The 144,179-nt window shown below is 42.3% G+C and overlaps 6 protein-coding genes across 6 annotated transcripts in view; 3 read left to right on the top strand and 3 right to left on the bottom strand.

Annotated features, from left to right (window-relative positions):
* spns2 (spinster homolog 2 (Drosophila)) overlaps positions 1 to 20,860 on the bottom strand; it is a 60,979-nt gene extending 40,119 nt beyond the window's left edge. Inside the window, exons 1-2 of the mRNA XM_039777280.1 lie at positions 20,400 to 20,860; positions 94 to 159 (exon numbers count right to left, since the gene is read on the bottom strand). Coding sequence (XP_039633214.1) covers positions 94 to 159; positions 20,400 to 20,631 — 298 coding nt within the window. The 5' untranslated portion in view covers positions 20,632 to 20,860. The remainder of the gene's footprint in view (positions 1 to 93; positions 160 to 20,399) is intronic.
* A 12,377-nt stretch (positions 20,861 to 33,237) lies between these two features.
* spns3 (spinster homolog 3 (Drosophila)) lies at positions 33,238 to 40,291 on the bottom strand. The gene is given in 13 exon segments (XM_039778520.1): positions 33,238 to 33,747; positions 34,489 to 34,660; positions 34,801 to 34,899; positions 35,491 to 35,556; positions 35,936 to 36,125; positions 36,212 to 36,307; positions 36,468 to 36,706; positions 36,799 to 36,865; positions 37,456 to 37,607; positions 38,437 to 38,573; positions 38,863 to 38,928; positions 39,020 to 39,250; positions 40,148 to 40,291. Coding segments are annotated over 12 exon segments (1,566 nt in total). The 5' UTR covers positions 39,231 to 39,250; positions 40,148 to 40,291; the 3' UTR covers positions 33,238 to 33,676.
* A 6,115-nt stretch (positions 40,292 to 46,406) lies between these two features.
* Positions 46,407 to 55,541, top strand: ube2g1a (ubiquitin-conjugating enzyme E2G 1a (UBC7 homolog, yeast)). Its single transcript, XM_039778344.1, has 6 exons — positions 46,407 to 46,580; positions 50,200 to 50,302; positions 51,036 to 51,133; positions 52,172 to 52,350; positions 52,690 to 52,809; positions 54,288 to 55,541. Exons 1-5 carry the CDS (start codon positions 46,535 to 46,537, stop codon positions 52,774 to 52,776), a joined length of 513 nt encoding a protein of 170 aa, XP_039634278.1. The 5' UTR covers positions 46,407 to 46,534; the 3' UTR covers positions 52,777 to 52,809; positions 54,288 to 55,541.
* A 1,392-nt stretch (positions 55,542 to 56,933) lies between these two features.
* ankfy1 (ankyrin repeat and FYVE domain containing 1) lies at positions 56,934 to 74,705 on the top strand. The gene is made up of 25 exons (XM_039826523.1): positions 56,934 to 57,053; positions 58,944 to 59,151; positions 61,480 to 61,598; positions 62,113 to 62,248; positions 62,404 to 62,527; positions 63,150 to 63,299; positions 63,453 to 63,618; positions 64,408 to 64,612; positions 64,707 to 64,775; positions 65,139 to 65,341; positions 65,444 to 65,541; positions 66,353 to 66,554; positions 66,703 to 66,801; positions 66,949 to 67,102; positions 67,585 to 67,753; positions 68,401 to 68,519; positions 68,740 to 68,896; positions 69,062 to 69,262; positions 69,362 to 69,538; positions 69,653 to 69,800; positions 70,446 to 70,536; positions 70,756 to 70,880; positions 70,997 to 71,143; positions 72,781 to 72,871; positions 73,007 to 74,705. The coding sequence occupies exons 1-25, from the start codon at positions 57,044 to 57,046 to the stop codon at positions 73,137 to 73,139; spliced, it is 3,501 nt and encodes a 1,166-aa protein (XP_039682457.1). The 5' UTR covers positions 56,934 to 57,043; the 3' UTR covers positions 73,140 to 74,705.
* LOC120575697 (neuferricin) lies at positions 73,901 to 77,409 on the bottom strand. The gene is made up of 4 exons (XM_039826524.1): positions 77,045 to 77,409; positions 75,926 to 76,066; positions 75,148 to 75,334; positions 73,901 to 74,997 (listed from the first exon to the last, which is right to left on the bottom strand). Exons 1-4 carry the CDS (start codon positions 77,301 to 77,303, stop codon positions 74,823 to 74,825), a joined length of 762 nt encoding a protein of 253 aa, XP_039682458.1. The 5' UTR covers positions 77,304 to 77,409; the 3' UTR covers positions 73,901 to 74,822.
* A 189-nt stretch (positions 77,410 to 77,598) lies between these two features.
* On the top strand, positions 77,599 to 115,994 carry zzef1 (zinc finger, ZZ-type with EF hand domain 1). The gene is made up of 54 exons (XM_039826521.1): positions 77,599 to 78,018; positions 78,758 to 78,902; positions 79,035 to 79,229; positions 79,407 to 79,590; positions 79,701 to 79,900; positions 80,728 to 80,938; positions 81,064 to 81,180; positions 82,319 to 82,497; positions 82,761 to 82,859; positions 82,991 to 83,082; positions 83,188 to 83,333; positions 83,931 to 84,036; positions 84,251 to 84,469; positions 86,006 to 86,097; positions 86,246 to 86,466; positions 86,646 to 86,779; positions 87,742 to 87,812; positions 87,906 to 88,020; positions 88,246 to 88,411; positions 88,624 to 88,745; positions 88,843 to 88,965; positions 92,366 to 92,535; positions 92,631 to 92,712; positions 92,808 to 93,009; positions 93,289 to 93,422; positions 93,553 to 93,793; positions 93,934 to 94,013; positions 94,121 to 94,211; positions 94,319 to 94,790; positions 94,881 to 95,045; positions 95,326 to 95,445; positions 95,587 to 95,748; positions 95,969 to 96,101; positions 96,774 to 96,912; positions 97,004 to 97,169; positions 97,276 to 97,538; positions 98,219 to 98,391; positions 98,752 to 98,947; positions 99,074 to 99,237; positions 100,536 to 100,816; positions 102,093 to 102,267; positions 102,359 to 102,491; positions 102,582 to 102,808; positions 102,940 to 103,248; positions 103,333 to 103,433; positions 103,566 to 103,701; positions 103,831 to 104,190; positions 104,320 to 104,463; positions 104,643 to 104,811; positions 104,935 to 105,033; positions 105,185 to 105,350; positions 106,920 to 107,070; positions 109,895 to 109,966; positions 113,433 to 115,994. Exons 1-54 carry the CDS (start codon positions 77,599 to 77,601, stop codon positions 113,511 to 113,513), a joined length of 9,114 nt encoding a protein of 3,037 aa, XP_039682455.1. The 3' UTR covers positions 113,514 to 115,994.
* The last annotated feature ends 28,185 nt before the right edge of the window (positions 115,995 to 144,179 follow it).

Genomic DNA, 144,179 nt, shown 5'->3' with positions numbered 1-144,179 from the left:
AATGATTACCCTCATCACACGAGAATGCGTTGAGGTGTTGAGCTGAAATTCTTCACAGCTTCAATTATGGGATTAAAGGAGATTTAGACCTACCTGTTTGCAACAAGCCAATTCCACTGTCTGATACGTCGTAATGCCGCTGGATGTCAAGCAGAACCCCTGTAAACAGAAGGAGAGAGGAAACATGAATGTGGTTTCAAGACATAAAAATAATCATAATAATCACAGGTACTGAAACACAGAGCTCTTTTTGATTTACAGTTAAATTGATTCGGGCTTTGTGGTAGTCTTTTGTGGCTTGTGATTATTGTTGGATATGATGGATAGACAGTACTCAAAGGCTATCATTCACTTAACATCCCTGAAGAGTGGTCTAATATCCCTGATAAGTGCTCTCTTGGCTGCCATACAGAGCTAAACTTTAAGTAAATGGCTGCAAACATTTCACCGCGGGGTGCTATCTACCAACAATTTCTGGTGTTAAATCGCTAAACACACAAAAACACTTCTGTAACACACACACACGCGCACACACAGCTCTGGGGAGCAGCTCTGGGGAGCAGCTCCAGCACAGTGACTGGAGTTGATTTTTGGCTTTACCAGATGACACTGCAACCGCCTGTATGAGGGCAATATTTCTGGTGGCTCTCATCAGTCCCACAGACATGCAGCAGCACCATACCATCGCTCCACTATGAGAAACCACAACGCCTTTGAAGTCGTGTTAATCCTGTTACTGTAACCCGAGAGCAGTTATGCTGGAATGGAGAAAAATTCACTTAGTGTGCATGACTCTGATGCATTAACGAAGTGAATGGCACCTGGTGCCGGGCCAAAGGTAGGACAGGGAATGCATGTGAACAGCTGAATATCTGCTCATCACAACATTATTACTTATGTGTGTTCAACGATTGGAGCATGCAAAGCAGGAACAAGAAATCTCATAAACTTTTTAACACATCATAAACATCAAAAGATCAAAATGAAGAGGAAGATCAGAGGATGATTGATTAGGGTTAAATAAATCCTTTCATAGTGACCATACAATTTAAAGCACCAGTAAACACGAAGCAACACGTGTCATCAAATGAATATCAAATGAATTCTGCCCCGCTTGAGACCACCGTAGTTGGGGTAGGTTCAAAGTCTTATTTTCTAACTGAAAAGAAAAGAGAAAAGGAATAAGTTTGCAATCGAGATGCAATGGGGGTGTACTTGGTAGTGCTGGCTGTATCTCTGTGTAACTGGCAGGCTGATCCTGAGGATTGCAACACAGCTCATGAAAATGGAACAGCAGCATGACTAACATTTTAAAAAGCTGGCTGCGCCGTCTGAGCTGTCTGCTCCTCTCCTCTGAGGCCCAGCAGACCAGCATGACCCAGCATAACCTGACCTCTAGACTAGTGCACCTGAGTCTCTGCAAACTTTCAGAAATAACTCATTGCATCATGCCCTTGCCATCTCAAGGTGTTTTGCCTTGGAGGATGATGAGAAAGAGCACAGCCAAGCAGGCAGATAATGTACTCAACGTAATAGATGTTGATTCTGCTTTCCCACGGCATTGGCATTGGCATTGGCAGTGTCAACAGAGAGACACAGAATGCTTAAAAGGCGACGCGATGCAGAGGCAGATGCAGGTTGGACTGGGACTGCGAGCAGAGACATACGTCAGATTCCTGTCACCTGAGTCAAACCACCTGCTCACATTCTCACACTACAGGCGGCATTCTTGTTCGAAAGCTCCACTCACAATCCTTTGCCTTGTTTCTCTTTCATAATGATGTGACTTATAGGAAAGGTGCTCCTATGCTAGTGATCAGCCAGTTTCAGTGAAACCAACGCTTCAGTCTACTGTCAAAAATGAGGGGAATCTAAATTTCTTGAATGACCATTCGGCAAAAACACTTCACCTCTTCATCAAATGTGATAACGAACTTTGTTTCTTGTTTGCAGCTCTCACAGCAGCCGGTGCACACAATGCGGCAATTATGCAGCAACTGCCTCAGGACAGGTTAGACTCAATTTACATTTCTCGGCAGGTAAATCTCAGTTCATTACCAGTCCAAGTAGAATGGAGGAAATCGCATGTTTATGCACCTCAGGGATATAGGGACGCAAAATAAGAAAGCAGGTAGGGGGTTTGCTGAGCTGATCTGCCACCCTACACTCACACACAGACTCGAAACCACTTATGTTCATAAAACACATCAGGAAGCCAAGCCTACATGGCCTTGGCAGACAGGTTGACAGTGATTCTGCCCCCCCACCCCCCCATGTCACGCCAGTCTACAGCGACAACAGTGTTTAACAGTGTGCAGTACAACTGCAGCTGTACTCTAATTAGCCTGGAAGAAGTTCACGGGTGCACACACACACACACACACACACACACACACACACACACACACACACACACACACACACACACACACACACACACACACACACACACACACACACACACAGCCTGCTGAGAGGGGGATTCCTATGCCAGATGGTGGAGCGTCCCTCCTGGACAGAGTCTGCATTTGTCTGAGCCACACCCGTCTACACTTGCCACACAATTACCAGACAATTAATAAAGGTAGAGTTGGCAGACTGTTAGTTACTGCAACATGACAGAGCTGTGGATGTTACTACAGTAATAAACTAGATTCCTCAAACAAAGGTAGATATTCTATGGGAAGTTACTATGATATGCTGTACATAACATTCTTGATTACAGTAGCTAAATCTGTGTCCATTTCAAAAAATTGGTGGATGTCAGATTAAAGCAACAATGTTTATTGTAGTAGATTCAAGTGCAATGAGCTGTGTAATGAACTGTGCTAATCTGTAAGGGATTACAGAGAGCCAGCAGCTCTGTGTTTGTGTAGCAGCCTATCACAACTATCATCTCTACTCTCAATGAGGCCTTTTAATGCTAGGCAATCAAACTCTGTCCTTTTGATTTCCCTGCTCCCCTACGCTTCCCCTTCCACCGCCTTTCAGCTGTGTCGCTTCTTTTCTTTACGTTTTTTTTTTCCCCTCAGACTGCCTGAGATTCATGTCTTTTGGATTTTGGAAGGAAATGTAACAACTGTTAAGACAGAGAGATTCAGTGATGTATGTGATGATGAGGTACCACAACCAAAGCTGGCAGCACCCTGTTTAGTTGCCATGGCAATGCCGTACGAGGTAAAGGTCAATAAGACCACAAAGGAGCTGAGCTTTTCCAAATCTCTAAAATCTCTTTTTCTACACTAAGACCCTGATTGCAGATGCATCTCACAGTGCAGCATCATGCTTACATGTCCCTAAATTACACAGGTTATTATATGATGCCAGAAACACCAACACCGTAGCAACAGTGAAAATAAATTGTAGCTATATATCAGGTCACCACTATGGTTGCGACAATATTGCAAATTAAACCTCACCAATGCATTTAATGCATTAACAAACGTTAATGAGTTTCTCAAGTCTCAGGCCTCCAGGGATGTGTGTTCATGTGAGCGTGACGCCAAGCAAGGAACATGGCAGGAATGTGGATCTTCCTGACAGCACACAACAATAACAGTGACTTTCATCTTCATTCACAGTATAAAGTACAGTCACAGCTACTTTGCAGGCCACTCCCTCTGACACACACACACACACACACACACACACACACACACACACACACACACACACACACACACACACACACACACACACACACACACACACACACAGAATACTGTACACTCCCTCAGTTTACTTTCAAAGAAAACATAATGAACATGCTTGAAGGGGTGCATAAACCCATACAGTAGCAAAGGAAAATGCAAGATGAGATCTCCCTTCTATCACATTTACATCTCCTAGACAAAAATAAGCACTAGTCAAGACCAAAGAGAGATTGCATTTTTACTTAAAGGTGCATTTTCTCATTCATTCAGAAATATACACGGTTCAGTCTCACAGTGATCACTGTGTGAGTTCTCTTCATTTTCTTACAGGTGTCTCATTTCTAGAGTGTCAGCGAGAAGAAAAATGAGATTAGTGCAAGCTCTCAAATAAGTCTCAGTATGATACCAAACAATCGGATGCACTACACTCAACTGTACACTCAATTATATCTCAGTTTATAACATGCACATCTCAGTGCCCTGGTAGTTAACTTGGTAAAGCATGTGCCCCATATAATAGAGTAACGGTTCCAAAAGTAGGGTCTGGGAACCCCCAGGGGGTCCTTAAGTGGGTTCCCAGCACAAAGGGGATTAATATATATGTTTTACTATAATTCCATCCAATGACAGAATGTATGAGTGTTTTGGTCATGGGTTTCATACACTTTCTGTATTAAAACATTTAAAGCAAAATTCCTATCAGCTGGCACCCTGGGACACAATCCTATAAAATGGAGGTCTGTGGTCTAATTTGTGTCAGGTGTTTTTGCCTATGACAATGTTCAGAATTTGTTCAGAATTTTTTGTCATTCAAATTTCTGACTTTGAACCGGCAGCTGTCCTTTAGTCCATTTGCTTCGACTTGATTCAAGTGACACAAAACTGACTTGTTCTCCAGTGTAACAGTACAGTCACGAGCCACATTTCTGTTTCCTTTGACACTTAAGGATTCATGACGGTATTGTGATGCTCAACTGTACATGCTATACGGCTGGAGACAGTTGCTCCCTGCAGTCAACACACAGAGTTGACACCGAGTCTGGGGACCAGTGTGGAGCTGACACTTATTCCACCCTCTCATAAAGTCTGCCTTTATGACCACTTTTTTTCAGTGTAGCTGAAGAAAAAATGACTCAAATCGGTGAACGTTAACATGCCACAAATACTGCATTTAGAGCAGTGAATGGTGAATGATCATTCTTCCATATGAATAGTACTTTCTTTCAGTCTGTTCCATAATAAGGCCACCAGTAAACTGTTCAATAACTGTAGGATTTGTGAATCAATGTAGAGCAATGCATCTCCATAAAACTGAGACAAACATCTTTTTTTCTTTAGCATCATGTTTGCAAAAAAACACCACATATAAAATATGATATAATATATGATGACATACAGGGGATTTTTTTTTGCGATTTCTGGAGGTAAATTTACCCAAAGCCGTCAGTTCAAACAACATACAACGATGGCATGATCCAGAGGAAACATTTAAATGAGGATACAGCGTGCTGTTTTTGCAAGGCCAGCTATCGTGCAGTGACGCACACTGCCAGCATTATTCCTCTGGGACCACCATACACTCACAAACAAGTGAATAAGTGAACACACACACCCACACACACCACACCCAATACGGCCATACGAAGACATGCACACGCAGAACTCCATCAGCTTGGAGAGGACAGATTTCATATCAAATCCCCAACAGAGACGCACGGATCTCCGGCCCCCCTTGGTTCTATTTCTGCTCATAGAAACTAGGCTAAGAGGAAGGAGAGAATAGCGGTCCAATTTAACTGTGACGAGTGTTGGAGAGACACAGAGAGAGAGAGAGACAGACAGAGGAGAGGAGTCATGAGGAGCAGGGAAATAGGTGGTGGCTACAATCGGGTCAGTCAGGGCTGGATTCATTTTGTAAAGCATATGTTTCCATTGTTTATATATATATATATATATATATATATATATATATATATTGTAAGTGTGTGTGTGTGTGTGTTCCCCTTTCCCCTGGATTCACTGTGTGTGTGTCTGAGTGAGAGGGAGTCAATGGATGGAAGTCATTCATTCTGGCTAGAGTGTGACGGGCAGCGGTGAACCGCTCTGCTGATGTGGCCAGATCCTTCCCCTTCATTCCTGTAAAGGGGTGATCCCTTTTCATGTGTCAACCCCATCAGTATAAATAGTCTGGGAAAGGAAGAGGGGGAGCAGAAGGGACATAATGAGTGAGGAGAAAGTGCATCTTTTTGGGTTGTTTTTGTGACCAATCTTTAGATTTAAGCGTGTGAGAGACATCGACTAACAGCGCGGGGAGGTGCAACAGAGTGCAGAGGCAGGCCGTGCTGCGCAGCGTCTCAGACTGCAGCGAGGAGAAAGCTGACCACAAATATGCCCGACTGTGGCCGGCGGGCTCCTGACCGACTGCTCTCCTCCCTTGCCATGTGGCCACAGTGGGCGGGGGAGCGCTTTTTCCATTCCACTTCCTTTCCCTGCCACACAGAAAGGAAACGTACTGCAAATGTCTGGGAAACCATGTAGAGCTGGCTGCACGGGAGGGACTTCAAAGCTCGTACAAGAGAATAACATCCACAAGAGATGGGGAGTGTGTGCACTAGTATTTTTCCTGTTGGTAGCTAGTCGAACACCCAACTCTGTAAGACCTTACATCGTCATTCCATTGACAAGCTTGGAGGCTACTGTTTTGAAGTGAGAAATAAAATACTATCAATCCGACTCTTGAGTCGTGTTGATTAAAGGAACCCTGGAGAGCTGTTGACCACTATGCTATGGAGCAATGTTTTTATGAGTGAGTCCCTGTTTTGTTTGTGCACACAAAGACGGACCCACAGACACGCGTACGAGCATACGTTGCAAATGTTTTATGAGGAAGGAAACGTGTTTGTTAAACCTTAAGGAAACTGTTCCCTATCCCAGAAATAGTGCAGTATATAGTGTGTTCGCCATTCTGTAGTGGTGTTCTCAGCGGTTAATTTTATTCACTATATAGTGCACTATAAAATACCCACAATGCATACTGTACATATCATGTACCCTACATTTTACACCTGTATACCACAATGCAAAGCAGTCATGTTTTCCCAGAGGAGAAGAAGAAGCAGGACCCACGAAAACTGAAAAAGAAGAATGGACCAGGCTTTCATTTTAGCATGCAACATATATACAACCTTTCACTATCTTCCCAAGTGCTTGGTTTGTTTCATGGATGTATTAGAAGTATTTTTATTTCGGTTTGTTTACATGATTCTGGGCGCGCCCACTTCCTTCACACAATTAACCGGCGCACACTTGTCTACTGACGCAACAATGTTTACAAAATTTCAGTGAGTGTCCGAAATCTCAAGAAGTCATTTCCTATATAGTTCACTATTTAATAAATACTATATAGGGAAGGAGTGTGTGAATAAAGGAACGGTTTCAAACACATCTTATGTGTTTTAGTGAGAAACACTATATGTAAAATAACTCTTTTTGTGGAGATACTGGCCTATCACAGACATATCGCAACAGTATCGAAACTGTTTTACAGAACATATAATGCAGAAATGCTTGGGGTGATTTATAAATGGTGTCATTACGTAGTTTGTCCAGCAGAGCGTGGTCAGCAACTGAATGATGCCATAGAATGTAAAAAATAATGGACGTAGCATCGGTGACGTCACAATTTGATTTGTCGACTGCTGTGCTGTCATTTCTAGAATTGGTTGACAATGTAATACATTGTATGTACAATGTACAGTATAATAATGTTAAATATTCTTTAATAAAGTTAATTGAAAGCAGCTTTCTCAGTAACTTTGCATAGTCATATTGGTGCAAAATCAGTGCATAATCCACATAGAAAATTACTGTATCGGCCGCCATATCGGTAATCTGTGAATTTTTCCCCTCTAAAATTGGTATAAAATCCCACATCGGCTTGGCTCTATTTGTTTGTTTCCAAGAAAACTCCACAGGGCCCCTTTAAATGCAGCTTTTGACACGATTAATGTAAAAGAGAGAAACCCTCCTAAACCTGCATGATGTGGACTGTGTACATTAAGGTGAGGCTGTTACATTCAGGATATTTCACCCGATAATATTTTTTTTCTTCGCACATTCATCCATTATGTTACTCATAACTAACACAATATAACATAACATCAGAATTGTTTGTGAAACCCAATAATCCCCACCTTTCAAACACTTGCATGCACAATAAAAAGTAGATCCACTCCAGATAAAAAGTGAAAGTCAGACTACCGGTTTCAGTTCATGTTACTTTTTCTTATTTTGCTGACGTTGATGTGTGGATGTCATATCAAGCCAATTCTTAAAGTTATGATAGTTTACTAAATTCCAATACACCACTATAATACACCAATATCAAAACAATCAAATCAGAACTCCTGCCAGTGTGTGAGGACGAATATGCTGTTATTTCAGTGACATTTGAGACAGCTTTCACTCTAATCTTCTAAATTTGTGACAGCCAAACTGGGGCAAAATCAAATTAAAGGCCTGTAGTTTTGCCAGCCTTACCACTTTGATTAATAGGGCTTTTTTTTCAACCTAATTTTCTTTCACTAATCAAAAGCTTGAATTCAGCTCAAGGGCCACGGTGCATTAGTCCCAGCCAGTACGTGCTAAATATTTGAAGGTAGTGGAGAGGATGCGTAGTGAAGCAAGAATCAAGGGAGCAGACTAAACCTATAGCTCATCAATAATACACCCAGGGTTAGCCCACTTGTACATATGAAATAATGCATTAGATGTATTGGAAAGAGATGCAGTGAAGCAACGCAAAGGTATGTGAGATGATATGAGACAAGAACACTGAACAGCAGTTGAACATAACCTTAAATGTGGCCCCAAAGAAGGGTTATTCATGTGGAATTTTGATAAAAGAGCCACGTTAACCAGAGAACATCACTGAGAGAGGCTCAAACAGTGTCCAGTTTAATTTCATGGAGAAGTAATATGGACATTGTCCTTTTCACAAACCCACAGACAATGCCTTGAGGTTTACATTAAATTTGAGTCTTGGACCATTTAAACGTATCAATCTACTATCCACAATGAGCGAGTGCTTTGAGTTAGATGCTAACATCAGCATGCTAACATGCTCCCAATGACAATGCTAACGTGCTGATGTTTAGCAGGTAACGTTTACCATGTTCCCCATGTTAGTTGAGTGTGCTAGCATGCTAACATTCGCTAATTAGCACACTAAATTAAAAGTCAGGGGATCCCCAAACTTAATAGGATCTTTCCCCTGGGGTGTCTTGAATGTCTGTAAAGGATTTCAAGAGATATATTTTAGTTTGGACCCAAGTGGTTACACACGTATGTGTGTGTGTGAGTGTGTGGTTTGTGTGTGTTTGTGTGACACAGCACATGTGAATTTGAAAGATCCTGTCAGTAATCCCAGCGCTATTTTTACATACGTAACAAGGATTAAAGTCATTATGTGTGTGTAGTGTTTTTAATGAGATTTAATTTCTCCTCTCTCCCTTTCTTTTCTTTTTCATTTTATGGGGATGTGGGGAATCCGCTATGGGGCACATTGAAACATCTTGTTCCAAAATTATCACAAACTGTACGTACAGTCAAGCTGTCTTAAATGATCTTACTTAATGATGCTCATTTAGACAAGGCGTCATTAATAAAATTTTCTAAAGATAAAGCAGCATGCTGTAAAATGCTGATGATATATTCATTTTAAATACTTAAACTTTACAGATCTACTTTAAAAATATATATATTTCTGTGCTCTCTGCTTGACACCTGACTCATCTCCTTCGTCTGACTGTGAGCTGTAGAGCATGACGATAAGACGTCCCCAGGCTGTCGAACTGACTGTCTAGACTGCAGAGCTGTTTCTCTTAAAGAGAGGGTGCAAAGTGACCCTAAGCCATGATAAAAACAGAAGAAAATTGGTGAAGATTTGTATTTTCAGCTCAATTTAGCATCATACAGCTACAGCGCAGCTATCGTCTCTGGATAATCACAGTGCTTAAGCTCCACGAAATGAAAAATTCAGGGGCAATAGTGGCCCAGCTAGATCCATATGGCTAATATGTATGGCCCGTTATTTTTTATTTCTGTTTTTCAAGACAAACATACAAGAACGTATTGTTTATTGTGCGTTTCTAGTTTTTTTTATTCTTAAAAATGGGTGAAATTGCAAATAATACATAAATCTGTCTCATATAGGGCTGGGTTAAAATAATCGATTCTCCAATTAAAATCGATGTTTGTTTGAGTGATCTGATATTGATTAATAAAATCCTGAAATCAATCTTTTAATATATGCCTTTTATTGACCCCCCACCGCTTGTACAATTTAGCATAAGTTCTCTAAGAATCTCTTTTACAAGACATACAAAAAAAACATATGGTATGGACATGAAATAAGTACAAATCAGTTTAAAAAAATGCATTTTGGGTGAAGATTAGTAAAAAATGTTCTCCAAACATTTCTATTTCATACGTGGATCTAAATGTGGCCTGGCGTTTCCTGACTATTGTTTCTTTCTTGACTTGGCACTGGAATGTCACCACATCTCTGCTGTGCAATTTAGCATCCATTTTGTTACAAGGCTGCTCGAATGGATCATCTAGAAGTATGACTGATGAAACAGGCTTTCTATCATATAAAGGTTTTTTTTGTGCACAGTGATAACATCTGTCATAAATGAGTTTGTCACGATTCTTCACGGCAGCCACAACTACTCTATTTGGACCATAACTAATGGGATATTTCTTTCACTCCTATCCAGTGCAATAAATATAAACTGTGTGTATACTGCTACTAGTCTTTAAAAACTCCTGGGAGTTTATAGATATATCAATATGAATGAATGAATAAACATGATATTTTCCCCCCGTCTTCAGGCTTCCTCCTGTATTCCCATCACAACTAAAGCCAGAGGGGCACACCAATCACACATGAAAGCATTCTCATTCTGAGATGCTGTCAATGTGACCTCTCTACAGCTGTACACATGTTACTCAAAGGCAATCCTACCAATGCCTCTCTCTCACTGTGTCTACATTTGAGGGGTAAGCCGCTCATTTTCACCTAAATTTCATCTCGGCCATGGGGAGGACAGTTTCCTTAACACCGTGGGGTTCATCTTTCACTGTCTCATGAATTAGATATGCATCTCATTACTTCCTCTGCTATTTCATCAAACACTCTGAGAAACCCAAATATGTCTTCATGCACAAAGTTATAAAAAATGACCTCCAAAGCCAGTTTGAATATTTTGTGCATGGTAGGGTTTACATTTTGTACAACTTTGTAATCTGCAAGTGCCTTTATCATTTCAAACGTGTCTTCAATTGTAAAAATGAAAACGAAACTCTATAACTTTAGAGATTGAGTTCTTCTTGGCGTGGAAAAAAACACCAAGGGCATCCTTTTTGTTCTTCTATGACTTCCTCCACATACCAGGCGTGTTTCATTAAAGAATGGCCCAAATACCTACAGCCCAGTTCACAACCTCAGGCCGTATGCACCTATCAGTCAGTCATTAAGCTTTAATAAGAAAAATGCACATGAAGCTTTGACTGGTGTGCTGCCCAGATACTTCCATCAACAACCTGAATGATGACATGGGCTACTGCAGTCAGCCGTGGTCTTGTCTCCTAAACATCCCTGAACATCTAAGTCGTGTAGAACAAGTACCATTTCATTTTACGCCCCAGCTACCACATTGAGCAACAGATTCAGATATATTCAGTGTTATAAATACATGCGATCAACATTTTTGAAGTGGTGTGTTGACAGGCTGCCTGCAGATTTATGTAGTTAAACATGGACCAGTAAACATTTATGGTGCTGAAGAATCAAAAGAACGCTGTAATAACCCTCCCTGGGCTGTGAGGCGTAACCCACCATTCTGGTGTACAACTGCGCTGCGGGAACAAACACCTAAACTCTGCCTGCTATTGTCTCAAAAGCAACATCCCCCACAGTGCAGACAGAAAATAAACACAGATACACAAAAGTCTACTTGCCTACTAATCAAGCTGTGCAGTGCAAAATTGCAGAATTTAAATGAGAGGCTGGACTAATTGGATAAGATAATGTGTTGCTGGCAGCCCAACATTAAGTTTAATACCTGCACATGCACAAATGTGACAGCACTGACGTCTTGGAAACACAAAACCAATGACACATTCTCATAGGAATTCAATCCTAAGTGTGAACCTTTTACAGCAGAAAAACACACCAAGGGCTGTGCGTGTGTGTGTCTGTGTGCGTGCGTGCGTGCGTGCATGCTTGCGTGTGTGTGTGTGTGTCCACCTCTGACCCAGGGCATTAACAGAAAGATCCAAGTCTTTGACCGAGGTCAGCACCCCCATTGAACCGGGCTCTTCCCGCAAACACAGTAACGTTGGAGCCAAACATAATAATGAAAATCCTGCTGCAATCTCATCAAGCTCTGACAACATGACAAATATCCACACATGAAATAAAAAAAATAAAATAAAAAAAAGCTGATGAAACATGTGAGGGAACGCACAAACACAGACAAAACATTATCCCGAGCCTGATCAGTGGATATAAAAGATTTCATAATCCCTATGCCAGGCTCTACTATTTACTCTATCACATATCATGTAAATGGGGCGGGTAGGGGGCAGAGATTACATTTTTCCTCAACATGGAAGGCTTGTCAAATATAGGGCTGCTGTACATAAGCACTGAAAATATTATTCTAGCAGCTGTGGGAGCTTCCAGGAGCTGAGAGCTAATAGCGCTGCTAGCTGCAGGTCCGCTTTCACAACCGCTGGTTGTAACTCGTGCAGGTCAATATTAGATTCCACTCCTCTCAAGAACAACTTGTTAATGTGTCAGAAAAAGATCCAATTTCAGTCTGTCTCAGGACATTACAGTTTCATCATTCCAAAATTCCAAACTGCTGTTGTGTTGATCAATATTCTGTGTCTGTGTGTTTTGTATGTGTGTGTGTGTGTGTGTGTGTGTGTGTGTGTGTGTGTGTGTTTTTGCAAGGATAAGAAATGGATTGCATTGTCTTCTATTTCCATTTCTTCATGCCATGTACTGGCGGTCTCAGCCAAAGCACTGGACTCCGGGGAACGTTCGAATATGACCTTCACAACACAGACACATTTCACTCGTTTGTGTTGCTTTGTTTTGTCTTTAAATGTCTCTCGGTGTGTGTGTTGAAATGGATGTGAAGGCCACGAAGGGTTTTGGGTGGCTGGAGGAAAGGAAAATTTACAGTGTAAAAAGTCATATGACAAAAAAAAACAAAAACAGGTCTGTGAGTTTTTGACTGCTCAACTGTAGAATAACATACGTTATTATTGCTGTTTTCTTAGTGTTATCCCAAATAGCACATTTTACTAATATAAAAACAATCTTACATATTTGCATTTCAACAACATTTCCCTGTTAAAATTTGCAGATATAATCATAAGAGACGGAATGCGGGGAGTGATGAAAGCACATTTTTTTCCTATCGCATTTCCTAAGCAGGGATGAGCTGCTATTTGACAGTGTGTCAAACACAGCAAAGTGCTCAACACATCCCAAATCTCTCCTCCTTCCTTCCTGTGATCTTGCCGTCTGCTTGAAGAGATGAATTTCAGCTCTTTCTTCAGATAAACCCTGCAGACTTCCTACATAATGAGACAGGAAGGGAGGGGGGCGCCTTTTTTACATGGGGGCAAAATTGCGAAGGGGTGTTTGAAAAGGGTTTGGATGGAGACTGTTAACCCTGAGCTTGTGCTTTTTGACGCATCTCGCTGTCACTCCAGCATGTCTTACAAACCGGACTGAAGTTTGCAGATACCGTGTTTATCTCGGGGCTGCAATCCTTAAGCAAACTTGTAGGTGGAGGGCACAACACCAAAGAAAACACCACCGCCCCGTCCCTATGTCCACACGCTCCTCTGATGACAAAGGGGAGGTCGGTGATTATCAGCCTACCGCTCGCCTTCACGCGTCAAAGATCAACAGGCAGCTTGAGCAAGCACTGCCGTCTTTTACGAGTTGGCTCGTCAAGCTACTGGAAGTTCAAAAATAAGAACCAGTTAAGAATATACCTGATAAGTAAAAGCCACTGTATGTTAAAAGAGCCAATCAGATTTTTGATGTTGGATTTCGTTAAAAACACGATGTGTGGCTTGGTTCTAAATGTGCGGCAGGGTAGCGGCTAGGGTTTTCAAAGCCTGACACACACAGCATGGAGACAACGGCCAATTGGCTGAGTTATTATTATGTCTCAGATAAGGAGAATGTTGTTAGATGCAAATTGCAGCAATCACGCACTTAATAATAAAGTAATCACGGTTTTAAAGTACCTAAATTGCCTCCGTGAGCTGTTTCGCAGCTCCAACTGCTGACCGTGTTGGTGAGCGGGCCAAATCAATGGGCCAAACTACAAGAACTAACTTCCGGTTGTTTCCAGAACATGTTAGCATGCACCTGTTCCTTTCACCTCATGCAGTTTCCTGACCTCACGCGCAAACATCTCTCTCTTCAACTCCCAATTTCAAAACCTCTGGTCTATAGCATGGGCAGCACAGAGTAAATATAACCTCTCCAGAATGCAACGTATGTAACGACCTCATAGCTGTGATGAGTGATGCAGGATGCAAGGTTGGGTGCCAAAATAACAGCTGTATGGAGGGGAAGAGTCACAACCATCAGCAGAGCCATGAAGCGGTGCGTTCATTGCCGTGGGGGTCACAGGGTGAAAGCTGCTGCTAGCGAAGTGTGTCTGCTGGAGTAAAAAGTATGGAGTAGCCACATGAAAGGGCCAGCACTGGCAGAGGAAGAAACTCTAATTCCACCGGTTACTATTACAGACGTCGGCTAAATCAGAGCCTAAAGAACACACAGACTGTTTTCTCACAGCAGTGGGAATGGCACGCCAGGATATAGACATAAAGAGATCAGTGGGATATCTGTGGGAAACCAGTCTGGAAAAGTCCACTTGCTATGATATCATGCCATTGTGATTGACTCCATTTAGCATCTGTTGAATAGTGTCAATATTGCAATATTGTCCATTGCTTTCAACAGTGAAATATAAGAGTTTGAAAGATGTTAAAATATTAAAGAAATGCAGAAGTGATGATGTCTTTCAAAGAAACGTGTCATACTGTACAGTGCCATTAGTCTAATTGGAAACAGCTCGACATCAGAGAGAATAAGCACGGTAAGAAAGAACGCAGCAACCCTATAAAGTAAATTACTTGAGGCCCTTCCATCTTTTTAATGCCTCAGCTGTTGTTTGGGGACCTTTAATGTGAACGCTATAAAACAGGAGAGGGTGAAATAGGGAGTTAAGGGTGAAACAACCTAAAGCCCGAAGCCACTCGAACATGGCCCACACAGCCTCTCACACAGTTTAGTAGCGAGGAGACACTTCCTGTATGTCTAATCCTGACATATTCCGCTGTAACACTTCATGTTACTGAGAAGATCTGCGGTGACATGTTTCTACCAGCAGCTAATAAAATGTCACAGAGACATTCTACACTTGGGATTGTTGCGCCGAGAAATGGGTTTCTACTTTGCCCAAAATGAGATTTTTTTTCTCCACAAATGTCCCCTGACATACACCTACACTATCTTCACTTCTCTTCTTGTCTAGCCTGTGTGGAACTGAAAGTGGCGCGCTTTCTTCAAGTTTGAGCGCTTCCGCCCTAGAAAGAGCGCTATATGTCATGACAACAGACAGGAAAACAGGTAGAAGAAGAAAAAATAGAGAAGAAAATAAGATCAGCATTTACCCTGTGATTGCCTTATGAAGAAATGCAGAGGAATGTCTTATGTAGATGGTGATAATGAGTAGCCACAAAGGAACTGGACAAAGCAGTCAGGAACTAATCTGCATAGCCTGTCAGACTGGGTAGATTGCTACATCTTTCTTACTGTGCGACAGAGCTTGCCTTAAGAGGATTATCACCACACTGTCATCTGTGTCTATAATGCATGATGCCCAAAGTTCCCATGCAAGGGTCCTGCACTTGTCCAATGGGATGGGACCCTGTTTTATTTTGGTATTCTTGGAATGACAGCTTGATTGAGACAACTCAGATTAAGGTGCCTGGAAGAAGCGTTAATCTGCAACTCCCCAACATTTGTTGCCTGTAGATTAGGCTGCAGTCAGCCGTACCCCCCAAATTGCACCATTGCTGGCTGAGAAGGGGGTTACTCTGGGTGCACAGGAAGGGGCAGGGGGGGGGGGTTAGAGTTAATACACAACAGGGTTTACTTACTTACAGAACAAATAACTTTAAGTGCTGAGTGTCTGCCTCACATAGCCTCATATTCTTTGAAAAAAACGCTTAATCTCCTCTTTATGATAAGCTGTCGAGGAGCTTGGACTGTCTGCTGTGGGACTACAGAGAGACCAACACCGGGATTTAAGGTTTCAAAGCTACCTCAAATTAAATGAAATATAGTGGCCCTCTAAATCTCAGAGCTCTTATGCACTCTAAAAAGCAAATTGAATATAAGTGGCTGTGGTTTGACCGGCTACTTCCAAAGGCCAGACACAAGTGACCCAACCGGAGCATCGTAACTCACCCAGCTCCGCTCTGGCCTCCACTCCAATCTTATATGGTCGAATGGATCGCCATCTCATGCAGCGAGCACTAGGGGCGCGATCAACCTCATCAGAACACCCTCAAATGTCCCAGACGCTCCCCATTTCTGCCTTGTCTGCTTCACAGACAGTCGTAAAAACAAGCACAAGCTTCTGAAGGAGCACTAACAGGCCAGGCCTGAGCCACCAGCTGAACAGCTGTCCAACTTACTGCATAGAGTTCTAGCTGACTGCTGTCTTTCACACTCTCCTTCTCTTCAGCAGACCTGAATCTTAATATTGGTATCCTCTGTGTCTGCTCACACTTAAATTTGGCCCGTAAGTGTGTCTGAGAAAAACCAGATCACTGTCTCTTTGCCAATTCCACAAGATAGAAATATAGAAATTGCAGAAATTTGAACTGCCAGTAGCCCTCTGATGATCCCTAGATGAACAAACCGCATTACTAGAGTGAAACAGATAATTAAAATGCGTTTTAAAAGAGGAGAAAAAAAGAGCAGTATAAGGGATGGAGAAGTGAAAATGTATTAATTTGATTACATTGCAGGGAATTGCCTGTTGAAATCTGAAGGATGACACAATCAATATTGTTTTTCACCCATTGTGGTGCCTTACTGAGAGACTGGAACATGCCGTCCAATATGCAGCAGCTTAATTCTCATACAATTAAATTGTTTTCTCCTCACATACTGTTTGCATTAAATATTCAAGTCTTGTAAATAGACATATTGGCGGAGCATCTATCAAATTCACAACAAAACAACGAAAAGACATAGTGACTTCTCTCTTCTTTTGTGGTTTTCACCATAATCTTGGAGAAGTCAAGTTTTGGAATCATAAACTGCAGTTTATATGTGGTGTTTTTATTATTTTGTGTGTGTGTGTGTGTGTGTGCGTGTGTGGCTTCACCTCTGACACTGGGGATTAACAGAAAGATCTAAGTCTTTGACACTGCCGTTGTGCATTGGTGGGTGCAATTTTCCCATCATTGTTGTGGAGCAGAATAGCCCCGGTGTCTGGAATGGTCACCCTCTGTCTCTGTCACAATGCTTTAGTGATCCACACACACTACAGTAATGGCTTGCTGGTACAAAGACCTTTTGACGTCGGGAGGGGGGGACGCCATCGCTCGGGTTCAGTCTGCTTTCTGAGTCCACTTCCCTCTGACTGCCTACCACTGCAGCAGCAGCCGGCCCCTCCCCTCCCCTCCCAACTCCCTGCTCTCATTCATTCAGCCCTTCTTGAAATGGTGGGGAGAGTCTTTTCTAATGTGTGTGTGCTTTCTGTGGGTGTGCGCTCATGCTCGCTTAATTGACATTAAGATCTATGAGTTGGGATGCGCTGTGGGTACCTGCTAGTGAAGAAAGAGAACAAGAAAGCTGGAGAAGCAGAAAGCCGAGTGATTAAAAATAAGAAGAAGAGACAGGGAGCTAATGGGAGACCGAGTCCTGATAAAGAAGAAAGGTACATCGAGAAGAAATGGAAAGCGAAAGTGGACAGATACTTAATTTCACTTAGTACAATGTAATAAGTAATGTAATAAGAAATTACACCAGGAAAAGACAACATTTTGTCACATTGAATAATAACCAAAAACCTGCCTTAATATATAATCCAACAGCACAATTTTGATAGTATATTGATATATCATACAGATCTACTTTACACCCCTACACACAAACACACACACACACACACGCACACACACACACACACACACACACACACACACACACACACACACACACACACACACACACACACACACACACACACACACACTTGGAGAAAACACTGTGTGCCACCAGCACATGGGCTGCTTCTACCACCTAATTGCTACTGCGGTGGAGCTTACACAGCAGGCGAGGGGAGTAAGGCTTGAAGAAAGTAAGAAGGAGATGGAGAATAGCAGATCAGCTCTGGCTGTATGTATTAGTTGTGTTGGATGCACAAGGTTGCGGCCCTGATACTGAGTGAGCGTCCGACGCACATGCTGCGCATGCATAATGCAGAAGACTCCAGCAGTGTTCAGTTGGCAGGGATGGAAAGGGAACGGATGGAAGGGACCCCTCTGCACTAAATGCACTGAGCCCAGCCTCTCCCCACGAGGGTTAGCCCAGGCTGCTGCAACCATCCTCCCTTCCCCAGCCCCAACATCCTGTGCTCCCTTCCTCCTCCCTTTTCACACTTTGTCCTCATCTCTCTTCAGTCACTCGTCCTCCTGTCACATCACAGCAAGCGCTCGGAGCGCTCCAGCAAAGTTAACGGCTTTGCAGAGGAATTTCTGCCTTGCAATTTGTGGGATATAACGAGCAGAGACTGTAGTGGCAGGATCATGATGGAAAGGACGGAGGAGAATAGGGCTGTTTTTGAGCCCCTTAATGAGGGGTTTTCCCTGATCAAAGCATGATAGAGGGAGACTGATGCATCCATGACTGAGAATGAGGATGTGGCTTTTTAAGCTATCTGTGGCTGAGTGGTGCTTGAAGATGCTATGATTAGATATGCCACATCAACACATTCTCGGCTGTACAGGTCGAGGAGCTAAGCCTTACCGCTGTAATGATCATTCAGGTGCCCAAGGGCTTGTAGCTTCTTGACTGCACCTGAAGCATTCAGGATGATGAGCCATGGGCATGTGGCTACTTAGGTGTACACATTGTTCTGTTTAATAAGCCACTCCCTCTTTCTGCCAGGGGCTACAGAGTGAAATTACACCATTGTTTTTGATTTATCAATTTCAGAAACCTTAATGTCATTTAATTATATGCTATGTTGCAAATAATTTGTGAAGAAGTAAAAAAAAATACAAGATTTCCTATGGACTTCTGTTGTGGGACTATGTCACTATGTCAGTAAGCGTATCGATAGAAACTTGCACTTTAATCAGGAAGGCATCTCTTTGTACAGGAGAGCTTATTCTCCCCATGAACAGGCTCTCCTCCATTCTCCATGCTGCAGCAATAATTTTAACCCATTCAGTGCCACAGTCCGATGTCCAAGCCTTGATAAGAAGCCTACAGTTAATACATCATCCAGTAACCAAATATTGGTAAAACTAAGATGAAGATAAGCTGTTAACTTGGCCTGACGTAACACTTGTTCATTAGTAACAATATGTTAAACCATTCTTGCTTCACAAGGAATCCCTATTAATGAAATGAAATCTAATTCATTTCTGGTGTGAGGTGTAAGACTACAAACTGAACAATTTCAATAATTTGAGTCTTTTTCTTACAATGTTTTAACAAAACAAAAAAAACAAAAAATGTTTTGCTCTTCAAAATATGCCCCATTACCTTACTGAAATCTGCTCTTGGCTTTTGTTTTAACATCTATAATTGGTCATTTTAGTCACAATCCATGAATCTATTAATTCCATAATTGGGCTCATACAAATGCATTTTCCGCATTTTAACACACTAAGATATAAGATTAATTTCCATCTGTACACAGTGTTCAGTTGTAATAAATGATGTTCTGGATCTCAGCTACGGTGGGGAAATGAGGAAACACTTGAGGGGGATGAACACCACATGGCCTCATCCCAGGCAGCACCACACAGCGAGCTGCCGCACAAAACACAGCCGATGGCTGGAGATGCTGGACTGAAACGGCGAGGAACTAATGATTGATTCCTCATAGTGATACGCTCTCTATCTCTATTTGCAGTCGCTGAAACTGCTCTGACACACACACACGCACACAGTGCGAAAGCATGCAGGCAGGTTCGTGGATGGAGAGTTGATTCGCCTTAATTGATCGATCTGCAATTATCTACCAGCCCCGGGTAAAAAAACATTACTGTCCAGCTTTTTCTTGAGTGATAGCGAAGACATATGGGCTGTGTGTTTGAGTTAACCACAGCACACGCAGTCTACAACCATGAAAACTCCTTTTTTAACAGCCTTGTGGTTTGAGCAGATTGTCCACTGCGCTTGGACAAGCCCATTGTTCCGCCCGTCTCAGCTGAGGTGTGCGGGCTGCTACAAGACTGGAACAGCGCACAGGCAATTAGCGCAATGTATACAATTATACTCCAGCAAAATAAAGGAAACTGCTCTGCTGTGTTTACTGGAACCCCTCAGATAAATAAGAAATAGATGCTATTCTGATACAGGTCTAATAGAAAGGTAGAAGTCAGGTCTCTTACCGGCTACAGTGTATCTATCCATGTAATTGAGGACGTTCCCAAAACTGAGGATCCCGGCGGCAGCAGCCGGTGAGCGGCATCTGAGCAGCGCGGCGCGGAATTTGTGCCCCGGTTGACACGGGTGAAGGTCCGGGCTGGATTTGAGTGCGGGACTCATGCTGCCTGACAGCGTGCGCACCTCATCCAAACTGCTGCAGCCTTCAATCTCGCATCCATCGCTCTCCACACACATATTCTCACACGAAAGATCCAGCGCAGAGAAAGAAGAGAAAGAGAATGGAGAGGGTCGGTGAGAGGTCTCAGCGATGGGTCGGTGATTTCAACTGAAATGATTCGCGGTGGAATTGTTGTCTCAAGTGTTAAAGCGCAGGAGTCGCTCTTGTCGGGAACATATTCTTCTAGCAGTGCAGTGCGGTGAGGGACGGGCTGTGCGCTCCTTGGTGATTTTTTTTCTAAGGAACCGGCGCTATAGTGCTAGAGTGCAGGGGGTGTGACCTGGCTCTGCTAAACTCCTCCCCCACCCCCACCCCCTCGAAGGTCGGCAGCGAATGATGGAGCCGCACCTGATATCATGGTGCAGATGCCGGGGAATTGCAACCGGAGCGTGGTGCGGTTGGAAAACCCTTTCTGTTATTTAAGGACGCTGACAGTGGTGGGAAACGGGTGGGTGGGTGTGACTTCATTTATCTAGCCTATATATGTATTAATCCTCATCCTTCACATTTATTAGGGAGCAATGACTGCTGACTGAGAAAATATTAGGCTACTGCTGAATAACTATAGACACATTTAGAGAAGAAAGGAAGCCGCATCGCCCTGGTCTGCTCACATTTTTTGGTAAAGGGTCACAAACATATGTCAGGATTTACATTTTTCCATAGGCTACATATTTTTTTCTCTCCATCTGAAATGTCAACATTTGTTTAATTTACAGTAGTTTGGGTCCCCATACCTTGTCATACTGACAGCCATTACTGTTTTTTTTTTTAGCAGTTTCTGGTCAAGGACAGCATTAATTAAAGATGAAGTCAAGCCAATTCATTTATTTATAGAGGCCTTTTAAAAACAACCAATGTTGACCCAAGTGCTTTAGAGAGAGACGACTTATTTGATTGATGATTACAATCACAGACACATTTATGATGATCAATAAATGAATTAGTACATGTTTAGAATAAATAATTCTGTATAAAATCATTAAAAAAAACACAATGGCATTGAACAAATGGAAAAAGATGGAGGGGAAAATCTAATTGTGAGTGGCAAACTACCGGTGCAATGCCTGATCAGCCCTGGGTTTCGTAACTGAATGAATGAAGAGCAATGATTGGTCAGCAGATCTGAGGGTAGGAGTTCAGAGATATAACCTGGTGGCAGTCCATACAGTGCTTTAAAAACAAATAATCTTAAAATCAATTCTGCACTTCCAGTACAGGGGAGATAAGGTCTCTCCTCTGGAGTCTCACTGCTGCATGGTGGGCCTACTGCAGGCGAGATAAGACTCTTTACTATTGCCTATCTTTGCATTAGGTGAGATAAGATACATCATGATAACTGTAATCTCCAACACCTTAACAGACAGGAATGATTTTGCAAGTGATCTAATCTATTGCTGACAACAGAGTTGATTTGCTCATCAAATTTGGAATCAGAATCAAGGAAAAATATGAGGTTTCTTGCGTAGGAGTTTACATTCAATGCCAACTGCCAAAGCGTGTTGATTGTGGTGTTGGTGTAGAGATTAACTCAATATCAAGTGTAGCTTAGCAACATATTGTATCATGGAAACAACTACAGTGCAAAGGTGAAGCATGAAGTGAAAGATTTCTGTGTGCCCATAGAAAGAGGCAAGTTTACTGAAGAGGAGACACTTTGACGTGTGCTTAAAAATGAGACTGAAGATGAATTCATATCATGTTTTATTGTTCATTATGTGATATGATGATTTAAGGACCACATAAGTGCCTTTCATTTCTAAAAAATCTTAATGATTATTTAAAAAAGGGAACCTTTTAGTGGCAGATTGTAAGTTCACGTATACTGCAACAGTATTTTTGGTGTCTTTTAAATCCATGTGGACTGGGCACTTTAAGCATGATATACCTAACTAACTAATTAACTAAAGATATGTCTTAAACCTTTTTATTGTGGAGTGAGTTTGTATGTCCAGAAGCCTTACAATAGTCCTTGCATAAGGCTATAGTAGGTGTTAAGGGGAAACGGTCAGATTGCTCTTTTGAATAAATTGCTGTGTGGGAATAAAATAAAAAGCCCACATGGTTACTGTGCTTTTCCACCACACACAATGAGCTCTGACATGAAGTGCAATTGACATTCAACAGTTTCAAACCTAAACCACTGAAGCTTTCATGTCATTTTAATGTTAAATGCAATGTTAATATTGCAAACTTCCCTGACAATGGGACATTAGAGTCAATCTTAGCCGTTATCATACATACATACATGGGAATTAGAATGTGACCATACTCATGTCACTCCATTGTTAAACAAAGCAGAAATTAGTGTGGCGGCAGATATCATCAAGTAAGATCAAACCATTTGTCTCAAAAGTTAGAATAGAAGCAGTCTGAATAACAATTTTCAGACCCCACAATTACAACCAAAATCGTGAGATGAAATGTTAAAAATATATTTTGACTCTGACAGTGATTCCAAAGTAACACAAATCTTTTTGTGCATGCAGTCAGCCTATATGACTGCATGTTGATATTGTATTTCATTATTTTCTGTGGTAAAAAAATATGAAAACCCCCACATTTTAGTGATTACAAAACACAAAAGGCATGACATTCAACCTTCTGAGAATGTTATTTAAGAGTAGTCTACCTATTACTACCAGTCGGGGCGAATGATTTGCTGTCACACCATCAAGTCTGAGCCCGAGCTGTTTATCAATCTCAATCTCCTGTTGTCTGCTGGGCTCTGCACTGCACACAGTTGGGAGATGCTTACACAAAAGACAACAGCAGTGGTTCAAACTGTCCTTGGAGGATTCTGAAAATAGCTGATTATGTTACTGCAGTACTTAAATTTACATGAAGTATTTTTCACCAGCACAGCAGACCCATCAGAGCAATGATTTTTCACTTTGACCCAAATGCCACCTTGTCTGGAAAGTTGTGATGCAACATTTAGTTCTCATGAAAAATTTGGCTGGGAAAAAATGAAAAAACTTAGCTTCAACAAAGTCAATTTGTTGTCTGCAAGCAATGAAGTTGGCCATTTATAAGTCCCATTTACTTCATCTTCATCACAACAAGCTGTTCAGGGCACAGCGGTCAGAATGAAGCAGTCATGCTGGATGAATCCTACTACAGTATTGGACATGTTTGTCTGGGGCATTCCTGGTGGTTACAGAAGAAATCTTGGAGGAAAATCATCAGGTTTGGTTAAGAAAAGACAAACACAATGCAACTGGCTCAGTTCTGACAGTTTCAGCGGTTTCTGCACTCATCTGACAGCCACCACTGTCCCCAACTTTATAACAATCTAAAGCAGAGCAGATTTCAAAAAGCTTGAATGACTGCACATAAGTACAAAGTCTGGATATACTGTAACTCCCTTTGTCGATGCTACTGGAAGACAGCTGAGTTTTTAATAGTTTAAATACCACGGAAGAAGGTGACAGTAGTAGCACTACACATTGTGTTGTTGTCTGATGTGAAATATTGCTATTTCAGTGAGATGACTTTTCATGAGATGAACTTCTGAAACAAGTTGTGTGTGGTGATAGTGTCACCAATTGAAAAAAATGAGCTTTATCTGAATTGGCTGAGACAAGTCCAATCCTGCATGCAGATGAGTGTTTCTGGGCCATGTGTGTTCTGTCAGAAAGGAGCCAAAACATCCCCAGCTAATTCTTAGCAACTACTGTATATATATCACCGAAAGCGGAACCAAGACTTCCTGAAAGGATTCGAACAGAAAGGTTTGAGGCAGAGCAAGAAAAGCTGAGACGTTGAGTTCAGTGTACATGAAAGGCCGGCGTGCTGAGGGGGCTTTTCTAACAAGTGCAGTTTGATGTCGCTGAAAGCCAGAGGGGACATTGGCCAATAGGCTCCTAATCCCGATGAACTGGGTAGCCTGCTAAGGACCATGTAAGTTTTATTCTATCATATACTTCACTGCAGAAACAAACGCATACAACCATATGCTAATATAACCTGAAAGTGAAATAAGATCAGGCTTTCAGTCAGTGAAAGGCTAAACAAATTCCAGGAGGGAGGTAAATACGTATAAGATGAGGGAGGCCCCGACCTGGCATCAGTTTGGGGGAAGGCTGGGTGCTTGCTTTGCCATTGCGAGGGTTTCAGGGTTGAGGTCTGAAGGCATCTGCATGCACTGAGTTGACCTGCATTGTTTTATTTAGACTGAAATGAGAAAGTTCTGCCAGCAAAACCTAAAGCCCCTCCTGGCATTTCTTTTGCAGAACTAGTTTCGAAGCAATCATCTACTTGCTTCCCGATAACTTTGATGTCTGAAAATCCCCTCTGTTTGAATCTGGAAAGTATGATGCAAACAGTGCAGCCTGGCAGGCTCAGCAGAAAATGATCAAGTGATACTGACAAGAATTGCTTTTGTAATGCTGCACACTGAAACCCAGGATAAAAGGATGCAGGAAAAGAGAAGAGGGCCAAACCAACCAGTGGTCTCACGCGGAGGGCTTAAGAGGGAGCCCCCACCTCCCCTCCTCATTCTTTGGGATGTGTTTGATATGCTGGTCGTGTCTGTGGGATCCTGTGTGTTTTTCCATCGTGCAGAATGGCTTGGGGGACCTGGACCTATCTCTCGCGTTATTCTGCTATGTGGCCCGGAGCCACTGAGTCACTGCCTTGGCCTTCCTTCCTGTCTCAGCTCAGGGCCGAGCCTCCAGTGCAGGATGGGAGATAACCTGCTAATCGCTGGGCCCAGCGCCTGCAGGCTCGATAAGGCCGACTCTTTCTGCATTCTAGCGTGCGGCTGCCAGTAAAGTTTAAATGTCCCACTGCAACACGTGTCTATCAGCTGTGTGTCTATCAGCTGTGCTTCTGGTGAACACGTCTCCACCTCTTTAAAATCATGACGTCCACGAGAAATTACAGCGTATCCAGAAATGATATTCCTCTGGTTTTTACTGTAACCAAGCTATGATAATCAAATAAAACTGTATTTATATTTTAACTAATAAATATGCAGGTTTGATGGAGTAGTGCTGACTCTTTTTAGGTCAGAAATGGGGTTAGGCTATGTGGGGTATTATCTCTGTTCTTGTTTAACTTGTATAAAGATAACTTGTCCAGGCAGTTAAAAGCATGTAAAACTGTTTAAAGGTCCCATGGCATGAAAATTTCCCTTTATGAGGTTTTTTAACATTAATATGCGTTCCCCCAGCCTGCCTGGTCCCCCAGTGGCTAGAAATGGTGATAGGTGTAAACCGAGCCCTGGGTATCCTGCTCTGCCTTTGAGGAAAGGAAAGCTCAGATGGGCCGATCTGGAATCTTCTCCTTATGAGGTCATAAGGAGCAAGGTTACCTCCCCTTTCTCTGCTTTGCCCACCCAGAGAATTTGGCCCACCCATGAGAGGCTCGATGGTGTTTTTTGCCCCCAACTGCTCCTTCCAGGCAGCGCTGCGGCCGCTGCCTTCAAGGCACCTAACCCTAACCTTAACCATGGCGGATTGCTATTATGACGGCGGATTTGCCTGGCGCACGCCAGCGGGAGCTGCCGATGCGAGATGCGGCAAAGTAATAAATGCCCGTCTTGGCTGGGTGGCGATGTTGCTGCGGCCTCTCGGGCGCATCTCCTCAAGTCTGGAGAGGATTGTTGCAGCCATGGAGCGTGGGCCTCTAAACGCACCAACTGCACCTGTTGTGCCCCTTCCTCCTCCTTACTCCCAGACCAGATCCCACCGTAGTTCAACATCACGTCTCCTTAAGTCCTCTAATATTTCCTCATTTATGTCATCAACACATCCATGATTCATGGAAATGTTGTGTAAAACACAACAACCAACAAAGAATGCTGCGACTTTTTGAGGACTGTACTGTAAAGTGCCTCCTGATCTATCACCTGAAGCGCATTTTCAGTAATATTTTCCTTTGTAATTATGTATGGTTTGCAAAAATGGGAACTGCTGCATCCATTTAGATGAGAGAAGTGTATGCCCGTTGTGCACACGCTACATTATGGCCAAGCATGCGCCCCTAAAATAGCATCTGAATAACGCGCCACTGACTTTAGACCAGGTTTTTCCTGGTCAGTGGCGGAATTGTTTTCTGAAACTGCAGAATAGCACAAAGTAACGTTTGCGCCGGAACACGCCTCCTCTTTTCGCTGAACCGCCCCCGGGAGCACAAATTCATTCCCTAATTTACCGACGTGCGTCTGTGGAGGGAAAAGTCCGCTGTGCGTCGGGTGCAAAATAGGAATGATACATGCGTCGTGTACAAAGGCAATTGCGCTGAGTGCAAGATAGGGCCCTATGGCTTTCAATCGAGCAAAGTGGCAGTTGGTCAAGGGCCACACCCCCACCCTCCACCTCGCCCCCCCTCTCTCTCTCCTCATCAATAGCTACAGACACAGAAATGGCACATCCTAAGGAAAGCTCATTGTGGGACTGGCTCTAGTAGCTGTAATTCTGCACCAAGGCTGAATTTCAGGAAAGAGACTTCAGATACAGTATTAGGGGACCACTAAGGTCTATATAAAAGAGACTTCAGATACAGTATTAGGGGACCACTAAGGTCTATATAAAAGAGACTTCAGATACAGTATTAGGGGACCACTAAGGTCTATATAAAAGAGAGTTCAGATACAGTATTAGGGGACCACTAAGGCCTATATAAAAGAGACTTCAGATACAGTATTAGGGGACCACTAAGGTCTATATAAAAGAGACTTCAGATACAGTATTAGGGGACCACTAAGGTCTATATAAAAGAGAGTTCAGATACAGTATTAGGGGACCACTAAGGCCTATATAAAAGAGACTTCAGATACAGTATTAGGGGACCACTAAGGTCTATATAAAAGAGACTTCAGATACAGTATTAGGGGAACACTAAGGTCTATATAAAAGCATCCAAAGAGCACCATGTCATGGGACCTTTAAGGTATTGGTTACCTCATCATTTTCTGAATGCAGATGATTTGGTAATAATTAATTCCTCCAAATCTGCAGTCTGCATATTTTCAGAATGTGTAATTGATAGTATTTTCATCAGAATTTCTGTTGTTTTTAATGTATCTAAATATCTGTTTCATTTTCTGTCTTGTAGTGTGTGCTTCAATGACCTCTGGCTCTAGAAATGAATGTAGATTGGAATAACAAAAAGCAAAAAAAGTTAAGTAATTAAAGCAATCAAGGGATTTTTTAAATACAGTAATCATACAACAACGATTCTCCCATTGTTGTCTCGATCAGCCACGTTTACGTCACATTAACTATACACATTTCCCTTTCCTGTACTAAGTGTCCCAGTTTCCAATGACGATCCGAAAGGAGAGAATGACAAGGCTTCCTTTATGTTTAGTTCAGCTATGGAAAAAAACAACCAGTTGTACATTTATTTTGTCCAAATATTCTTTTTAATGGAGATCTTTTCATGGAGAACATGTTGACATCTAGCATCTGTCTCCTTTGCGAGAAAATGTCATTTAGAAGCATCTCTTTCATTTTATACTTTAGTGTAGTTTGTAATTCATCATATTAAATCATACTTTGTATTTCCAATTTTCTGGCCCCACTTCAGTTCAACTCATTGAATATTATTCAATCTTCTGTAATTGCTTTTTTCATAGAAGAGGAATGTTCCATTTCTATTTGACCCATGTCATCAATTGGTACAATTGGTACCAATGGTTGACTTAATGATCAGGCAATGAAGCATCTAACTGGACTCATTTCACACAGGCCAGTGAGCAGAAGGGACTGGGGAAGATCTTACTCCATTCACATTCATCAAGAGGTCTGATAGCATTAACATAGGCCAACTTCAATAGACTTCTTCTTTAATCTTGCCTGAATATTTCCATGTGCCCAACAGGGGACTAAAGGGACATTCTGTGAAATGCTCCGTCTTCAGACTAAGCTGTTATCATCAACACATGATGTCTGGTGCCTCTGGACCACCCCACTTCTGCTCTCCTCACATACATACATTTGTTGTTGGAGCCGGAGCCGTCTAGGCTTTGGTTAGTCTTGAGGTGTGGGATCTGCCATTCTGACCTTTTCTCATCCGCTCTGCCCTCCTGACCCCCTGACTGTCTCTGCCTGACAGTAGCCTGCACCCTCCATTCCCCCCCGCCCCGCCATGCACTCCCAAACCCAAGCAACAGAGTGTCTGGAGGCAGAGCAGCTGAGGATTTGAATAGATCTGGGCTGATGTCTCCACTCCTTGGAAGTCTGATCTTGGGGCTATAGTGTACGGCGCAGCAGCAGGGGGCAGAGGGACAGCAGTGACTAAATATAGGGTTCAGGGGCAGAGACAGCGTCTTTTATCTGGCTCATTCAATTATTTATTCGGCAGCTCCATCCAAGCTGGACTCCTTGGTCGTAGGTCATCACTGTCAGTTGATCTGTCTGCGAGGTAAAACCAGCCCTGACTCCACTGTCTGCCTCAATATCGTCATGTCCATCTCCTTTGTTATTGTGTAATTATTTTATTGCGACTGCAATCTTCATGCAACTACACAACTGAACATTAAGCTCTGCCTAATTGGAGAAATTTTAGCTGCTATGTGGCTGAGGTTTACTTGCAGTGAGCCCAAATCTGTGTGGTGCTGTAGCTCATATTTATAGACTGCACTGGGCTTTGTAATTACCCCCATTGCTATGGCTGTGTCTGTGAATCAGCTCTCTCCAGCTCAGTGGCCAGAAAGCCTCTGAAACAGGAATGCTAAATACATACGGACAGAATGTGCATATGCCATTATAGGGCAAACCACACATTTGGATGCATTTCCGTTGTAGCCCACTTTTTTAATTTCCTGCTCCAGACTAAGTCATTTGCATGACAATGAGAAAAGGCTTGATTGATCTGCTATGCAGTCAAGAATCAAAAACATAATCATACACAAACAGGAATGAGCATTCACATTGTTGATATATTACCTACAAATAACACGCACATTTTTTAAATCCAGCTGAAAAGAAGAACCTCTGTCTTAATTGATGCCAACAATTCAACAATTCAACATCTTGCATGTGTGTAAGCCTGTGTGAATTATCACCCATAACAGTCAAATCAACACTTATTATAAGCGTTTTCCTCACCCATGATACACAGACAGAGCTGTGCATTTAAAAAAAAAAAGTAACACAGCACCCCAGCCTCAGCCTTCAAATAACAATCCTACACTTTCTTTTGCTTTTTTTTGTATAACTAACACTGCTTTACCATAAAATAGCATATGGATGTTTGTCCCTACGAGCTGCGGTGTAAAGACAGGAAGGCCCATATGATGTAATTGTCCAAATAAGGGGCAGTACAGAGGGTGGAGAGGGCTCTTCCTCCATATGATGTCATGACACTGCAGCAGTTTGCTGGTGATAAGGAAAAGAGTGCAACTTCACATCCACAAATGTGGTTTGATATGTCTTATCATTGTCCCTGAAATGTGGAAGGGTGAGAATAGCACAAACATGGAGTAGATAAGCTGTCTGTTCCGTTGCAGTAAATATGTGTGACGTACATGAGACAATTTCTGGTTATTATTGATATCATAAGGGCATTCTGATTGACAACTCCTGTCATATTGTATGTATGAGCATGTTGTTCTGGGTGACTGTGCCTGAAGCACGGCTGTTTTCATGACTGAAATGCTCCCCATCCCTGAGTAAACACTCACTGTATCCGGCTCCTGGCTCCCTCATTGATCGGCCTGGGCAATTTATTAGCCATTGTGACAGTTTCCTGTACAAGCAGGGTCGACAGGGGAAACGGAGAGGTATGCAGATAAAGTGCTCAGAAACATGCTGCACAATACCTATTGTGTTTTAATAGCAGGTTGAACTGTTACCTCTAAAATGTTTGCCACATACCTTTTAGTGTGCGTGTGTGCTTTGCTTGTTATTCCACATGCATGTCCTGCTGCCCCCATCTATTCCCTCAGCATACTGACTAATCACATAACTTCTGGAAAATCACAAGCGTCAGGATGAAATGTTCAACAACAAAAGGAAATACCAGTGAATTCCACAATAAAGCAATGAAACCTTTTAACAATGGCTTAGCAGCCTTGAACTACAGCTTTCATCCATCTGTAAATGTCAGGTTCAGTTTCCCCACCTTTACAGGAAATATTTTATATTTGGCCAAAGATAAATAAATTCTCGTACACGATTCCTCTTTAGCCAAGTTGTTGTTACTCCAGTACAAACCAATGGGGACACGCAGTGACATGCAGCCGTTAGGATGAACACGGGATGAACGGTTTAGAAATGGTAAGTGACTTTTTTAAAGGGCAGCCAAGCTTACAGTAAGATGATGAATGTTACATGAACTCGCAGTTTAGGGTTCAGCGAATATCAAAAGTAAACAGTGTCAGACACTCATATGGTAAGTTTAACGTGGTAACACATCACACAGACAACTGTAGGAGGCATCCGTGTCAGTTTTATTTAGGAGGAGATCCTATAACATCTGAGCAAAATGGGTAATGGGGGATATGGGGTTCATGCTTGTGTAAAAGTCCACAACTGCTGGGGCTTAGTCTGTGCTCGTGTTACATTCCTGTCACCTTTACCCTTTAATATCACACCTGCATTTGCCATATAATATGAAAACTGATAATACTTGAAAGGAAAAATAGAAGGCCTATCAACACCTGTGAAATGTAATTCCTCACTAAATATGTTGTGGTGTTAAATTATATGTTTGCCATATGTTTGCGTATTGTATCACTACATGTATAGGACCGGGCAGCCAATGATTTTGAGGTTTTATATTTTATGAAGAATACAGTTGTTTAGGGTAATGACTAGGAGCCCATTGTGGTTAGAAACTGGTGAATTTGTGTATTTTGGTGTGGAGATTTGTTTTTTGAGATATGCATCATGATATATTTATATACAGTATATGTATTGCTTTTTCCTCTCCTTTGTGTCTTTACTATAATATCACGCCTGCCTTCCCCATACAATATGAAAACTGATAATACTTGAAAGGAAAAATGGAAGGCCTACTCTTAAAAAGAAGAAAAAAAACAAGGACTAACACCTGGGAAATGTCATTCCTCACTGAACATGCGCTGGTGTTAAAATTGAAAATATATGTTTGCCCTATGTTTGCATATTGTATAAATACATATAGGACTGGGCAGCAAATGATCTTAAAGTTGTATCTTGTTTTGAAGAACAAAAAGTTGCTCAAGGTAATGACTAGGCATCCACTGTGGTTAGTCTCTTTTTGAAAACTATTTATTAATCATAATAAAGCCAGGGTGTATATTGTGACCTTGCCCTTACACTCTCATGGTATGGTAGGGTTGGTTTAGCCATCCTACCCAGGTATATTGTTTATAGTGTATGTAGGTTTATATTGCAGTGCTAACACTGCACACTGTAGATGCTTGTGTTGGGGCATGGAGGTTGATAATTTGGAATGAAACATGTCTCCTTTGTGTCTTTAATTGTCTCTTTATTGTTAGTCCCTCATAAAAGCCAAAATCAATAAATATTCATTATTTAAAAAAAGTTTTTTTCCCAGGCTGGGTATAACATCTTGCAATCTGTTTTCAATTACTTAGGAAGGCTAATATCATTACAGTAAGATCATTACATGTAATAGTGCTGCCCGAGATACAGAGGGATATTAAAGATGATAGTCAATCTGCATTATGTACTTGCTGCCTTGGTGGCTGCAAACATGAAAGTTTTTAGGGCAGTTCTCCTGGAGTTCCCACTGAACATCTGACAAACCCATTATAGCTCACCAATAGAAGTCAAGGGATCCTTGTGATTGCATGTTTTACAGAAGTGCAACTGTGCCATCTAGTGGACACACAAAAAAAAACCTAAAGAGATAGAACACGCTATACATTTACTTGTTTTTGTTACATTACACTTACAAACTCTCCCTCCTTTCCTACAGTGCACGGACAACAATGGAAGATCCACTGAAATGGGTAGTGAAAGTGGAATTATGAGATGGATTTCCAGCAACTGTTAAAATATATACCGAGAGATCCTCCCTCTTTAACTCCATTTTCTGCATATGTTGTGTTCCAGCCCGAGGCCCCTCTGGCCCTCATTAGGAGGCAGCAGCTGCCTGCTGGCTGGGACTATCATAGATGGAGGGGTTAATCTGATCTGATCCTCAATATGGATACTTGGGCATATTCAGCTTATTCTGCCCAGGTTTTATAGACTAGAACGAGATGAAGCGTGTACACACGAGTGTATAGTAGACGGTTGTCAGCAAAATTCAGGAGAATCGTTAAGAAAAGAAAAACAAGTGGATGATAGCTATACACAACTAAACACAGCCATTTTCAAATCCTGGTGTCAGCAAAACAATGGTCTTACCGTAAGGCGGTTAATTCTTCATGAATTAACTGACGCTTACTAGTAGATTTGGGTTGTTGAGGGTTTGATTACATTTGCCAGTGACATCAGTTAAGTTTACATAAGTTTAGAAATAAAAAATAGTAGAATATCTACTTCAAAATGCTTAGATAGCTACAGCTAACTAGCTAGGTAACTAGCTAACAGACAGGCAGAGATAGATAGATAGATAGATAGATAGATAGATAGATAGATAGATAGATAGATAGATAGATAGATAGATAGATAGAGAACAGCAGAGTTTTCCAAGGTTGGAAGGAGGGGATTGCTCAGTAACAGTTTTACTTAAACTAAATTTATTTATTTAAAAATGAAACATGTCAATTAAGAAAATATACTGTAAGCATGTACTTTTCAAGTATACAACAGTGCCCCTGAATGGGAGGTAATATTGTACTAACACTGTAACAGATAGGTAAACAAGTTCAGCATTTTTCTTTTAAGTTGGCCTAAGCTTTAGCTTTTGGGCTATACACATGAAGTTGACATGACTTGACTTTATCTGTAGAAAATACAATTTGAGCCTGAGTGAACAGACAAATATAAAAAAAAAAGGCATTTGATGATCTTACAGTGTGAATGAATTAATTACGTTTTCTCTGTATCTGTCATCAGTGTGTGGCTGTGAAGGGACGAACATGGATATTTTGCCAACACCAGTAGTTTCAAATATTTACAGACACATTAATGCCATGGTTGCTTTTGTCCAGCTTTACTTAATGCCCTCGGTGCTCAGTTCCATTGCGGGCTCAGATGCAGGACTCTGCTGTGGTGAGGGGCTTGCTGAAAACATACACACACACACACACACACACACACACACACACACACACACACACACACACACACACAAACACACACACACACACACACACACACATGTTTAAAACACTGACTCACTTACTTACGTACTTTAAAAGTAAAGTATGAAGCACTCATTAGAATGATATTAGGTGATCAGGTATATGTATACACACACACAGTCGACCACGTTAGGAGAGAACTAGCTCATATCTGCTAAGGTGATGCCAACAGAGTCGCCCTGTCAGTGCAGCTGCCTCACACACCAATTACCAATCCAACAGAATGGAGAGAATGTTAACTCAGATCAAAACTTGGCCCATCTCCGCCTCCGAGTTGCCAGAAGAACTACACTGCCAGTGTGTTACTGGGGCATGTGTGCAAATAGGGAGAATTTGTTCTTAACTGCATAAGGAGGGGTGCTATTTTGTAGTAAGTGAGTTGAACAGTGAGAGTGCTATTGTTCAGGAAGGGCTCTCCAGCATCTGTGACACTGACATTAATTAAGCAAACACAATGGTTAGGACTGCCAGTGTGTCATCCACACAAAACTCCTGCACAGAAATACAATTCTCAGAATTTGTTAATTTTAACATTCAACCACAGCTGGAAAGAGCAAAAGAATGTGCAGAGATGCTCTGTTTGAGCCATGGTTCTACTGTACTGTACTGTACTGTATCATTTATAAAGAATAAAAGGACAGTAACTATCCATTTACAGTACCTTCAACCAATTGCGCAGCTGCCTTCCTGTCTTCAGCAATGTAGAGGGAGGTAATGAAGAAAAACAGTCCACCCAGGATCCCAACAAAAGGGCAAACCAAAAGGCTGTACTTCAGACTGAGGAAGCTCCATTCAGGTGTTGCAGATCTAGATTTGCCTATAGCATCAGAGATCTACTGGCACAGGTGTGAAGACAGCTCAATGATACACAGAAAAAGTGGTTTACTCAAGCTCGCAGAGGTTCTATTGATGAAACAGTAAGGTCAAAAGGAAGTTGACAGTGTGAACATTATTCAGTAACAGTATTTCTCACCGCTCCTACTAGGTAAGGACTCCCGGCATCACCCAGGAGATGAAGGACTGAAATCTGGAGCGCCTCAGCTGTGGACCTTCTGGTTGGTACGACAACATACTGAAGTAAAACATAACACAAGCAACCAATTAGCTTCAAATTTCATATTTTGATTCTCTCTCTCTCTCACACACACACACACACACACACACACACACACACACACACACACAAAACACACACACACACACACACACACACACACACACACACACACACAGGTTTGTGGCACTATCTTTGTGGGGACCCCTCATTGACATAATGTATTTCCTAGCCTCTTACCCTAACCATAACCATCACAAGTAAATGCCTAACCTTAACCCTTACCCTCACCCTAACCATAACCTAATTCTATCCCTAATCCCAAAACCTAAAAAAAAAAAGTCTTGACCCTCAAACAGCCCTTTAAATTTGTGGGGCCCAGCATTTTGGACCCACAAAGCTGTTGGGACTCCACAAGTATACTGGACTCTCGGTTTTTGGACCCCACAAATATAGTTAAACAAGCCCACACACACACACACACACACACACACACACACACACACACACACACACACACACACACACACACACACACACACACACACACACACACACACACACACACACACACACACACACACACACACACACACACACCAAACTTACCAGCAGTATATCAGCCAAGACAGCCCAGTTCAGTGATATCAATAATTCACCAATGAAAATGAATACCTGAAATGAGACATTTAAGACACAGAGTAATAAGCAACTCATAAATTGATAAATTAATTCATTATTACCCCTCAGTTAACGGATCACAAAAGTTATTTATTTTGAGGGGGGCATGAGTGTGTGTACTAAATTTCATGGCAATCCACCCAATAGTTGTCAAGACATTTCTCTAAAAACTCAAAATGTAAACCTCTTAATGGCACTAGAGCTAAAGTAAGGGGATTTAACCAAAGTCACTAGGAGTCTGGACAAAATTGCATGGCAATCCATCCAAAAGTTGTTGTAATATTTCAGTCTGGAGTAGAGTAAAGGACTGCCATACATACAAATGTATCATTTAGCTAGTGGACAGCAGTAAAGACACACATTCGTCTCTTACGTAAGTGGCGGGAATGCTTGCTGACGCCACAAAGATGGTGATGAAGAGGCAGGGAGCCGATCCCAGCAGGCCTACTGCGCAGATGAGTGGGTCGGCATTTGGGACCTTGTCCCTTAACCTTCTAGATAAACCACTGCCGAGACACGCTCCCACAATGCCTGTCACCACCGTCACAGCACCGAAGATATAACTGTACAGGGAGCAGAGGCACACAGCTTTGTTAAAACTCTGTATCAATTTTGAAGGACGTGAGGTGAATGAAGGGTGATGCTGCACCTGTCTATGGGGTCGCAGGGCTCTTGGACGCACGGCTGTCGGATTCCCTGACTGACCTGAGCTCTGGACAGAAACGTAGGCATCCAGAAAGCCAGGAGTTTTTTTTTTTTTTTTTTGAGACGAATATTTTACTGGGTTTTTGGGGGGGGGGGGGGGGGGCCTTCCGGGGTTTGGTGGGTCAAAAGGAGATTAGTAAATATGACAAAAAAAAAATCATATCTCTGTAAACTTTGGGGACTGATGCAAAGTTTAATTAGAGCCTGATGTAAATTTATTTTTTAATACTCTCAATCAATATCTGTATTGGCCCCAACAATCCACTATTAGCCGGGTATTAGTTTCCATGTCCTACTTTTTCAGAAGATATTTGACATCCTCCTTGTAAGAGCTCTGGCCTGTAACTCCCTCTCCTTGGGTTTCTGCAGCACCTCTGGGTGGGTTAGGGCATAAGAAGACCAGCAAGAAAAGTCCCACTACACCCAAGATGGGAGTGATCTGATAATACAGAAAAAAAAACTTGTAATATCTATCACTCTATATCTATATCAGTGCTCAGCTAACATGACTGGTGATGGAACTGTTCTCACCGTGAGAGCCCAGCGCCAGTCTCCTGTCAGATTAGCAACCCCTGCCCCTGTAATGTATCCAAGACCACTGAAAACACAGAATGGTAAAACCAATTAAGTATTTATAATGACATAAACAAGATTAGCAATAGGGTACACATGTCCTGTGGTATTTACAGAAAAAAAAAATTCTCTTTGCGTGTTGATTTTACTATGTTGGCCATGATTTGGATGATCTTGCAGAGTGAGACATGATTTTGTTGTCATGCTGTTGTTATCTCTACATAAAGGATTTCAAAGCCCATATTGTCCTTTCAAGTTTATGTGCTGCATTGAACCTGGAAGCTCCAAAATCTGTGACGTTGACAGGACAAAGCCGCAAAATTCCCATAATCCTTTTGACAATAACATGGTTGTTTATTGTTCATCTTTCTCATTAGATTTCCCAGCAGCATTGTTTGTAAATGAAATGCTGTTCACTTGACCCTCAAATCTCAAATGCTGGAGTTTCCTGCCAGCAGTGAATGCACCATTCATGTCGTGTCCGAACAGTCCATGCTTTCAATTGCATTCCCGCACAACAGTACATGATCTTAAACTAATGGATTAAAATGCGCAACAACAAACATGAAACACGAAAACAGACAGTTGGGGACATAGATTTTGTTTGTTTCTGACCTTCCAACGGGGATACAGAGGTAGAAGACACAGATCATGGCGCTCCGTTGATTCCCAACAAAGAGGTCACCAATGATTGTGGGAGCAATGGTGGAGTAGCTGGCCTCCCCTATCCCGACCATGGCTCGCAACAGCATCAGAAGCCAGAAGTACTGAAGAAATCAAGACAGCAGCATACTGTAGAAGCAGTTCAACCCCTTCAGTCCCAAATACCAAAAAGATCATCTTACAGTTTAACATACACCATTCTTATTTCTCTATGATACTTATTTTTTCTCTATGTTACTTAATGTTTGGATCCATGTTGTACACTAAACAAACAAGAATTACTGTGTTGACTCATGTAATATTTGCACATGAGATTTGCACGTTTGCAGTGAAGGACCCTTCACTCCAGACTGAAGAAGTTTCATTAGACATTGATGACATTTATTGAAGCTTGATCGAGGAGAATAGGGATAAGCAGTACATGTCAACCACAGTGTAGTGCCTGCCAGTGTAACGCCATCCATCTCTGAATGTTACTTCCTGTTATTTAACCCTGGGCCCTAATCAGGAAACCATGATTACCCTATGTCAACCTACGTCATGTTGTATGTCCCACAGATCACATGCAGTACATTCTATGTGGAGATAGTCTGTCCAGGACAAAGTACAGTGCATCTCCTACGACCTGGGTGTCCAGGGGGATGAGGAGTCAGCGCAGCTTTTATCACCTGCGCCGACTTGTCATCCCAGAAGTTAGTAAGAAGGAAAATTCTTTCACATTTGTAGCCTCAAGTTCCCTGGACCGCCAACTTCTCATCTAATACTCCATTCAGGGACATTTGTTTACACTTGAGGAGCAAGTGCATGATGTGATCAAACGGTAGAGGAAGAACAACTAACTACTAGCAGCAGGAAGTGACATAGTGGGTTCCTTTTGCTTCTCATTTCTTGGTGCCTGCGAAGTGTATGCGAACACATCTATTTCTCACTTACCGACTCAGTGACAAAAGAGCTGCCGATTGCAGTCGCAAGCCACACACACAAACCACCAATCATGATGTATTTTCGGTTGTAGCGGTCCCCCAGGTAACCAAAGAGAGGGGCCAAAAGCAAGAAACTGCAGATGAAAACTTTCAAGAGAATTAATAAGAATTAATAATTCTGTATAATGAACAGCACATTGACTCACTCATTTACAATTAATGAAGGAAACCCACACTTGTGAAACTTTTCAAAATAAACATGTGTGCGTGTTTGTGTGTGTGTGATGTTATAGCTGTCTTGCAATAACCAACAGTGCTCTGCAATTCACTTGCAGCACATGTTGCATAACTGCATCTTAAGTAATGAAGGTAAAATGGGGACCTTCCAAATATGTGTGTATGTGTATGTGTATGAGTGTTTTCGGCATCATCATACCCGTCTGTATAAGTGCAGCTGTGCTGTCACTTATATTAAAGAACTTCTGAATGTTGGGAAGAACACCTATACGACAATAAAAACATTTCATGTGTAAGCGCAGAAAATTAGATGCAGTAAATAGTGTTTGTGGAAAGGCACAGCGCTGTCACCTGACCTGCTATTGTGTACCGTTCTGTGTAGTTGAGCAAGTTGATGTAGCATAGCACAGCCACAGCTATATAGGCACGTCTTGGTGATATGGCTGGTTTCTCCTTTTCCTCTGCCTTTGGTGTAAGTGATGAAAGGCTGTTCACAAAAGAGCCATAATGTATACCGGAGCTGGAGCCCAGACTCCTTCTAGGGATCGGTCTGTCATTTGGCTCCATAGTGAGCAGCTCTTTCCCCCCTGGAAATGGAAAATAGGTTACCTAGATTTAGAGAAATCATTTACCCTATGCATTCTCCCCAAAGAAGATAATGTTGTAGTGTGTGTGCACAGTAGTTTGGAAACCAGTCTTATTAGACAACTCAATAAAGCTCAGTGACAGGACGGAATGATGCTATTTTTAGAGTGGGGGAAACATTTTTACAAGTGGATACAAATTACAGCTCCTCTTATATATATGTATAATAAGCTATGATGACATCACAGTACAATAAGTGACTGCCTCTATCCCACTGTTAATTCATCCACCTGGGACACGGTGAGATGTGTAATACATTTCCTATGTGTTGCTTTTGGATCCCTGTGCTTGTGGAAACAGTTTAGAAATAGTCCTTATGACACATACGGCAATTACACAACTGTGTAAGAAGAAAGCTTTGCAATGGTGTCAAAATTTCAGAGAAAGGAGAAGAAGGGTTTTCATTAAAGAGAGTTTTCTGCTACATTACAGTTCTTACAACACCATAGAACAATGTGATTATGGCATGAGTTCAGCCTTGAGAGCTCACCATATATATATATATATATATATATATATATATATATATATATATATATATATATATATATATATATATATATATATATAAAATCCTGACAAATATCGTCAAGTTAAAAACTACTGTATAAAAGTTTGCATAGGTTAGATCAAAAAGCAACAAGACGAGAAATGTAAAAGACAAAATATTGTAAATAAAAGCATTTTAGCGGATATTTTCAAATGTGGTGTGAAAAGCCCTGATGCGTTCTGCCCCGGTTAGAATTGTAGAGAGTGCAACGTCAACAATGACACTATTGTGCATAAAATACATTCTCTAAAAACATAGTGGAACACACCAATACCAAAAATAGACTTGCCTACTTGTTGAAGATGTCTTGTTTATGTTATTTTTCTCAGTTCATTCCATACTTGCAGTTGTTAGAGGAAGGTGTAGCTCCCGGTGTGCCTCTGAGACTTGAAGAAGCTAACAGAGGCCTCAGCTCTAACATGCCTCAAGAGATATTAAGTTAGTGAAGGGACCAGCCCACTCTGGGTTGGTCATATGCTTTTACACAGATCTTCACTGTGATGCAATGCTGAAAACGAGCCACATCGTATCTATTGTTTTGCTTTTTTCATTCTTTTTTATAAAAAGCAGGATAATGTGAAATAGCATTATATGCTACAGGCCTGATGAGTTTAACAGCTTTATACACACAGCTCACACAACAGAAGGACAAAAGGGCAAAAATAGTGCATGTGGGTGTCAGCGATTGACGCATTTGTTATGACTTTTAAGCAATGGCTACAGTGCTGTGGTTGAAGCAGGAAATGTTTATATATTTGGATTGTTAAATGAGACATACTGCCTCGGATACAGGATGTCAGTCCAAATTAGGCTTATTGGGGAACGGATCATTAAAAGATGCAACGCATTCTACCCAAAAATAACTTGTGACTTCTACTTTTAAAATGGTTGTCATCAAAGAAATACATTTTAATTTTTCTAATAACATTGAGGATTTAGAGAACCAAGAAAACGTATGTCTTTATGTCTCAGCAAAACTGTGGTTAGAAACCCAATCAGCTGTTTAATTAGTGAGACTGTCCTGGTAATTTATGTTTGGTTTCATATTGCATTCCTATGTATAAAAATAATGTAGACGTATTAAATAGCTGAATAGCCTCCACTTGAGCAGTCAAGTAAGGTTGTGACTGTAAAAAATGGATCCTTTGTACCTTCTCATCCATGGAAAAATATTTGTTTTCAGTTTTCTGTTCAGTACAGATTATGAAGAGATTTTAATCTATAAATGATTGAAAATATATATATATATATATATATATAAATGATATAAATGATTTATGTCTACACTGATCAGCGATCGTTCCTTACAGTTCTTCTTTTTAGTTATTTTAATTTTTTACTTGCATCCTCATAAACTTACACCAAAACAAAATTCCTCTTCCACTATTCACATGAATTCAAGACTCATTTTTGAACAACTGAGCCAGATTTGTTATACTGAACATAACTATTGCCAACATGTTTTTCACCATTTTCAGCTTGCCAAAGTGATCTTCAGAACAGTTGGTTACCTGTGAGATAGTGAAGCTTCAAATCTTTAACAGCACATTGGGAAATAAATGCCTCTGTTTTCTCAAGAACTGACCCCCAAAATTGACGTTTTTATCTAGAGAATTACTAAGACACATAATGTGAATGTCTTAAGGTGGCCCTCTGAACATAGAGGAAACCACAACTCATGGTCAACCTAAAATCTACTACTTAACTCACATTAACTTCTCTTTTCTTCTTCTCCTTTAGGTAGCATTGCTCTCTCTGATTAGCCTATGTTTAGCCTGAGTGTGTGTGTGTGTGTGTGTGTGTGTGTGTGTGTGTGTGTGTGTGTGTGTGTGTGTGTGTGTGTGTGTGTGTGTGTGTGTGTGTGTGTGTGTGTGTGTAGTGTGGTGTGTGTGTGTGTGTTTGTGTGTGTTTCATAACTAGCATGCACTAGGGCCCATCCACTGCTGCAACTGTGTCAGCTATTTCAGTTGCTTTCTCGTTTTATTAGATCAAAACATAACAGACTTCATGGCAAACATACAACATACAGCCACAAGCACCATCCACCTCTAACACAGCTGCATGTGTGGTCACTGCTCGACAATAATTTGCAATCCCAAGATACTAATGGACTTCCTCCTTTTCCTATTAACACAAGTGTGAGATCACATCTCACCTTCAGATGAAGAAGTAACCAGTGATAGTAGTGTTACATGAGATCATGGCAGTTATCAAACTGTAAGAGATGAAAAGAAAAATGTGAGCAAAAAGATTAAATTACCCAAACAATTGTTGAGTATCAAATGGCACTATGCATTTGTATGTTGTGTTATTTATTATATTTTCTGCTTTTCAACTTTCATTAGTATTGTGATCCTCCCAGTATTGGTATTACAGTTTTTTTTCCGATTGCTAAATGACAGTGGGCACAACTGGAGTCACATGTGCAAAACTCAAACTACAGTCTACACTACCAACAGTCACCTGAGCTAAACAGTTCACATCTCCTGCAAAACTCATTCAAAGCAACACAACTCTTAACACACATCTCAAAACAGGCTCAGTGCAGCCAAACACTATGCACAGGCCTCACTGAGATAACACACCCCGTCACTCAGAACACACTGAGAGTAAAAACACTAGCATCAAACACCAATACAGAAATTATAAACTTTTTCATCTTTACAGTTTGAACAATTTGAGGGACTTGACACTACTCAACAGTTTATTTAAGGAAAAAATATAGATTGTATAGCATACCAATTTTTACACAAGGTAAACAAGAAGGAATGAAAATCAGCATTTTCTTCAATAAAGTATTTTGTCTCTAGTAATTTATGGAATTACTGGGGAAAAAAAACTAAAGGTACATACGTTACAGTACCAAAGAATAGTGTGACTAATCCTGCCTCTCTCCAGCATCATGTGGCAAGTTTTCTTCATCACATTGGATGTCTTCATCATCTCTAAATACAAATGAATGTGGTGTTTCTATTGCTTTCACCTCCAGTACCTTCTGAAAAACAGTAAGAATGCGGTTTTAAAGACTATTGTAAAGATATAGTGTTTTTATTTTTGTATAGCTGTGTACATAACCTCAGACATCTTACCTGGACATATTGGTATCTTTGCTCTTTTACCTGTTTCTCTCAAACGGTACAGTGTATAATTGTGTCATTCTTATTTGGTGTTTGTATACAAAAAAAAAGGCTTTCTCTGTATAAATACCATATATGTTCACCAACTAGTCTAAAACAAACACCTGCTTAGGCTTTCAGCTAAAGTTGCAATCAGCAGTGTTTGATAGGCACCAGACTGAAATCTATTCTGTTTTGAATGTGTGGTTAACAGTTTTGACAGCAGTGTGTTAGCATTTGAACAAAGTGCTGTAAATCTACAGTGTTGTGCAGGTTGTGGTTAAAGTCATGGGATAAGTGTGTAGCGTTTTGAAAACTGTGTTCAAGCAATGAAAAACGAACTAGAGTTTGGTCCACATGAACTGCTGCTGTGCAGACTGTAGTTAGCGTTTTGCACATGTGACTCCAGTTGTGCCCGCTGTCGTTTAGCAATCGAAAAAAACTGTATTAGTAGTATTTAAGGAATGTAGTAAAGGTAAAGGTTATCATTTTGTTGAGGGCTGGTAGGCTGACAGTTGTCCCCATCTAGTGTCTACTGTGAGCATTACAGTCAACACTAAGCTCCAATATCAAACCGGTTTGATGAAGCTGATCATTTACAAAGAGAGATGCAGAGTTGTATGATTGTGTATGACTAAAGACATTCAGAGTGAGTCTCATGCAGTGAGATCAGGGATTTGATGGACAATTATGTATAAGTGCATCACAGCGAATAAAGTAAGCAAATACTATAGCTATACACATGTAGGCCTATTCTTTGTCCAAGACAGGCCCTAACCTAATTCTCCTCACAAATCTGATTCATAACCATTTAACCCAACCAATAGGCATGCAGGCTATGACCAGTCAAAACATCATCAATTGTCTTCTTCTTGATTCTTTTCATGTCCTAGGCCTACTGAAAAAGGAGCCATTGTTATCTCAAAGAGGTCCAATGTGTGACGGATTTTTATCTAACCTGGCAAGACATATGGACCTCAATTCTCAATTTTTTTTTTATTTTAACACACAAAGGGACTACATTATTTGCCCCAAGAAATCCCATAAAACTATTTATAAACCGGGTGGCTCAAATCAAGCAATCTGATTGGTTCACAGCCATGCTATCATAACCAATGGCTATGACGTCTAATTGCTTTGCACATAAGTATCACGTATCCAGAATCACTGGACTAACGAATTGATAGCTGGTGCCACGGAGGGGAGCCGTCCATCTGCACACACACTGCCATATACAGGGCGGCAATAAATCAGCAAGGTATCCCCCTCAAGTGTATGCTATATTCAGAATATTTTCACTGCTTACCTTGCCCTCAGACAGCCCTTTCCGACGGGGAACTGGAGCCGTTATCTAACGTTACTCTTACTCTCGTCAAAGCCAACAGACTCCATTGACAAAAACAGTAATTTTACCTCCAGAAAACGGGAGTTGCTGTTCTACTACCACTGCCTCGATTGGTTAGTTGCTGGTTTACTGCTGCCTCGGTCGGTTAGTTAGTTAGTGTTATTATGTGCCTTTCTTTAAAGTTAGCCCATGCATAGTGCTATAGCTGCTAGTGTAGGGCAGGCTAACGTTAGCTGCTCTGCCTTCCATAGCAACCACCTCCTATGTAATACCTTTTTAGGCGCACCTTTGTCAGTAAAGGGAAATAAATATTGGAATAGCCTGCCCCCTCCCACAATAAGGGACCGTCCCACATACATCAATTTTAAAACTCATTTAAAAATCTGGCTTTTAGAAAACCAAAGCTGCACTCACTTTTAACTGCCTCACACATTTCACTATGTGTGACAATCACGTGTTCTGTTGTATTTTGTCTTTGTTGTTAGTGTTCGTCTTGCCTCTCAAACTACGAGGGTGTGGCATGCTTGTTACTGTTTTTATGTTTTTCTTTTTATGTATCTGCCTAAGGACAATAGATGAAAATTAGCTATGGTGCTAACTCTAGCATATTTACATTGTGTAGGCCTATTTGTACTGATGTCCATATGCACTGTCCCTATGTAAATAAACAATAAAATAAAATAAATGTGCAGCCAGCCAGCCCAGGAGGGCCTATTTAATTGTTAACATAATTATTTAATTGGAATGTGACTATAACTTTTATATTGCCATAACATGACTTTTTACTAAAGCCTAAGTACTACAAATTATCAACGGTACAGGTTATAAACCTAAAATGCACACCATGAATGAAGCTAATATTTCTGTCTTTGCCAATTATTTGAACTGCTTAGGCTATATTTAATTTATATAATTTAACAAAGCCATTTCCTCCCCTATGTTTATAAATGCAGGGCCCCCTCAAGGCTGTTTTGTCTTTTGTCTCTGTACTGCATAACCTACCAATGAATGTCGAGCATCAGTCTCCACTCACATCTTTTCTAAGTATGCATATTATACAGCCTTGGTGGGGCTCCTTAAGCCTGACAACTCATCATTGGGTGGTTTTAAGAAAGAGGTAGGAGCTTAATTAAAGGTCCCATGGCATGAAAATGTCACTTTATGAGGTTTTTTAACATTAATGTGCGTTCCCCCAGCCTGCCTATGGTCCCCCAGTGGCTAGAAATGGTGATAGGTGTAAACCGAGCCCTGGGTATCCTGCTCCCCGCCTCTCCTCCTCAATACCTACAGACACAGAAATGGCACATACTAAGGAAAGCTCATTGTGGGACTATCTCTAGTGGCTGTAATTCTGCACCAAGGCTGAATTTCAGAAAAGAGACTTCAGATACAGTATTAGGGGACCACTAAGGTCTATATAAAAGAGACTTCAGATACAGTATTAGAGGACCACTAAGGCCTATATAAAAGAGACTTCAGATACAGTATTAGGGGACCACTAAGGCCTATATAAAAGAGACTTCAGATACAGTATTAGGGGACCACTAAGGTCTATATAAAAGAGACTTCAGATACAGTATTAGGGGACCACTAAGGCCTATATAAAAGAGACTTCAGATACAGTATTAGGGGACCACTAAGGTCTATATAAAAGAGACTTCAGATACAGTATTAGGGGACCACTAAGGTCTATATTTATATAGACCTTATATCCATCCAAAGAGCACCATATCATGGGACCTTTAAATGGTGTTTGACACTTTCATGGAGGTCAATGTGACTAAAACAAGGGAAATGGCCCTAGACTTTAGACGTATTTAAGGAGAAATCCCACTCACCAAGGTTAACAATGTCAATAATCGTTCACAGGAAAGAAAACCTATTGACGTTTACAAGTTAGACGGTCTTTATTTTATTTTACTTTATTGTTTTATTTTTGAGGGATATGATTGTTGCAACAAATCTAAAAGATGATTGAATTTGAAGAAATATCCGGGAGATGGCAGTAATCCAACAATCAGGATGCCGGCTGCTGTAAAATCACAACGACGAAGAAGAACCTGCAGCAGTAGCAGGAGAAGGTGACGAAGAAGAAGAATGACGAGAATGCTAAACGGAAAATAGAGGGGACGAAGTACAGTTTGGTGAACGATAAATTAAGGCTGTTATCTCAACATATTACAATTGAACATTGCTGCATTGCATTTGCTAAACTATGACAGAGCCTCAGTCAGTGCTGTTACTCAGGAGACAGCTTGCAGGTAATCAAAATTGGTGTTAACTGATGCTGGCTGCCTAACGTTAGCTAACGATGGTACTTGAGCGGACGCTGCCGTTAGCTTTGATTCAAACTGTTATTGAACACTAAAACGTTACTGTCCCTGCGTTAAGGTTATAGCAGTGAATGTTGACAGACACATTCCTCTCGAGAATTAAACGCCTTGACAATCAAACGCCTTCAGTGTGTTGGGAGACCAGCTCGTTTAGATGTGTTTTTCGACGCTCCATTCTGATTTCAGTTGAAAGCCGCTGTCAGAAGTCCCAACGACTTTCTATATTGGGCTGCTAAAAGCAGTTAGCCTAACGTTAGCCTCCAGCTGGCTCGAGTCTATGTGTGTGTGTTTACATGTATTTTAATCGGCATAACCAGCGGTGTTTTCCATTTTTAGACATGGTGTTTGATAGTTATGTGATCAACGTGGTGTATGTTATTTATGCACGTATATAAGTAACGTTTCACTAGCTAGTTGACCAGATTTTCTTGCTAACCACATTGAATTATTAACATATTTAGCCAGCCCGTTACATCTCTATGCTACAGTTAGCTAGCTAGCGGCTGTCACTGTTGTTAGCCTCTTTAAGCTAACAAACTAATGTTAATATCGCATTATCTCTAACGTTATTCGCTAATTTTGCCGAGTCAGCTCCGAATTAAATTTAGCAACCCTAATATTAGCCCCTCTCCGAAAGCAGTGAGTCGAATACACATCATGTGACGTTTGAGTTTGTAACGTTAGCACCAATGTTGGCTACATTTCATGTTTCGGTTAAGATCGTATTTTCCACAAGCAACCTCTCAGGGACATAATGTGCTCCTTTGTAGTTTTCCAGCTATTCTGTTTACAGTGATGGGGAATTAATATTTTTGAGTGGGATTTGATTGAAATGAGGTAACGTTAATGTCATACGTTTAAGTTGCCTTCTTATACAAACGGGGATATGTTGCAGAGGCTGTTCAAGTAATCAAGCAATAACCTCAAAGTGTCAGACTAGACTCGTAACACAGAGGCAGCTATTTTAAAACCTGACTGTAAAGTTAGTGTGTTAAATAACTGAGAAATAATACATATCTAGAAAGCACTCATAGAGAATACTGTACCCCCTTTCTCTCTCTATCTCTATCTCTCTCTCTCTCTTATATATATATATATATATATATATATATATATATAAATAAATAAATAAATAAATAAATAAATAAATAAAAAAAAATTCAAATTAAATCAGACTCATAACCACTGAGCTATGGCCATATAAATTGCAGCTGCAGTGCCAACTGTTGGTGAAATCCCCCAAAAGGAGGATCATTTTGATTTAGTATGTGCGTGTGATCTACATTTGATTACAGTTGATCATGTGTATGTTCAATAATTATGGCAATTGGCATTTTCTATAAGAATTTTCAGCAAAATTAATGACTTTTTTTGGTGTCTAAAAATGTTGCATACCAAATTTGATGAAATGTGGTGAAATAAGTTTCTTAAAGTGACAGAAAATGTGTGGAGGGGGATGTGCCTCTTTGGTAGCGGTGCAAAACCCACAGGTTTTCCAACTATCACATCAGAGTGACTATCACACTTTCACTCCCAGCATTTTGCCTGAAACCACCACAAATGGACCTTTCACATTATTTCTGATTTTGGGCATAATCAGTATTCTTTATTAGTGGTTATGGTTTAGTATTTGATTTTTTAATCGATAATGCAAGTTGAAATCTTGCTGTAAAGTTAGGAGTTGCAAAGTGCAGTATACAGTGGCTTGAAAAAGTATTCATACCCCTTGAACTTTTCCACATTTTGTCACGTTACAACCACAAATGTAAATGTATTTCATTGGGATTTTATGTGATAGACCAACACAAAGTGGCGCATAATTGTGAAGTGGAAGGAAAATGATACATGGTTTTCAAATTTTTTTACATATAAAAAAACTGAAAAGTGTGGCGTGCAAAAGTATTCCGCCCCCTTTGCTCTGATAGCCCTAAATAAAATCCAGTGCAACCAATTGCCTTCAGAAGTCACCTAATTAGTAGATGGAGTCCACCTGTTTGTAATCTAATCTCAGTATTAATACAGCTGTTCTGTGAAGGCCCCAGAGGTTTGTTAGAGTCAACATTAGTGAACAAACAGCATCATGAAGCCCAAGGAACATACCAGACAGGTCAGGGATAAAGTTGTGGAGAAGTTTTAAAGCAGGGTTCGGTTATAAAAAAAATATCCCAGGCTTTGAACATGTCATGGAGTACTGTTCAATCCGTCATTCGAAAATGGAAAGAGTATGGCACAACTGCAAACCTACCAAGACATGGCCGTCCACTTAAAGTGACAGGCCGAGCAAGGAGAGCATTGACTAGAGAAGCAGCCAACAGGCCCATGGTAACTCTGGAGGAGCTGCAGAGATCTACAGCTCAGGTGGGAGAATCTGTCCACAGGACAACTATTAGTTGTGCACTCCACAAAACGGGCCTTTATGGAAGAGTGGCAAGAAGAAAGCCATAAGAAGTCCTGTTTGCACTTTGCCACAAGCCATGTGGGGGACACAGCAAACGTGGAGGAAGGTGCTCTGGTCAGATGAGACCAAAATTGAAGTTTTTGGCCTAAATGCAAAACGCTATGTGTGGTGGAAAACTAACACTGCACATCACCCAGAACACACCATCCCCACCGTGAAACATGGCGGTGGCAGCATCATGCTGTGGGGGATGCTTTTCTTCAGCAGGGACAGGGAAACTGGTCAGAGTTGATGGGAAGATGGATGGAGCTAAATACAGGGCAATCTTAGAAGAAAACCTGTTAGTCTGCAAAAGACTTGAGACTGGGGTGGAGGTTCACCTTCCAGCAGGACAACGACCCTAAACATACAGCCAGAGCTACAATGGAATGGTTTAGATCAAAGCATATTCATGTTAGAATGGCCCAGTCAAAGTCCAGACCTAAATCCAATTGGGAATCTCTGGCAAGACTTAAATTGCTGTTGACAGATCCAATTTCCATCCAATCTGACTGAGCTTGAGCTACTTTGCAAACAAGAATGGGCAAAAATGTCAGTCTCTAGATGTGCAAAGCTAGTAGAGACATACCCCAAAAGACTTGCAGCTGTAATTGCAGCAAAAGGTGGTTCTACAAAGTATTGACTCAGGGGGGCTGAATACTTGTGCACGCCACACTTGTAAAAAAATAAAAAAAAAGAAATATTGAAAACCATGTAGCATTTTCCTTCCACTTCACAATTATGCGCCTCTTTGTGTTGGTCTATCACATACAATCCCAATGAAATACATTTACATTTGTGGTTGTAACGTGACAAAATGTGGAAAAGTTCAAGGGGTATGAATACTTTTTAAAGACACTATATCTGGAGATTATCCAGTAAATGGGAGTACGAGTTGGCTCTGGACTATTAGGGTGGTGTGCAGTTTCAGCAACATTCAGCTGCTTCTTATATTCACCCCCCAAGCAAGGCCTCCTAAGACAAGACTTATCTTGTCGTCTCAGTAGTCTTCAGAAAAGCCCAACATCAGTCTAGTAAACGTACTGTAGGCACTATGATATGAGACAATGGCTACTGACTTTAGTTTTTGGCATTTGTTTTTCTATCTAGAGCTGAACAAAAACCCAGTGGAAGGATTCTCAGCAGGCCTTATCGAGGACAACGATCTCTACAGATGGGAAGTCCTCATCATCGGGCCTCCAGACACACTGTAGTAAGTCTATCACTAGCCCCTTTTACACAGCCTGTTGAGGATGGGACAAAGCAGCTTTCCGGTTAGCCAAAGTTACTAATAACTTACAGAAACATTGTGTACAATAGTCCACCTTCTGTTCCACTCGCTTTCTCCCGCTCTCAAACACAAATGTGCGGGTGCTGCAGCGCCAAGACCGCGTATGTCCTTCTCTCTACTGAAAATGATGCTACTGTAATGCATAAAGTTGGCGGTTAGTGGGTCCGGTCTGGTTCGTGTAGTTGAATAATGGTGAGGATGGGCTCGCACACACTAGGTGGCGAAGCTGTTGTGTTACACACACACACACACACACACACACACACACACACACACACACACACACACACACACACACATACACATACACATACACATACACACATACACACACACACACACACACACACACACACACACAGAACATGTCTAACCTCTTCTGCTCCTGGAATGCCGGCATGCTATGTAAATTCACACACTGGGGCAGCCTTATGGTGCCTTTGCTTGGTTCTGTGTGAATAAACAGAGCCGGCAGAATGGCAGACTTTAATTGTGGCACTATTGCGGAATCTCTCTGTGAAAGGGTCCTATACACAGTATATAGTAGGAGAGCTATATTCTTATGTTCTTATTGCCTCTATTGCTTTGGATGTTTTGAAACTTTCACCTATTATATTAATTTTTGTCTTTGGTCTCTTTTTTTTTTTGTTCACAGTGAAGGTGGTGTGTTTAAAGCTCATCTGACATTTCCCAAAGACTACCCTCTCAGGCCACCTAAAATGAAATTTATCACAGATATTTGGCACCCTAATGGTAGGTACATGTGTAGCTCACTGTGAATGATCTTTGCTTTTGTTTGTAGTAAGACCTGTTTGAGGAAGTGGAGGTTACATCTCTCTCAAAGATATAAATATATCCTTGTGTTCCATTTTAGAAATCTTGAGGATTTTCCCTTTTGCGATGTGTTAATAAGAAGAAATATTCCCAAACAATTATATGAGAGTTCAACTTAAAGCACATTACGTACCTTTTCATTGCATTAGTTCATAATCTTTAGCTTTCTTTATTCAAATTAAAATAACAGTCAGAGGAACTTCAAACAATTGTTATAACGGATAATGTTACTGAAATGAGTAGCTTAAAGTTTGATATAAATTATATTTTAGTCACTATTCCTTATAAAATAGTAATGTGTTACAGGTTGTTATAGTGTGTTTACTATTAAATGCATTTGACCATTATTAATTTAGCATCAACAGTGCTATGAAAAAGCGTGCATCCTTTGCGTTTTTGCACGTTGACTTTAAAATAGAATTTTCTGAATTTGTGTTATACTGCGATGCTAATGCTATTTTCCTTTTCTTTTCTTTTTTTAAGCTGTATGAAGTTAATACAATTCAAATAAATTACGTTATGTGGAAATGGACTTAAAAAAAAGAATAATGTCCTGGAGTGGCCAAGTCAAAATCTAGATGTCCATCCAGTGCCTTAGTGGTAGGACTTAAAAATAGCTGTTCGCTCCCTGTTGCAGCGCCATTGAACAGAACTTGATTAGCGTTGCAAGGAAGAATGGGAAGGAATTGGACTGTTCAGGTGTGCAAGGCTGATAGACCTATCCGAATACTGTAGACTCAAGGCTGTAACTGCTACCAAAGGTGCCTTGACTCAAAGTGAAGGCAGATATTTGTCATGGGCACTGTCTATAAACAATATCATTATTCAGTTTGTCAGCAGATTGTCTAAATGTCATATAAATAAATGTGTATTAAATACTTAAACATCATTACTGTATAACAAGGCATTTTCTGCTTCATAAATTATATTGTACATGTTTTTTTTTCTTTCTTCCAGTTGACAGGAATGGAGATGTATGTATTTCTATTTTGCACGAGCCTGGGGAGGACAAGTACGGCTATGAGAAACCTGAAGAGCGCTGGCTGCCTATCCACACAGTGGAAACCATCATGATTAGTGTTATCTCTATGCTGGCAGACCCAAATGGTGACTCACCAGCCAATGTGGATGCTGCAGTAAGTTTCTTTGTTGAAAAATGTTGATTAGAAATGGTATCTGGATCAAGCAAATGTGCTTTTCTATTTGAAACAAAAAAACTATCTAATGGTCATCTCATCCCTTGATGTTTGTACTTTTCAAACCACAACATTATGTAACATCCAAGAATTAGCTCATTTATGTTTTTGGATGGCCTTAAATAGTCCACGTATGACAAATTACATAAGTAATAAATGAACAAATTAATTCTAATTTTGAATAAGTATACAAAATTATAATGATGAAATTGAAAAAGGGAGATAAGCAAGATATAAAAATGAATCAATTCAATTGTTTTTACCTTTTTTCGTCTGCAGAAAGAGTGGAGGGAGGACAGACACGGCGCATTCAAAAGGAAAGTTGCCCGCTGTGTACGAAAAAGCCAAGAGACTGCGTTTGAGTGATATTTGGCAAGGATCTAGCTTCATGTTTTCAGGGCAAGTATTCTTGACTTTAATGCTTTTTTTAAAACCTTTGGTTCACCAATCACCACTAACTTCAGCTGTTCAAAGATGGCTGCCTTTTGCATCAGGGACATTTTAAATAAAAATATCTTGTAGTTCAAACGTAAACTCCACTTCGTTGCCATGTTTATTTGGTACACCTAGCTAAAACAAATGCAACAATCCTGTTGAGTTAACGTTACGGCCATTTTGGAGGATGTTGTTTGTGGCTTAGTGCTGTTGAATTGTATTGCATCACACAGAGTGATGACTATGTGTTAGCCTACCTTCATTAATATAAATGGGATGGACAAAATAATAGAAACACCTCTCTGTATAACACAATACAGTTAGACAGCACCAAAAAAGTCCTGCAGTCAATCCTATAAAGGTAGCATTGATTGCAGGACTGCTACATACTGCATTGGATTTAGCTAGGTGTGCCTAGGGCTGGGTACCAAACTGTGATACTTGTAGGCACCACCCAAATCGCCTCCATAGTAACGAGTATCGAAAAATGCGTTGTCATTCAATACTAAATTTGAAGTACCTAAGGAGTAAATCTCGTCAGCCAGCCAATAAGCATGCAGCATGCGCTTACCAAGATCTAACAATACTTGTGATTGGCTGCTAATGTTACACGTTGTAGATGCATGCAGGAAAAACACGTTACGTGTGTGTGTGTGTGTGTGTGTGTGTGTGTGTGTGTGTGTGTGTGTGTGTGTGTGTGTGTGTGTGTGTGTGTGTGTGTGTGTGTGTGTGTGTGTGTGTGTGTGTGTGTGTGTGTGTGTGTGTGTGTGTGTGTGTGTGTGTGTGAAGCTGAAAACAAAAAGGATTTGCACCTTGATGTAATTTATTTTTGTTAAAATTGATTTTTTAGAAATTGGTATCGAAAAAAGGATCATTCAGGAACAGCTAGCAAATTCAAGGTATCTGTATCGAACATTTTTTTTTAACAATACCCAGCCCAGGTGTGCCTAATAAACACAGTGTTGTTTTTCCAACGTGATTGAATTGTTGCACGTAAAGATTTATTACCTGTGTTTTAAACTTAAATCTACCCCTTCTGCCTCTCTTGCACCATAAACTAACATTGCAATTACCATTAAGTTCAGCTAACACTTCTTTTGCACTGTTTAAAAGGGGAACTATTCAGTGTATTTTTTTTTTTTTTTTAGCTTAATTTACCTTAACTGAACAGCTTTGGAGTAATTAGAATGGTTATGACTTTTTTCGGGTTGAATGGTGGTCATCTAGCTTCCCCCTAGCGCCTGTGAGCGGAAAAACCACCCTTACAACTTTTGGCTGGCGAGCCGCCGGCCTCAGTGTCAGGAAATGTAACTGGCCAGTCTTGTATCAGTTAAAGTAGTCGTCTTACACTGTGCCGGTTTGTTCATCTTATGGCTTGTGTGATTGGTCTAGGTGCTTCATAACAATTTTGTTTCGGTTATTTCTTGTGTGCTTTCCCACAGGTCTCCAATTGAAAATCAACATGGCACTGTTTCCTGCACTCTTCCACCCTGTCGCCAGGCTAGTCCTCCTTTTGTTTTGGCACGAACAGACTGGCTACTGTAGGCTGCAATAGAACATAACAGTGACTACCAAGGCTGACAGAAAAAAAAAAAAAATGCCAAGCAAGTGCCAACTCAAAAAACAACAACAACAATACCCAGAAGATGATAAAACATTTTTCAAGTCTATGAACTGCTTCAACATTCAGGAAGATATTGTAAAGACGTGTATATAGCACAGACTAAACCGGATAATATATAAGCTCCTTCCATCCATCAAGACACTTAGACCAAATGAATAGTGCTGGTTGAGATAGATTCTGTGTCCATTTTTCCTCTCTCAACTCCAGCATGCATTAGTTCTCTTTAGATTGTTTGAACAGGTCTTAAATATAAAGAGAATTGTGATGCTGTTGGAGGAAAGTCACCTGTGAAGAGCTTGATTGGTTCAAGCGAGATGAATGACGTGACTGATGGAGGGAATACCGCCATATTAGAATACGCAGCTGTTCTTTAACACTCTCAAAACTCAACTTCATAAGTGTACCTGTATGATTTTGGTTTTCTTTATCCGTTATAAGTCTTAACCATCCTGCTCACTCCACTGAAGAAAGGCAACATACCCCTTCATATGTGTGCATGCTCAATTTTGTTAATCTTTTTTCGAAAGTGCCTCCTAATAAAATGCTTGGCCACTTCACCCTGCATTGAACAAGTGTTCAAAAATGTTGAAAAAAAAGGAGTACCACCTATGTATTTAATAGCCAGTACACAAGGAGTCTGTATAATTAGCGTATTACAACAATTTGGTGTAGCAATAACGCCCCTTGTATGAAGTGTACACATGTTAAGTTTTGATATCCTGATCCAATTTGAGGTCCTCTTCTCCAATAATCTATTTTAACAGCCTCTCTTTTCTGTGTTGTCTTTGGTAGGAATTGCTATGCATGATTTATTGTATTTTTTTTTTTTTTTTTTTGCTGAATATTTCTGGGATTTTGTTTGCGAATGTTTGAGTGTTTGTGTATACAGTATGTGTGCCCATTTTGTTTTGTCGTTTTTTCCCCTGATCCACGATCTCACAATTACTCTGCTCACTGAAGTATGGCAGTTTTGCCTAATGTACAAAGACAAAAATACGGATGTATATTTTTCATGTTATGAAACCTGTCACCTGTAGTGAGTTCTTCTAAAATATGACTTTTTTTCAATATTTACTTGAGTATTTAATTCAGGTGTGTTTTGGATACAACCTTAATTACCTATTGCCCACGGTAAAGACAACAGAAACCTTTCATGTACACAAAATGTTTTCTTTGCACACGGCACCTGGTTTATTTCCCAGTACGAGTTTAAACTTCGCCGCCATCATCTGTTTTCTCAGCAAGATCACTCTTCAAATCATATTTTGATATAGTATAGTATTTGTTACATAAAGAGTTTATCATTGTTTTAGGGCAATGTTTCCTAAACTTTTTACAGTCCCCTACCAATTCAGACTTTAAACCTTCAGCTATGCACCCCTCACCCCGTCTCTCTTGTATGAATTATTTTTTCCCCACGTACTCCCTACTTCACTACACCCCCATTTGGGAACCAATGACTTAGGGGATTTTGCCAAAAGCATGTAGTCTGCTTTGCTAATCAGCTGTTTTCAGTCACTAAATGAATCCAGTGTCGCGGATGGCAAACCACACAGCCAAATATTTGAATTATCAGAGCTACTGTAACATTGTGGCAGGTTATAGGTGTGTAAACCGCTTCGCTTGTCCAAGCTTGCCCCTCCACAAGCACATCACTGTTTAGGAAAGAATTTGAATTTGAATTGTGTTACAAACTGACTCCCTTATTATCTTGCTTTTTATTCACTATCTGCTCAAGTAAATTATATTTAATGTTCCAGTAGGAAAGTGAGCTTCAACCATGATATATGTAGGTAAAACAGTACTTAACATAACTTATTTCCACCATACAATACTTTGATAAACTAAATCTTCACTGATTTGGGAGACAGAATCTCAGTGAAAATGTGATTGGCAGAGAAAACAATAGTTTTCATACATATGTGTATAATCTAGAAAATAGTACAGCATTGTCTATTGTCTATCTACTTTATCCTTAAAATTTGCATTTAGACTATAAACTTGATCACCTGTTGCCTCTGTCGAGCTTCGCTAGCTATATTAGTAAACTTTTCATCTTGGACGTAGTAGTTTAGCTGGAGCACCTGAAGGCAACATACGTTTGACAACCATTGACCAATTTCAACGCACATATACTGTTTTATACAGTCTATGCGCCCATACTGTACTGCTTTGGGTCAGAAACTGCTTTCCTTTCAGCTCTCGTCAGTGCAGACCATCCTCCATATTTTCACGCTCACAATAAAATGATGAGCGACTGAATGAGTTGGCACCTTAGACTGTTACAGTCTATGGTTGGCACTCAGTAATCTTGTTTTTGTAAGTGACAGAAAATACCTTAAGTTAACTAACAACTTTTAGCCTGTAGTATAGAAAATAATAATCATAGTGTCAATTAAACCAGGTGTATAAAATTAGCAACTAAAATAGCTACTATTCCGTTAACGGTCATGTGATAATCTATCAATTAACGTGGTTTGAGATCCACTTGAACGCAGCACCACTGCCTACTACACTGTATCTTCGTCATATCGCGATAGAGACCATCAGGCCACGGAGCTAACGCTGAGCAACATGGCGGAAGGTATGAGATTTTTTTTATTTTATTTTTTATTTTACAATTTGGTACACTCCCTGTTACCGTATGCTTGTCGACCTGTTGGACTAAATCAACTAGCTAGGGTCTTGGTTTCAAAACCGTGCATTGCCTTTGGTTGGAAATATGAAGCACTGCGACTCTTGTCAGCAGTGAACAAGCTCTGTCGTTAGCTCCCGTTGATGTTGCTAGCTGAAATTTATAGCTAGTTAGCCGAACCGGACAAGAGATGTTGGAGGGTTCGACTGTGGGGAAGAATTTTTGTTCAGGCAGATTGCTGGTTTGCAACGTACGAAAAAACCCTAATGTTAACTTACAGAATTTGCAAGTAATGCTGGTATTACGGTTTAGCTAACGTTAAGTATCAACGTCATGGATCGCATGAAACTGTCTACATTATCTAGCTATACCGTTAATTTATGTAACAGTTAACGGTTCCTGTTATATTCATTGGAGATAGGCTTTTTTTTCTTTTCTTGTTTGTAACATAATCAGTTCTGTGAAATGGATGTAAATATGGGACAGGAGACTTCACAGGACCGGGTAGCTGTCATTCCCTGTCAGGTGTTATCTGCACCACCTGGTAAAATTGCCATGGCTAAGGGCACCGCCTATATTTGGCTTAGGCATGAGGGAATGCCTGCTGTGTGTTTCTCCTCAAGGGAAATCTACTTACCAACTTGAATCCAGAGAACAAACACTCCAATCTGTGGTCTCAATGTTGTGTATGGAGCTGCTCCATTGATTCTGAACAGAAAGCATATTTTTGGTCATGTTTAATGATCGTCTGAGCCTTCACTTAAATGAAAAAAAGAAGGCCCATATTTTTCTTTTTTTCAAATTACCCCTGCAATGCCTGTATTATGTTGTGAGTGGCATAGTTTGATAGTATTCCCATTGTGTTTTGTATTTACAACAGCTTATTGCCTTACCTAGTCTGGAAGAGACAAGATTATGTTCTCAAGTCCTGACAAAATGGAGTACATTTCATACACACTTTATGTTTAGGGTGCATAAAGATTTGTTGTGTATATATACACTTGTCTGTGGAGGAAAACTGCAGGTACAAAATTGCTTTGGAAATGCATAAATCCTGCAATAGGAAGGTGGGTTTTAGTATAGTATAGGAATTTGTGACTGGTCCCTAAGTTGCTACTCCTACAAACCACCCTTCCTGTGTTGAGCTGATCAGGTGGTTTTCAGAACCACCCCCCCTTCTGCTCCTCATGACCAGTAGCCCTGCCAGTAACGGTTTACGAGGAAGGACGAAGTAACTTGCCATCTCAGCATTCTTTTCTCACTTACACTTTACTGGTTTAAAGGAAGGAAATGGGCCTCGGTAAACCTCTGTGAACTGAGACATAAAATTGTGTTGTAACATGAATATCTGTAGAAAGTGTATTTCATTTTTAAGATTTGGGAAATTGCATCTTGTATGCCTATATCTTGTTTTATACAGTCTATGGCCTTTTATACAGGGAATGCTGAAAATCATCCTTTTCTGTGCAACAAAGGTGACATGGGAAAGTGTCACAAGAAATAGGCCAGTATTATGAAAAGTAATAGTTGATCAAGTCACAATTCTAAACCCTCAGCACTGTAGCTGCACATCTAGTTCACAACCTTCATGGTATGTTTCTTTCCTGCCATATTATCACTGCCATAAGAAACTGATTTTTGTAAATAAAAAAATAAAAAAATAAAAAAATGCATATTGGAACCATTGTATTTTGGACCACCCCTTTTACCTAATGGAAAAGGTGCTTCAAAAGGTCCAGTGTTAACCTGTGTTCAGAAATGCGTCTTTCTAACCTCCTTTTTGTATCCCTGCATCTTGTTTTGTCCTCTGTCTGTCTCCTGTACCTTGATGTGGGGCAGAGGAGGTGGCCAAGCTGCAGAAGCACCTGGCCCTGCTCCGGCAGGAGTATGTGAAGATGCAGCAGAAGCTGGCTGACACCGAGAGGCGCTGTGCCGTGCTTGCTGCTCAGGCCCCTGGCCAGGGCTCCTCCACCCCTGCAGCTGCAGACACCTTCATCAGCCGTCTGCTGGACATCGTGGCCGACCTCTACAAGCAGGAACAGTACAGGTGACGAGCATGGTTGGAACGGATGGCTATGAGTTTTGTTTGAGACTTTGCTAATCCAGCAGTCCTGCAAATGTTATTATGTAGTTGTGTGTCAGCTCTGGTGGGAGTTGTGTGATACAACCCGCCTATGTTGCTACATTGTTATAGTTGATGCTGGGCTTGTCACATAACATCATGAAAACCTGTGACTGTAGGTCATGTTTTTAAGTGCTGTTGAGTGTGTTTGTTAGTTTCAGCATTATTTTATTTTTTTGTTATTATTAATTTTTTATTAACATATAAGAAAGTACATACATACACCTCAAATTTCTAACACATTTTAAAGTCAAACCCCCTCCCCTCCACCCTCCAGCAGGTTGTTAATACAAACACAGACAGAGCATTCTTATCTCAACAAAAGATCTTTCAAATCAGATATCAACTTCTCCCATATCAAAATTGTATGCGGCTGAGCATCATTTATTCTTCCGGACGACAATTTTAGGTAAGAGATATCCAAAAAAGCCAGTGAACCCTAGAGATATCATGAGATTTCCAACGCTGAACTACTATCTTCTTGGCTGCAGTTAAACCTGCTAGCCAAACTTTACGAGTTTTCTCTGGAAGACCAAGACGGGAATCATTATTTAAGAGATGCACCGCAGGATCCATTGGGAACTGGACACCTGTTAAATCGGCAATAACACCGATCACCTCCCTCCACAGACCAGATACCCCTGGGCATTCCCACATAACATGCATAAAGGAGCCAGTGGTTCCGTGGGGGCAGAATGAACAATATGGATCAGAGACCAGACCCATTTGGTGTCTTATTGTCGGTGTTAAAGTGATGGTTCGGAGTAATTTCACCCTAGGGTCCTTTGCACCATGATCTCGAGCCAAACACCCCCCCCAGAAGCTTTTTTCACCTGGGTCTAACATTGGGAGCGTTAGCGTAGCGTTATCAGCTGAATAGCTTAGCGCAGAGGCTAATGGATCCGAAGTGTCTCTTAACATTACCCCACTAATAATGCCCGAAATGATACCAAACGTCTACAGTAGTACAAATAGGTTATTTACTCATAAAACGATGGATTGTAAAATTTGTAAGTACACCAGAAGTTTATGTAAATAACACCCGCGCTTGCCTGCTCTCTGCTGCTGCTGCTGCTGCTGCTGCTGTTACTACCGGGCAGTAAGAGTGCTTAGGGACATCTACAAATTACAACACCGAAAAGAGATGCAACAAAAATATTTATTAATTTAATGATTAAATAAGGTAATGTCTCCAAACTTACCTCAATTATTACTTGTCTCCTGCTAGTTATACTACAGCACTTACTTTAAAAATAAATTAAATTAAAAATATATTTTGTTGCATCTCTTTCGGTGGTAGTAATTGTAGACTCCCTAAGCTACTTCGTCTCACAGCACAACAACAACAGCAGAAAGCAGAAGCCAGCAAGCAAGTGTTATTTACATAACCTTCTGGTGTACTACAAATTTACAATCCACTCGTTTATGAGTGCATAACTTATATGTAGTGCCGTGTGGGCGTTATATCATTTGGTGATAATAATAGATTCATTAGCCTGCTAAGCTATTCAGCGGCTACGCTACTCGCTAACTCTCCCAATGTTAGACCCAGGTGAAGTAAGCTTCTGAGGTTTCTCAGTCATGGTGCAAAGGACCCTAGGGTGAAATTACTCCGAACCATCACTTTAAATAGGCCCTATGGCAGAATTTCAAATGTATATATCTATGGTTTGGGTTTTTTGAGGCACCAGCTACATTACCCCAAATAACCTCCCAGTCTAAGTCCTGTCCCACTACTGATATATCTCTATCCCAGGCTTTCATTCCTGGTGTGGGCATATATTTCTGGGAATTTAATTTGTTATATAGTTATGACACCATCTGCTTGGGAGAGTTGTGTATCCAGCTCAAAATCGGATGGTCCTTTAACTTAGACCCCCAAGGAACCCCGTAGGCTTTACAGGCTGATCTCATTCTGAAATAAAAGAAAAGGGAGTGCTTATCATATCATATTGAGACACCAGCTCCTGGAAGTCAAGAATAGCGCTTTCCCCACTAATATCCTGAAGGGTATTAATTCCTTTCTCTTTCCAATGCTTGTTGGCAAACGGTTTTCCCCCAGACAGAAGGTGACTATGATGCCATAACGGGGAAGCCTTGCACCACGTCTTTTTAAATTTTATGAATTTTTCTGCTGCTCTAAATATTTGTATCATATACGCCATGATCGGACCAAGTTTCAGCATTATTGAAGACCTATAATTGTGATAAATATACTTGGTTTCTCAAAGATGAATGTGTTGGTTTTTGCAGTGATCTGAAAGTGAAAGTCGCAGGGGAGAATCTCAGTGCCCATAAGTTTGTGTTGGCTGCTCGCAGTGATGTCTGGAGTCTGGCCAACATGGCCTCCACCTCTGAACTGGACCTATCTGGTGAGCCACCCTGGTGTAGCTTCACTGTGTTAATGGAGTAGCTTAAGTCATAATGAAAATCCATTTGTTACCTACTCACCCCTGTCAGTCAACATGCTTATGAGTTAATGGATGATGATGACCGAATATTTATTTTGGAGTTAATCATGCAGACTGTCAAAGTCCAGTATTTGACACAGTTTTGCTCTTGGTAGATTTTAGCCCTCTTGCCTATTTCCCAGTAAGATAATCAGTAAGGGGTTGAATTCGTATAGATTTGAGCATAGGACTGCTTGTGAAATGTGAAACTACCTCCTAAACAAATGTTTTGTGGAGGGCATCCACGTTTTTCAAAATAAAAGAATAAATAGATGTTTTTTTTATGTTTTATCAATTGTCCAAAATAATTGTGGTGAGTCCGGTGTTTGAGACTGACTGACTGAAAGTAAAATGTTTTCATCTTTCAGAAATAAAGTAGGTTAGCAATTGATCATTCTGTGTACATTTCTGACTTGGTGACATGATGGATTTCCAGATTGCAAGCCCGAGGTTGCCATGGCAATGCTGCGCTGGGCATACACCGACGAGTTGGAACTTACTGAGGACGATGCCTTTCTCATTGACTTGATGAAGGTGGCCAACCGCTTCCAGCTTCAGCTGCTCCGAGAAAGGTCAGCACAAGTCATATATACTGCCTTTTAATTTGCAGGCTACAGTTACTTACAACTTGAATTGTTTCTGTTGGCAGCATTACTGTTGCATAACATATTATAGACCTGTGTGGCTTAACGGCCCAAAAATACATTTGTTTCTCTGCCGGGGACAGGTGTGAAAAAGGCGTGATGTCCTCCGTGAATGTCAGGAACTGCATTCGCTTCTACCAAACAGCTGAGGAGCTAAATGCCACCACCCTGATGAACTACTGTGGGGAGATCATAGCCAGTCACTGGGTGAGTGCCTTCAGACGGTGTTTGTACATGGCCAACTCGGGAACTTAGCGGGTGTTCGTGTGCAATGCGTTGGCATACATGTGTGGGATGGATGATTTGTTTTTTTTCAAGTCTTGTTGTGAAAAGAGCTTTTGGCACTGAAAAATGATCTGTTACCAAACCATGTTAGTTTGCAATCTGCTATTAGCTGTCTGGATTATGTGATCATCTACAAACTTAACAGTTTTCATGAGTCCCGAGGCATCAAAATGTGCCTTTTTTTTTTCATAAATATACCACTTCTGAATCACCTTCACCTGTTTTTCTGTGGGGTATTCTCCTCACGTTTGCTCCTTTTTGACAGATCAGTGTTGCCTCGCCAGTGTGAGGCATCTCATCATTTACGATACAATAAATCCAGTAAGGCCACAGCTCAGCAACTGTTATCAAGGTTAACTTTATGACTTTGGTGTAGAAAATGGCCGTTAACTGTCACCAGCTTCTGACACCTCAGGCTCTGATAACTGCTTCTCAAGGACCTTACGAATTATTTTCAGGCTTCCATCTTAAGAAAATGAGTGACACTTGTTGACCTTTTCCATCACTGATGTTTGACACTGACCCATTGTTGTGTTTTTATCAGGATGATCTGAGAAAAGAAGATTTCAGCACCATGAGTGCCCAACTACTGTACAAGATGATCAAGTCTAAAACAGAGTATCCTCTCCACAAAGCCATCAAAGTCGAGCGAGAAGATGTGGTCTTTCTCTATCTCATCGAGATGGACTCACAGGTCAGCTGCCCACAGATACCCCTTTTTTAACTGCTCACTAACTAGTGTTTGTGTTGCTTGTTACAGTATAACCAGCGAGAAGAGTAAAGGTTTCCCTTTATGCTACCAAAAGGTTTAATGTTTTCTTTTGGTGTTGTTCTATCTTGTTTTCAGCTACCTGCCAAGCTGAATGAACTGGACAACAACGGTGACCTGGCGCTAGACCTGGCGCTCGCTCGTAAATTAGAAAGTATTGCCACCACTCTGGTTAACAACAAAGCCGATGTGGACATGGTGGACCAGAGTGGCTGGAGCCTCCTGCATAAGGCCATCCAAAGAGGTGTGTGAGAGTCATTATTACTACACCTTTTGGCACCCTTGTATCTTTCTTGTCAAAGTGGTGTCCAAAAAATGTGTTCATTTTAAAATATATCTACCTACCATGATACCCACTTAATCAAATTTAATGAAATAAACACTCAACCCTTCTCAAGGCTTTTTCTTGTACAGACTTGGTTACATTGTGAACACTTAGATTTTGGAGATGATTACACGAAGGCAGAGATTCTTTCTTCATGACTGTTAAAGTGCTCATATTATGCTTTTTTGGCATTTCCCCTTTCCTTTATTGTGTTATATATCTTTTTTTGTGCACGTTATAGGTTTACAAAGTGAAAAAGCCCAAAGTCCACCCCAAAGGGACTTACCATCTCCATCAGAAAACACTGTTCACAAACTGCTCCAAACAGCTCTATTGTAGTCCAGCCTTTACTTTTGTGACGAACATGAGTCACTTTGTAACACACGTTATAAAGCTCACCTAGCTGCTAGCATGGCACTCCCTCATACTCTGCTTCTGACTGGCTAGTAGTCCTTACCTAGCTACTGCGCATTTGCGACTCCCAACAAAGATGGAACAGAAGTCCGATGACTCACTCTGTAGCTAAAACAGAGAGCTCAACACACAGGGTGAAAAGAGGAGCTGCAGCAATGTGCAGTACAACAAAAACATGGTGTTTTTTGAAAATTAAACCATGTAAACCTATTCTGATATAACCTCCTGAATACAATTATAAACCTGAAAATGAAGATAATATGAGCACTCTAATCTTTCTTCCTCTTCTTCCAGGTGATGAATTTGCCTCCATCTTCCTGATTCGCCACTCTGCTCAGGTGAATGCAGCCACAGTGGGGGCGGTGGAAACCCCACTTCACCTGGTCTGTTCTTTCAGCCCCAAGAAACACTCTGCGGAAGTGATGAGCGGCATGGCACGAATCGCGGAGGCTCTGCTCAAGACCGGAGCCAACCCCAACATGCAGAACAGCAAGGGCAGGTAGGCCACTGGGCTCTTATTGGGGTTGCAAAGGTGGCCAACTACTGTGCAAAGTATGGTGGTGCTTCAACTTTTGGTCTTTTGATGTTTTTAGAACTCCGCTGCACGAAGCTGTGGCATCAGGGAATGAGCCAGTGTTCAACCAACTACTACAGTGCAAACAGTGAGTTACATTCTGCCTTCAAATGGAAGTAGTGAGTTTGTGGAAAGTCACACACAGACGCCACGCTTGGTGTTCAATTAGTTGAACTCATGAGACCCCCATAGCTAGCTAATTGAGTAATGGGTATTGTGCTAATCCTTTTTTCTTTTTCTATGCCATGCTGACAAATTGGAAGAGGAGACAATAAATGTAACATTTAATTAAAAAAATACATGACAGCTTGTCAATTTAGAAAAGTTTAATTAAAAGAGTTCTCATGAACACAACCCTGTTTGAAGGCACCATATATTTAAGATGATGTGACCCTGGTCATCATTCAACTCTGAAGATAATCCTGTAACCTTGGGTAATCTGTCTTGTTAGGCTTGACCTAGAACTCAAGGACCACGAGGGCAGCACAGCTCTGTGGCTGGCCCTGCAGTATATCACCTTGTCTTCAGACCCCTCAGTAAACCCATTTGAGGATGATGCACCAGTAGAGAACGGCACCTCATTTGACGAGAATAGTTTTGCCGCCCAGCTTCTCCAGAGAGGAAGCAATCCTGACGCACCTGACTCTACCAAAGGTGCTGTTTAAACAACCTCACTCTGCAGTCATTTCTTGAATGGAATGATGCCTGTGTCTTTTAAACACATTTTCATCTTCCTTTTGTTTTCATCCCTCGTAGAAAACTGCCTCATGCAGCGAGCAGCTCAGGCCGGCAATGAGGCAGCTGCCCTTTTCCTTGCCACTCATGGAGCAAAGGTCAACCATATCAACAAATGGGTGCGTATGAATATTAGGCCACATAACCGCCAAACCATTACGTAGGTTTAGTGTGCAGGTAGTATGTCCTTGTAACGGTTATACATTCTTTCCTTTAGTACAGTGTCCCTTGGCCAGTCAGGGTTATTTATCAAAGGTCAGAACCCTTTCCAAGTTTTAAGGATTCAAGGATTTGGGTAATGGGTAAAATAATGGTTAAAAAAGAGAAAGTATAATTTAAAATTGTGAATATTTTTTATAAAGATGTCTTAATTTATATAATGCATCACAGGTGTGTCACCAGTGCACAAGTTACATGCTCTGTAACATGTGCCATGTAACTACATGTATTAGTCACAATCTGAGTCTTTCTTTGTTTTAATGTAACTTCATCATACGAAACAGGCGGGTCCTCCAGAGTTACTGCAGGGGGGCCGCAAAATTAATATTTAGTAATAAAAAAAAAAAAATAGATAAACATCCAGCATAGGTAGCAAAGATGCATTGGCATATTCATGAAAAAAACTACATTTAATTACGCAACATTGATGACAACCTTACTATATGTACATTACAACATGATGTGTAAAATATATAAATATCCATCCATCTTCATCTATCCGGCCCAGTTTAATATGCAACTAAATTGTATACACTATATATAGCAGGGGGTCCCTGCTCCATCATTCTTTCAGCTAAGGAGTCCTTGGCTTAAAAACGTTGAAGACCCCTGATCTAAATGAAATTCTTATGTCTTACTAATAAAGATATTATTATTATTATTATTATTATTATTATTATTATTATTAATAATACTTTTCCTTTCCTTCAGGGGGAGAGTGCGCTTCATACAGCATGTCGCTGTGGCCTGGCGAGCCTGACAGCAGAGCTGCTCCAGCAAGGGGCCAACCCCAACCTACAGACCCAGAAGGCTCTGCCTGACGACACGGTCGGTGTGGCTACGCAGACCCCACTCCACATGGCCATTGCTCACAACCACCCAGATGTAGTCTCTGTCATCCTCGAGCAAAAAGGTCAGCATTTATACACGCGAAAGCCTGTAACTAACGTGCAAACCATGTGTTAAGCAATTTCTGCTTTACTTCACTACACGTTATCACTAATGTCCTTAAAGATCCTGAAATAGATCCACTTATCTTTCCCTTGATGGCTCTATTGCAGCCAATGCACTTCATGCCACCAACAACTTCCAGATCATTCCAGACTTCAGTCTCAAAGACTCCATGGACCAGACAGTGCTGGGCTTGGCCTTGTGGACAGGTACGCGGCACTACACCTCCACGGTGAAGTTGTAATACAGCTGATTCTGCTTTATCAAAATGATCTTTTGGAGTGCATAACCTTGTTAGAGGACTGCATGGTGATCTGTGTATGTGATTTAGAACATGTACAATCTGTCCCTGTCAGGCATGCACACTATAGCAGCTCAGCTGCTGGGCTCAGGGGCTTCTATCAATGACACTATGTCCAATGGGCAAACCCTGCTTCACATGGCCATCCAAAGACAGGACAGCAAGAGTGCCCTCTTCCTTCTGGAGCATCAAGCAGACATCAATGTCAGGTAACACTTGGGTTGTATGGCATTTGTAAAGCATTTGTGCAGTAAAAGTGTTTTTTGAAATGATTGTTTTGAGCATTGTATGCCTTTTTTATTTTTTTTGGTTAGCCAACAGTAGAGAGATGACAGGAAATTAAGGAGAGAAATCTGGGGAAAGACATGCGGTTAAGGTACCGACAGGGTCTTGGGTGTCCGTATGTTCTGTTATTTTTCTGTTTTATGAACCAGATTAAGTGACACTAAATAAATACATAATTAATATGTAGAGCAGTAACATATAACAACCTAAGATGGGACCCAAAATACATTGGGTATGGAAAAAAAGATTTAACATGTGGCAGGAAAGGGCCCCTTAATTGCTCTCTCAGCAGAGGAAAATTAATTTCAGATTATTTAAGCAATCTCCCAGTATTGAGTTAGAAGTTTAAAGTTTTTAAATTGTTCCAGTCTTCTGTATTTTATGTCTATAATTTCTCCACTACCAGGACCCAGGAGGGACAAACAGCACTACAGCTGGCCATCAGTAACCAGCTGCCACTGGTAGTGGATGCCATTTGCACAAGAGGAGCTGATATGTCTGTGGTGGATGACAAAGGGAACCCTCCATTGTGGTTGGCTCTGGAGAATGGCCTGGAGGACATTGCATCCACACTGGTGAGACAAATGCATGCACAGCCAATTTAGAGATGATAGATGCCTCTTACTTCCTCATTGGCACACTGCCATTTAATAATTGTTACAAAACTTAATTCAAGATAAAATGAAACTGAAATGAAAACGAAACCTTAATGAGCCTCAGGCATGGATGTGTGTGGTTGTCTGGTTGGCAGAAAACATCCTCCATCTTGTTTGTCAGGTTCACTCTTGGGTTTGGATGTGCCGCAAATGACAAGCACTTTTATGTTGATTAAATACTTTTATTGATAGAGTAAAATTTCCCACGTGTTACTCATATTTGGATTAAAGAAAGGAATTTGACAAAAAAAGGAATTTGACAAAAAAAGGTATTTGACTTACTTACTTACTTACTTACCCCTATAGTAATTGAAACAGTAGTGGTGTTTGTATGTCCATACAACATCCAGCACATATTAATGTCAGCCTTATCCAAAACATCTAGAGTGAACAAGGATTGGTTCCAAAAATGACTATAAACCACTGGTGTTTTGAAGCCAAACAGCTGCACAAAACCTTATACAGGACTGTATTCACACCTATATATGTTTTATAGATTTCAGGTTGGGAAACACAAATATTTTCTTGCATTTTGACCGTCATTGAGTCTTGTTTGTTCCACCTAGGTCCGCCATGGCTGTGATGCGACTTCTTGGAGCACAGGGCCCTCTGGCTGCCAGCAGAACCTCCTGCACAGAGCTGTTGATGAGAATAATGAGGTCTCTGCTTGCTTCCTCATCCGCAGGTCTGCCAGTCTTCTTACCACTAGAGTTTGGGAAACCTAATCCTAGGACATGTTTGCCTAAATCGAATTATGTTAAGAAAATGTCAGTTACAGATAAAACAACATAATCAGTCTGAAAGTAGAAACATGTCTGTTTTAAAACATGGTGTTATTGAGATGGATGTAGCTAGCTGTCCTAACTTTCGGTCTGCCTCGTGTGTGTGTGTGTGTGTGTGTATAGTGGTTGTGACGTAAACAGCACGAGACAGCCAGGCCCTAACGGGGAAGGAGATGAAGAAGCCCGCGATGGACAAACTCCCCTCCACCTGGCAAGCAGCTGGGGATTGGAGGAGGTGGTGCAGTGCCTTCTCGAGTTTGGAGCTAATGTTAATGCACAGGTCAGTCCTGTGACATCAGTGGGTCCATTGTTTTTTTTTTTTTTGTCTGATACTGCTGATGCAGTTTTCATGCCACTTCAGCATACAGCTCATGAGAGATTAGTAAGCGAGGTGTAATCATGCTCTTTTTCTAAGCGTTTATTCCCGTGTCTGTCCATTTGTCAGGATGCAGAGGGCAGGGCTCCCATCCATGCTGCCATTAGCAACCAGCACAACGTCATTATACAGCTCCTCATTTCCCATCCAGACATTCGTCTCAACATTCGCGACCGTCAAGGAATGACCCCCTTCGCCTGTGCCATGACGCACAAGAACAATAAGGCAGCCGAGGCTATCCTCAAGAGGGAGCCAGGTGCTGCTGAGCAGGTAACGCTGACATTAATGCAGCAGTTTATGTCACCGTAGCACTTCTAAAAGATTACTGTATTGATCTCTCCTGACCTCAAAACTTCTGTTTCTGTCCAGGTGGACAACAAAGGACGTAACTTTCTCCACGTGGCTGTGCAAAATTCCGACATCGAAAGTGTCCTGTTCCTCATCAGTGTCCAAGCTAATGTCAACTCCAGGGTTCAGGATGCAGCCAAACTCACCCCTCTCCACCTGGCTGTCCAGGCTGGATCAGAGATCATTGTCCGCAACCTGGTATGAACCTGAGAATTTCTTGGTCTTCTGCATTCATTATTCATGGCAATTTAAGTGTTATTGAAAGAGCGGTGCAGTTGATGTTGTTTTTATTGTGCATTTTTCTGCTTTCAGCTGCTTGCCGGAGCCAAAGTAAATGAGCTGACCAAACACAGGCAGACAGCACTACATTTGGCTGCCCAGCAGGACCTGGCCACTATTTGTTCTGTGTTGCTGGAGAATGGAGTAGACTTCGCTGCTGAGGATGAGAATGGCAACAATGGTACTTTAGATTCTTTATTAATACGCTCTTTGTTTTTTGAGGTTTTGTAATCTGGGATTCTTCTATTAACAAATGGCATTCAAATTGACAAATAAATAATCCGATTACCAATCAACTCAGGGGGCAGTCTGTGTTTCAGTCTCTCATTCACCAAATTTAACAGTGGAGTTAATAGTCCTTTGCCAACAGGAATAATAGATATCCCTGTTCCTGATGTGATTGACAACCTTTGACCACCCAGTCATGACAGCTGTTATATTTTGATGCAGGGACTCAACAAGGGACCTGTCGTACTGCTGTGCAAACATCAGCAATAGGTCACTGTCAGAGGTGGATGCTTTTAGTTCATACCAAAGACGTTCATTACTGATATCCAGATTGGTTTTGCACTAGACTGTTTCTCAAGATAAATGGTTAATTCTGTTGGTTTTTTATTTATTTTATTTTTTAAAGATGGTAAGAGTTACTCATGGTAGAGATTACAATAGTGTTGTCCCAACAGGACTGTCAGTAGATATTGCATTGTTCAAAGGAGTCATTGCTTTCATCTTTAAAAATTACAAGTGGAGTTACTCTATTCTCTGTTGTGTAATTGATTATTTAATATCATCCCACCTATAACATTGTATTCTTTTGTCTCCCTAGCTCTGCATCTGGCTGTGATGCAGGGCCGCCTTAACAACGTCAGAACCCTTCTCACAGAGTCCAACGTTGATGCCGAGGCCTTCAATCTCAGGTACACTCAGGTTCTTTCACAGTAAACAATACGATCAAACTTTTTAGGTCATTGCAGAAGCAACATCAGCACCGTAGCATGCAGAAAATGAGATAAAAACTAAAACATAGAATATTAACAATGTGGAGAGTGTAAGATTTTTAAACCTAACAGATAACCATTTTCTAGACTATAATGTCACCTTGCCTGTCTCCTTTTCATCTTATTATGTCTGTTTAGGGGTCAGTCACCAATGCACGTACTAGGCCATTATGGGAAAGAGAACGCCGCCGCCATTTTTGAGTTGTTCCTGGAGTGTATGCCTGAATACCCTCTGGACAAACCAGATAATGAAGGGAACACAGGTACTGAAGTCACTGTTAATAGTATACATACTATTAGTACTGGTATTGTATACACACTATATAGTATACAATACCAGTGGTACACTATAATGAATGTGACCTGTATTCTATTGCAGTTCTGCTCCTGGCCTACATGAAAGGAAATGCAAACCTGTGCCGTGCCATTGTGAGGGCTGGGGCTCGACTGGGCGTCAATAATAATCAGGGCATCAACATCTTCAACTACCAAGTTGCAACCAAACAGTTGCTCTTCCGCCTTCTAGGTAAGTTTCCACACTGTCTATCAGACATTCTTTATGTATTACAGTTTTTCTCAGTCGCTTTGGTACATTTCTCAGATCAGAATTGAAATTCACAAAAACTACTTGTTTAACCTCCATGTCAAAGCAATTTATTTGTCTTTTGAACACTAGCAAATGCTTCGGCACATTGGCAATTGCTTATGTCATGTTGATCAAAATGTATTATGCTGGATCTCTTGAATAGTCTTACCCCCAAAAAACATAGAGGCTTTAGTTCATTGCATAAGTCATTACATGCAACATGGTTGAACCAGTTGTCATAATCTGGCAAGCGTATTTTACATACATCTCTATTAACTTTTTTTGTAAATGTGTCCTAAATTGCTGATTTCCTCTCCGATAAATCTTGACTTTCACTAATGAAGGGGAATGTGTGAAGTGTTAGATCAACCAATGATCAACCAGTTCTCTAAAATAGCTCAGAGGTGCATCTCATGAACCTTCAAATGGCAAGCATGTATAGACGGAGCACGATCTCTCATAATGGAAGAACAACAAGGAAATGAACAGGGTTAACTAACTAACAGCTGGGAAGAAGAAGAGGAGTAAGGCTGTGTGGTGGTGGAAGGGTGTAAAAAGACTGCACTGTAATTCCCCATACAGTGCTGCGTGCTTAGTTATTTTTTTTCTACTTCTAATTTTGTATTTTTTTCCCTTTTGTGCTATGCAGTGCTGTAAAACATTGTTGTCTTTTTCTTTTCTGTATCACAATGACATGGTCTGTCAACAAGTTACAGTAAAGGCGTGAATCCTGTCCAATCTCCCACATACTCTAATGTGTAACTTTGTCCTGCTGAAAGTGATATATGCCATACGGAAGAATTTTCAATCATCATCAAATCCTTAGCCATAGTTTACATCAGAAAATACTGTTATTGACCACATGGCTAAGCATTTATGACTATCTTGTTTTGTAAACAATGACACAGCACTTTATTCTGAAGCACTGACATGTTCATTAAAATAAATATTGACTTTTGGGAGATAAATTAAGGATTTTGAGCATGTTACGGGCTTTTGCAGGTCATCCATTGTGTGTTGCTGTTTGTACGAATTGTTTTGGGAAATGCACTTACTGTTTTGCCAATGTTAAGGACGATTTAAGAAATGAACCAAAGCGACTGAGAAAAACTAAAACGACGGCTACATGCTACATGCTCTGATACAATGTATTTAGTCTGTATCCCTGACGTTCCACTTCGGGATTGATCCGGTGCTGCAGGAAATTGGGCTAGATGCATGTAGTTTGTTTCTTTGGGCTTTTCTTGTGTTGGAATTCTAAACTGCGGTGGATTTGAGAGGACTATGGTTAACTGCTCCTCAGATCTCTGCAGGGTAAATCCAGACAGCTAGCTAAACTCTCTGTCCAGTGTGAGTTCTCTTTTGCACGACTACTTTACAGCGGCTCCGTGTGGCGCTTACCATGACTATTGTGATTGGTTTAAAGAAATGCCGATAAACCAGAGCACGTTTTCCTCCCATCCCGGAATGCTGTGTGGACTGGCCAGATCCTCCACGCTCCACAGCGTGTGCATGGTCTGGCAAACGAGACTACAATGTATTTGACCCCCATGATTTTTTTTTCTTCATTGGTTTAGATATGCTGTCCAAAGAGCCCCCTTGGTGTGATGGGTCCAACTGTTATGAATGTGTTGCCAAGTTTGGTGTTACAACGCGGAAACATCACTGGTTAGTACGGCTTTTTAAATTTTTTTTAAATTTTTTTTTTTTTATGTGCAATAAATAATACGTTTTATTTATTAATTTCACTTATGTTTTCATTTTGTGTCAAATGGTAATCCTGTGTCTCCTCCTTGACTCCAGCCGCCACTGTGGGCGCCTGTTGTGCCACAAGTGCTCTATAAAGGAGATACCCATCATCAAGTTTGACTTGAACAAGCCGGTGAGGGTGTGTGACATCTGCTTCGATGTACTAACTCTGGGTGGGGTATCGTAATGCAGTGGCCTGGATATCCACCGCCCTCTGACACTAGCCATGCCAGGCCCAACTTGGCACAGTTATTCAGGCACACCAGGAGAAGGAGCATCAGTAGCAGGACATACTAACAAGAGATTCCTGGACAATTATGGACCATCATCTTTATACTATTCCAGTCTATAAAAAAAAAAAAAAAAACTATTAATGTTTTAGGAGGACGTTTCAGGAAGTGAAACATTGTCTTCTTGTTTCCGTTTTGATCAAGGTATCTTAAAGTGGATATAAGCAGCTCTCCAGCTCGTTGATGGCTGGTCTCAGTTTGTTAATCAGTTTCCCTAGCCCATTGATGTTTGTAATGATTAACTCGTGTATTATCACAAGTGGGAAATTTCAATTCAATGATGAAAATTTAATTTTCTTTTCCTGTTCTCTGTTGGGATTTCACCATGAGCAGCCTTTATGCTATGTGACCTGCCCAAAGACAGAAATCCAATGCTACACAATGAATACTTACATTTATATGAGAGCTGCTGTCAACCAAGAGCAGAGCAAACGCGTAAAATGCCCCTAGATCACTAAATCTCCAAGGACTGAACTATCAACACGTTTCTGTAATCTTTCATCTTTCACTCTGTCTGTCAACCCAGTTCTGTACTGACTGGATAAAGTGGGACAGACTAGGAGGATATAAAGGGAAAGCAACTTGTGTTATAAATGAGCATAATTTTCATATGTGATCTAATCTAGATGGATCCAGTTTGATTCAGAATTACAACATGGACATTGAATTACTTTAATGTTAGAGGTGAAAGATGGCACAACTGGACAAGGATGACATTTCTCATGACACAGGGCTGTTTTTCTCCCATTGGTACATAGTCTATCATGTGTAGGCATCAGCCAAATTATACAGAGCGCTTACTTTTTAACATGGCAAGTTGGGAAAATGGACCTGGAAAAAGCCGATTTTTATCACAAAAGAATATAAATGTCCAAAATTCTCTCAACAATCCTCTTCAGTTAGAGAAATGCCTATTATGCCTATGCATGTCATTTAATTTGTAGCCTTTACATGCCATTGTTATATTCTTAAATCCTATTTCAAAATCAGTCACAAATGATAACATTCCATTTTTTTTTTATCTGCCATGAGGTCCTCGTAGGAAGATCATAGTCCCCACAATGTTGCCTCGAGTCAAGTTGTCTTGACCCATCACATTTAACGCTTCTTGATTTCTAAGCCTAACGGGTGCACTTTATCAAGATTACATGACATTTCCGATCATGGGGGAGAATGTGGATTAGAGGGGTGGCCAAGTAGTGGGGCCTCTTTAAGTATTGTTAAATTGTACAGATAAATGTGTGATATTTTTGACCACTACAACTGTTTTGTACTTAAATGCAGTTTGTGCTTGTCATTGTGACAAACCTAAATCTTGCCTATGTTAATCTTTTATGCACATTGTTTAATCTTTTATGCACATTATATTGTATCTGTATGCTCAGATATCTAGCCTGTCTCTTCCTGGTGTATCCTTTTAGAGAAAGGGAGGACAACTTTACATAAAGGTCATCAAAAACCAATTCATTGACTTTTAATTCTTCCTCTTTATTGTGAATAAGTCAAAAGTCCCTGAGGATTGTGCTGTTAAAAAAACAAACAAGCCGTGAATATGTCCACTTTCTGGGCTGGCCCAGAGATTAGAACTCTTCAACAGAGCATGAGTCCCTGTGCGGAGGGCAGCCGTCATATTTCTGCAGGTTGGGGTCTTCCTCTGCTGCTGCTGGGTTTTCAACACAGACACAACGAACACTACTGGAGCCTGGGGAGAAGAGCTTCCGCGGGACACCTGCCCAGCCTCTTTCCACTCCACCGCTGGAGGAAAAACAAACCAATCAGTACTGTTAATCCTGATGCATACCAATAACGCCTGCTAATGTAAGACATGCTCCAGTACATTGCAGCATTGCGTCATATGCACTGTAGGCTTGTTAATATTTGATTAGGCCAGAACTATTTTCATACCTCTTAGTGGAGCACCAGACTCTTCCTCCCCTGGCGGCGCTCCACTCTGAGTTGCAGGCTGGGAAGTGTACCATCTCTGCCTCAGACTGGGCCTTGATTCGCTGGCCCTCTGCTAGTGATGCTTCCACCTGCAACAGGGCCTCCGTGGGCTGCCCAGTCTCGCTATAGAACCGGCTTATTAACAGACCTGAAATTCAACATAGGTGAAGGCTGTTGGTTGGAGATGAAGATGAAGATGATGGATGTCAGTTGATAAGAAATGAGGTGAACCAACTAAATCAGCAGAAGGTTAAACATTACACATCAGTCGTAAGCTATTCACAATATTGCACGAGCTGTAGCTCTTCAGGATATTTCAATTTGTAGACTCGGCTTGTGGCAGATATAGAGAAACAGGACCTTCACTAGCTCACACTGCATACTCTGGAGTTGTCCAAACATTGTTTTTTCTGGCCTAATTGTTTAATTTATCTGACATTTTGGAAGGACCCATTCATAGCTACTGCTTTCTGTTAAGGCCCCTAATGTAGTAGGCTACTGATGAGCAATTTAAAGAATTTTCTAAGCAAAAAACTGTCAGTCTCTTATTCACAAAACTGTCACAGGAGTAATGTTATAATCTACACTACATGTTAGCAAATACCTTTTAATAAGGCTGAACTGAACCTGATCGTACAAGATGGTGGGAAGGTAACTGCCAACTAATTTTGTTTGGTAAAAAAATAAGTGCTATACAAAAGGTTGACATTAGAAGTCTTGGGGGACAAACATCACATACCTACACTTTGGTATTCCCTCTGATAGAAGGCTAGCCAGTCATAAAGGGCTATCACCTGCAGTGGGGACAGACTGCACACATCATCTGTCAGGCCACTTTCTGTGAAGTCCCCAGTGATGAAGGCCAGTGAGGCATCTTTGCCTGAAAATGCAGACATATACAGTGGCTTGCATAAGTTTACACACCCATGCTAAAGTTGACTAAAAAGAGGAATAAAAAAACATCTTTTGGAAATTGATCTTAATGCCTCAATTAAAATAATTAGTAAAAATCCAACCTTTAAGGACACCAATTTTCTTTGTGAATGAAAAATGTATCGTCAATAAATACATGTTCTTCCTTAAAAAACGGGGAGCATAAGTATACACACCCCTATGTTAAATTCCCATAGAGGCAGGCAGATTTTTATTTTGAAAGGCCAGTTATTTCATGGATCCAGGATACTATGCATACCTAGACCATACCTAGAGATTGGCATGGTTTTATTTCAGTTAGCCTAATAGCTGGTTTGATTTGCATTGAGAGATGATCTTATGGAAAGTACCCATGCCAATCTCTAGGTATGGTGAAGGGTATGTGATGATGTGGGGCTATTTTAATTCCAAAGGCCAAGGGAACTTTATCAGGATGCATAGTATCCTGGATCCATGAAATAACTGGCCTTTAAAAATAAACATCTGCCTGCCTCTATGGGAATTTAACATAGGGGTGTCTATACTTATGGCCCCAGTATTTTAAGGAAGAACATTTATTTATTTACGATACATTATTCATTCACAAAGAAAATTGGTGTCATTAAAGGTTGGATTTTTCCAATTCCAATTCCCAAAAGATGTTTTTTTTTATTCCTCTTTTTAGTCAACTGTAGCATGGGTGTGTACACTTACGCAAGTATATAATATAGACATTACAGTGTATGGGATATTAATGTACTATAGCTGTGTATGTGCTATCACAAGACTGGAATTCCTGTTCCTGATTTAGGTTTGTTGAGGATTCGGGGTGTTCATCAGAATCAGACCATTGATGTTTTAACACACGTAAACCTTAACAGGTCTGTCTGTGGTTGTTAGCTTAGATAAACACAATATGGGCTCTGTAAGAGAAGCGTCGAATCACCTGCCATAAAGTGATAAGCACCACCAGGTCCATAGTGCTTGTGCCCCTTGTGTACATCAAAGACTTGCCCCAGTATGGCCAGGTAAAGGCCCTTGCTGCCTTCCTCCCCGTCGTACACTGATAATTCACGCCTGCTCAGGAGCCGCATAGGCGGCCCCTTGTTTGATCCATATCCAAATGTAACGGCCCACTCGCGAGGAACGAACACAACTGCCAGTGCTAGAAACGCGACCAATACGTAGCCGAGCATGTTGTTCATTTAAGCGTTTTGGTATGTCATCCATTTGCATCACATATCTTCCACTTGTTCAAAATAGTCAACAACACAGTTACTTCCGTGTACATGAACACCACAGCGCATGTGCAAACCGATGACGCAAAGGACGTTTCGGGCACGCTGACGTACAGTACGTCAATGCGGTAGTAGTGAACTGCAAAGCAGAGCTCTAGCTGTAGGTTAGAGGTCTGTGTGTACAGACCGATACAACCGTTTCGAAACTGACGCCCAGTGGGCCGCGGAGATTTTCGGGGAGCCCTAGGCCGGTGAAACAAACATGGGGAACGCAGAGAGCGGCTGCGGTGGAGGCAGCGGCGACGAGGAAGACATAGAAACGGAGAGCCCCGGCTTCGCGGAAGAAAGTCCGGCCTCTGCGGCCACTGCCGTCGGTGTCGGAGGCGGTGGTGGTGGTGGCTCCGGTTCTGGAAAAAGCGGAAGGGGATCGAATAACCTGCCCGTGCCCACCGGCGGACCACCTAGCCCCGGGGTACTCTTAGAGCAAGTGAAACTGAGAGAAGCGGCGGCTCGCATTAGCGACTCAGGTGTCGCCATTCAGGAGTCTGTCCTGGCCGGGAACGAGGGTGTCCTGGTGCGGTGGCTGGAGGACCGGTTAAACCGAGGAGAAGAGCATGTCAATGTGGAGCAATTTTGTGAGATGTTGGAGAGCAGAGATGCCCCGAGAGATGAATGTGAAGAGGTATATAGAGCCACAGAGAAGCAAACGTGCCTCTCGCAAGTCACGTAAAATGTCATTAACTATATGTCATGTCATGTCTATTATTGTTGTTCCATGTCCCATGTATGAGGATGAATGGTTGACAACTGTTGCCGTGCACATTAATGATGAGTGATGAGTAAATATGATAGCCTAGTGAGTTCATGGGAGGGCATGGTATCCTGTAATCCGTTTAGTTTTAGTAAGGGTGTGAGTCAATGAGTCAGATGAATGATTGTTTTTTCCCTGATGTCACCTTTGATTGTCTGGTTTATTGTCACTGGATTTTCAGCTTTGGCCTCTTGTAGCATAACACGCCGCTTTGTTGTTTAACCAAAAGCTTGTAGATGAATGGACTGACCATTGAATGTGTACTTTAGTCTGCATTTGGCTTTGTGCAGGTAGACATGGAATGCCACTGCTATACTTTATATACTATAGGCTACATTGGTTCAAAAAATCCAACCCCTGTGAGCATTTAGAGGTAGAGCTACTACCTTCCATTTTCCTGTCAAAAGAACTCTTGTTAAACAGACATCAAATCTATATAACTTGATAATAAGCAACAGAGGTAGACCATTGTGTGTGCCCTATGAATGAGGGATACAAATCGTTGGCCCATTTGTGCTTTAAGTTTTACCTATATAGGTGTGTAATGTTGTGCAGGAATGGGAGTGATTAGAAACTGTCACAATGTGTACTGTGTTTGTTCCTGTCTCAGGCCTTTGGACAGTTTGATGCAGAGGGGGATGGGGTGGTGGATGTAGAGAGCATGCTGATTGCTCTGAAGAACTCCAATGGAGCTAATCTAAAGGGAGAGCTGAGTCACGTGATAAGACAACTACAGGCGTGTTCCCTCACTCCAGGTATGAGATGTGATTTGTTTACCATTTTTGTTCATTCTGCCTTTCTGCCTTCATCCTTATTTGAATAGGTATCGTCAGTAGTTGGCAGAAGAGTTAACCCTGCATATCTTTCCACCCTTCTTTTTCTTGTAGGTTTTGTTGACATATTCTCCAAGACAAAAGACCGGTTAGGGGCACATGCCTCTAAGATCCTTAAATTCTTACACAGGAATCGTATTCCCAGCAGTGCCATCCCTTTCCCTATTTTAGAGGGCTACAACAGTATCTGCACCATGAGGTCCAGTGTGGTCCAGGACTTTTTGGAATTCCTCTTGCAGAAGGAGAAAGGTGAACACCGGAGCTTCAGATAAATAAAGTGGCTGGCTCGTGCTGAATGAGGGATTTTAACTGAATGTTCTCCTGTGTATTTTGAGAGTATGGTAACACTACAGTAAGACATTTAGAATTGTGTCTGTCTTCCACAGCTTTGAGAGAGTCGTCCTAATCTTTATTTGTGTCTTTCAGATTTGGATATCCAGTACAGAGCAGAGCTGGACCGTGATCCGGATGTGGATAAAGTCAAGGTGGTCACACAGTGCTACAGCACAATAGAAGCCTCATCCAATGTTGCAGACGTTTACAAGATGACAAACGGGGAAACTGCAACTTTCTGGCAGTCGGACGGCAGTGCACGCTCACACTGGATAAGGCAAGTCTTAAAAATGGGACTCGAGGCAGCCTGATCCTTGAATGCAGTTTTTCGATCCTATGTATACGATACATTTTTAATGTGGAAACTCGTCTCTTTTCTGTGCCCAGATTGAAAATGAAACCAGATGTGGTTTTGAGACGTCTGGCCATTGCCGTGGCTTCCAATGACCACAGCTATATGCCTCAGCTGGTTTCCGTTGCTGTCGGGAAAAACCGGCGTTCCCTGCAGGAGATTAGAGATATCCGCATCCCCAGCAATGTAACAGGCTACGTAGCTCTCTTGGAGAATGCCAACATCACACACCCCTGTGAGTCCACCACCTGTCCATCTGTCTGCTTAGTTGAGTGTTTATGTATCTTGGGCTTGTGTGTTCCATCACTAATGCTTGTAGAGGAACTGTCTTTCCCATTTCCACCCCTTCTGTGAAGTTGCTGGGTTTTTTGATAGTTTAGTGGTTAAGTGCCTCACTGTGAATCCTCATGCAAGGTTCCATGAACCTGGGGTTGAATTCAGCTAGAATCTAGACGTCAAATCCAGGCACTGCGGACAGGGGTTACATTCAGGATTTCCATCTTCTGCTTCAGGTCTTAAGGGACCATCTGTGTAGCAAATAGACCCCACATCCACCTTTTATCAGAAGTTGTCTTGCCAAACAGAAGCTAGGCTAAAACTCACAAACTCTTTTTTTTATTTTTTTTGCTAAGAGATGTATTTATGAATGAGGATAACAGAAAGTGAGAATCGATTGAGCCGGGCAGCTGTGAGCAAGAACGGTCAAAGATTAGCAGAGGTTCAGATAATGGTGACAAATTCATGTATTTTGAAAGCAGTCCTGATGTTTGCAGGTCTAACTAGAGGCTAAATCAGTCACAGCCCTGTTTTTTTGTGTAAATGATATGTGCTTTGTGGCTGTGAATGATTCGCTAAATCTCATGAGCAAATTGAACTTCACAGGCTGGCTTTGTGTTGATGTAACTTCTCATAGTTATTAGGACAGGTGATTTGTTTCATTTGTGTCTCCCTCAATCAACAGAGCTGTTGTTCTCAGAGGATGAAGCAACAGGTTATGGCATTTTTTTGCATTCTGGATTCCATCAGTCTGCTAACTGCATTATCTCTTTACCAAAACACCAGACATCCAAATCAACATTAAGCGGTGCCTGAGTGACGGATGTGACACACGGATTCATGGCTTGAAGACGCTGGGCTATCAGATTACCAAGAGTAAAGAGGTGTCTGTTTCGGATGCTTCAGCCATCTGGTACCTGTCTCTCCTCACCTCTTTGGTCACCGCATCCATGGAGACTAACCCTGCACTGGCTCAGACTGTCCTTCAGAGCACACAGTAAGACCCGCCACTCGTGGTTTTGCATATGTAAAAAAAAAAAAGAACGCTGGAAGGTGTGTAGGTGTAGTGATTGGTCCAGCGCTTGGGTTCTGAGCACTTTTTTTGTGTTATTTTTCTCCTAGAAAAGCCTTACGGCACATGCCACCGTTGTCCCTAACACCGTCATCCACAGAGTTCCCCAAGTTCTTCTCTTTGAACATCCTGGAGGAGGTGGATGGATTTCTCCTCAGGATAGCAGAGTAAGGACTTGCCGGGATTACGTCAGCACACTCACCCACTGAGCTCATAATGCTGCCACCCTCACAATGAAAACAGGCTAAAATCAAAGTATTGATTTAGTGGGGCGATGACACACTATTTCCATTCCATTTGATGTACTGTAAATCCTTTAGTGGTGGTCAGGGTTTTTATCAACAACAGCAGCAGCAACAACAACATGACCCAAATAATCTACTATGTAGATTATGTTTATTCACACATACGGTCAACATGGTTAGAGATGCATCGTGGCCACTTTTGGTCTTTACTGGAGTTTTTGCAAGCTTTTGCAGGCTTGTGAGACTTTCAAACAAAGAAATGTAGGGAAAAGTTTGCCTAGACATTTTTTGATCCAAATGTTGTCATCATTTCGTAGATATACTGTGTTTAGGGGAGACCCCACAGTTGGCTGTGGGTCTGTTTGATCCAAACTTTTCGAAGAGTGAATATAGTATAGCAATAGTATTTGCCATTAATCGGTATTAGCCCAGTGTTAAATTGTGATGTTACTGCTATATTTTAAGGTATTGAACTTCCAAAGCCAGAATGATTTGGGCCTTTTTCACTTTTCATTTACCATATTAATGTCATCTGTATTGTATTCTGAGTAATGCTTGTGTAGTGCATTCGTAGATTAAGTCTGAGTTTAATCATGCTTTATTGCTGGGTGGCAGCTTTAAAGGATAGGTTTACAATTTTTAAAGTCATGCCTATATGCACGTTGAAAAAGTTATTTGTTACTGTAATTATTCCATCTGTCCATACCGGCCGCAAAGAGATCTATTTTTAAGCAATTTCAATATACATAAAAAGGTAACAAAATTCAGAGTCCTCGTGCAAAAATGCATTCTAAAGTTGAACTAAAGTTAATATCTGGCTTTAACAGTCTAAGGTCGATAAATTATGCTTTGCAGCCAGCATGGACAATAGGAACAATGTGAGTGTTTTGAAATTGACTTGAAAAAATATAAACCTATCCTTTAAGTTATGACCATGCATGAAAATATGTTTATTTGGCCAAAATAACTCTGACACTATGAAATAGAGACACAAATTATTTAATATGACTAAAAGTACCCCAAAACCAACTTGTGTTTATTTTTTTTTGCTCCTGTGTAGCTGCTGTGTGAGTCCTGATGCAGAAATGACCCTCCTGGCCTTTGCTCTGGCCAGAGGCAGTGTGGCAAAAGTGCTCCAAGCCCTGTCCTGCATCAGCGAACATTTAGAGACCGAGTACAAGGCCTCCTCCCTCATCATGTCTATGGCCTCCGTTAGGCTGCGACTACTTAATCGCAACGGTAAGGTGGCCATCCCTCCTTTACTCTCACTCACACAAGGCCATTTGAAACCTTAGACCGAGGAGAGAAAGTGCTTAGCCCACAAGGAGGAGCTGCGTCAGTAGATTATACAGTGGAACATTGCTAATTTGGTTACAAAGCTGCAGTTCGGTGTGGTGATCATTGCCTCCCAGAATGTAATTATAACCTGTATGGAAACTGATTAACTATGATGTATGTCACAGAAAATGCACTATGTCATAGTGCATTGTGTCTCATTACAGGGAAGCCCCTCCAGTTGCAACTACAGGCCTGTGATGTGAAGAGTAAAGAAGAGAAAGCAGGCCCAGAGAACATGCTGGCAGAATCCTCCACTGCAGACGGTACAACTGAGACCATCCTTATTCCATTAGAAAATACCAATAATATTGAATTCATACTTGGGCTAAAAATGCCTTTAGCTTAAGTATAAACGTGCCCTCGAGTATAACTGAAAGTTTTTGTTGCTCCAAAGGTTTTCTCACAGAAAGTGGAAGGAAGAAAGCCAGCGTGATCCTGTCGACAGAGGACCAGAGTAACTTCCAGGTCACTCAGATGAAGATCAAAGTGAGGCTCCATTTGATTTCACCATTTTATTGAAACTTTTGATCACTCCCGACAGTGATAGAGGATTCCTGTACATAAGACGTGATCTCTGGTTTGTGTGGTCAGGTGCGAAAAGGAGCCATTGGAGCAAAATGCGGCTTGGTGTTTGCGTACAAGGATGAAGACCCCTTTGATGCAGAGAAACATTTCAGGAGGTTCAAAAAGTACGACGTGTGGGACTACAAGGACTACAAGCAATTTATTCAAGACAAGTAAGGATCCCTTTATAGCGGTCTGTTGTTGTTTTTTTAATTCCTGATATTTTAGTTTAGTGTGCTTTTGTGTTTATCGATTTACAAGTTGCGCGGTCCTGGAAGGCTTGTATCATGTGGACGCGCCAACAGTTCTGTTGTCATTACTTAGAATTCCTCATGGTGCCGAGAGAAACTACGCGCTGTAGCTTTGAACTGATATTGATTTAATTTGTGGCTAAATTATGTTTAGCTGCTGCCCCCGTCCACAGCAGTACATTGCTTAGCTTCCATGTCGGTACTCAGTACTCGGTACTGGTCTTGTTTCTTTAAGCTGGGGGCGTGCCGACCGCCATCTACCGTAGCTAACCCATTGACTGTGGATAAATACCTCATACAACCCCACTTTCAAAACAACCAAACTATCCCTTTAATAAGAGAAGACATCTATGATTAGCAAAAAAAAGAGTACCGGTGTTGAAGAGTATATGCTGCTAAATATATTACATGATAATACTAATACAGTAAGGTGAGTTATGGAACCTTTCAGCAGTGTGGGGGTCTGCCTCAGTGGTTTGTGTGAATGGCTGACCCACCATCCTGTCACCTGACCTGCAGTGTGAAGATTCCAACACAGTCAGAGGAAGAGCCGATTGGCTGGTTTGAGCTCGAGGACGACTGGAACGACGTGGAGATCAAGCTGCAGCAGTGTCGCGTTGCAAAGGTACACACCCCATCAACCAGTTATTCCGTAACACTGTTGTGCTTCTAAAATGATGTTTTCATGATGCAGACATTTTGTTCTTTAGTATTTAGGGCTTCCAAAATACAATAAAAATAGTATTGCTACATACTCAAGTATGCTAAACGAAGGCCATCGTTTGCTGTCATTATCAAGTAACCCCACCTCTTATTCCCCTGTTTCCTTGTCTTCCCAGTTCCTGATGGTCAAATTCCTCTGCACCAGGCAGGACTCTGCTGAGCGCCTTGGAGTGCAGTCCCTCACCTTCAGTGGCTATCTGTGCCCCGGGGCAGAGAGGCTCGGAGACCTGGACGACCTCAGCACAGAGGGAGAGAGCTTTGACTGCAATGCTGTCACTGGCCTTTGTCTACTTAACAAGACGCTCTTCTTCATACAACAGCTTACGCGAGACATGGTAACTACTAAACACAATTGCTGTAGTCTCGCATTGCCAGACCTTCCTCCACAGCGCTGCGGAGGAGGGTTTGGCTAGTCCACACAGCATTCCGGGATGGGAGAAAAACGTGCTCTGGTTTATTGGCATGTCTTTAAACCAATCACAGTCGTCATGGGCTGCCGGACAGAGCCACGGTGCCGCTGCAAAATAGCCTTGGGATGGAACTTGTTTTGGTGGAACACGTTCAAAAGTAGTTTTAGTCGTGCAACAGAGAACTCAGATTGGACAGATAGTCTAGCTAGCTGTCTGGATTTACCCTGCAGAGATCTGAGAAACAGTTAATAGTCCTCAGAAATCCACCGGAATTTAGAATTCCAACACAAAGAAAGCGGACGGTAACGGGACATCCAGCCCAAAAGAAAGACATCCGGCGGTCTGACTGCACTATAGCGATCACAGAAGTGGAACGTCATGGATATAGACTACTATTAATGTAATCATTTAAATTTCAATAATATTTAAAATTTTAGTATAATTACCTTGAAATACTAGCCTGGGAAAACCTTGAAGAACTTCCAACAAATTTGAGATTTTCTCTGCAAGTCAGTCTGGCCAAGAGCCCATTCAAGCACATTTCCAATTTTTCCAAATCGCGGCACCAATCGCAACCGTTGAGGCGGCCTTTACACAATGACAATAGCGCAGCGACGGCAAGCAGCTTTTTGTTGACATTCAACACCGAAGCGCAGCAACCCGTTGATGCAGCTGTCGCTGCTACGTCACCTGGATCGTTGGTCTGATTGGTTGAAGGACTATCCAGTTGCGCCCAGAGGCATTTGAGCGGCGCCCGTTGGTGACGCCCCTTTGGAAATGAGCTGTGAATGAAGCTTGCCCAGACCCACTCTCCGTTACAACTGAGAAGGGTCTGGTGTCAACCAGGCTATTGAAATACCACTCTTTGTAGCTGAAAACATTGCAAGCTTGTCAATACATTGCATTATGTTTTGTGTACCAGCATGTTATATTTGTAGGAAAAGTGTTTTATGGGACCACACTGCACAAGGGCCAATGGTGACAATCACTTGGCTACCTCCAACATTTATTTTTCCTTATTACTCTTTAAATTTGACCTTGCACTACACAACCCCAGCTAGAGAGACTGAGCGCGAGTAGAAACACCCTCTTTGTGTCAGGCAACACTGAGGTTCATGAGAAATATTACCATTTAACATACCACTGGACTGAGATAGACACTTGACTCTGGTCTTCTATTTGTAAGACCAAAATACCACATTTCCTTTGGTAACCTAACATATTTCTGAATGTGTTAGTTTCTTCGTCACTTTCACTTTCACTTTCACTACATTCATTATTTTATTTACAGTGGGTCAGTCTGCCCTCTTGTAATCATTAGGAGACATTGCAACATCTCCCTTTATCGAACTGCTGAACTTTTGAGGGAAAGCGGGTACTTCATATTTATGACGCTCTGGGAAATATTTTTGTATGTGTGATATTGTTGAAGACTGTTGCCCTCTCTCTCCATTTCTGCAGGATGCCTCTCAATTCAAGCAGAAGTATCTTCTAGACTTCAGTGGTCTCGGCCTGAACCTCTTCTGGAACTTCTACAGTAAACTCAGGGACATGTGAGTAGTCGTACTGTCGGTCACTGTGGCTGGTTTTTGTCCTACAGCCATTAGTACACAAACCATTTGGCATGATCAGGCTCATTGCTCAGTCATTGGGAACCGCCCAGACATGTTAAAAGTAATTGAGCACATGTCTTTGTCTCAGTGAGGGAGAGGAGGTGTTGAAGAGCAGAGTTCTGCTGCTCCAGTTGATGCAGAACTGTTTCCCCATGCTGCCCAACCCACTGGAGCCCCGGGGCCCAGAGGAGAGCAGGGGGCCAGATGAGGGAGCCACAGCAGCGGCTTGTCCATCCCCGTCCAGCAGCGCAGAGCCTCTATCCGACTCTGTGAGGGCTGTCTGTGAACTCTACACTCACCTCTGCCACAGTAAGAACCCTGTCAGCTTTCATACAACTGCGAGTAGTAAAAAGTATTTGGTTCAATGGTCACATTTCATTTAAATTTCTCAGTAAAGATTCCTTGGACATTAGTAGTTTTTCATGATTTATTTGTAAGAATTTGTAAGAATCTATGCAGCAATAATATTGATGTTGTTTGTGTTTCAGTTGTGGATGGTCCAGAGGGTGAGACATTAGTGGAAAAAGCTTTGCACAAGGAAACAGTGAAGGCCATTCTTAATGGAGCAGCTGTTTTCTTCCCCGATAAACACGTCAGGCGGGACAAACTCTTCAACATGATGGTGAGTTTATTCAAAAAATAATGATGATAATTAGGGATGCACGGATACCAATACCAGTATTGAGTCTGTGTTTATGTATTCGTACTCATAAGCTGCCTACACATGATCCACGGTAAAACTGCTCTGCGCTGGCTGTTCCATTGTTCTCCTGTGGCGCGAGCGGTGCCGCCCAACTTGGCCCAGTGCTACCCTTGTCGTCGCTCACCGCTCGGAATTGGCGCCGTGCCTGTGCTCAAAGTTCAAATAATTTGTTACCTCATTGCCGCTGACCTTTCAAGGCGCAACCAAAGCGTTCCTCGCGGCTTTGCCGCAAATGTGTACGCGGCTATACTCCACAACTACTCCGATACTGCACCCGATACCACTTCATGCATCACTGCTTGTCAAACTAGTTAGCACTACACTTGGCAACAGGTAACATTAACCTACCATTGGCAAATAGCTAGCTTAAACACAGTTAAAAATCTTAAAGCTAAACGGTCTAAAGTGTGGCTGTATTTTACTTGAAACCGAAACCGGTCTGTAGCTAACGACACAGTGTAGCTTACCGGTAGCCTGCATATTTACTTTTCCAGACACCATGTCCACTGCCAGAGTCGGAGATGATGGAGAAATAACTGTTCAATTCCTCATGCTTCCCTATTGTAACCCACGCGGCAACATTTTGCCTTCCCTTTGAGTTATGTAAACAAACACACCACGAACGGTAAAGCGCGTGGGCACCAATGGGACTTCATGGTGCATTCAGGTACACCTAGTGAAGTCGTGATGCATTCAGGTGCAAATAATGCTTGTTTTCCAAGTAATTGTCCTAACTGTAATGGTATTATTAAGTATTCATGTCGCTACTCGTTATTGGCAAGTACCCAAATGTACTTTGTCTGAGAATTAGAGGTATCGGTGCATCCCTAATGATAATACTAATATGAGAATAATTATAATGATAATATGCCCTTTTACAGAAAAACATTACAGAACATGATCAGCCAGAGTCCGTGAAGGTGACGTTTGAATCGCTTTGTAACTACTACAGGTAAGCAGACTGTAGATACACAAACTCATGATCATATTCTCGTACACATCCCGATCACAGTGGATCAGCAGCAGCTGTGTTTTCTCTGTGCAGTGATCAGGATCCAAGTGGCCTTCTCCTGCTCCCACCTAAAGGAGCCCACTCAGACTTTGACATCAGCCCCATACTGTCAGTTATGGAGACGTTGCTGCTGGTGGCAACAAGAGAGGTGAGGCCTCCTCTGACACACACACACACACACACACACACACACACACACACACACACACACACACACACAAACACACACACAATATTGATCAACACAACAGCAGCTTGGAATCTTCTCAACTCTTTCATAATATATTTTACCATTTATTAACGGCCCTCTCCGCTTCTCCATGTACCTTTTTTTCTAATGTTCCTCTCTGTTCAACTGTCTCCCATCTCTCAGTGTGAGGTGATGATGGTGGATGAGAATAGTGGAGCCAGCAGGACAGTGTTGCTGTCCTTGTTCTGGGCTCTGCAGGGTAGTCTGCTCTCCTGGTGCTACCTACAGCTCAAAGGAGGAGCCTCCACCGCTATCGCTATGGAGCTTGCCAGACACATTCTACTAAAATGTGAGATACTGCGAGATGTGTGATATTACAGCTTCCTACTTTCATGGTTAGATTCTGTGTTTATTAGAGCACACAGCCTGGTGCTGATCCGTCAAATGTGGTCGTCCAACAGATGGACGAACGTCTGAATAAGTTGTGTAATGGTTCAGTACGAACATTGACACTGAGTAGAACTTTCAGTCTGACAAAATGCTTCTTCTTTATTTCAATAGATGTGGATCAGTTCCTGGGAAGCGTCAAAGGTATCCTTGGTTCTCTGCTGGGGAGGTACACTGGTGCTGATATTACAGACAAACTCGGCAGCTCCATCCTAGCCACAGTCTTCAGACAACTGGTAATACAATCTTATCTCGTGATTTTGAATTGCCTTCCTGCACAGTAATAAAGTCGACCATGCTGAGTGAACGTAATATTTGTTCTGGTCCTGGCAGATGATTTTACTCCTGGAGCTGTGTTCTTTGGACATCCCACACAGTGTGCTGCTGAAGAGCTTCTCCTCTCTGGTCGAGCTACTCAAAAGCCTGTCCAGTGATACTGGAGACATCTTTTCTAAGGTCAGTCCACTCTGACCTTAGACCTTAGTGTACCACAATGTATACAGCCTCGTATCCCATTGTATGAGTAGGAATGGAGAGGTGGAAATGCAGACCAGTATTTGGGGGCCGTGGAGGGCTGGAAAAGTACAGTACGACAGCACCACTACTGTAAACAGTGGTAGTAGAAGTACTCAGATCCATTACAGTTAAAGTAGCAATACAAAAATACTCTATTACAAGTAAAAGTTATTCTTTGAAAATGTCACTAAAGTAAAAGTATGTAAGTAATATTAATGAATATAAGTACTGATGGAAATGGCCTCTGTGAGTGTTATACTAATATATAATATTATGGGATTATTACTATTACTGAATGTGTAAGTATCATTTTACTGCTTGATTTGGTAGAAGTGGATCTAAGTGAACTCTTATATACACTGCTGGTCAAAAGTTTTAGAACACCCCAATTTTTCCAGGTTTTTATTGAAATTCATGCAGTTCAATGTCTTATTGTACTCTGAAATGAAAGAATAGAACAAATGAGCAATTTAAGTTAAAAAAGAAATCACGGAATCAATTCATAAACAAAAATGTTTTCAACATTTTTGACTCATGAAAGTAGCCCCCTTTGGCAGATATAACAGCTGAACACGCTCGTGGCATTCTTTCTACAATGGAAATCAATTATTCTTCAGAAAGTTCTTCCCAACTCTGTTGCAGAAGTTCCCATAAATGTGTGGCACTTGTAGGTTGCTTTGCTTTCACTTTTCTGTCCAGTTCATCCCAAACCAGCTCAATGGGGTTTAAGTCTGGTGACTGTGCTGGCCACTCCATGTTTTTAAGCTTACCATCTTGTTTTTTTTTGCTAAGGTAGTTCTGGCATAGCTTGGACTTATGTTTTGGGTCATTATCTTGCTGTAGGAAGAACCCCTGACCAACCAGGCACATACCAGAGGGTACTGCATGGCGCTGCAAAATGCTGTGGTAGCCGTTTTGGTTCAGGGTGCCTTTCACTCTGTACAAATCACCGACCCTGGATCCAGCAAAACAGCCCCAGACCATCACGCTCCCTCCTCCATGTTTGACAGTTGATGTCACACACTGAGGAACCATCCTTTCACCTACTCGACAGCGTTCAAAAATCCTGCGTGATGAACCGAAGATTTAAAATTTTGATTCATCAGTCCATAACACCTTCTTCCAGTCTTCAGTAGTCCTTTGACGAGGTTTCTTGGCCCAGGCAAGCCTCTTTTTCTTATTCTGACGTCTTAGCAATGGCTTTCTTGCTGCAACTCGACCTATCAAACCTGCAGCTCTAAGTCTTCTCTTTACAGTTGAAACTGAGACTTGCTTATTACGACCACTATTAAGCTGTGCTTGAAGCTGTTGTCCTGTGAGCCGCCTATCACGCAAGCTGTTGACTCTCAGAAACTTGTCTTCTGATTCTGTTGTGGCTTTGGGTCTTCCAGACCTCTTTCTATCAGAGTTTCCCCCAGTTTCTAAGGGCCTTTTGATGGTGAAGAATACTGTACTCACTGACACCTTGACTTTCTTTGCAATTTCTCTGCAGGAAAGACCAACATTCTTAAGTGTTAAGATGGTCTGTCTCTCTTCCATTGTTAATTGCCTTTTTCCCGCCATTTTTATAGTAACACACTACTTTCTGCGGTACAATACTGTTCAAATAATGCTCATGAGGGTATGGTAGCACAGTGTGTTCCAACAATACTTTTATACAAACAGAGGGGGTTGTAAGTAATCCAGACAAGTTGGCAGAGGTGTCAAGTAACAAAGTGCAAATACGTCGTTACCTTACTTAAGTAGAAATTTTGGGTATATTATAATTACTGGAGTAATTATTTTACAGCAGACTTTTTACTTCTACTCCTTACATTTTCACGCAATTATCTGTGCTTTCTACTCCTTACATTTTAAAAATAGCCTCGTTACTGCTATTTCAGTTTGGCTCGTCTTCATCCCGGCTTGTCATCGTTAAAAAAAACTATCCAGGAAAATCGCGCCCATCCGGATAGAGTGAATTAGATTGTGGTCTGATGAGAAGTATAAACATATACCATTCCGACACCCTATTGTTTGTGCACCTGCACAGACCCGGTACTAATACGGCACCGGTGCCTTAACGGTCGTTATCTACCGGACCGAATAGCAACACTGATTTCGGTGCCTTATTTAGGTGCCACTTAAATGACTGCGTTTCTCTTTGATGCTCCGAAAACGTACGTTAGAGGGAACTGAAACATCGCCGCACGGGACACTAGTTAACACTACACCTGGCAGCAGGTAACGTTAGCATACCGTTAGCTAGCAGCTGGAGTAAACACGGTTACAATGTTGACAGCTAAACGGTGTAAAAGTGTGTCTGTATTTCACTGGAGAGGATTGTAACACCAGACTATAGCTGCTGTTGTCTGAAAAACACAGACTCAGCCTGAAATAAGTTATTGTTATTACATTTTTAATAAATCACTTAAATTTGACCCTGTGGCCTTAGCAATTATTTTTTTTTTTTAGATAAACTTTTTATTGTTTTATATTTTTGAACAGACAAATACAATTGAGCAAGGTGCTCCTTTTATTGTGGAGGTGGGGGTAGGCACTATAGGCCCCTGTGGGGGCTAAGCTTTTGTCCTTAATGGCATTTTTTCCCCCTTACATTACTTTTACTTTTATACTTTAAGTAGTTTTGAAACCAGTACTTTTATACTTTTACTTGAGTAAAAAGCTTGAGTTGATACTTCTACAGAAGTCTTTTCAAACCCTAGTATCTATACTTCTACTTGAGTAATGAATGTGATTACTTTTGACACCTCTGCAAGTTGGAACACCTGTGGGAATTGGTAGCACCAACTTTCAAAGCTTGATCAACCTCCATTGCTGCAGAACAGCTTTACATTACATTGTTTTCCCATTTCTTGTTTCCTGAAAAAGGCCTTTTTGTAAAATACTGAAATGTACATTATTTTTCAGTTTTGGGTAACCTTACTTTTTTTTTAACCTCAGGCAGTTCACCACTTACCTTTGTACCATTTCAAGCTATTCATTGGACTTGAACTACTAAAATTTCAATAAAAAACAAAACAAATTGGGGTGTTCTAAAACTTTTGACCGGTAGTTACATCTATAAAAGTGCATCATATTTTTATACATATGGTTTGTATAAATCTCAATCTGTAAAGTAACCAGTAACTGCAGCTGTCAGATAAATGAAGTGCAGTACAAAGTACAATATTTCCCTCTGACATGTTGTGGAGTGGAAGATAAAAGTAGCATAAAATGGAAATACTGAAGTAAAATATAAGTGCCTCAAACTTGTACTTATGAACGCTACTTGAGTAAATGCACTTAGTTACATTCCACCATTGACTGTAAGATGAAGTGCATGCCTCGTCACTGTTAGGTGGATCAGGAGAGCTGGCACCAGCCCCAGCAGCCAGTGGTGCTGAGGACCTGGAGCATGGAGTCACCTCACAACTATGAGAACAGCCGCCACGAGACCAGCATCTTTGCCTGCCCTGGTGCTACCTCCTTTGAGTTGGAGTTTGACGAACGCTGTGAGACAGAGAAAAGGTGACTGATGTGAAACATTACATATTCAGATGTATTTCTTCATCCCTAGTGAGACTTATTAACGAACCCATCCTCTATGCTCTTGATATTCACAGATACGACTACCTAGAGTTCACAGATTCTAGAGGTGGGAAGGTCCGCTATGACATGAAGGTTGGAAGTGAGAAGTGGCCAAAGGTAGGACATGGGAAACCATTCAGTTGTCTCCATGTGAAAAACACCGTTGTTGCTTATTTAATTCACACGCATGCTGCTTCTCTTTGCTCCTTCAGAAGGTGACGTTTGACGCTGGCCCTCAACTCCAGTTCCTCTTCCACTCTGATAGCAGTAATAACGAGTGGGGTTACAAGTTCACTGTGACAGCCATGGGCCTCCCAGATATCACTATTTCTTGGATGTCAGACCTGCAGCTGCTGGTGGCTCGCCTGATGGGTCGTCTCGCTTCCAGAACCCTCGCCCTGAAATCCCCCCACGGTGAGTTTTTAACCTTTTATCAAACAAAGGTCTGTAAAAGTATTTTTTTTTTTTATGAATTCTTAACCAAAGAAAAGTTTGGTAATGACTGTGTTGGGCTATAGTTAATATCTTCTTTTTTTTTTCTTCAAATCTTGTACATTTTGAAGCTTACATGAAAAGATCTTGGAAAATAAAAATTATTTCAGACTGTTTCAGAATGATATCATACTCGAGCAATTTTCCAACCCTCAGTGATAGATTGAAATGCTGATATTTCTGAGTTGCTGTCTATTCCAGAGATACGCACTGTTAAGGAGCTTCCACTTGGGAAAATGTCCCATGTTCAGGCTTCTCCTTTATGGAAACCCATTCTGCGACACGGGTTGTGTGAAACAAGGGACACGAATCAGACCATAACACCCACAGACCAGGTACTGTCACATCTGCTTAATCCAGTTATGTAGAAGTTAAGTTCCATTCTTAGGTTTATATTAGTCCATTGACTTTTGACCTCAGCAGCTAGGTGGTGCTCTAATACTCTGTTTCTTTTCTGTGTGGTAGACAAACACATGGACTCTTGATGAGTTAAAAAGCTTCCTGGAGGACTTTGCCCGCTGGAACCCTTCCCTGGAACCAACAGACAGTAGAGCAAAGCTGATGAAGACCCTCATGCAGTCCTGCAGAAAACAGCCGATGAGGAACGAGATTGCCTCCGGGTCAAAGACAGACCAAGCTGTGAATGCCCTTTGGGCAGCCATGGTATACCACACACCAGCCCTCATCCATGCCCTGAAGACCTATGGTAATGCTTGGCTTTAATCAGTGGTCATAGAGCAAAAGCTGTTCCATTTCTTCTTGCTGTGTCTTATCCTGGTAATTCTGCGTGTTTGATTAACTTGGTTGAGTTGACTTCTCCCTTCTGTTTTGTCTTTGTATGAGTAGTCAATCAGGACTGCAAGTCCTGTTTCAGTGAAGAATTTGTGCAGGTGTATGTGCTGGCAGATAGCATCAGAACATGGATGGTGAGTGTTACTGACATGATTCATATTTTTGTTGATTTTCTGCTGCTAGGTGTTTATATGAGCATGTTACTGAACTATTATACTCATTATGTTTTTCCCCCTGTCAGTTGGAGATGAAGCAGAGATACCTAGTTAGCAAAATGAATGTTCCTGACGAGAAGGAAGGGGGTCATGATGAGGTTAGCATGGAGACACTAGGTGAGGACCTCAGCTTAAAGACAAATCCCACTCTTTCTTTTCACCGACTCTGTTATCTCTTTAATGCTGTTTTGCTGACTTTTTTTTTTTTGTTGCTTTCTCTGTAGCTGAGATGTGCATTGAGAAGAGCCTATTGCTCTTCAGATTCACCCCTTGTGGAGTAGCGTGCCATGACAGCGACTCTTCCAAGGCTGCAGATGGCAGCAGTGCTCCACTGCTCCGCTCAAGTTCGATCTCGGAAGGGGACTTCCAGGCCAGCTCCACACAAGGACCTCACACCGCAGGGTGTGAAGAGGCAGGGCAGAGCCAGCCCTCCGATGCTCAAGCGCAAAACTCTTCTTCCTGTGGGCACGGCAGACAAGGCCACCAAGGCTCAACAGAGAGCCTCTCCTCCCTGTCAGGGGAACCAGCCTCGCCCTCCGCCTGCGCCCGTAAAGCCCCATTCAGTCGGGCACGCCTGCGCCTCCTGTCCTGTCGATCTATAGAAGAGCCCCGCATGACCCCCTCTGTCAAGGATCGCTACCCAATACTCAAACACATCCTAAACTTTATAAGGGACCAAGCTCTCACAACAGCAAGGTGACTGACCTCCAGTCTTCTATTTTGCATTTTTTTTATTTGTGTAATTCTACCATATAAGGTTAAATCATCCAAATCTTCCTCCTGTAGCATTCTGCAGACCCTGTCCCTGAGCAAAGCCCAGGCTCTGAGTGTGTGCAAGGTCCTGGAGATGGTTCAGCAGTGTTTACACTCCCTTGGAAAGCCACACCTCTTCCAAGCCCCCTGCATCCTGTTCCTACAGGAGCTGCTGGCGTGCCAGAAAGACTTCACCAGGTACATTTGTAGAAAATGTTTTCAGTTCACTTGGAATAAAAGTAACTCAAATAATTCATCATATGTTGTATGTTTTAACTATAGACTAGCACAGTTCAGAATATTTGTGATTTTGAACAACGTTGTCACAAAGTTTGTAATTATGGAATAACAGTATTGATTTGTGTCTTAGATGATAAATTGTTGTTAGTATTGACAAATATAAATCAATATAACGCTTCAAGACATATGAATATCGGGTACATCTTGAGAAGATTTTCTTTTGCTTTGTCTTTTTCAGTTATTTCTCTCAGTTGTCAGACAGCGGCCAGAAGCTAGGAGAGGAGGTGAGGCGTTCCTACCATCAGTTGGTGCTCATGCTGGTGGAGGCAGTACAAGGCTTCAGCAGCCTGAATGAGAAGTAAGCTGTTATCCTTGTAACGTGCACCATGTTCACACATAACTACATTCACTGAAATTAAAAAACGCTTGCGGCAGTGATAAGTGTAAATTCCGAGTGTGTGTGCAGTGGAGTAACCTGATCCTCATCACTGCTCTCCAGAGCCCTGCTACCAGCCCTGTCATGTGTGCAGACCTGCTTGTTGCACCTTCTAGACATGAGCTGGGAGGTACATGACCTTCCTCTCTTCTTGAATATCAAGTTTCCTGACCTCCTCCTCAACATGTCCCAGGAGAACATCAGTGTTCATGACATTGCCATCAGGTAATATTCACCCCATCTGAGAAGATAAGGCTCCACAGTGGAAATGACATTTTTCCAGTTGATAACAGTTGCTAAGGCTAGCAAAAGACACAATTTTCATTTTTACAAATCAATTGTCTAAACTTCTTTGTGCCTCAATTAAGGGGCAATTTAAGGGGCTGTTTGCCAGCCCCCTTAAATTGCAGAGATGATTATTTCTGTGGTTCAAACTAATTTTCAGCCAATGGACAGAGGAGGATGAAATTGCAGACTACAAGAAGAACCAGGAGTGGATGGATGAGTGTATGGACGGGATGTTTGAGAAGTGGTACGACAAAATCGATGAAGAGGAGTCCATGGAGGACAGGAGAAAGGTACATCACAGTGCATAAAAAAAACAAAGTCCAATCATTAGCAAACAACATGTCTGAGCTGACAGGGGAAACAAATGGCACTCAATTCTGAACCTGACTGCCCTAAGTGCTTCTCTGCTCTGTTTTCCTTCCTGTGCATCCCAAGAATAGAGCAGATATAGTCCTGCAGGTAATACATTTAAAGACAACCAGCAACCTCCAACTTAAAAAAGATGTTGGTGTAATATAAATGGTTATGGCTCTGTGAAGCTTTACGTACACACATCCTGTACTTTGAGCTACATGCTAACATTAGCATGCTGATATGCTGATGTTTAGCAAGTGTAATGTTTACTATGTCCACCATCTTAGTGTAGTGTGTTAGCGTTACTTCACACGAGTCTTTGAAACACACACATTTTGTGTATTTCTGTTTTAATACAGACCCACACAGACCCATACACACAATAATGGTAAAGACTGAGGTAGATACTGTAATATCTACACATAATATGACCCAGTCCCAAAAAACTACTTCTTCAATGCCGTTTGCGTGTGATGAAGTTTAACAAGCTTTAAGTAGGTAAATATTTCCAAGTAGACTGAGCTAGGATCCATGCAAATGTTTGCAAAGCATAGGTCGGAAAGTTTGACGACAATAACACTGTGTACTTAACCCGGTTTAATCCACAGATGCACATGTTCATTGCGCGTTATTGTGACCTGCTCAATGTTGTGATCTCCTGTGACGGCTGCGAGAGGATGGCACCTTGGCACCGCTACCGATGTCTGCAGTGCATGGATATGGACCTCTGCAAGACCTGCTTCCTCAGTGAGCTCATACACTCGTGCAATCCCTAATCATAAAGTCTGACTAGAGCATCAGCGCAACCCTAAATGTGAATGTGTGTGTTTTTGACCAGGTGGTGCCAAGCCTGAGGGCCATGAGGATGACCATGAGATGGTGAACATGGAATACGCCTGTGACCATTGCCAGGGGCTCATTGTAGGCAGCAGGATCAACTGCAACGTCTGTGAGGACTTTGACCTGTGCTTTGGTTGTTACAATGCAAAGAAGTATCCCGACAGGTGACACATTTATACTTTCTCATACTGTTAAAACACACTTACCTTTTAGTGGTTTACCTCCTGAGTTGTTGACTTCATTATTTTTTGAATGTTTGATTATCTGCAGCCACCTGCCCACCCATCGGATCACAGTGTACCCCATGGTGACCATACGAATCAGCGACCGTCACCGCTTGATCCAGCCCTACATCCACAACTACTCCTGGTTACTGTTTGCTGCTTTGGCCCTCTACACGTCCGAACTATGCAGTCAGAAGCAGATGGAGGGAGAGTCTTTGGACAGCAACACCTTGAGCCAGGCCTCAGCGCTGCAGACATACTGCTCCCAACTCATCACTGATTGTTTGCTCAAGGGGCAGACTGGCAAAGGTAAGTACCAACCAGAATTCAGTTTTTTTTTTAAAGAAGTTGTTTGACATTTTGGGAAATACACTTATTTGCTTTCTTGCTGAGACTTGGATGAGAAGTCTGTATGCTAAATGTGAAGCCAGAGCCAGCAGCTGCTTAGCTTAGATTAGCATAAAGACTAGAAGCAGGGGTAAACGGTTAGAAAAACTTAAATAATGTGCAAATCACAGGGATTAACAGACTCCAGGAATTCAACATGCTGGCCATTTCAGGTTTTGTACAGATTAAACAAACTATATACTATGATGTGCTAATTAATGAGTTTTCGAGATGAAGAGGATTTTTTTTTAAACCTAGATAGAGGTTGTTAGCTCTAGCTTCATGTGTAGCGTATGGATGCAAGAGTGGTATTGACCGTCTCATGTAAGGCGGCAAGAAAACGAGTGAGTATTTCCCAAATTGTAGAACTATTCCTTTAAACAAAACATAGACCTTGGGACAGATACGTTTCCTCTATCCATTTTTTGATGAACTTGGGTTCAACAACACAAAGCCTTTTCAGAATGTCTGAGTTGTTAAAGGCGGGCGCTTCTGTGTTTGTCCGTGTGTCACATAGTATCTCTCTTCTTCTTACCTGTTTTTTAATTTAATTATGTTTTGTGCTTTCATGGCAAACCCTTTCTCTGCCATCCTCCACGCAGGTCTACGTTCCTCAGCCTTGCTGGCTCTGCTGTCGTCCAATGAATCAGCTTCTGATAGTGAGCTGTGTCCAGTCTCTCCAGAGTCCTCTCAGGAGCTCAGCACAGCCACTGACACCTCCTCTCTCCCTGGCAGCACTGCAGCAATCTGCTCCCCGTCGTCTCCCAGGGACAAGGTAAGGAACAGAAGTCCCCTTAAAGCTTATAAGATAATACAAAGATTGAATAATCTATGTTGGAGGAGTGTATCATTACAGTGGCATGAAGAAGAACAAAAATCTAAACAAACAGAGCAGATATTTGTGCTATACACATCTATAAATATTCACCAGGTCACATTATTCAATTCATACACAAAACATGTCTGGAAATGTTCTAGCTGATGTACAAAAATAGGTAGAAATACATACATACATTCAGTCTATTCTTGTTTAGTCTATAATCTAGGTAATGCAGTATTTAGTATTCTTACAGTTCAAGGGCCCATACTGCTGGACTGTTAACCTACTGAATTGTTGCTATCCTCTCACCACTAGAGTAAACCATCAGGTAAGGAGAACAAGGCAAAGGACAGGGGCTCTCCTCCCCCTGCTCCTCCAGAGGTGTGGTCCCCCCCAAGCACTGAAGAGGGGGAGAAAAGAAAGCTGTTTACCCAAGACACTCTGGACTCTTCCAGCCTCAGCCAGACTCCTTCTATGACCAGTGAGGACCCCCTCTCTCCTGTGGTTCGACGTAAGTTCTGAGACTGCCTGCAACAGGCTGATTACAGCTCTGATTGTGTTCATTAGTGGTTATGACTATCTCTTAGCTGTCTGGATCAACCTTGTATGTCTTTCTTTTATTTTAATTTTTTCTCAGCTTCAGAGTCTGGTCCAGGAACAGTCAACTCTCCAGCATCTGATGTTGTCAAGGAGACAGATGAGAGGCTGCCCCAGGTTCACCTTCAGGAGCATGTGTTTTCAGAGTGCTCCAGAGAGAGAATCCTGGGACTACTAGCAGCCATGCTGCCACCAGCCAAACCAGTAAGTGAAACCAAAGACCAGTTTTTAGGGTTGAAAGTCTATGTAACGCTATCAAAATCGGTCTACGTTTTGGGAAATAGGCTTATTCGTTTTCTTGCCGAGAGTTGGGTGACAGGATTGATACTTCTCTCGTATCTGTGCATTAAATATGAAGTTACAGCCAGCAGCAAGTTAGTATAAGTGTAGTAAGTATGGGAAACGGCTAAATTGGCTCCGTCCAAAGGTGAAAAAATCTGCCAACCAGCACCTCTAAAGCTCACTAACTCACACATTATCAAGTCAAGTTAGTTTAAACCAAACAAAACTGTTTTCGGGGAGTTAAGTGCCAGACAACTTCTTGGGCAGGTACAGTGACTTCCTGGAGTCTTGTCAACACCTTGAGGTTGCCAGGCAACCAGCGAGACTCCAGGACGTTACTGTTCCTAGCCAAGAAAAAAGTCCCACACATAACTCTGATAAAACCACAAAGTGTCATTTTTAAACATTGTTTTTTGTACAGATTTTCTACACAAACGAACAAGATGTGTTTGTTAGTGAGCTTTAGAGGTGCACATTTTGTTTCCTTTGGGCAGAGCCAGACAAGTTGTTTCCAGTCTTTATGCTATGCTAAGCTTTTTTTTTTTTAAATGTGTTGATTTTTATTTAAAAGTTACTGTCTCCAGACAAGTACAAATCAGAAAACAGAGTGACTGAAAGAGGATGGGATAATGGACAACATCTTAGAGTTAAGGCAAGAGTGCAGAAAAGAAACACAAAAATGGCCAAAAGGAAAAAATAAATTACATTTTGTATATATATATATACACATGATCAAATAACACATAAGCCTATAGGCTGTTCATCTACTTTATCCCATTACATTTGACCACCTCATGTTTCATGTTCTAAGAAGCCAATTATCCCCCTTTAAACATGACTGAGCCTCTGACATGGAAGATTACTGGGAGAGAAGGGGACTTTCACAAGCATGTTTAAGGCTTAAGCATGGAATGACTACAAAATAAAAACCTCAGTGGACTAAACATTTCATTAAAACTTGTGTGTGACAAATATATGTCAAAATCTAAGCTTTGTCTAGCTGCTTTGTCTAGGAAATGATTAGTAAACTCTGAGTAGCAAACTCAGATTTATATGTATATTTTTAAAAATCACGCATTGGAAATTACATTAAAAAAATTGTTGCATCGATAATCGGTTTAGAATCGAATCGTTGGCCTCTGAATCGGAATCAAATTGAATCGTGAGATGCCAAGAGATTCCCACCCCTAACATTTACCTTGTCTTTCATGTATCCTCAGGGCAGCACCCTGTCTCTGCCCAGTCTGAACTCCATCCTGCCCAAGCTTTTCAGGGCAGTCATTTCCAATGCTGGCTCTCTCAACGAGACCTTCCACCTCACCCTTGGACTACTGGGTCAGCTGCTGCTCCGAATCCCTCCGATGGAGGCTGACGCTGCCGTCACAGAGGCCCTGGCTGACAAATATGACTTCCTGACACAAGCAGAGGCAACCAGTTCAGACACCCAGGGCTGGAAGACCACCCAGCTGCTTTTCAGCCTGGGGGCCGTCTGTTTAGACAGGTAAAAGAATAAAAACCTGATGACACCAAGGAAATGTATTGTAGTTTATAAATCAATTTTCTTGATGACACACCTGCAGATATTAAAGGTTCCATGGCATGAAAATTTCACTTTATGAGGTTTTTTAACATTAATATGCGTTCCCCCAGCCTGCCTATGGTCCCCCAGTGGCTAGAAATGGTGATAGGTGTAAACCGAGCCCTGTGTATCCTGCTCTGCCTTTGAGAAAATGAAAGCTCAAATGGGCCGATCTGGAATCTTCTCCTTATGAGGTCATAAGGAGCAAGGTTACCTCCCCTTTCTCTGCTTTGCCCGCCCAGACAATTTGGCCCACCCATGAGAGAGAGACATCATGGCTTTCAAACAAGCAAAGTGGCAGTTGGTCAAGGCCACACCCCCACTCTCCACCTTGCCCCCCCCCTCTCCTCCTCAAAAGCTGCAGACACAGAAATGGCACATCCTAAGGAAAGCTTATTGTGGGACTGGCTCTAGTGGCTGTAATTCTGCACCAAGACTGAATTTCAGGAAAGAGACTTCAGATACAGTATTAGGGGACCACTAAGGTCTATATAAAAGAGACTTCAGATACAGTATTAGGGGACCACTAAGGTCTATATAAAAGAGACTTCAGATACAGTATTAGGGGACCACTAAGGTCTATATAAAAGAGACTTCAGATACAGTATTAGGGGACCACTAAGGTCTATATAAAAGCATCCAAAGAGCACCATGTCATGGGACCTTTTAATACTAAAAACAACTCTGCACTTGTTAGCACCGACATGGATTTTAGACGATCCAGAACAGCCATGTGAGATATTTTCCTACCCTGATAAAAGCAAATGTAAAAATGACTTGCATGTTAAAAAGTTAGCAATCTGATCTCAGGCTGCATGTGTACTCATGGCATTCAAATTCCATTTTAAATAATCTATATAATATTTAATAATACTAAAATGTTCTGCAAACCAGCCCTTTGATTAAGTTACACCTGTGCGAGTTAAAAACCTGCTTTCTTTTTTTTGTATCCAGTGTTTGTTTAGTTTTGATCGTTACACATATGAACTCCACCAAAATCTAATAAATAATGTACTAACAGATGTAGAACTGAGATACTGATGGTATCTCTTAATCCCACAGTTGAGATCTTATTTGCCAGAAAGCTAATAGATGTTTGCGTTGGTGTTTTGTGCTGTTGATAACCGATAAGGAAATATTTGCTTTTTGCTCTTTTATAGTTATATTAAGATTTCCCCTGTTTTCTTCTGTTTTGCAGTCGTATTGGTCTGGATTGGGCGTGCACAGTGGCAGATATTTTACACAGTCTGAATGCTTGTCCTGAGTGGAACACAGTCATCGCTGCCTTCACTGACCATTGTATTCAGCAGCTGCCACAAACTCTCAAACGCACCAACCTCTTCACCCTGCTGGTGCTGGTGGGCTTCCCTGAGGTAGGTAGAATACATACCACTATAGGTTAGTAGTGCAGTGTGTTCTCTAACTTTCTAAGCTCAGTTGTGACTCCTCTTCTGTGTATATCAGGTGCTGTGTGTGGGTACCCAGACGGTGTTTATTGACAACGCCAACGAACAGCACAACATGATCTTGCTCAAACACTTCACAGAGAAGAACCATGCTGCAGTGGTGGACGTTAAGACACGCAAGAGGAAAACCGGTTAGTGCAGTTGTAGCATACTCTAATAACTTTTGCGGTGTGTAGAATTAAACATGGAATTAACCCTCTGTGTGCTTTTCTTCTTTCTAGTGAAGGACTACCAACTCATCCAGTCTCAGGATTCCACTGCAGCCTGTCACCCAGGGCGGTCAGAGGGCCAGGACTCCCCAAAGACCCTGCTCAGCCGCTACCTGATCAATTTCACCACTATCATCAGCCATCTACTGCAGACCAGCCAGGACAATGGCTCTCCTGATGCTGTGGAGGCCTCCTGGGTTCTGTCCTTGGCTCTTAAAGGCCTCTACAACACATTGAAGGTGACTCCCATGACCTAGGAATCCGTAAACTCCAGAATCTGAATTGTGGTTCTAGGCTAGAAACAAGTGGCTTAGATCAGAAGAATTATTCCAGAGGTGGTTTTGTCATTCTGTTGTGTCCTCTTGTGTAGAAACATGGAGTACAGCAAGCTCAGGAGGACATCCAGCAGTCAGGACTGACCCAGCTGCTGGTGAGGAAGTGCAGCAAAGGGACAGGCTTCAGCAAACTGTGGTTGCTGCGGGATCTAGAGATTCTCTCCATCATGCTCTACTCCTCTAAGAGGGAGATCCACTCCATGGCCCAGGACCCAGAGCGCGACCAAAGAGAGCAGGACAAGGAGCACGACTCTGACCACTCCAGCTGCTGTGCTGACGAAACTGACGTCAGCAAGCCCGACCCCTTAGAGGGACTCGATGAAGAGACAAAGATTTGCTTCCAGGTGATGAGGGATACTACTAAAAACACATTCAGTAAAATTAAGTATGATGTAGTAATCTAAAATGCCTGTTTTTCTCCAATGCAGATCACCCACGATGCCTTAAACGCCCCTCTGCCCATCCTGCGAGCCATGTATGAGTTGCAGATGAAGAGAACTGACTCCTTCTTCCTGGAGGTGCAGAAGAGGTCAGCCTCAACCTATAGAGAATCTCTTTTTAAATGACTTTTCTTTTTGACTTTATATGATCCATCGCAGTAAAGGTCATATTTTTTATTACTGCCTCTCTGTTATGTGTTGTGCCTTTGTGTTATTTTCAGATTTGATGGGGAAGAGATAAAAACAGATGAGACAATCCGCACGCTGGCTCAGAAGTGGCAACCTACCAAGCGGCCGCGCTCTGAGGAGAGGAACACCAAGGCCGTGGACACTGATATGATTGTGGTTTCATGCGTGGTGAGTTGTTTAAAAAGGGGCCCTGATATAGCATATTTTATTATGAATTGCCAACAACATGACACAGAGGTTTTGAGATGTCAAGTTTTGTCACATGTCAATATTCTGATATATCCCCACCCCCCACAGTCTAAACCCAGTCACTGTGAAAAGGCCACAGAGGAGATCAACGTAGTGGCCCAGAAGCTCATCACAAATTCCGAGAGCGACTTACAGCTCAGCTACGCCAAACAGAGACGCACCAAAAGTTCAGCTCTCTTGCACAAGGAACTGGATGTGCGGAGCAATCGGGCAGTTCGTCAATACCTGGTGAAGGTCAACCAGGCCATCGCCACGCTTTACGCCCGCCACGTGCTGGCCTCGCTGCTGGCGGACTGGCCCGCAGAGGCGGCGCTGAGCGAGGAGGCCCTAGAACTGAGCGGTGCCTCACACATGGCCTACATCCTGGACATGTTAATGCAGCTGGAGGAGAGGCCGCTCTGGGAGAAGGTGGGCAGAAGGGAAGTCAATGTGGAGTTTGTGTTGTGTGTGTGTGTGTTTGTATAGGGAGCATGTCATTATGATGCATTTTAAGTGTTTTGTGGATTAATGTGATTGTCCTACTCTGTTAATGATCAGATTCTTCAGAGGGTGCTTAAGGGTTGCAGCAAGAGTATGCTGTGCAGTCTCTCTCTCACTGCTTGCCAGTTCATGGAGGAGCCAGGTATGGCTGTGCAGATCAGAGAGTCCAAACACCCATATGACAACAACACCAACTTTGAGGTGGGTGAACTGTATCTTCTATTACAGTCATAACTGTGTTTAAGAAGTGTATTACTGTATATTGTTTAAAGAAGACTTTGCAATAAAGATGGCTATTAGTACAGATCCTTATTTGAAACGGGGCTTTTTTTCAATTCAGTTTGAAGACTCCATTCTGTTGTTTTTTCTTTTCTTTTAAGGACAAGGTGCACATCCCAGGGGCCATCTACCTGTCAGTAAAGTTTGACTCCCGCTGCTACACAGAGGAAGGCTGTGATGAGCTCACCATGTCCAGCAGCAGCGATTTCCTCCAGGATGTCCACAACTTCAGTGGCTCCCCTCAGAGATGGCCCGATTTTGAGATTCCAGGTGAGCAATATTTAAAAGAAGTTGTTTTCTGCTCTGTGTGTCTATGTGTTCACATTACAAATAGTTGACTTGTGTTTAAATCCCGTTTATCAACATGTGTGTCGTGTGTGGGTTTCCCCTCAGGTGATACCCTGTACTACAGATTTATGTCAGACATGAGTAACACAGAGTGGGGCTACAAGTTCACGGTTACAGGAGGCCACAGAGGACGTTTCCAGACAGGTACTTCACATTAAAACAGATACACGCTCTTTATGCATTTACATTTGTGCAAACCTGTTTCATTTGGTTAGAGAGCAACTCTGGAAATCTACCAACATGCATCCTCAGGTTGGTCAGGTCGTCACCCTCTCTGCACTTTTGCTCTTATCAGGTTTTGAGATACTGAAGCAAATGTTAGCAGACGACCAAGTGCTCAGTCACCTGCCACTGGCTGACATCTGGGAGTGGCAGGTGGGCGTGGCCTGTCGCCAGACTGGGAACCAGCGACTCAAAGCCATTCACTTGTTGCTCCGCCTCCTGCAGTGTCAGTCTCAGACGTAAGAGGATACATTTCTATCTCTTTTCTTCTGAATCTCTTCTCTTCAATGCTTCTCACAGTTTTTCTGTCCTCAGTGGAAAGTTATAAAAACGGTAGGCTTATATTGTCCTGGTTAGAAGCACCCAGTGCACATGTTTACCTCTGCAGGTCATTTTTCCAAGAGGCGCAGGACTCCACACAGGGTTTGCATAAAGGCCTTGATAAATCCCTCATGTCCTGGTAGTCACCAAGGAAATGAGGTAAAGGATGTGGTTAGGAATTTGCATGTGTGCAGACTGACTTGGCCACCATCTGGTCATAATGACAACATCACACAACTGTATTTCCACTCTGTACACATTTTGTTTCTTTTAAAAGATATCCGTAAGGTTACTTTACACAAATACGTGGGACTCTCCTGGATAATGTAACAACCCTTTAGATACATTTTATGGCCCCCACTTTAAATAATTTAAACTTCTGAGAAATCATGTTTTGTGTGTCATTTTGGAAGGAGGAATGGGTCTCAATACTAATATACCCATTAGCCTGGGTCGCCGTTGACATAGAGAAGAGCAGATCAGAGCGCTTTCTTGAGAACGAAACACGTTGCAATAGTTGCGTAATTTACCCGCAATTTAAAAGGGACTTGATTTAAGCAGCAGATTTTTAGTTTTTGTGCACACAAGCATGTACCTTTTTTGAAGGATCCGATATTTTCTAACGCAGTTCTTTATCTTTTGCATTAATGATTTAACGGGGACAGTTCCATGCCGATCAAAGCTGTAGAAGTGCTCCAACTGTGAGTCACGTAACATCCTCCTACTGTATGGGGAAAAATGAATGGGACTTTTACTTCCTGAAACAGTCCTAAATGTCTCTTCACACTTTGCAACTCTTTATGCAACTTACACAAGTGTGATGTGGGAACTTGAAGCTTTCAGGTCACATACAATGAGAACCTTTTAGTACAGTAATAGGCATCTTGTGTCCAGTGGTGACATTTTTGAAAATACAAATATTATTCTGGATTTTTCAATGATGGAAAGGGAATTGAACCGTTTTAAGGAAAGACCGTATCAGACACAAATTATTATTCCAAGCATCTTAAAACGTTTTGGGTGGGGGATCTTTATAATTGGCATCCCTGACCAGGACACACATGGCCTAACCAACCAGGACACAGCAATAGAACACTACAGGGAGCATCTCTGAGCACTGTATATGTGTTTTATGATACTTCACCATACAGATAGATATAGAATTGATTCATTCATTAGAAACATTACAGATTTATCAGCATTAATAATCCTTAAACACCCCTTTCTTCTTTTTTATTTTCTTTTTGGGATCTATTCACAATGAAACGTCTGTGGCCACATCTTTTTAACGGTCACGTTTTGCTCTGCTTATGACTGTTAGAGGGTACAAGGTAAATGCCGTGATAAATGTATGAAGTTTCTTTTCCAGCCACAGCTTTGCTGCTTTTTGCCTTCTTCTCAGAATGTAACTCTTTATTGTCCTGTTGTGCCTGGGTACATGTTTTTGTTCATCTATTGATATTTTTTTTTTTCTTCCTCCACTCCAGAGCCTGTGAGCTGACGCTGCTGCGACCTCTGTGGCAGCTCTTTATGACTATGGAAAACAGCCTGAGCCAGGATCCCACCAGCATCACGGTGCTGCTGCCTCTTCACAGAGCCCTAACTGAACTCTTCTTCATCGCAGAGGCCCGTGCCATTGTGAGTGACGCGCGCGCGCGCCACACACACACACACACACACACACACACACACACACACACACACACACACACACACACACACACACACAGACACACGTATGCAGGCCTCATCTACTGTTGTATAGGTGTGAAAGCTAGAGGTGTGGCTAAGTGACATTTTAGGTATTTGTTTAGTTGTGTTGGCTGTTTTTGCTGTGATGACAGCATTATTGACTTTGAGGTTGAATATAGAATAGCCTAAATAAGGCTGATTGTAAAGAAACCATTTTTTAGTCTCTCTTCCTTAAAGACTTCCTTTCATTGTTGTTTTGGCTTAATAACATATTCACTTTGAGGCAATTTGAATGAAATGATGTGAGTAAAATTAAGTCAACATTTTATTCTTTACCTCTGTCTTTCCCCCCTTCTCTCTGTCTATATCTGTCTCTCTGTGAGATGAGCATGTTTGTCCTCCCACCCACCTGTTCTGTGCTGGGCTCACGGCCAAAGCCCAGCCCTGCCATCTGCCAGACAGCACAGTGCCACAGCGGCTCCCCGCACACTGTTTGGGAGAGGCAGAGATGCTATCCATTTTGTGATGCGTATGGGCTCGCTCTCTCTCTCTCTCCGTCTCTCTGTCTCTCTCTCTCTCTCTCTCTCTCTCTCTCTCTCTCTCAATTGTCTTCAATAATTGATTAAGAGAATTCTCGAGGATTATGAGCATGCCGTCAGCCAGGAGTTTCCCATCTGTAGATGCAATTGAACCAGACAGTCCCAGAAAAGCACTACCTTTCCTGTCCCCTTCTGGGTAGGTCAGTGAGGCCTCAGGCTGCTGCTTGATGTGACAATAAAATCACATCAGTTGACTTGTCATTCAGCATGGATTCTGTGCTCCCATCTGCACCAACTGAACATTGCGTGAGTTGCTTAAGTATGTGTGGACAAACACCAGGGGGCAGTAGCAGTACGCAGCAGTACTTTTGCCTGGGATGCCCTTCATGGACACGTCAGTGTTCTGTTTGCAATGATAGACCCATGTTGGTGTGCGGCACGTCCGAGCGCCTCCATCCAGCAGAGCGTCACCGCAGACCATGACCCGTCTTTCATCAGCGCAACACAAATGTGTGCTGCAGTGGTTCGTGGCACCTCCAGCTCATGGAGACACATTGATGGAATTGTTTGCAGTGAGGGAGTGTTTTGCACAAGGGCACGCACACAGGGGTTGTTTCAAAACAGATAAAGGTTGACCCATTCACCTCCCCCATCTGAGTTTTGTCAGCATTCTCCTGATAAAACTGCCAAATACATTTTGATTAGGGCTGCAACCAACTATTATTTTCATTGTCGAATAATGTAATTATTTTCTTGATTAGTTGTTTGGTCTATAAAATGTCAGAAAATGGTGAATAATGTTGTCCAAAAGCCCAAGAGGACGTCCTCAAATGTGTTGTTTTGTCCACAACTCAAAGATGTTCAGTTTACTGTCATGAAGAAGTGAAGAAACTAGAAAGTATTCACATTTAAGAACCTGGAATCAGAGAAAAACAAATTGACTCCAACCGATGAATCGTTTATCAAAATAGTTAGCAATTCATTTAATAGTTGACAACCAGTCGATTGATCAATTATTTTTTGCAGCTCTACTTACTGTATGTCGCTTTAACAAAACTACACACCTGCTCTCTTGTGGCAGCTGTCACAGTGAGCGGTGGTTGGTGTTGCACTTGCCAGTGAATGTGATTCTAAATTGGGTTACACAGGCGACAACTCGGCTTTGCACCATGTAGATTGGATTCAACTGGATTGACTGTTCCAGGATTTCTTTACATCTGCATTTGTTTACAGAGGGTTTTATAAAGAGGCAGGACTAATGAGGTGAGGCTAATAAAGAGGGGGAAATTCGCTGTTTAAAATCCATTCTGAAATGGAGAAAAATATTGGAAAACATTCATCAGCTGTAAGGATCAGTGCTCTACCTACAACCAAGTGCACCATCTGTCATCATCCCCCTAACAATTAAGGATTAGTGTTGGTTAAGTTAGGGTTGGTGGCCCTCATGTCATGTTGACATATGAGCTTAACTGCCGTGATGAGTTCAAAAGCTCCATAATGACTACTGTCAAATCATGGGAAGCTAATGAGTGGACTGGACACATTATGTAATCCTCTGTGTCCATATTAGGATCTGAGCCTCGAACCAGCTTATTTTAAAGTTTTAGTGGCCTGAGCTGTTCCAGCATCAGTCTTCCTTCTTTGTACGCACACAGAGTTCACAGACAGGTCCGCTGAGATTCAATGAACTCTCTTTACCCCAGGAAATGAAATTTATATTTAGGAATCAAAAACGGCATGTCATGCACTACTGCCTGTACAAATCGTTCTAGGATGTTCCCAAGCATAAACATTCGGGGTGCTGCGGGATGGATGGTGGACCAGGGCTCTGGACTGTGTCTCCAGCTCTGTAAAAGCTCCATTTGGCCAGTCTCAGCCCATTTAGCCGCTATGTAGTCTTATCTGTGTTCCCCAACTCCTTGTGCTTATGTAACCTGAGGTATGTTTCTCCCGTAGGGCTTTAGTGGAAGCGCTCTTCGGTTTGTTTATAATTTTGATTGACTGTTCCAACATTCCGCTGTTCAATTTGATGCTGAGATGGAGATGAAAAGTGGTCAGGGAACCAGGCCTCATTTATAACTTACTTCAACCCTTATGTAACCTCTAGTCTCTGGAAGTTCCTTTTTATTCATGACTGTCCGGCCTGCGAGGTTAACTCTGTTTCTTTGTGAGCTGCATTTGGAAACATGGCAGAAGACGCCCTTGTTACCAGCCTTTGATGTGTTTTCCAGGCACAGGGCATCCTCCAGGAGTACTTGTTAGCCATGACCACTGACGAGCAGCTCCTCAATCACACTGCAATGGTAAGACTTAAACCTTATTATTTTATTTAAATTTTTTTTTTTTGCATTGAACCACTGATAACCTCTGCCTTTCTAAATTCAAAGTCATGCTTTCAGCCAGGCTCTCTCAGGGCATCTTTGATTGTTTCGGTTTTGAATTGCGGCCTGACAAGAATGATAGTAGCTCAAAGAGGTTGTCCACTCACCCAGAAGTGTTCTAATATCACGCAACTCTCCTTCTTAAACACGCAGTCCCGTTGGCTGAACGTGTCCTTAGTCGCTGTGAGTCAGCTCGCGGCTAGAGTCTCCTTTGCCAGTGAATCACCAAGCCGTTGACACCCAGCAGATCCCTCTGCACCTCCCTCCCCCTGTTTTGAATATGTGTGGGCCGCACTCAGGACTAATGTATTTGGTAATTACAGTCCATTATAACTTGTGGCACAGCGAGCCACAGCGTTGCCTTTAATGTGGACCCTGCTTTACACAGCAGAGGAGCCTGAGGGCAGTTAAGAGGAGCACAGGATGCGGGGTGGTGAACAAACATTGTGGGCGGTTCTGTTGAGCAGTTACCTAATACCTGTCAGGTTGAAAACACAACCATAGATGACTTGGCATTAGTCATAACTATTATGATAACAGTGATGCAAAGTCCAAAAGTAAAATGGCCGAGGTTCACTTTCTAAGGGCTGGAAAAGAGCCACCCACAACAAAACAATTTCAATCATTGGGGAGTCCATTTTCTTCGAGTTCTCTCTTCAAGTTAGTGGCCTGTTATTTTTGGGGAGTTTTTTTTATATACCACAACACAAATTGCAGTGTTCTGAGGATCATGTTCACTCCACTACTCTGTGGCTTTGATCTATCCTGTTAAATGCCCAATTAAAAATGGATAACAGTGTAACATACCTGTGTTTTTGGATATGACATTTGCAAAAGGAATTGCCTACCAAACAATCTAAGCACGTAGACAGCCAAATCAGCATGTACTGCTGTGTGTCAAGGAGGCATTACCTGGTGCTGTATTGGACTTCTCAGCTCCAAGGAAATACCTAGGTGAAGGGTATTTTTCAAGAAAAACTTTAAAATGATTAAACCGCCACAAGAGAGAATGTGCAGAGGGGAGCATAATCATTTAGTCTCAGACCTAAAAAATAAATACATTTGGTATCTTCTGCAGGAAACTTTGATAGGAAATAACAAAATATTTTACCCTGAGACTCGGAAGCAGCTGCTGTAACTGAGTTTACAGGTATATCATGTAGTATTCAATAAGTTAAAGCTGCACTAATCATGATTTTAATATGAACAATCGATCATATGACATTTTGTGAAAGATGTCACTTGTAGTTACAAAAGAGAATTGCCACCTGACTCTACAGAGCTTTTTCATATCTTTCAGGTCATTGTTTTAGTTTTAAAGCCCACAGCTATACTGTTTTGGTTCACTCTCACCACTCTCACCACTCTCACCAACCTCACCAACCTCACCAACTTCATTTCCAGACACAGCCGGCAGCTCTTTTCAGCAAACAAGCTCTGATAAAACCACTGTAAGCTGTCTGTGTCTGCTGAATGTGTCAAAAGGTTATCACGTCAATGTTGGGGATCACAGCTTGTTCTGCTGCCCCCAAGTAACCCAAAACTATATATATATATGCTGCTTAAACTTCATGTCCCAACTTTACAAAAACTCTTTTTCACCCTGTAAACTGTGTAGGTTTGAATAACTTTATGTAACCAGCATATTTTATTGGTACAGTAGCTGTATTTAATACATTACAATGCGCCTGCACATGGTGCATTGTGGGCCCCCCTCATTACGCACGCACGTCTTCCAAAAAGCAGACACACCCCCAGGTGGGTGAGGTGTATTTGTATTGTATTATTACTATTATCAGTCCCTCCAGAAAAACGCGATTATGTGATCGCATAAGTTGAAAAATGTTTAGGTGGTGATAGACAGATGGTTTATCCAATCAGCTAACCAGTATTTTCAGACAGCGGTAGCCCCAATTCTGTTAGCTGCTCGCTAATGCTTTTTTCTCTTGGATCCTTCTTTTGGAATATGGAGCGGGAACCTGAAATGGCGCCTTTTATTCGTAAATTCTCGTTTAACAAACGGCAAATATCCTTTACCGACATGTTGCTTGCTTGCTGAGCTAACAAGCTATGCTTTCCGGCAGCAGCAGGGGCTTGTGGTTGTATTTTCATATGCTTCTTTGATCTGATTGGTTGATTTGGCCCGTCTATCACCAACATAGGTGATAGACAGATGGTTTATCCAATCAGCTAACCAGTATTTTCGCCCCTTCCCAAAAGTTCTCCAACGGAAAGTTCCCAGATGGATATGCCGAGCAAATGCGAAGCAATCCATCTGGCGGAGTCAGGTTATCAATATCCTGCATATTCCATTGCATTTTTTAAGAAAACATGCCGCATAATCAAGGATTGTTGCCCGCAACAATCACAAAAAAACTGCATTTTTCTGGAAGGACTGTATTATTATCTTTTTCTTTTTTTTAATGTCATGTTACGCCCCACTCTCCTGGTCTCTGTCACCCGCAATATCTTTTTTTTAGTTCTATTACTATTGCGAGCAGCGGTAGCTTTTCCGTATGGCTCCTGTAATGTTTTGTAAAGGGTCTGATAGTTATTTGTCTGTAGGCCTATCAAAGTCAGGGTCTCCATAGTCCTTTTATCCTCATTCCTCTTCAGGGAGCACGTGTGTGTGTGAGTTTATACGTTTGTGTGTGCTGGACACACACTGTTTTTTGAAATAGCATTTCATCTGTTGTGGCAGCAAAGTTTGGGCTGGAACCCGATCACATTGAAAACATATTGTGAATCTTGCATAAGGGTCATAATGCAACTGGTGCAACAGGCTGTTGAAATGAAAACACAACTATATCAAACCCTGAATTCTATCCAGCAACATTGTTGACAGTATCTTTTATTATTTGTCATTATCGTTTTTAATGATTAATGGCTACGGGACTGCTTTGGGGACTCCACAGGCAATTTTATTGCAATCGTACCTTAAGTTTTTCAAATATAAATGGTCCCGGACCAAAAGAGATTTTGACCTGATAGTGGCACTGTTCACAAAACAGGAGACACCAAAACCAAGAAATTCTCTCCTCTGGAGAACCATATCCGATTGAATGACCCTCTGGTCAGTAGTTGTCATGCTCTGGACCAAGACAGCCCACTTACTGATACAGTAGCATCAACCTGCAGGGAGCAGTTCAATCTGTTAAGCACTTTTGTTTATTAAATAAGGTGACCTTAACTGCACAGAAGTCCTTGATTCATCCGTGTAGTCACCCTAAATTTGCCTGCGTCATCACTCAACATGCAGTGCAGTGCACAGGTGAAAAACAGGTTGTTGTTTTTTACGTCTCGTTTTAATATGAATTCTCGATTCATTGTTTTCTCTCCCCGCGCTGATTCAACTGTATTTCATTCACATACTTTTTTCATTGTGTAGGCTCTGAAGAACATCGCTGCCATCAGCCTGGCTATCAATTACCCCAATAAATCTACCAAGCTACTCAACATGTCCCCTTGAGAGATGGATGGAGAGAAAAGGAGGAGGGACAACCTGAAGGGGGACGCATTCTGACTCAGCTGATTCACTCTGAACAAGGGACGGGGAGGCGAGGGAGAAAGTCCTTCCTGACCATCCAGTACTTTCCTTCTGAAGGACCTCCTCCCCTCCGATAACTCTCTGCAGTACTCTGCACAGGAGCTGTGGAGGGCTACTCAAAGAGCACCTTTCACACATACTCACAATCCTTTTTGCCTTAGGTGAATCCAGTATATCAGCATGTGCATTCACTGGAACAGGAAAGAAAATTGCGGGGTCTCTCTCTTTATTTTTATTTTTTATTACTTGGAGATGCCGTGCTAAAGGACATGAAGTGTGCCAAATTCATGACCTTCAATGGGAAGTATATTCCTTTTTGTTTCCTGCCTTTGCTCCTTCTAAACAGCGGCCACTGTGGGTTACGTAGTTGATCATGGTGAAAACGGGTCACCTCGGTGACTTACACGTCTCAGCGGACATGTAGAGCCTCCTAAAAATACTGTCCAGGACAGTGGAGGCTCATTAGTCACCACGGGGAGAAAGTACTGACCTACTAGCTCATTCCACTCCTTCCTTTTCCTTTCCTTCTTTCATTTTATCTACACGTCTTCTTCCTACCCATCTTCTCTCCTCCTTCCTTCCCTATAATCATTCTTTCCTTTTCAGACAACAGATGTAGATGATTTTAGGGCTCCCGTTGAATGGAAGGATCAGTATATCTTCACAGACATCCGAAACCTATATATATGATCTGCAACTTTCTGTCACAATGACAAGTGTAACGTGCCCTAAGACCCACTTTAGGACTGCCGACAGTTTGATGGGGCTGAACAGGATTAAGATGATACTCAAATAGCCATAGTCTTTGTATAGGATGAGAGACATTGCAGCTGAGGGAAAACTGTGATAATATACTATTGCAATGCATTCCTCCATGTTATTCTATCAATATGTTGAAGTATTTCCACTCCATTACTAGTGAATGAATGAAAGACCATTATGATGTCAAATGAGGTTCATGAAAATGAATAACGGCAATGTCAACAAATTCATGGAGAAAACCCCAAATCTCTTAAAGGCCTTCAGTTTTATCCATTGATTTATTTATTCATTATTATTATTTTATCTAATTTATAATTAAGTTTAACACTTCATGAGAGTCCTGATTGATTTTTCACAGAAAGAAAGACCAGCTGAATCATACATTATAGTGTATCGCACTATCACGTCCCCCACACCTTGTGTGTCGTAGTGAACGTGACAATACTGGTGCCGTTACACAAATCGCCATAACCGCGCAAACACTGCTGATCCCCACCGATACACCGACGGACTGCTTTCTCGCACATCACAAAATTTAAGGATCGAAGATGACACCGATAAAGGCGCGCGTGCCATTGACACGTTATCCCACTTCTTCACTAGTAACACATCTCATATTTTGTAAGCTGAAAATCTTTAATACTGAATTACCTCATCTTTTGTAATTACACAGATAATCGGTGTGGCGCTTCCTTAAATGTTTTTAATGTGACTTTCATTCACATTACACTATAACCCCACATTTTATTAAAGCCGAGATCCACCTGTAGCCACTTCCACAGAGATCAGTCATGTACGTTCATGGTAAAGAAGGCATCAAGTTTTGTATGTTGACAAATCCATTGGGGGTGTTTTCCAATCATTATTGTATTCATTTCAGATTTAAGAGATTCTTTTAGTTGCAGGAAGTCGTGGTGGTTTATACCAAAGAAACCAATCATTGTGAGCCATGAAACGTGTCTGGAAGAGCTCCCGGTAGAGTTCCTTCTCTGTTTGTCACATATCGGATAGCCTACCGGGGTGAGAAGCTGGAGCAGAGGAAACCTTTAAACTTTGTTCAGTTATTATCATTTTTTTTTTTTTTGTTTGTTTGTTTTTTGAACTGGTCCCTACAGGGACCGTAGAACAGCTCAGTGGTTTTGTTTACACAAACATCAGCTGCAGCGAGGAGAGAGGAAGAGATACATGGCCTCCATTTGGCTTCTACGACGCCTCACTTATCTACCACGTGCCTATGGTTAAAAATGAAGCAATCATAATTTAACTCATGTTAGCCGAATAGTTATTAATTATATTTTAAAAGAGAAATATATTGTTTAATTTGAAGTTTTTTTTTTGTAACTTTTTACTTTTAATGTTGGTTTCTTTTTTGCGAGGATGCTTGATATGAGGCTGACTAATTTGAATGTACATTTCTGTGAATATTAATTGCACAGGAAAAAGACTTTGATATCAACCCCTTACAAATATAAACTTTATTGGGCACTAACAGACGGACACTTTGATTCTGATTTTGTATGCATGGCACATTGAAGGTAAAAAAAATAAATAATTGATGGTAAAAAAAAAAAAAAAAAGGAAACCACGTAATGCTTGGGTTGAAATGTAATCCATTTCTATTAAAAATAGAAATGACTTAAATACAACTACTGCTGTCTTCTTTTCTATGTGTAGGCTCTACAGAGAAATTCTGTGCACCAACAAATAATGTATCGATCCCTCAGTCGGCATTGATTAGAGCCCACACACTCCCTGCCGGCAGATACTGTACTCGGTGATCCAACGTCAATAGTCCTCTTTCACGGCGCTGCTTAGAGCCCTTTTACCTCTAAGAAAACCTCTCTTACACTCTATCACAGACATCCACACATATTCAGCCAAATAGCTCTATTCTGCAATCTTAAAAAGTCAATTTTGTCCAAGCAGAACGTTGGTATGCCTTCTGTTTATTCAGTCTCTTCTTGCACATTGGTTTTACCTCAGCTGCTGCTCTGCCTCCTCTATCTCTCCCCCTGCCTGGAATCTGGAGTCTCAGGGACAGTGCTGATGATGGGAGTGATGATCGCTGGGGCGATAATGACATCAAATGGAGGAAATATTCAATAAGGCTGCAGATGATTCAGTGCCCCCTCTGTGCCACCAAAGCCCCCACGCCGGAGTGAGTCAGCTCTCCTGCCTGCCCTCCTCCTGCCCGTCTCCCCTCTGCTCTGTCTCTGCTTCTTTTCCTCCGAGGATCCGGTGCTCTCATTTACCCAAGGTGAAAAGGAGCCGCCGTGAAGGTAGAGAGAAAACCAAAAAGCTTACAGTGACTGTCATGTTCTGAGATGGACATGCCTTGCTAGAGCTGGGTGATACTTTGGTGAGATGAGTGATTTTGGCAATTGACAATTGGGAGTTTATGGATGGACTTGTGGGGTAAACCAGAGAGAAGGGAGTTCCAATAATCAATACGTGACAAGTGACAAAAGCATATATATATATATATATATACATACATACATACATACATATACATCAATTGACAATTGGGAGTTTATGGATGGACTTGTGGGGTAAACCAGAGAGAAGGGAGTTCCAATAATCAATACGTGACAAGTGACAAAAGCATATATATATATATATATATATATATGCTGCAATGTTAACATAGCTCCCATAAGTGAAGGGGAGTAAAATAACCAAACGATTAAAGTATTAAAGTCCCAGAGCTTGCTTCATGAGCCCTTATGCCCTGAGCACGACAGCAGCGTGTCTCAGACCTCATTTACTTTCCGTGATCACCTCCTTCAGCTGTTTACACTTAGGAATCACAAACCACCATCAGCATCAAATGAATCACATTGTTAATGTTTTCCATGTCCCCCCCCCCCACCCCAACACATCATCGTTTACGTGCGATCATTCAGATAAATTAAGCAACTGGAGTTTCACTCCAATTATTAGGGTCAAACCATGCCTATGGTTTGAATCATCTGCCTCCTGTCTTTCTCCTGCTGTGGATCTTCCCTCCTTCCTCGCGTCGAGGGATCTCTGCTGTCACCAGACATATGCTAAACTGTGTTGTTTTGGAGCCACACAATCAAATGCCTCCCTCTGATTTGATTGCAAATGGTGTCTTTACCTGATGCTGCTACACAAGTGCAGAACCTCATCCTCAAAGTGTGGCCTTCCTCTGTTCACTGGGAGTTTATATATTTTATATATATATATATATACTTATATTTTTTTTTAAATGTAATGATCCCTTTGGGTGTGTGTTAAAATAGTGTGTTTGTGCCTACTGTCACTTGAACTTTTTTTTTTTAAATAATGCAAATATTTCAACAGTTCAGGCAATATTAATATACAGTGCCTATAAAAAGTATTCACTCCCCTTTGGAGATTGTAAAGTTTTATTGTTTACAACATTGTATCAAAGTTGATTTATCGTGGCTTTTATTGATATGCCGCAAAAAGGTGATTGAAAAGCACAAGTCTGATGGATACAACAAGAACATCCATCACTTAAATAACATGATATAAATTCAGTTCAGCAGTGCACTAAAAGCCTATCCCAATAGGAAAAAATAAGAAGCTGAATAAAATATGTGAATAAAAAATCTAAATGATACAGAGTACATTGAAAATAATCAAAACAGCAGTTTTAAACTTGTGACCTATTAAAAATTAAATACTTTAGTGCAACAGAAGTGCACGTTTTGCATATAATTAAAACATTTTACAAATAATATGAAAAACTTATGAATAATTCTGTAAATTATTGTTTTTGGACTTAGTAGAACTGACTAATTTCCAAAATGTACCTAAAGTGTCTAAATTAATTTCAGTAAGCTTCAGAAGTGCAACATCCTTAAAAACTACATATGATTGACAGTTTCACTTTCTTGTGAAAAATATTTAGTTAACTTCAAAGTTAACTTCCTTAACCATGTTCCGAATACAGTTTTTATGGAGATTCACACTAGCTGTTGTCGAATTCACAAGGGGATAAAATCCTGCATGCTTGAGTCTATTATTAGAATGAATAACCCCTTTTTTTTATTTCTGTTGATACAAGATTAAACAGACTCACACTCTCTCTGTAATTTTATTGTTGAGCGTTTGGGTTCACAGGTCGTGTCCTCGGTTTGTGCCATGCGTCCCCTCTGGTCATTTCTCACCCTTTTCTTGTCGTGCACCTTTAACCACAACGCTGGAGGAAAATCCACCTCCACCTTGTCATAATGAGACCCACTTCCTTTCACCCTCCTGGGACAAAGGGGCCAGTGTGGGTCACCTCTCGTGAGGCTCTGGGATAATTGGGTAGTTTAAACAATCCAGTGAGAATAAGACGCACTGAAGGCCTACACCCAGATTTAGCAGCTGCACACGTGCTATTGTGTGATTGCACTGGGAGAGAGAAGCGTGCTGTTTTTCATCTAATTTCAGGCCTGTCTCCTATCTGGGTTAGAGGCGGGCTGTTATTGGAACGGCCACCTGTGGCACCAGGATGAAGGTGCACTATAATGGATAGCTGGGGGTTCCAACATGACAGCCGGGGTGCCAAGCCTGTTAACTCATCTGGATCATTAGAAGTGGAGCTGTGTGTGACTAAAAGGAGATAGTGGCTCTAATGTGATGGAGATGAGAGGAGATGGACTGCCCTGCCGTGCCCCCAGCCTGTGTCAAATGGAAGCCCGTGTGTTTATTCCTGACCCGGGCGAGCAACTGGTCACTAACAGCCAAATTAGCTTTAGGACAGACTGACTGACTGACTCCGGGTCTGGCTCAGCGTGTAAGAGACCGAACAGCTGTGATTTTGGATTATTGCTTACCTCACCAAACCCCAACTTTGACTTTATTTGCTTCATCTTTACCCATTCGGTCTTGAAAGCCAGCTGGCAGGCACTGCAGTTCAGTCAGAAACGCTTGTGTCATGGAATCGACCATTTATAGCAAATGGTAATGCATTTAGATTTGGCAAAAAAAAACTCCAATCTTTGAGATGGAATCCCCCCCCCCCCCAATATGAACTTTAAATCTTAGTTAAAGCAACAAAACGTATCACATGGGGGGGTGGAGGCAGCAATCAGCGTTGACATCAGCGTAATCAGCACAAACGTATAGTGAGATGGTTGTAATGGCCGCATGAATGTGATTGGACGCTAGTCAGCTTATGGCCACGCAGCTCTGAATGAGCCAGTGATTGTGAAGCATGAATGGAACAGCTAATGCCAATCAGCTAATGCAAGAAGCAATTTGAATGGTTTAGCTGATTTCAATTGTTAAGTTTGTGGATTGAATTTGTTTCTGTGCCAACCAAGCAATCGCATCACCGCATCAATGAGCAGAGTTTTCACCCAGCTTCTGTTTATGAGGCTTCTGTGGTCTTTTAATAAGCTTTTATCGTGGATGAATCAGGGCTGAGCGAATGGTGCTTTGAGTCACCAGGGAGGGGAACTCAGTTTAAGTCAATATGTGAGGTATATGTGTGCAATGTGTTGTTATGTCAGTGCACTGATGTCAGTAAGGTGGTATACAGTCATTTGAAAAAGTTAGGACACCCATGCTAAAGTTGACTAAAAAGAGGAATAAAAAAAATCAGCTTTTGGAAATTGATCTTAATGCCTTAATTAAAAAATTTTGGAAAAATCCGATCTTTAAGGACACCAATTTTGTTTGTGAATGAATAATGTATTGTAAATAAATAAATGTTCTTCCTTAAAATACAGGGGGCAGAAGTCAGTACACCCCTATGTTAAATTCCCATAGAGGCAGGCATATTTTTATTTTTAAAGGCCAGTTATTTCATGGATCCAGGATACTATGCATCCTGATAAAGTTCCCTTGGCCTTTGGAATTAAAATAGCCCCCCCACATCATCACATACCCTTCACCATACCTAGAGATCGGCATGGTTTTATGTCAGTTAGCCTAATAGCTGGTTTGATTTGCGTTGAGAGATGATCTTATGGAAAGTACCCCATGCCAATCTCTAGGTATGTTGAAGGGTATGTGATGATGTGGGGGGGCTATTTTAATTCCAAAGGCCAAGGGAACTTTATCAGGATGCATAGTATCCTGGATCCATGAAATAACTGGCCTCTAAAAATAAAAATCTGCCTGCCTCTATGGGAATTTAACATAGGGGTGTCTATACTTATGGCCCCTGTATTTTAAGGAAGAACATTTACTTATTTACGATACATTATTCATTCACAAACAAAATTGGTGTCCTTAAAGATCGGATTTTTCCAAAAAATTTTAATTAAGGCATTAAGATCAATTTGCAAAGATGAATTTTTTTATTCCTCTTTTTAGTCAACTTTAGCATGGGTGTCCTAATTTTTTCACATGACTGTATGTGGGCACACCAAGACAAATTCCTTTCAACTGCACTGTGGAAATGGCTAAAAAACTTGAACTTGTACTTAAAGATGGTAAAGATTTGTGCATGTTTCATATGCCCTCAAAAGTGTAGCAGCAAAAAGTGCAGAGAATACCAACACAACTGTGGACGGACTAACGAAGGAGTCCCACTCTGGATAAGCTCTGTCTTATGGGATAGGGTGTCACAGGTAACCATGACAAGGCCTTTACAGAGTTACGTAAATGTCCTCGAATCCTTTTGGCATTTTGTCCTCTGGAGGAGGAATTTGATTGCTTCTGCCGAGCAGTTGGTGTGAGTGATAAGTTCACACACACACACACACACACACACACACACACACACACACACACACACACACACACACACACACACACACACTGTTTATGTCCCAGAAACCTTGTATTCATCCTGCCTCTTAAAAGGAATTGAAACTTAATCTTGACTTAAAAATTTCACTTGGGATGAGGCTCGTCTTAAACTTTGACATTTTGGGATTCTGTCCAAAGATAAATAAAATCACCTCTAAATCTCACTCATTTTGTATTCACTAATAATGCATTTAGCAAAGGCCAGGGGACTACAAATGAAAGATAGCCTTTTGGCTCATTCTGGCATTTTTAACCTATGTGTAATCAAGCCTTTTATTAATTTGTCTCCTTCTTAAAGTGACTATATGTAACTTTAAACTGTGTACTTTTTTATCTGATGATCATAAATGATCTGTAACAGCAAGCAAGACTAACAGTGAAAAGAACACTATTTATATATAATTTCTAGTAATGCCTCTGCCCGGGTCCGATTTTTCCCTCAAAGTCACAAAATTTACGGCCGGTAGACGGCGCCACAGAGCACACAATCTGACAGGTCACAGATTTCGGCTGAACACCAGAAAAGCCTCTGTTATTGTTTCCAGCCAGGTAAAGGTTAGCAGGAGATGTCTTTATATATGCCTAATTCTATTTTAATGTTATTTTAAAAGTAATCTGTTGTAGTTATGGCTGATGCTGGGGCAGGACCATTACAGGAAATAATTAAATTAAAGGTGCAGTAGGTAAGACTTATAAAACTAACTTCCTGTCATATTTGCTGAAACTGACCCTATGTTCCAGTAGAACTACATGAAGCAGGTAATAAAAAAAAACTAACAGCTAACTAACTGCATGTCAATCACTGCTCATGCACACGCATTCATTCTCCCTTGTGGGGGGAGGGGCTTAGGATACCGTTCTGGGCTTTAGCAGAAAGGGGGGGAGGGACAGAGAAGATGTCAATGTTCACATTTTTTTGCTAAGTCCTGGATCTTCACAATCCTCCCTACAGCACCTTTAAACGAAGAATAACTAAAAGCTAAAAGGGAAAGTGAAACTGGCAAAATCCAAGTCACACTTGGTATGGCTTTTAACAGATGGAGACAATTACGGGACTTTAAATGATTCAAAAATGCCCCCGAATTGGCCCTCAGGTATGTTATATGTCTATTTCCATTTCATAAAATAACTTGCAATGTGATTGTATGTCAGTAGCCGACATTAAATTACGTCCTCCTTCCATTTAGCAGGACGTTTTATTCCTTTTAGTCCGGGTTTGTGTTGGCCTACTATTTTCTTTTCCCTTGTACTTGTGTAAAGCACATTACCTGCCATACAACCACTAACTGTCATTTTTACACTACAGCTGTTTTGTATGGATTAGGCAAACAAGACTAAAGAGAATTTGGCCCACCCATGAGAAAGAGACATCACGGCTTTCAAACGAGCAAAGTGGCAGTTGGTCAAGGCCACACCCCCCACCCTCCACCTTGCCCCCCCTCTCTCCTCCTCAATAGCTACAGACACAGAAATGGCACATCCTAAGGAAAACTTATTGTGGGACTGGCTCTAGTGGCTGTAATTCTGCACCAAGGCTGAATTTCGGGAAAGAGACTTCAGATACAGTATTAGGGGACCACTAAGGCCTATATAAAAGAGACTTCAGATACAGTATTAGGGGACCACTAAGGCCTATATAAAAGAGACTTCAGATACGGTATTAGGGGACCACTAAGGTCTATATAAAAGAGACTTCAGATACAGTATTAGGGTACCACTAAGGCCTATATAAAAGAGACTTCAGATACAGTATTAGGGGACCACTAAGGTCTATATAAAAGAGACTTCAGATACAGTATTAGGGGACCACTAAGGTCTATATAAAAGAGTCTTCAGATACAGTATTAGAGGACCACTAAGGTCTATATAAAAGAAACTTCAGATACAGTATTAGAGGACCACTAAGGTCTATATAAAAGAGACTTCAGGTACAGTATTAGGGGACCACTGAGGTCTATATAAAAGAGACTTCAGATACAGTATTAGGGGACCACTGAGGTCTATATAAAAGAGACTTCAGATACAGTATTAGGGGACCACTAAGGTCTATATAAAAGAGACTTCAGATACAGTATTAGGGGACCACTAAGGCCTATATAAAAGAGACTTCAGATACAGTATTAGGGGACCACTAAGGCCTATATAAAAGAGACTTCAGATACAGTATTAGGGGACCACTGAGGTCTATATAAAAGAGACTTCAGATACAGTATTAGGGGACCACTAAGGTCTATATAAAAGAGACTTCAGATACAGTATTAGGGGACCACTAAGGCCTATATAAAAGAGACTTCAGATACAGTATTAGGGGACCACTAAGGTCTATATAAAAGAGACTTCAGATACAGTATTAGGGGACCACTGAGGTCTATATAAAAGAGACTTCAGATACAGTATTAGGGGACCACTAAGGTCTATATAAAAGAGACTTCAGATACAGTATTAGGGGACCACTGGTCTATATAAAAGAGACTTCAGATACAGTATTAGGGGACCACTAAGGTCTATATAAAAGAGACTTCAGATACAGTATTAGGGGACCACTAAGGTCTATATAAAAGCATCCAAAGAGCACCATGTCATGGGACCTTTAATGCATAGATGGGAGAGTGGTCTCTATCTTCTCACGCTCGCTTGTGAGAGATCGGTGTATTTTTAAAATTTGAACAGCCAAGCCGAAAGTTATTTAGTCAGCTTCGCTCCTACAGTGTGTTGATTCTTTCTCCCGCTACAGCATAAACACGGCTCAAGAAGAAATCAGTGACTTAAAACCTCAAGTGGGCCGTCATTGGCTTCGCCTTTTGTTTTCCAAACACAGAAATTAGTTTGTGTATTAAGCTTCCTCCTCTGTGGTGGAAAACATCTCAAGGCTTGTAACAAGTGAGAAATGTCCTCGGGATGAAGGGCCGTCAGCTGTGTAGTCTCTCTCTGCTTCTCTCTTCACTGCTCATCTGTGACACAGGAGGCCTGCTGGTTCCGGTATGATGCCGTTTCTTGTAGGAGGCTGTCAGGTGCTGAGAGATGGCTGAAAGCTGCTGGAGAATCATAAAGTGTCCATTAGTCCTTGTTGTGTGTCTCCATGCTGCAGAGCCGGCTGCCCACGCCAGGTGACCCTACCAACCTGCACGCCTGGAGGACAGCAGCTCCTCTTCCTCACCTCTCTCTCTCTCTCTCTCTCTCTCTCTCTCTCTCTCTCTCTCTCTCTCTCTCTCTCTCTCTGTCTTCTCCTCTTTTCACCCTTGTCTGTATTCTGTCCTTCTCACCAGCTCTCAAGTCCAGCTGCAAACATCAAGGTGTTGTACAGTAAGCCGTTGGCAGTGGTGGAATGTAACTAAGTACATTTTCTCAAGTACTGTACTTAAGTACACATTTGAGGTACTTGTACTTTACTAGAGTCTTTTCTTTTCATGCCACTTTCTACTTCTACTTCCACTTTTTACTCCACTGCATTCATCTGACAGCTGTAGTTATTAGTTACTTTACAAATTAGGATGTTTGCACACAAAACACATGTAGTTTATAAAATATGATATTTTATTACAAATGAAACTACCCAACAATGTAACTGCCTACAAGTCTACAAATATTCTGCATTGAGTACTGATTTTTGGGCTTTTATGTCCTTTAATCAACAGCTGGAATCAACAGCTTGAAGAGAGGAAAGGGGGGAGAGAGAGGGGGGACGACATGCAGCAAAGGGCTGCCGGTCGGATTTGAACCCGGGCCACTGCCAAGGATACATGGGGCGCACGCTCTACTGGGTGAGCTGAAGGTCCCATTGAATACTTTTACTATGAATACTTTAATTACATTTTCCTAATGATACTTACATACTTTTACTTAAGTAACATTTTTAATGCAGGACTTTTACTTGTAACAGAGTATTTTTACAGTGTGCTATTAGTACCTTTTACTTAAAGGGGCGCTATGCAGTTTTGGCCATTTCTTCGCTGTTTTCTCCCTTTTTGCCGGCAGGTTTCTCTATAGAGCTCCCTCTACAGCTTCAGAATAGATATTTGGCAGCTCCTATGTTTACTTGGGTCTGACTCCTTGCTCGGTCAGCCTGCTGTTTCCTCTTTCTCTGTTCCTCCGACAATGCTTTCCTAGCTTTCTGCTTCTTTTTAGTCGGCTCAGCCACGACGATAGTTTGGACAGTGACTGTCAGTGTCTGAAGCGACGAAAAAAGCGCCCTACAGCGTGTTTGTAGAAGGTACCGGGGAGAGCAGCAGCTACACGGGGTTTAGCGAGTAGTATGTAAGGGGGAACTTGCGGTCGGTTCTGGTCGGGGTTATAGATGGGTCAAACATACCCCATTTCCACCAAGTTCGGAGCCAGAGCCTAGTTTCAAATCGGTTCTTTGTTTTTTGACCACCAAAGCACCAGCTCCGAACCAGTAAAAGTGCTTCTTAAGTAGCACCAAATCGTTGCTGGGCCAGAAGTAAGAACCGCTTATGTCAGCGGCTGGGGGCGGGGTTACCGTGACCAACAAGACGAACAGAAACTTGTGACCACCATTTTTGAATTAGCAGATAAACACGATGAACGCGATTAAACAACAACAGCAGCGGAGGTCAGAGGAGGAAACAAGCGTGAACACGCTGGATCCGCCGAGTTCGGATGCCGATGTAGGTCCGCAAAGCCATGAACATCAATAGCAAAGCAACGTCCGCCATTGTTGATGGTGTGTTTCTGTTTGGCGCTGTAATGGGAAAATTACATTTAAGCACAATTCCTTATATTTTTATGTTTTATTTCTACTTTAATTCTCTCACAAATGCTGAAAGAGTCTATCTCATTCCCACATGCAGATTTTGATTCTAAACTTTGTGAGACATGCAGTCTGGAACATTATGTGAGCACTGTTAGCCTGAACCGATAAAGGTACAAGGTCACCCTAAAACTATCTCATGTTTTCCCATGCCAGTTAAGATGTAACTGGGGGGTGAAAGTCGTACAGGGAGGAGGAGGTGAGATGACTCCAAGATGTCTCTTGTATTCCTCTGATTGTCTTCATGTGTATCAGATTGCCTGTCGAAATTGTAGCGTCATAATAATCCAAGTGCGTATGTGCTGTCACTCTGAAGATGCATATAAGCCTGGTGTTCTTGTTCACTCATTTGAGAAACTGACTCCACACTGGGCTGCGGCCTTTTGTGAAATCATGTTGATCCTATATTTGCAAATATATCTTTTTTAATAAAATACAAAAACCCAACTTGGTTTTAGTCTCAGTCTGTCTTATTTGTTTCAATTTACTAAACTCTGAAAACTCTTCCCCCTGCTGCAAAGGAAACTTCCACGACAGCGCCGCCGCGCTAACGTTGCTGGGACAGATGAGACGTATACAGGGACGTAAGACCTGGCTCTGTGCTGGCTCTTTCGCCTGTGGAAAAGCGAACCGGTTCTTTGGAGGCGCGTCAGTCGAACCAACTCCGAACCGGCGCTAGCTCTAGCTCTGAACCAGCACCTGGTTCTTGTTGGTGGAAAAGGAGTAAAACAGGACTTTCACCCAGGAGACTGGGGATCGTGTCCCGCGTGTGTCTTTAACCGTCCCGTTATTTCCCGTGTGTCACGGAAGCCGCTTTCTTCTTTAACTGGCCCGTTATTCCCGCGTGTCACGGAAGCGTAAACCAACCCACAAGCTTTTCGTTAACCTAACTGCGTCAAAAGGGACGCCAATAGTCCCGGCCAAGCGCGGTTATGTGACGCTAAAGGAGACTTTTAGGGTCAATAACAACGACGAAGGAACCTGACCAAGCGTCCGTATTTTACGAGATGGGAGTGAGAATGCGTTGATGTGTGCAGTGCTGTGAAGCAATTAGTTACATCGCGAGACCTGATATCACGCGATACTTCCTGACGCTGAGGCCGGCTGAAAGTTGCAAGGGTGGTTTTTCTGCTCACAGGCGCTAGAAGGAAGCGAGACGACCACCATTCAACCCGAAAAAAGTCATATAACCATTCTAATTACTCCAAAGCTGTTCAGTTAAGGTAAATTAAGCTAAACAAAACTGCATAGTTCCCCTTTAAAGTAAAGGATCTGAATACTGGTCATGGGAAAACATTCAACTCAATGCTCCTGCACTGCTACTACACTAAGCCTCTACATGTGTCTCCAGTTATTCACAGACCAAAGGATCTCGTTAGGGTAAATACATACTTAACTGGTAAATTGTATATGGAAGAAGGGGGATAGCATCTGTGACATTACACATATACACAGAGGTGGAAAGAAACTAAGTACACTCACTTTTTGAGGAACTTGTACTTTACTTAAATATTTATATTTTGTTCTACTTTATAGTGCCAGTCCACTACTATTCCGAGGGAAACTTTGTACCTTTTACTCCACTATATGTATCTGAGAATTTGACTAGTACTAGTTACTTTGCAGATTTTGCTAATTCTTTTTTATGCGAAACATACATCTTTTCAGGTCAGTTTAGACTGAGAACTGAGTCCTTAAAGGTCTATTTTCTTATAAAAGGTAAAAAGGCAGTGTTTTAGGATCATTTCAAACTGTTTAAAGTGCCAACTTAACTTTATATAATTCTAGTACAGACCTGTCTTACTCTGTCTTGGTTGAAATATTCTCATCATACTGCCACATATGGTTTTTAGGACTCAACAGAAATATCTTTCTGTCTGGTTTTCAAAATAAGGTGTCAACAAAAGGTATGGACACTAGATTACTTGAGTTATATTCACAAGAAGTATAAAATATTTTACCTGTGTCCCTTATAAATTAACAGCCAGTCTGGGCTTCCGTAGGTCTGGACACTGTTAGGCTCCAAATTAATAGTTTTTTCAGGCCTTGAAAGGTCTTGTAGATCAAAACGTTGGCTTTAAAGTAATAGAAATAGAATAGAATAGAAATAAACTATTTATTTGGAGCCTTACAGTGGACCTCCTTTGTGCCCTGCAGTGAAGTAGTTTTTGTCTGGCATCTGAGTATTTTTGCCTGGATGTGCACACTTGGTTTCTCTTCTGTTGTTAAACAGCCTAACACAAAATTAAGTACAAAAGTACTAATAAATATAACCCTATGATAGATGGGACACTATGAAACGGGGTCATTTGGCATTTTAAGTGTTCATACTTTACAGTAAGTAGATTTTGCTCATAATACTGCTGTACTTTTGCTTAAGTAGGCTTTTGAATGCAGGACTTTCCCTTGTAATGAAGTATTTTTACATTGTAATACATAAGGCATCTGAAAATTCATTGCATATACAGTAACATTTACAGTGCGTGAACACAAAATCTGCACACATGAGTGTTCTGTTAGAGAACTGCCTCCTGCAGGGATAAAACTTGTTCAACTGAGCACAAGGGTCTGGCTGGATACTTAAGATCTGGCTGGATTATTAAGATGATAGATAACACTGAGAGACAGACAGAGGAGGGGATGCTGGGTAATAAGGAACAGAGAGGACATTATGCACTAGAGAATCCCAGCCTCTGCTCTGCAGAGAGGTCGTAGCTGTCATTGGGATTTAAAGCCATACACATGTACGTGTACAAAAAACACCGTAGTTATAGTGCAAGGATCTGAATTATGTTAATAAGCTGTGCACGTCATCAGTAACCTTGCCTAGGTCTCTGAAGTGTGTTCCATAAAAAAACAATACAAGACATGTGCGCACAAGTCCGAACCCTTCCCTGAATGAAAAATGAAAAAGTGTGTCTCTCACTGCCTAGTCTCGCGTTGCCAGACCCATCTCCACAGCGCTGTGGAGTAAGGTCTGGCAACACCACACATACTGTACATTTTGGGACAGGAGACAAAATGCTCTGGGTTATTTGCATTTCTTTAAAGCAATCACAATTGCCTTTGGCAGCGCACAGTTCTGGACGCAGTGACGGTGGCTCTGCAAAATAGTCTCGGGAAGGAACTTGTTAAAGTTAGCTGTTCACACAATACAGTAACGTGAGCTATTTAAATTAGCTGGATACACGGTTTACCGTCATTTGCTCTTACCAAGGTATCGCCGTGTGTCCTTCATCCACAGCAATCCCACCAATCGGTCCCAAAACGTCCCAGTTACAGAGGAAATGCCGTAAACATATTCTTTGTAAATCCTTACAATCATTCCCTGAAAGACAAGCAGGACTGCCTTGTTGCACCATCCACGTTTTCTTCAAAATTTGCCATTTTCAGCGTGTAACTTGCTAGCTCAAAATTTGTTGTTGTTTCCTGCAAAGGCTGACGGGCTTTATCCTGGAAATGTACTTGTACCGTTGATCCAGACTACTCACTGCCTGATCGAGTCTCTTATTTTAGCTCATGTGCTCTTGGTTTAAATGGAAAGGTCAGACACGTGTGAAGGTGCATTCACATGGACCCTAAAATCTGTATACGTATCCAGTTCATACATTTCTGAAAAAAAAAATATATGCCACATCCACTTGGCCCGGATTCAGGTCACACTTTGATGCACAGCAATGTGCTGCATCGCTCCACTTGTAACTCTATCATTAACTCATAGCACTGCTGCACAATGTGATCTTCTTAAGTGTTCACTGTACTAGAACTCATTCAGACTGAATGTGGACAGGCCAGTGGAGTCATAGCTGCGAAAGATGATATTTTAATACATTTTTTATAGAGTCCCCCTGGCTTGGTATCCTTTCTCACCAAATGACCTTGACAGACAAAGAAGCGTCAGCGTAAATGAATAGGAGCCGGTTAATAGTTAATGGCCGTCTCTTATTAGTACTTGACCTGGGAGCAGCAGAGCCTGTATGCATGTATGATTTTTGTTGCTGAGACACTGAATGATGAAGTTCCACCATTGGTCGGGGTGAGTGATTGACGTGTGTGATGGTGTTTCTTTATTGGCCATTGCCCTTTCAAAAATGTCCCAAGTATCCTTTTTTATCATGTATGTCTTCTCTATCTTTTATAATACATTATCAGTGTGTTTTCTTGCAAGACGCGCACATGGCTCGTGGAAAATAATAGACCAGACGACGAAAAAATTGCTCCAGATCGACTGTGGCGCAGCTAAACATGGGCGCCAAAAGGAAGCGGCCAGCGTTTTAGCAGCCGGTGTAAACCCAATGAAAGATTGCTGTGGACGAAGTACACACGGAGATACACTGGTAAGAGCTAATGATGTTTAACCATGTATCAGCTAATTTAAATAGCTTACATTACTGTATTGTGTGAACAGTTAACTTCATTTTATATTGTATGTGGCGTTTTCTTTTGCAGGATGCAAATGTTTCACCAAAACAAGTTCCTTCCCGAGACCATTTTGCAGAGCCACCGTCGCTGCGTCCGGAGCTCAGCGCCGCCCAAGACGATTGTGATTGGTTTAAAGTAATGCAAACAACCCAGAGCGTTTTTTTTTTCTCCTATCCCTGAATGTATGTGTGGTGTAGCCAGACCTTACCCCACAGCGCTGTGGAGATCTGGCAATGCGAGACTATGTGATATGATACTTCAGTACGCAACAAAGAAATATTACTAGGACCACTACAGATGAACATTTAACATCTATATTCACATTACAGACACCACCACTGACCAAACAAATTCGCCACAATTTTGCACATTGACCATACACGGTTCAGCCATATACTAGGTTTTGACCTGGTCTTCTTTGTGCTAGCTCATGTGTGTGTTCTTCCAAAAAAAAAAAGCAACATGATTTGGTTTTCTACTTGTTAGGAAACCTTTTTGTTTACAGATGACCAAAGGAAAAGGTCTTCAATTATTATTCCTTTTAGGGCTAGAAATTATTGGAAATTTCAATGTCAGCAGGAATGACTCTGGAAAACAAATCATTAAAAAAAACTGAGAGGAAAAATAACACTGGGTGATGATTTCTTTGGGATTTCCCTTTTCCAAATGGTCACCTTTTGCTGCTGAGAGTGCAGGAAGGCAGAGAGAGAGAGAGAGAGAGAGAGAGAGGTGTAATGGAGTAAATGTACTCACATTGTAACAAGCAGATTTCTGTCAGAGGCAGCTGGTTTGTCACTGCATTTAAGAGTCGGGTGTCTCTGCCACCTGAGTGAGAGCCTGCACATAAAACCAAATTTTTCCATTACACATGCTGTAATGGAGTCCAGAAATAACTAGTGCAGATGGGGAACTTCCTTTCAACGCTTCTCTAATAGTGAACACATCTTTCTATTCCCACTAGACACACGTTATCATTTTCACATTAATGGGCTCCAGCCTGTTTTCAATGAGAGCTAATATGGAGAATGTATGCCTGATTGCAAAGGTGGCTTCGTGCCAAGAATAAGACAACTTCACATCAACAGCTATGCCTCGTCTGAGAACTAATCATGCTATGAAACTCTTCTTCAAATGCTGGTTGAACAGGTATGAAACGGAACCACAGAGACATTATTATGAGTTTGCGTGATAGGAACACTTTGGCTGAAAGGCCAAAGCTAAAAATTGTCACCCAGTGGTGACAATTAATATCCTCCAAAATCCTCATTAATATCCTCCAAAAAGAAGGATTTGTTTTATTAACTGAAGTGCTGCTTAGATTCTGTCCCGAACAGATCTTTTATTTGTTCTAAATTATAATGCCTGCCCCTTTTTTAACCTTCTTAATGCACTAACAGTGTGTGTGACACACAGAAAACAGCCCCTGGTCTCTATTATGTCAGCCTTGTTTGCATTCAGTGTCCATTCCTGCTTGCCATCATTTGTTAGGCAAATATTGTGCATGCTTCAGGTTGACCAGCCTTCACCTAAAACCCTACAGACCACGGCCTGTCCCACAGCCCACAGCAGTAAATAGGTATAATATTTCTTCCCATTTATGTCATAAAAAAAGTGTTTTTGTCTTTATTTCATTTAAAATTGTCTTAAAGGGGTAGTCTACTTCAGCAATGTAATAGTACACTTCCAAGTGGCAACTTGCAATAGACAGATTCTTAAAAGATTCCTAAAAAAAAACGCTCTGACTTTCATTCTTCGAACTTGGCAAGTTCAACTCCAGAGGACAGGAGGACGCAGTACACTCAATTTGTAACTGGGACAGCAGTGTTCTTACAGGGCTCTAGTGTTATACCTCAACACAACTGTCCAGGATAATCTCAAGGGTTTTTCAGACAAGAAACCTTTTTTTTAACATTATTTTTGAGCTTTCAGCTACCTTGACTGTGAGATCTTCACTCTAATGATCTTACATTTCATTCATATATGTTATTTTTGTGCCCTCTAGTGTGTGCTGCCCTACATGCTAGAAAACTTTCTACAGTACGCATTGCGCATTAATCTGTGGAAATATCGGAGAAATTGACTGCAACTGTTGCTGTGTGAGATGAGGTCAACGTCCATTGTCAACCAAGGGAAGAAGCGTCTTATCCCTTCGTGACACTGAAGGGCATTTTCAACCTATGAATGTGTTCCTTGTGGAAGATAAATTTTTTTGTCTCAGACTTGAAATCTAATATGTGTTGATGCAAAATATGTTTTTTCTAAAGTTGAGGATAAGCTGGTTTTCTCTGCTGTAAGTGCACCCTAGAGCAGTGGTGTAAAAGTGGGGTCTGGTGACCCCCAGGGGCTCTCGGGGGGTGTTCCAGGGGGATACCAGCAAATATGTTATTTTCTCTATAATCCATCCATAAGTAACACAATGACAGAATGTATGACTGTTTTGGTCATGGGTTTCATATTGTAGCGTTCACGGCTCTGCCGCACGGCTGGCTAGGTAGCTGAATGACGAGGAGACAGTGGCTGAAGTTTAACCGGATGGACCGGGCTTTATTACCCTCGAACACAGGCTAATAACAGGGTTGGAAGAGTGCCCAAAAACAACAACCAAAGCGCTGCTGGCCCCGACTACTCTCCTAGCTTCCTCCCCTCTCCGTAAAACTTCCCCTCCTTCCCCGCCTCCTCTCCAACCTGACCAATCAGCTGAACTAGGGCAACATCTTCCACCAATGAACACCCCCCGAATCTCTCCCATATTAGTCCTGCAGGGTCGCTACACTGCCCCCCCCCCCGCTAATTCCTTGTCCCCGAGGAAGCTCAAAGTCTTGAAAGCGACCCGGCAATCTCCGCACCCTCTGCGACCTCCTAACTCCTTGACCCTCCGGGAGAGGTCTAGGAGCGGTAGAGGCATTTCTTGGCACTACAGCTCCAGCGGTGCCACCGCATACCTCCTCGAAAGAGCAGTCCTGCTGCCGTATTGGTGGGCCTCTCCTGCTGCCTGTCTGTGTCACTGGGAAAGCCGGCTGTTGGTTACCTCGGTATGGTGCCATCCTATCCCGGTGTAGAACTACTGTGCGTCCTCTTGGAGCCAGTTTGATGCGGTACACAACCTGGCCCACCCTTTGGACCACGTAGCAGGGACCAATCCATGTGCTGTCCAACTTAGGGCAGCGGCCCTTAACTCTCTTGGGACCATACACCCAGGCAAGATCCCCTGCCTGGAAGTCCTGTCCTTTGACGTGCACGTCGTAGCCTCGTTTTTGACGGACCCCGGCCTGCTGCGATTGGTGCCTGGCAAAGTTGTGGGCCGTCTCCAATCGGTCCTGTAACTGCCTGGCATATTCTGGCCCTGCCGAGGCATCGGGTGCATCTGGTGGCCGTCCATAGGCCAGCTCCGTCGGCGTTCTCAGCTCTCTGCCGAGCATCAACAATGCAGGAGTACATCTGGTGGATTCTTGGACTGCGCTGCGGCACGCCATGAGGATGAGGGGAATCTGCAGATCCCAATCACTCTGGTCCGGGGCAGTGGAAAGGGCCAGCTGGGCACTCAAGGTCCGCATGAACCGCTCCACTAATCCGTCACTTTGTGGGTGCAGCGGAGTAGTCCTCGTCTTCCGGATGTCAAGCTGGCTACACATTGTGGTGAACACCTGTGCTTCGAAGTTCGCGCCCCTGGTCTGAGTGGAGCTGTGATGGTGTTCCGCGGCTGCGAACATTCCTTGTACCAAGGCCTCAGCCACGGCCGTTCCTCCCTGGTCAGGAAGGGGGTATGCTTCGGGCCACTTTGTAAAATAGTCAATGGCGACTAGCACATATCGGTTCCCTCTACTAGTACGGGGAGGGGCCCAGCACATCAACGGCCACTCTGTCCATGGAGCCCTACCCGGTGCTGCTGTAAGGGTGCACGGGACTGACCTTGGGGGGCCTTTACGGGCAGTACAGGCATCACATCGGGCGGCAGTAGTCTTCCACATCCCTCCTACTCTGGCCCCAGTAGAACGTCTGTCTCAGCCGTCTTAAGGTCTTTGTCACCCCAAAGTGACCAACTCCGGGGCTACCATGATGTGCTTCAAAGCACTTCCTCGCGGAGGTTTTTGGGTACAACCACTTGCCATTGTGGTTCTCCAGTGGCTGGCACACGCCAGCATCTCTTCAGGACTCCCTCATGCAGCTCCACTCCAGGCCATTGAGACCAGAGCCCTCTGACAGTGGCGGACTGGCCAACCACATCTTCCCAGGGTGGTCGGATGTTAGCATCCAGCCACCCCATGACCAGATTGAGGTCAGGGTCCTCGAGTTGCAATTCCCTCCACCTCTTCACATTATCGGGTAACAGCGCCCGACAGATCACCCTTCCAGCGTTCTGGCTTGCTGCTTCACGTTCTTCAGCACGGTCACAGTGGTGACAGCCTGGAGCGCATGGTCGGCGGGAGAGACTGTCTGCATTGTTGTGACTTTCCCCAGCTCTGTGCTGAATAGTAAACTGAAAGGCCTGGAGTTGTTCGATCCACCTGGCTACTTGTCCTTCTGGCTCTTTGAAGGACATGAGCCACTTCAAGGCAGCGTGGTCAGTGCGGATAGTGAACGGCAGGCCACAGAGGATATGCTTGAAATGGCCCACAGCATCGATCACTGCCAAGAGTTCCCTGCGAGTGACGCAGTAGTTCTTCTCTGGCTTATCGAGGGAGCGACTGTGGTAAGCAACAACACGCTCGCCCTCTGGGGTCAGCTGCGAGAGTACGGCGCCAAGACCTGTGTTGCTGGCGTCCGTGCGAGGATAAGCGCTCAGGGTTGGGTGCAACCAGCACCGGGTCCTTGCATAAGACCTGTTTTAGCTGGTGGAAGGCAGCTTCCTGATCATGTCCCCACTCATAGGGAACATCTTTGCGCAGTAAGTTGAACATGGGCGCAGCCACCGTAGAGAATCCAGCCACAAACCGTCTGTAGTAGGAAGCCAATCCCAAGAAGGATCTCAGTTGCCGGACATCAGTGGGGGTGGGCCAATCCCGGACAGCTGCTACCTTGTCTGGTTCTGTCATGATGCCAGCTTCACTTACTTTATGACCCAAGAAGGATACCTCCCGCCGCAGGAAGCAGCACTTACCGGGATGAAGCTTCAGGCCTGCAATCTTGATCCGCTCCAGTACTTCTCTCAGGTTCTCAAGTGCTGAGTCAAAACTGGGCCCATGGACAAGGAGATCATCAAGGTAGACTAGGCAGCGCTCGGGGGGGACACCCACAAGGACCTTTTCCATCAGCCTCTCAAATGTTGCGGGGGCGTTGCACAGTCCGAACGGCATGGTGGTGAACTGCCACAGGCCCCGCCCCATGGTAAAGGCGGTCTTGGCTTTGTCTTCTGGAGCCATAGCCACCTGCCAATATCCACCTCGGAGCGTCCAATGAGGAAAACCAGGCTGAGCCGGGCACGTAGTCGAGGGACTCATCTATCCGCGGCAGTGGATAAGAGTCTTTCACTGTCTTGTCGTTTAATGGTCGGAAGTCGACACAAAACCTCCACTTTCCATCCTTCCTAGGAGCCATAACGACCGATGACACCCATGGACTTTCGGAGGGCTCAATAATGCCAGCATCCTTCTTTTCTTGTAGCATCTGGTTCGCAGCAGCTTGACGGGAATATGGGAGGCGTCTAGGCCGCTGGCGGATTGGCTGTGCATCCCCAGTATTGATGGAGTGCTGAACCAAGTGGGTGAGCCCCACGTCGTTGGGGTTGGTGGAAAAACTGTGTCGATACTCATGCAGGAGGTTCCAGAGCCTATTCTGCTGCTCCAAGCTCAGACCTGCACGATTTTTCTCCCACAGGTCCTTGACGGTTGCACTGGCGGCTGTCTCTTTCTCAGAAATGGGGGCTACACTTGCGGTCTGGATCACTGCAGGTAATGGTGGCTGGTTGTCCGATGGGACAAGGGCTGTGGGGCTGTCAGCGGTTAGTGGACAAGGGCTTCTTGCCGAGTGGCCCTCCCCCCGAGGTGAGTCTGGAGAATGGGACGGTTCTCCTTGTACATCATCGTCCTCAACTAAATAACTAGTCATTTTTGAAATGTGAGGGTCACTCAGGAAGGGAATAGATACCCCATCAGGGAACATAATTGTCCGTGTTTGGAAGTCGAGTATAGCCCTTGCTTCACACAGGAAGTCCAGTCCAAGTATACAACTCTCAGTTACTTCAGCGACCCAGACTGGTTGGCAGGTGGAATAAGCCCCCACTTGGATCTATGTTTCACACCGTCCTAGCATGGGGGCCTTTCCCCCTGTTACTGTGGTGAGTGGGACATTGGTGGCTTGGGGTAGAGTTCCAGCTGGCAGGAGATCAGGGTGAAGGAGAGTTGCGGTTGAGCCAGAGTCGAGCAGGGCGTTGGTCAATTGGCCATTGACCAATATCGGTACTCGGCAGCTATCATTGTTTGGGGTCTTTTGCGTGCTAAGGGCATGAGTGACAGGGAGGCGGAGCGCTTTTACCGCAGAATGATTGTCACAACCTCTGGGGAGCGAAGGTTGGCTCGGGTTGCTCCCCTCTACACCGAGCCTTGAGCGTTTCCCGATGCCGGCACACCCAAAGCAGAATCGAGAATAGGACAGAAGCGCCAGGTGTGACCCCCCTGATTGCACCTCCAGCAGATTTGCCTCTGTCGATCTTCAGGTGAAGGGAAAGGACGTCCGGGGCCCGTCGGCAGAGAGGTTGGTCCAATCTGCGGAGAAGCTTGACTCTTGGGCCTTGTTGACACCTGTCCGGATAGGTTATCGAAACCTTCTATGAGGATGTCTTCCACCGCCAGTGCTTTCTGTAGAGCTGCTTCCAGGGTCTGTGGGTCAGCAAGCCGGACTTGTTGTCGCAATGGAAGAGGTAGGAGGCCACGAATGAATGCTTCTTTAGTTAGCACCAAGCGTGTTTCATCGTCAAACTCAGGGAATCCTCTTTGAGTGAGGTAGCGCAGCTCCGCTGCAAACACTCCTAGCTTTTCTCCAGGTGCCCGCGTTCGTTCATTAAACCTCTGCCGCATCACAACTGCCGGGGGTGGGTGGTCCCAAAGCGTCTCTCTAGTGCCCTGGATATAGCTTGTGGGTTCTCCAGGTCCGCCGCAGTCACATCTAGCAGTACTTTCCTAGCTTCACCTTCCAATGCTGAGATCAAATGGACGGCTCTCTTGCGCGGGGACCAGCCATTTTGCGGCTGCTAGAAGACCAAACTGGGCCCAGTATGTTTCCCAGGAAGTGAGTCCATCAGAGCGCCAACCTTTAAGCCGCCGAACGTCTCTGGGGGATGGTTGTTGCACCCTCATTAGGGCCGTGGTTAGTGCAGCAGTCAAAGCTGGTACCAGGTCACCTGGTCGGTTAGCAGCCGCGCAGGTGAACTAGCTGGGGTGGCAGTAAGGGAGCAACACACACTTTTCACATCTCTCCACAGGTTGACAAACTGAACTGGCACCCTCATCGGAAATGGTGGGCAGGTTGTGAATCCAAGCCACCCCCTGGAACATTAGCATCATGGGTAGCAACTGCTTATTTTTGGATGTGGCCGTTTGACACTGGCATGGTTGGTGCCCACATGTTCCCTATTAGCGTTAGCCTGATAAGCATTAGCATGAGCCTCTGACTCCTGGGGTTTAGTCACAGAGCTTTCCAGGAAAAGTCCGGAAGCACGTTCCATTGCAAGGCTCATCCTCTGCATAAAGCCCTCCTCTATTCTAGCTGTAATGTCTTTCTCTAACTCTGTGATAGAACTTGGTTGGCCATCCATTTTACCTTTGGGATCTGCCGACGGTAGTGACATCATCGATGACTGGTCGACTTATGCAAGGTCTGCGTGCGTCCGGGTTGTTTACATTTAATTCTCCCGGGCATGGTCTGCGCTAGTGCGGCAACTTGAAACGGACTTTTCCTCATAGCTTCGGGAACGTCCGTCCGCAATGTAGCTAGGGGTGAGTGAGTTGTTTTCCCCACCTTTTTCCTCCAACAACTTGGTCGCCCTCTGCCGGCTTACCCCTTTGGTGTTTCAGGGGAGTGTATAGGGCATAGCGGTCCGGTTTTCCGTTACGTTCAGCCATCTTGTTTCCTCGGTGGTGGCTAGCGGTGTAGCCAGCTATCGTAGGGAAGGGAGCGTGGTTGATCCCACTTCTGACACCAATGTAGCGTGCCCACGGCTCTGCCGCGCGCTGGCTAGGTAGCTGAATGACGAGGAGACAGTGGCTGAAGTTTAACCGGATGGACCGGGCTTTATTACCCTCGAACACAGGCTAATAACAGGGTTGGAAGAGTGCCCAAAAACAACAACCAAAGCGCTGCTGGCCCCGACTACTCTCCTAGCTTCCTCCCCTCTCCGTAAAACTTCCCCCTCCTTCCCGCCTCCTCTCCAACCTGACCAATCAGCTGAACTAGGGCAACATCTTCCCCCAATGAACACCCCCCGAATCTCTCCCATATTAGTCCTGCAGGGTCGCTACAATATGCTTTCTGTAATAACACCACTAAAAGCATAAATCCTATCAGATGGGGGGGCCCTGGGACAAAATCATGGGAGTCCATGATCCAATTTGTGTCAGTTTAGGGGTCTTTGATGTGAAAAGTTTTGGGAATCACTGCTTTTTTCCTAACATGGGGGGGGGAACCAAACCAAAGTATGGTGCTCCCATACTTGCCAAGCTGAGATAACCCTGATGACATCATCAGGGGGCATTTTCTCACAGTTGTCACTTTAAAGCAGGGCTGCAGAACACACAGTGTAGTCTGATTAGCTCTCCTTGTGATGAGTAGACTGAACTTCAAAACGACATCAAGAGAAAGTGATTTGGATGGTTTAGAAGGTTTTGCCTAATCGTAATGCATTTTTGGATATTTTTTTTTTACTGGATTATTCACTTCATTCAACAAATTTTCAAACTACCCTTTGCTGTGCATTGGGAACAGGTGACACCACCTCTCAGGTGGCAGATCGTTTGTAGTGTAGGTGCTGTCTTTGACAACACGAGGCTCACTCTGCTGTCACCCCACCGCTCGTACTCTTCTTTGAGTTTTGGTGTCCTCGCCATCGCGGCTCGTGTCTTGTTGTGTTCTTTACTGTACGGGGCTGGGCTTTGCATCTAGGCCATGTGGGCACGCTGCCTTGTGCTGCATGTGTCTGAAGCTGAGCTGTGCCTGGAAGAGAGCAGTATAATCAGGGCAGCGTTTTATTTAAAGACTGTAACGTGGGCAGCAGCAGTTCTCAGGGGCTTTGATGCTTCACAGCGCAGCTCTCATAGAGGTGATCAGACCTCCTACTAACTTTTAACACCTCAGCCCTTTTTCTCCACCAACTTGGAATCTGGTGCAATCTGGAGCTGGACAGCTCTTTCTGCAGAGTGCATGAAGGTTTCTGTGAAGCACTGTGAGTGATAGAGATATTGGCAAGAGATGGAGATGTTTCAAGCAAAGGAGGAAGACAGTCGACATCTGTTTTGCATACAAGTCCATGTGTTTGAATGCGCAAGGTCAATGACTTTGTATGTTTCATTAGTACTGTAAACACGTGGGTGGACCAGTGTATGTCATGCGCCCTGAGGCCGTGTGTGTTTGCTGATGTAGCTGTGAAAACATGACAGGGAGGTTTGGTAATCATAATGCAAGAGTAGCTTTTGTCTGAGCCTTTATGGAGCGAGCAGCTCTGTCAGTCCCTTTAGTGTGAGCTCTTTGTGTGCTTCAGTAGGTGACTGAGGCCCAGCTACTGCAGCAACGACCCGAACAACATTTACGCTGGGTTTCCACAGCGAGCTGTTTTCAACTGCCACTCCGCTGTATCTGTGACGTGCAGCGGATTCCAAGTGGAATTGTGCTGCCACAACACGATGCCGATGGGGTACACTATTTGTTGTGGGTTTTGGGTGTGTTTATACGTTTCTATCAGTTTCTATCGTGCCTATCACAAACTATTTGGTAAGTTTTCCTATCAGTATACTGTATGTAGTTACACTAGAGCTGCAACGATTTGTCGACTGATCAGTTAGTCGATCGGAAGAAAAATAGTCGCCAGCTATTTTGATAATCGATTAATCGTTGAATAGCGGAAAATACTGTTTTCAGTATCTAAATACGGAGATTTCCTGCGCTTTTCTGTTTTATATCATATTATTATTATTTTTAAAGACATCGCCTTGGACTTTGAGAAACTGAGATGGACATTTTTCACCATTCTATAGACCAAATGATTAATTGTCAGTAATTGGCAGATTATTTTGAGTATTTTTCTATAAATGTACATCATCATGACAAGAAGAAAAGCAAACAATTAAAGTTTGGAAAAAACATTCTTATGTTTTACTTATCATGCGTTAAACCCCCCCAAAAAAGCTAATGTGCTTCATCAGGACTGTGTGGGTTTGCTTTCCTCAGATATGACTGATGACCTAAAGTAACCCCACAACTGTCTTCAAATATTGCTAAATGTTGATTGGTGTACAGAAACACATGCCCTTGTGTGTTTTTAAAGGAGCCCCACCCACTTCAAACCAGTGAGAAGAAAACTGGAAAATACAGAAACACAGAAATCTGTAATTTTAAGGAATCAAAACTGTTTTAGCAGAAATGTTGATGTAGGATCATTTCACTGAGAATGAAGGAGGTGGTTTTTTTAAGTGTCTATATAGTGTGCAGTTCCACATAAATAAACACACGGACACAAATACAGTAGCTCCCTTCCCTGTGTGCCAGACTTGTAAAGGTGTTGGAAGACTTTGTGGAGCCTCTAGTTTCCAGCCTCACACATCCCCAGAGCTGTTGACCACACAGGTATAAAACAGAAGGGGCAGGAAGAGGGACATGGGAGAGGTTTTAAAGGATAATATGTGAGAAAGGGAAAAGCTGCATTCACAGAACAACCCGGTCTCACTCAAAGCTCGTACAAATAACACGGGTTTACACTCGTGCAATGTGTACGCCAAAGTCCAATTCTTCGTGCAGTACATACGTGGAGCGGTCCAATTACAGTAAGGGAGACCGGTGCGTTTTATATGCACGCGGCTCACGTCGCCACGTTGCGTGTTATCGCGAGACCGTGACGTACTATTGCGAGAACAACGTCACGCCAAAAAAAATAAAAAATGGTTGGGTTTAGGAAAAGAATGCAGGGAAAAGGCTTTAGTAACACAAGAAAGTGACAAAAACAGGGCACATAACCACAAAAACACGCTAATAAACGGTTGGGTTTAGGGAAGAAATATTGGGGAAGGCTTAACAAAAAAAAAAAAACGGCTGAAAATCACCACACACAGGACACGAACCCCGATCTCCGATCTCCCGGGTGAAAGTCCTGTGTTTTACCCATCCACCACCTCAACCAACCTCCTTACGTGGTCCCACGTCCCTTTATACTATACGTGAGCAAGATTGCAAGAGCTGTGTGCATATAAAACGCACCGGTCTCCATTACTGTTATTGGAGCGCTCCATGTATCTACTGCACGCACATTTTGACTTTGGCGTACACATTGCACGTATTTTCAAAGTGAGAAACCCGTGTTATTTGTACGCTTTTGACTGAGACTGAGCTGCACAGAAAGTCTCTTTCTTGAGTGGTTACCTGGGAAATGTGATTACACAACATTTTGCTAAGGATTTTTAAAGTGCTCACATTATGCTCATTTTCAGGTTCATAGTTGTATTTAGAGGTTGTACCAGAATAGGTTTACATGGTTTAATTTTCAGAAAACACCATATTTTTGTTGTACTGCACATTGCTGCAGCTCCTCTTTTCACCCTGTGTGTTGAGTTCTCTGTTTTAGCTACAGAGAGCGGCATCACACTTCTGTTCCATCTTTGTTGGGAGTCGCACATGCTCAGTAAGTACTGCTAGCCAGTCAGAAGCAGAGTATGAGGGAGTGCCATGCTAGCAGCTAGGTGAGCATTATAACGTGTGTTACAAAGTGACGTTTGTCTCTGAAGTAAAGGCTGGACTACAATAGAGCTGTTTGGAGCAGTTTGTGAACAGTTTTCTGTTGGAGATGGTTAGTCCCTTTGGGGTGGACTTTGGGCTTTTTCACTTTGTAAACCTATAACGTGCACAACAAGATATATAACACAATAAAGGAAAGGGGAAAAGTCAAAAAGCACAATATGAGCACTTTAAAGTTGTATTGCTATGGTGTTACATAAGTTGTCAACTAGGGCCTACGCCTGCACTGTAAACAAGGAAAGAAAAGGTAAGTAGAGCATAAATAGATTGGAAATGAATGGAATTTAAAATGTAAGGTGGAAAGCTTATTCATGCTTCAGAGGATTATCTTTTCAACACTTGTAGAGCAAGTGGAGGGTGAATCTGCCCTAGACACCAGATGACTGTCAGGTCTGCCGATGAGTCATTTCTCCCCTAATGAGACACACCTCTGCTTCCTGAGCTACTTCCCATCTGGAGGAATAAACCTGCTGGTGATCTGCTTATTAAGGCTGTCTTCAGCGACATGCTGGCCTCGCGTGAGACTGCCAGGCCGTTCTCCACACTACGTCTGCACGGATTTTACAGAGCTGATTTGACCAGCTATAGCTAAAGAGAAGTGTCCAACACATCTCTGCTGGGTCATTAGAAAAGAATCTTTCTGTGCATTGCAACATTGTCTTTGGATCTACGTACTATCTGATTGGATTTCATGACAACAGTACAGTACTTTGACTTGAGGAGCTGATGTTAGTTTATGTTTAGTTTAGTTCAGAGATCTTCAACAGGGGTCCCGGGACCCCTAGGGGTCCTCAGAGTCACTGCAGGGGGCGGAGCCTCCAAATTATTGTTCATTTTTGAACGTTTTTTTTTTCATTTTAAACAATATATGTAGTAGGGGGTCCCTGTTCCATTTCTCTTTCAGTTAAGGGGTCCTAGACGACCAGCTAGTCTTCGTCGGGTCCAAAACAACATTAAATCAGACAATGTTAAAACAATTCATGACACGTACCAGAAAATAAAAGAAACATAACATACTCTAAAAAGTATAAAACAAAATACAAGGAAACAACCCCAAAAAAAAATACATTACACTTTATTACACAATATGACACGTGGGTTTAGAGCAGTGGTTCTCAACCTTCCTAATCCAGGTCCCTTACCGCCACCCCCCCCCCATCAAATAAGATGTAGGCTTGTTGCCCTGAATATTAATGATTAGGCCCTATTATTGTTATGATGATTATTATTGTTGTTACTATTGTTATCAAAAAATCATATAATTGAATGAAAACGTGTCACGTACCAGCCTGTTTCAAGACCTCAACCATCATCCCTGTCCCCAAGAAGCCAAGGACCACAGGACTTAATGACTTCAGACCCGTCGCCCTGACCTCTGTGGTTATGAAGTCCTTTGAGCGCCTTGTGCTTTCACACCTCAAAGCCATCACCGACCCCCTCCTGGACCCCCTGCAGTTTGCCTACAGAGCCAACAGGTCTGTAGACGATGCAGTAAACCTGGCCCTACACTACATCCTCCGGCACCTGGACTCTGCAGGAACCTACGCCAGGATCCTGTTTTTAGACTTCAGCTCTGCCTTCAACACCATCATCCCGGCTCTGCTCCAGGAGAAGCTCTCCCAGCTTGGTGTGCCTGACTCCACCTGCAGGTGGATCACTGACTTCCTGTCTGACAGGAAGCAGCATGTCAAGCTGGGGAAACACGTCTCCAACTCACAGACCATCAGCACCGGATCCCCTCAGGGCTGTGTTCTTTCGCCTCTGCTCTTCTCCCTGTACACCAACAACTGCACCTCCAGTCACCAGTCCGTCAAGCTTCTGAAGTTCGCGGACGACACCTCCCTCATCGGACTCATCTCTGATGGAGACGAGTCCGCCTACAGGTTGGAGGCTGACCACCTGGTGAAGTGGTGCAACCAAAACAACCTAGATCTCAACGCTCTAAAGACAGTGGAGATGGTTGTGGA

This window comes from Perca fluviatilis, chromosome 16 (assembly GCF_010015445.1).
Source record: "Perca fluviatilis chromosome 16, GENO_Pfluv_1.0, whole genome shotgun sequence".
Lineage (NCBI taxonomy): Eukaryota > Metazoa > Chordata > Actinopteri > Perciformes > Percidae > Perca > Perca fluviatilis.
Note: the sequence above shows the minus strand (reverse complement) of the source record. Positions and strands in the feature narration are given on the sequence as shown.

Excerpts from the sequence above, each read along its gene's own strand:
- zzef1 (XM_039826521.1), top strand. The coding sequence starts at position 77,599 with ATGGGGAACGCAGAGAGCGGCTGCGGTGGAGGCAGCGGCGACGAGGAA. Across the intron at positions 88,746-88,842 it reads CCACAGTCTTCAGACAACTG|ATGATTTTACTCCTGGAGCT; the intron begins GTAATACAATCT and ends TGGTCCTGGCAG. Across the intron at positions 94,014-94,120 it reads ATAGCATCAGAACATGGATG|TTGGAGATGAAGCAGAGATA; the intron begins GTGAGTGTTACT and ends TCCCCCTGTCAG.
- ube2g1a (XM_039778344.1), top strand. The coding sequence starts at position 46,535 with ATGACAGAGCCTCAGTCAGTGCTGTTACTCAGGAGACAGCTTGCAG. Across the intron at positions 46,581-50,199 it reads ACTCAGGAGACAGCTTGCAG|AGCTGAACAAAAACCCAGTG; the intron begins GTAATCAAAATT and ends TTTTCTATCTAG. Across the intron at positions 51,134-52,171 it reads AGATATTTGGCACCCTAATG|TTGACAGGAATGGAGATGTA; the intron begins GTAGGTACATGT and ends TCTTTCTTCCAG.
- LOC120575697 (XM_039826524.1), bottom strand. The coding sequence starts at position 77,303 with ATGAACAACATGCTCGGCTACGTATTGGTCGCGTTTCTAGCACTGGCA. Across the intron at positions 76,067-77,044 it reads TGCTTATCACTTTATGGCAG|GCAAAGATGCCTCACTGGCC; the intron begins GTGATTCGACGC and ends CTGCATTTTCAG. Across the intron at positions 74,998-75,147 it reads GTCTGGTGCTCCACTAAGAG|CGGTGGAGTGGAAAGAGGCT; the intron begins GTATGAAAATAG and ends TTTTTCCTCCAG.
- ankfy1 (XM_039826523.1), top strand. Across the intron at positions 64,613-64,706 it reads ATGCAGAACAGCAAGGGCAG|AACTCCGCTGCACGAAGCTG; the intron begins GTAGGCCACTGG and ends TGATGTTTTTAG. Across the intron at positions 65,542-66,352 it reads TCAACCATATCAACAAATGG|GGGGAGAGTGCGCTTCATAC; the intron begins GTGCGTATGAAT and ends CCTTTCCTTCAG.